The sequence below is a fragment of the Lycium barbarum genome, chromosome 6 (assembly GCF_019175385.1).
Source record: "Lycium barbarum isolate Lr01 chromosome 6, ASM1917538v2, whole genome shotgun sequence".
Lineage (NCBI taxonomy): Eukaryota > Viridiplantae > Streptophyta > Magnoliopsida > Solanales > Solanaceae > Lycium > Lycium barbarum.
This window is the reverse complement of record NC_083342.1, coordinates 122,022,377-122,126,923: the sequence shown is the minus strand read 5'-3', so window position 1 is coordinate 122,126,923 and position 104,547 is coordinate 122,022,377. Positions and strand designations below refer to the sequence as shown.

Below are 104,547 nucleotides of genomic sequence, written 5' to 3'. Positions count from 1 at the left end.
ATATTTTAGGTTGAGGCTTTAGCTTTAGGTTTACAAGTTACAATCACAATACATATTTTATTTGTTAGGGCTAAGAATATAAATATGACAAATTCTTAACGGATTAACGGTTTACTCGATAAGAAAATTGAGTAACCCGCCCCCGCACCGATAAGCCGATAACTATAAAATTTTAATTCATTCCCCAACCGCTGATCCGATAACGCAATACCATTAAGCCAATAAGCCAATTTTGCGGTTGGGTTATCGGTAGCGGTTCGATTTTGAACAGCCCTACTTCCCGCTTGTATTTTTTTTTCTTTTATTTTTCCTACCTTCTTTTTTTCTAATTGAAATTGAATAATCTAGTATTTAGTTTTTCACAAGTTAAAAACTCCATGAGAGTCATTGGTATTCCTTTAAGTTACATTATATATAATGATGTTAGTAGCTTATACTCCCTACGTTTAATAAAAAGTGTCAAAGTATCATTTTTATTTTGGTTCAAAATAAATGTCCATTTACATAATGAAGAAGAAAGTAATTATTTTCTTTCAAATTTAATGTTATTTAAATAAGTGAATTTTTATGTAATCAAAAATTCATATTAATTAGTTAGTATTTAATTAAAGATAGTTTAGTTAAAATATTATTTTTTTTAGGAGCTCGTTTTTTGTAGGAGTATGCTAAAGGCTGGACAATTATTTTGAACCGGAGGGAGTATTATAATAGTGATAGTGGATAAAACACTAAAGTAATACTAGTTGAAAAGTTGATTTTGATTTGTAGAAAGAAACACTTACATTAAATATTTTTAGAATTTAAATAATTTGGTAAACCAATTTTTTAAAAGTTGTGAAAGTTATTATATTAAAATTACGGTATTAAATATTTTGAAACGTCATACACATAAATGGAAATGAAAAAAAATTCCATGTCGAAATATTAAACTAATTTGAATTCCAGATTTCAAATCACGAATGTATATCCTTCACGTGGGAACTTTACATTCCTATGCCACCTTCATACTCAAAAGGCTTTGGACTTTGACCTTTGCCTTCATCAAAGAAGATGAAAAAAAAAATGTTCCATTAATCTTAGAGTTCCAAGATTGGTAATGCATAAAAGTTCGACTGCTATTTCAATTAGAGAAGAATATTGATAATTCCATTTACTTCTGTCCATTTGTTGAACTGTATGTTATTCTCCTTATTTAATTTACTGTGTCATCACATGGATATATGGCCATATAAGATACGTCTGTCTGTAATCTGTGTGATGTTATGAATTGTGAATTTACTAAAACATGCATCATCTTAATAAGCAAATTATGAATATTTATGAACACTACGTAGGTCAATGGTGTTTGTCGCTTGGTGCCCGCAATTGATGAATTATTTTATCTTACCCTTCATCAATATGTTAGACTCCAAATGTATACATTGTGGTCAACCACGTTTCCTAAATTCTATTATATATAAGTGGCTAAGAGGACCAACACCCCAATACCTATTTGTACTCAAAGCTTTACAAATTGTACACGCAATGAATGCTTGTATCAAAAGTTATTTAATTTGTACATTTTAATCAACTGTTTTTTTTATCTCACGTGGACATATGTCATAGTGCTTAATATTTATTCCCTTCTCATATATAGACGTATGCACTTTAATTTTAATTCTCCGACACATTTATTTTCTCCGTGCACTTTTACTTGTTCACTTTTGACTTTTCACGTTCTTGCTGAATATTTATTCCTTTCTCATATATAACGTATGTAATTCAATTTTAATTCTCCTACACAAATTTATTTCCTCCGTGCACTTTTACTTGTTCACTTTTGACTTTTCACGTTCTTTAAGAATTAATAAATCTCACGTGGACATATGTCTAGTACTAAATATTTATTCTCTTCTCATGTATACACGTATGCACTTCAATTTTAATTATCCGACACATATTTCTTTCCTCCGTGCACTTTTACTTGTTCTATGTACACACGTATGCACTTCAATTTTAATTTTCCAACACATATTTATTTCCTCTGTGCACTTTTACTTGTTCACTTTTGACTTTTCACGTTCTTGCTGAATATTTATTCTCTTCTCATGTATACATGTATGCACTTCAATTTTAATTCTCTGATACATATTTATTTCTTTCGTGCACTTTTACTTGTTCACTTTTGACTTTCCATGTTCTTTAAGAATTAATAAATGAAGTACCCCCTCCGTCTCATATTACTTGGTCACATTACTTGACTTTTCACATTCTTTAAGAATTAATAAATGAAGTACTCCCTTCGTCTCATATTACTTGGTCACATTACTATACTTGACTTTTCACGTTCTTTAAGAATTAATAAATGAAGTACTCCCTTCGTCCCATATTATTTGGTTGTACACTTTAACCAACTACTTTTTTATCTCACGTGGACATATGTCATAGTAGTGAATATTTATTCTCGTCTAATGTATACACGTATGCACTTCAATTTTAATTCTCCGACACATTTATTTCCCGTGCACTTTTATTTGTTCACTTTTGACTTTTCACGTTTTTTAAGAATTAATAAGTGAAGTACTCCCTCCGTCCCATATTACTTGGCCACATTACTAAGAATTTTTAATATATATAAGTGTCCAAGAGGGGCGAACACAACAACAACAAATAAGAGGAAAAGAAAAAAAATATATGGAGATTCACTACGAAAAATCGCATTATCCTTTACAAAATATACAAACCATAAAGACTAATTAAATTGAGTAACCAAATTAATCATGTTGGGCCCCGTGCATCGCACGGGCATAGTTTGCTAGTCCTAATACAAGGGTGGAAAAGGGACCAACACAACATTGACTGCTTGTACCAAAAGCTTTATAAATTGTACACGCAATGAATGCTTGTACCAAAGCCTATATAACTTGTATATTTTAACCAACTATTTTTTTTATCCCACGTGGACTTATGTCATAATACTTAATAGTTATTCCCTTCTCATGTATAGACGTATACCAACAATTTTTTTATCTCACGTTGACATATGTCATAATACTTAATATTTATTTACTTCTCATGTATAGACCAATGCACTTCAATTTTAATTCTCTGACACATTTATTTCCTCCGTGCACTTTTACTTGTTCACTTTTGACTTTTTACGTTCTTACTGAATATTTATTCTCTTCTCATGTATAGACGTATGCAGTTCAATTTTAACTCTCCTACACAAATTTGTTTCTTCCGTGCACTTTTACTTGTTCATTTTTTACTTTTCACATTCTTTAAAAATTAATAAATCTCACGTGGACATATGTCATAGTACTGAATATTTATTCCCTTCTCATTTATGCACGTATGCACTTCAATTTTAATTCTCCAACACATATTTATTTCCTCTGTGCACTTTTACTTATTCACTTTTGACTTTTCACGTTCTTTAAAAATTAATAAATCTCACGTGGACATATGTCATAGTACTGAATATTTATTCTCTTCTCATGTATGCACGTATGCACTTCAATTTTAATTCTCCGACACATTTATTTTTTCTCCGTGCACTTTTACTTGTTCACTTTTGACTTTTCACGTTCTTGCTGAATATTTATTCTCTTCTCATGTGTACATGTATGCACTTCAATTTTAATTCTCCGACGCCTATTTATTTCCTCCGTGCACTTTTACTTGTTCACTTCTGACTTTTCACGTTCTTTAAGAATTAATAAATAAAGTACTCACTCCGTCCCATATCACTTAGCCACATTACTTAACTTTTCACGTTCTTTAAGAATTAATAAATGAAGTACTCCCTTCGTCCCATATTACTTGGCCACATTACTATACTTGACTTTTCATGTTTTTTAAGAATTAATAAATGAAGTACTCCCTTCGTCCCATATTACTTGAGCCACATTACTAAAAATATATGCCTATTTTTCTATTATATATTTTTCTTATTATATGGCGGATGAACACAGCAACAATAAGTTGTATAAAAAGCAATTGAAATTGTACCCTAAGCAGGGACTAACATGCGTACATTTCAGAAGTTGAACATAAATTCTACCTCTTGTGTGTTTACTTTTTAAGTCCCCACGGGTCCGCAGTGTCTTAATTGTCCTTTCATTTCCTTTATTTATGTATAACATAATAAAATATCCTTTGAATCTTGTGATTATAAACTTGACATGTAGGATATTTGAATTGTCAACTTACTAAATATAAAAAGAGGCGGACATAACCAAAATAAGATAAATTTTAACAACAATTGAGAAATTAAGAGGAAAAATAAGAGGAAAAGAAAAAAAATATGGAGCCTCACTAAGGAGAATCGCATTATCCTTTGTAAAATATACAAATCATAAAGATTAACTAAATTGAGTATCCAAATTAATCATGTTGGGCCCCGTGCATCTTGCTGGTATAAGTTAAGTAACGTTCTTTTTACTTCTGCTAGTAGGAAGAGTGATTTTATCAATTACTGAACCATCTTTTTTCTTTCAAAATCTATTGTTGCTTAGTTTTTTTCCTAAATTTTTCAGAAACTAAATTATATACTAGCAATCATATCCATATTTAGGAGGTTAGAGACTGCCATTTTAGAGCTTCAACTATTACATTGATGCTCCAATAAGCTTATATAGATTCACCCTGTTAATTCTTACCACAAATTCAATAAAAACAAGAGTAGCATGATGCACGAAATATCATGCGTTCATGTCGGATCCAAGGGAAAGGGTCTCTGTAGACAACCTATATTATGACGCAAACATCAGTTGCTAATTTCACGACTCGAAACTATAGATCACATAGAAATAACTTTACCGTTACTCCAATGCTTCTCTTCATTTAAATATAAAGAAGGTGAAAACTAATAACTTTTTCTTGATTTTATTCCTTAATATCTATTTACTTTTAACCTAAGTAATTTTTTTTATAATCCAACTTCATTTACTTAAAGAAAAAGTCAATTTATTCTGAAAAATAACGCTCTCTTCTAAAGTTCTAGAAGAAAACCTGTGTAGTGACTCATCAATTACACTGCTTTACCAATTTGGAAGTAGGATTTCTTGGACGAAGAAGAAAGCTAATTTTGATTAGTCTATCAACATTATCCATCTCGCACTTGTACTTGTTTATTTATAAAAGAATATACTATCCTATATATAACAGGAAATATAGACCCTAGCTAGGGAGTAGGCATGTTAGTTGAATCACCTTATCTTGCTCACAAAGGTAGAGTAAGCCTGAAAAAGGACTAATTAGGTCAACCTAATCCTTCATTTGGTGTAATGTAATTATTATTTAAGAGACTTAAAGAGCGCTGTTTGGTGACATAACATATATGATCACAATCAATGTCACTTTCATATAGGGAAAATAATGATCTTTTAATTAATTTTATGCATTTTATCACATCCCTTATACGTTTTGAATGTGACCAATAAGAACCTATCAAACTTGATTTTACCTTTCACCAAACAATGCCAAAAGATAGCCATCACTACAAAAAGAAGAAAAATATCAACTATAAGGCGAGGGACTCTTTGCCTATGTCAGACAAACAGAAAATTCATTGAATCTATTTTGTTTTGATTGAAGTGGGAAAAAAAGTTGTGGGGAGGTAGGTAAGGCTTTGAGACAACACGACATTATTACACCACAAAAAAGTAGAATATATATTAATATGTCTTAGATTCATATCTAGATCATGAGTCTCACTTGTAATTTTATGATATTTGGATATCGTTCACTTATTTTCTATAATTTACTGCAATTAAAGTCCTGAATGATTTAAGTACTAAAAGTGACATTTGTTATTTACGACCATATTAGCAACAACAAAAAAAGTAATTTATTATCATGAAAAATTAAAGATTAAAACTTCGTGTTAGAAATAAATCGGGAACACTTTTGATCCTTGAAGAAAGAAAAAGGCAATGTGATATAATCATATAAACAAAATAAAACAATTCGTTTCGTTAAAATTTTCATGTGCAAATGATGTGTAAAGTTTCTATTGAGCACAAAAGGGAGTGTTGGCAGCCAGTGATTGGTTAACATCTGGGGTCAAATAGAATATGCTTTTATTCTCTACAATGATTATATTAGTGGGGTGTTAGCACTTGCAAATACGAAAAATGATAAAAAGGGAAGTGTGTGAGTGAAGAAGAGAAAAGAACATGTGGTTGTTTTCATGGCACTTCCTATCAAATTCTTGGCTTTTGCTTTGTTTTTGGGTCTCCTTTATTTTGTTTTTCTATGAATTGATGCCTTTGGACTCATTCATAATCCTGTTGTTGAATAATGTGGAGATGTTTCATCCACATGATTAATTCTTCTTTCTAAAATATAATTTCTTATATATTTTCCTTTTCCGTTCCAATAAAACTAAAGGCGCGATGTGTAAAAGGATTCAAAATTGAAAGTTTATTGGTTTTTACGGCGACTTTAAGCTAATACTACAATAATGATTTGAATTCACATTAAATATTTAGTAAATTTTTTAATACATATATATAATCTGAATAAAAGTTTTTGGATTCAAGTTAACCGTAAATTTGTCGTCTCTGAATCCGCCCGTGGATGTGTTAGCTAGGCAAATAGTTCATTAGTGAAATTAGAACATTTGACTTGAATATAGTTCATAGTGGAGTTAACTATTACACTGATAACTTCAAATAAATATTACTTACATAAAGAGAGCGGGGGAGACATACATATTCTACTTTATATCTAGATGTTGGAGTGGCATGCACATTCTCATTCTATTTATGACAATTACATTACGTATGAAATATTAAAACTTTTGGACTCTCCACTAATAAGTGAGAGCATATATCATTCTAAAATTCTTCTATATTCATGAATGAGAAAGATGTAACAGTGCAAATTGAACGTCAATAGTTGCTCTACAAGTTAGTTGAAAAACTAGGTGCAGCACGCCGGTTTACATTGCATTTATACGGGTCCGGAATTTTTTTAACCAAAAAAAAATCTTTGGAGCCAAACTAATCCATTAAAAAAAAAAACCAAAATAGGCTTCACGCACAGAATCTGTGCGTGAAAGGACCAAATTGTAACTTTTTGAGTTTGGTCCTTTCACACACAGATTCTGTGCGTGAAACAAGGTGCTTTTTTTTTCTTTTTTTTTTAAGCTATCAAAATCACGTTTTTTTTTTCATACTTTGGGCAAAGATTAGTCATGTTTCAAAACCCCAAAATATCAATATGTTATATAGAACTTAATATATTTTTTTTGCGTACAATAACGGCTCATTACATCAAGTATACCTAAACGTTTGAATCATCGTTTTAGGGGTTGTAAAGTGCCCTGAAGTAAGTTTTGTTTGTTTGGAAACTTGTCATCTTTAGATCTAAGTGTCATATTTTATAGGGTTTTGATTTAAGAGTTTTGAAATAAATAAAAATATTATATTAAAAAATAATTCATCCAATATGAGAGGTTCAACCAAGGTATAATATATCTCATTCAATGCTCCCACCAAGGTTTGATCCCATGTTGTGGCATAAAAAAGAAGTGAGTAAAAAAGAGAGGCTAAACCACCAAGCCAAACTGGTGAATGTTACAAAGTAGACACTTTTTATTTTTTATATTGTTCACTAATGCTATCTAACTCGTTTTCATAAATTGAATTTCGAACCTCGAAATTGACATTCAAAACATTATTACCACGGGATTAGCATCTCCAAAATAGATTTTTTATCATTAGATTTTTACTAGAGAAGAATGAAATTTTTGCACAAATTTGGGATAAAATTCAAATTGAATGGGATAACAGGCGTTTTTTGGAAAATCGGCTCAGCCAAACCGCCTTGTCCGCGTAGATCTCGAAAAAAATACCTTGGGTAAAAAAAAATCGTGTAAATCGGACATCCGAGCGCAAAGTTATGACCATTTAAAGTTTCAACAATTTACAACTAGTTTTCTACCTATGCTCATGTCCTTATTTTTTATTTACGTGAGTGAAGAGGCATATGTATACCTGATGTAATAAGCCAATATAATATTTATATTCCGTGGTTTTAAAACGTGATTAATCTTCGGTCAAAGTACGAAAAAAAAACTTAAAGATAACAAGTTTCCAAACTTAATTCGAGATACTTTACAACCCCTAAAACGACGATCCAAACATATATGTATACTTGATGTAATGAGCCGACATTATTTTACGCTAAAAAAAATTGAAGTTCTATATAAAATATTTATATTCCGGTGTTTTGAAACGTGACTAATCTTCAGTTAAAGTACAGAAAAAGCTTAATTTTGAGTTTGATTTTCAAAGAACAAAGATTGTCAGTTTCCAAGCAAACAAAACTTACTTCGGGGCACTTTACAACCCCTAAAATGACGATCCAAACATTTCGATATACTTGATATAATGAGCCGACGTTATTGTACGCAAAAAAATATATTAAGTTCTATATAACATATTGATATTTCGGAGTTTTAAAACATGACTAATCTTTGCCCAAAGTATGGAAAAAACGTGATTTTGATAGCTTAAAAAAAGAAAAAAAAAAGGCATCCTATTTCACGCACAGAATCTATGCGTGAAGCCTACTTTGATTTTTTTCTTTTAATGGGTTAGTTTAGTTCCAATTTTTTTTTTTTTTTTTTGGTTAAAAAAGTTCCGGAGCCCATTTATATTCAACAGTAGTTGGTTTTTTCCTTTTATGCCTGTTATATGAGTAGATAAAGTAATCTCTGATTTTGCATGATTCCATACCAATTTTGTTTGATGAAAATATCATTACACTCCGAGCACGTAAGCGTAACAATTCCCTTGATATTTACAATTATTCCTATGTATACCTTTTTTTTTTTTATGTCTTTTCATTTTACTGCACAAAATTGATACTAAATAGATCGATTTTCCAGATTTTTGTGTTAAAACACATATATGTAGCTCAGCATCTAACTTTTATTATAAAAATCTAGAAAACTGGTCAAACTAACACTGGATATATATAATATATCTCACGAACTCTGAGTTTTGAAGAATATATTGGGTTATTAGGTGTTATTAATTACCACTGCGGAAGGAATTAACTACGAAGTTGTTATTAATCGCCGCTAATATGTGCTGATTCGTCACTAACCATTTAGTGACGAATTTTGTTGTTTAGTAATGCAATATGCCCGCCATTAATTTCTACTTTTTTTTAGTGTGTAAAGCAAGATAGAGAGCTAGAACGAGTTCAAATTACCGCAACTTAATGTCATAATCATGCTTATTCCCTCAAGAATATGTGCTTTTGAAATTAACATTCATCTGACCTTTAGATATGTTCTCAATCTTTGCTTTAAAGCCCTCTCCATTTTTCAAGGGTTGATTTGGCCACAAGGGTACATTAAAGAAATCCAGGAACGTTAAACAAAAATTACCATAATCTCTATAAGATAGTGTTAGGAAATTAAATTTCAATTTTTTTGAGATAGAAGTAGCATGCATGTATCTTACAACTCATAGCAAAGCATCCTTTTAAATCCTTGTGTGGATATCTGCCTAAATAACCAAAAGAGCTAAAAAAGGATAATGTAAAATAGAAAAAACCGGACAAAGCCAATTTATTAGGCAGTGACATGCCAGGATGTTTTGCCTCTTTTAGTCAGACTCAGACATGGTTCAATGTCATTTAACTTAGAAATTACAAATTTCCAATTGTAAGAGCAGTGATCAACAGCTATCGATCACATGCAATAATAAACTTCGTAAAGAAGATTTACAACTTGCATTTTAATACTTAGTACTCTAAATCCACCAATTATATATAGGCAATGCATATGTTTTTAATGTAATCTTGGATAAGAAGGTGAGAGCTACTGGATAACTTTAGGTTTTGCCAATATTAAATGATTTCTTTTTTCTTCATCGTCATAAGATATGCCTTTAATTTACTCTCAATATAAAAGGCAAAAATTTAATTATTTTGCAATATGTTTGCATTTTTGTTCTCGTCCAACCTGTGAAGACTTAATATGAATTACCAGTACTAAACATGCATCTTTGATGAAATGTTTCGATAACATTTAATTTATTTTCTTTTCATTAAATAATACCACGCCGTGAATTCTCCCTCTTCCCTTCCCTCAATAAAAAGAAGTAAAACATACACTTATTGTCCTCTTTTCTTTTCTATTTGCATTTACTTCTCCTCTTATTTTGGTACCTTGCAATTGTCATGTGGTTATGCTGGACCCGGAATTATATTATTTGATTTGTAAAATATAAAAGAGAATACTCTTCACATTAACAAGATGCCAAAACGAATTAGGACCCTTTTTTTTTTGTTCTTTTTCATAAGGTAACGAATTAGGATGGTTTATATTCTATGAAACAGAATCAAGTCTGCTTAAAATAAACAGAATAATTATATTTGTTATCGATTCAACTTTCCATCATGTAAAACTGTACTAATGACCACGCTTTTCAAAGTCAATTGTGAATTTGCTCTGCCTCAGTCTTTAGAGTCCGGAGCCAAAATGACATATTTTTACAGCAATTAGACCAAAATAGGCTGTTTTTTTTTTTATACCCAAATGGGTATTTCGTTGATCATTCAACGAAATACCCCAGTTACTGTTCATAGCAGCAACTCTTTTTTTTTTTGCTATTTCGTGGATTGTTCCACGAAATAGCTTTTTTTTTTATTTTTTTTTTGCATTTCGTGGAACAATCGACGAAATAGCTTTTTTTTTTTTTTTTTTTTTTAATTTCGTGAAAAAAATGATTTTTTTTTTTTACATATCATGACACAATCCACGAAATAGATGTTTTTTTATTTTATTTCGTGAATAAAAAAAGAAATAGGAAATTATAATTTTTTTTTTGTTTTTGCATTTCGTGTATTAAAAAACGAAATAGGATAAATTTTTTTCTAATTTCGTTCGTATAAAAAGGAAATTGATTTGTTTTTTTATTTTTTTTGCATTTCGTAATCTAATGAACGAAATAGGTTTTTTTTTTTTTGTATTTAGTGAATAAAAAAACGAAATAGGAAATTATATACATATATATATATATATATATATATTTTGCATTTCGTGTATTAAAAAACGAAATAGGAAAATAATTTTATTTTCATTTCGTTTATATAAAAATGAAATAGGAATATATATATATATATATATATATATTTCATTCATGTACCAATGAAATATTTCGTGGACTGTTCCACGAAATGCAAAATAAAAAATAAAAAAAAACACATATTTCGTGGATTGTTCCACGAAATGCAAAAAAAAAAAAAAAAAAAAAAAAAAAACAGTTTTATTTATATTAACGAAACTGTTTTATTTTTTTAATTTAAAACTGTTTTTTTTATTTTTTATTTTGCATTTCGTGGAACAATCCACGAAATATAAAAAAAAAACAATTTTTTTATATATTTTTGAAATTGATCTTATATATATATATATATATTCCAAATTGATTAAAAGCCATTTTTTAATTTTTTTTAAAATATATTTTTCAAAAAACTTAGTGTTTAACTGTAAGGTTATTTTAGTCAACTTTATATATCGAGAAAATTAGTCAGCTTTATTTTCAAAAATTGAAACCGCAGAAGTGAAATTGACATTCACAGATACATTATCCCTGGATTTTTACGTTGAAATCTATTGCGTATCATCATCTTATAAGTAAATAAAACTGAAAATTTCATGCCAATTTGGGGAAAAATTAAAATTGAATGTGATAAAAGGCGTTTTTTTAAAAATCGGCTCGGCCAAACCGCCTTGCGGCAGTTTGTGTGCATAGATCTCGGAAAAATACCCAAAATCAAAAAAACAATCGCGTAAATCGGACGTCCGAGCGCAAAGTTATGACCATCTAAAGTTTGACGACTTTACAACTAGTTTTTCTCCCTATATTTTTTAGAATTATATTTATATTTAAAATAAAGTTATGTCTTGACTTTACAACTATTTTTTTTTTCGTTTATTAAAAAACGAAATAAGATTTTTTTTTATTTCGTGAATATATAAATGTTTTTATAAATGAAACACAAAAATATATATATATTCATCCTATTTCATTGGTACATGAATGAAATATATATATATATATATATATATTCCTATTTTTTATTTTCCTATTTCGTTTTTTAATACACGAAATGCAAAATATATATATATGTATATAATTTCCTATTTCGTTTTTTTATTCACTAAATACAAAAAAAAAAAAAAAAACTATTTCGTTCATTAGATTACGAAATGCAAAAAAAATAAAAAAACAAATCAATTTCCTTCATTAATACACGAAATAATATATATATATATTTTCCAATTTCATTTTTATACGAACGAAATTAGAAAAAAATTTATCCTATTTCGTTTTTTAATACACGAAATGCAAAAACAAAAAAAAATTATAATTTCCTATTTCTTTTTTTATTCACGAAATAAAATAAAAAAACATCTATTTCGTGGATTGTGTCATGATATGTAAAAAAAAATCATTTTTTTCACGAAATTAAAAAAAAAAAAAAAAAAAAAAAAAACCTATTTCGTGGATTGTTCCACGAAATGCAAAAAAAAATTAAAAAAAAGCTATTTCGTGGAACAATCCACGAAATAGCAAAAAAAAAAAAAAAAAAAAAAAAAAGAGTTGCTGCTATGAACAGTAACTGGGGTATTTCGTTGAATGATCAACGAAATACCCATTTGGGTATATAAAAAAGAAGACAACCTATTTTGGTCTAATTGCTGTAAAAATATGTCATTTTGGCTCCGGACTCTCAGTCTTTAGCTGAACTAAAGTCACAAGACGAATATGGTACTCAAGAGTGTGTTCCATGAAAAATATTTTTATGAAAATAAGTAGATTTCTTATTTATTTTGTTTTTTTCGGTATATGAGCAAAAAGTATTATTCTAAAAGCATTTGTATATAATCTAAATAAAATAGTGAAGGGTGGGGGTGATGGGTGGGGTGAAGATGACGTGCATTCAACGGTGGGGAGGAGACAAGTGGAATGCCACTTGTGGCACTTGTTTTTCCTGTTTCCATTAGAAAAGTCATTTTTCTCATTTTTAAGGAACATATTTTCCTATAGAAAGTGTTTTCCAAATTTTTTGACCAACCGAACAAGAAAATGTTTACCAAAATTTTTAACCAACCGAACATGAAAATGTTTTCCTCCATATTATACGCACCCTTAAAATCTCTTAAAAATTCAGAAGAATCAAACCCAAAATTTGAGCAAATTATTGATCCTCTCTTCGAGCACCTCGTAGAATACAATATATTGTAAAAAGAAATTTCCCAACACTTTCACAAGAAAGCCTACATGAGATGGTATCTATACTTTTCTTGTATTTGGTGAAGGGCCAAACAACTCCCACATGCTATCTCTTAATTCTTCTTCTAATTAAATCATTCTTTCATGCTAAGATTCTTACTTATCCATAACCTTTTCGTGCATTTGAAGTCTAGCTTTGCTACTAAAGTACTACCAACTGATTATTAATAGTATTAATTAGCTTTATTTCCTCGCTCTTAAGATTTAAGAACATGGAGATATTTTTGTAGCACTATCTGACGAATAATTATAGTTTTAAAACAAAATTAACAAGGATAATTGTAATTAGAAAATTAGTCTTTCATAGTGTTTGAATTTGAGAGACAAACTCTTCCCTTGTCCCATGGTATCACGGGCACTTCATTTTCGGGTTTCCAAAAAATTACTTCACATAGTTTCAAATCTCAACTGCCAGTTCATGATTATTTTTCAAGAAATTAGTTTTCACACTGTTTCAAATAAGACTAAAACAATTTACCATTATCAAATATAAAAATATAACAAATAAAAACATATATATATATAAAAGGACCGAATATTTAGGTTGGTACTCACGCATAATTATGGGCACCTCCTAAATTGAAATTGAAAGAAAAAAAACTGGAGAGTGCGTAAGAATACAATTAAAGCTCACTTAATCATACTTATTGGTGTGCTTGGCGAGGAGATAGACACGTTAGGCTTGAGAGTACCATAGGCATCAAATTAGTGCAATAAACGCGTTGTAAGCTGTCAATTAACAAATATAATAAGCGATTCCTCTATGCATTATTTTGATTAAGAGGGCTCCTAACTTATTTGTCCTTCTAAAAGGATTAATTATATGACAAATCAAGACTAACCAAAAGGTCTTTAAACCAAATAACAATGTATCTAAAATACCTTGAACCGAAATAATTGAAATTAGCATATGCTAGCAATCATCATCCGACCATTAAAAGACAAGTGCACACGAGTGAGTCCCTTTCCTTTATCCTTTGCTTGTCATGCAATTAATGATCACGTTGGTCGTTAACTCGTGACTCATGATTATGATTATGACATCTATTAAAGTACTACTACTAAATATCATCAACTACTTTAAATATTTTAACACTATTTTGGAGGATAAGATGGTACCATATTTTGAATTGAATGCAAAGCACAAAGGTAGAAGACTACCCCCAGCGGATGTGTATTTTATACATTCACTTATCACGTAATCATGATTAAGTAAATATGCATGCTCACTTTAATTTGTGATAGATGAATCACCTGACCGGAATCTGTAAGGTACTTGGGGATGTTTTTGGCTTCACATCAAAAGGAAGTGTGATGATGGCAGGGGCAGAATCTGGATTTACCTCTTGAAATGGTACTTCAAAGGTCAATGACTGGTACAAGCAAACCTCAGCTTCTTTGCAATAGTATACCTGAAATTGTTTTTACAAGTTTTTACATTAGGGAAGTGGAAAAAGCTGAGGACAAATAATCCTGTTCTTTTATAGTTAGCCCAGATGTAATAGGTCTCAAAGTGGAGAACACAGAAGTACTCATAGAAAATGTAACTGTAAGATGAATAATAATCACATAGCATCCTCATCGTGCAAAAATGAGGTACAAACTTAATCCTGTCGTAGAACATACTGCTTTGGTAGACTGAAAATTGAGCTAGCTATCATTATCAGTTTCATGAGATGTTACTAACCAGTGCTACTCGAAAGCGTATATATCAAGCCAGTACCAATGCCAAAGCACATGCAAAAGAGGTCAAATTGCCATATGGCAAATCTGAAGCAACTGACGCTTTACTTTGCTCGAAAGATTGCCTAACTACCAGCCACAAGCTTTCTATTCATAAAATTGGTCATATATACACTTGCCCGTGGCTTAAGGAAGCAAATGCAAGCCATAACTTGATCAAACTAAAGTCAAAGATACATTCTACAGATAATCGTACCTTGCAATAAACTCTGCTGGTGGATGATGAAGCAGAAGATCTTCTGAAGTGCACAACTGCAGAACCTTCTGGGCTGAGATTTCCCTCCGGGGAATCAACCTCAGCAGCATTATCTGGATCAAAATCTATGCTAAATTTACTCTGTGCTTCCTGCATTTTGGTAGAAGGCAGAAAAGACTATGAGGCAAATAAAAAAGGGTACATATTGAGGTGGTAAATTCAAGGGTAACAAAGGACTGCTCCCTATTTTCTTAATCAATTAGTTCAGGAAAGAGAGAAAGAAAACCTTTGAGAAATGGTATCCTTCAGGTACTGAGATCCGTAAGTTCAATGTTCCCTCATTGGATGAACCGCCATTAACTATGACAGTCTGTGTGTCAGCTCCTGATCGGCGTCTCAGGCGCTTCAAAGATCTGGATCTAAGTGGAGGCTGCACTCCTTTCAACTCCAGAGTAAGAACTTCAGCTTCTGACTTGTTCAGGTCTAAGTATCTTATCACACTGTTATTTGTATCTGCTATGTATAATCTTCCTGAAAAGACGCGTAGAATAGAGTCAAATAAAAGTTTCAGCTGTTACATTTTCAAACATGACCACTGAGATACATAAGATTAGTATTAGTTGAATACAAGATATGATGAAGACGATCCAGAAAGTATTAATGGATCTTAAGCAATTGATACCGAAGACTCTCTCTCTCTGATCTTAGGACAAATGTGAAAGAACAAAGCAAAACAGGGTGGCCCATATGTGGTAACTTGAGATAGAGGAGCAGACCAGTCATGCAGGAATGAGCACTTCAGACGTGTTTATGCAGAAATGAGCATTGACATGATTTCTTTTCACAGAGAACTCATCCCACAAATGGATAGACTTTAAACTTAATGCATTAGCAGGAACATCTGCTTGATCAATTACAAACAACTGCCATGCATAACAAGCACTCGTATAGTTTCTTGCTAGTGCAAGCTTATGATGAGTATACAAAAATTAAGCGTGATAGTTCTCCTGCAGTAAATTTTCCCCTGCAGTAAATTGAACTTGAAAGGAAAAAGCAAAGTAGGTAATATCATTTGAACATATTCTAAATGACAAGGAAAACAAGAATGGTCTTTTCAAGGTGAAAATGCAACATTTGTCAAAATGCTACTGTCCTGCTTTGATTGCGAGTAAATTTTTGAGGACAGACCACCAATTCATAGAGATTAGTAATGTCTCTCTTATTCCTGCAAAGTTTTACGGTCCACTCTCAGATTTAGCAAGCAACCAAATGAAATTGTGCACATAGAAGAAGAGAGTACCATTTTCTGCTTCAACAATTCCAGATGGCTCTGAGAACTGTAGGAAAATAAAAATAAAAAAAGAGAGATGAGAATCACCAAAATTGCAAGTCAGAGATTTAAGCAGTAGAAGCAATGTCTTTAGAATGAGAGATTTAAGAATCAAGAAGAAAATTATCCCTCCCACATGTTAATTGAAGCTAAAATGGACAAAACACAAAGACTATAATCCCTACAGTATTGACTTAGCAAATACTCCTTATTTTTTCCCTTGATAAGGTAAAATTTTGTGTTTATGTATAGTATCAACGAGTCTTTCCACATACAAGAGGTATGTAAAAAGTAGAAAATAGTTTTGTGCAGATTCACGGAAATAATAATATTCATTTGTGAACTCTTGGAGCACGTTTCAGGTCCAAATAAGTGTGTACATGATTGGGTGCTCTTTACAGAGACAGCACAACCTCTGCATTCACCATGCGCCTCACCTTCTCAAGTAGCTTCAAAAGAAATTTGATTTGCAGTCAAAGATTCAAATAAAATTGTAGAAAACTTTCCATCATTTTAACATCGAGAAATACCAAACATATGTTGCCAATGACCTCCACATGCTACCGTGATTGATGGTGAAATAAAACATAGAAAAAGTTTGGCGGGAGGGGTATGCGGTGCGTCTTATAACTAAACAGGTTGTCTACAGACACAGCCACACATTTTAGTTATAAATAATATGCTAGATTTAAATATTCATGTGTCAGCAGCTTATTATGCCCATCAAATTGGAGAAAATATGGTCTATGTCGTGATACCAGTTACTTATTTTCATGCAAATGCTCTCAAGTGTAACATAAAATGTGATTGGTTGCAGTGTATGTCAATGAATATAGCACTAACGTCCAGAATACGATACAAGTAAGAAAAGATATATGAAATCTCTCCCACCTGAGCTGTCACTGCTGCTCCATCTTTGAAACCAGCATGACCAATACCAGCTAATGTAGTCACCCTTTTACTAACTGGATCTAGCTTCTTAATCTGGCAAGTTAAACAAAAAAAGGAAGCTTCAATTTACTTGAAATGTTTCTGTTACAGTACCAAATAAGTACTTCATTATCGAAACATAAGTTACATATAAGATGGTTTCTTTGAGCTGAAACCGCAATAAGCAGCATACGAAACATCTCATTGCAAGCTCACTAGATGATTGCAAGAAGTTCCATATATACCACTTGAAAATCAGGAAACGGCCAAAAAATTGAAACCTAATACTTCGCTGCTATTCTTCATTCAGGCAACTGTTTCTTATCTGCCATCAGGCCAATATTCTATCTACACATAAATTACGACATAAATCTAAATTAAATGGTTTTGCAAAATTCTTTATAGTGCCAATTTCCGGTTAAGCAGACTAATCTTTATTTAATTGATATCTCAGTCATAATTTTATTCAGAAGGGGGAAACCACAAACTCCACCATAAGTTGTACCATTGTTGACATGTGTTCTCGCCTTGATATTAAGTGTAATGCTATTAACAATCCTTTAAGTGTTATCAACTAGTGCTTGCAACTACATCCTTCACACGGTTTTAATCGTAGCAAAGGCCTTCTCTCTACTATCTTCTCCTCCACTTTTCATAGACCCAACCCATCATAAAGATTTTAAGACAAAAAGGTGTAAGTTCTAATAATAAGCTTTGATCAAGTCCAAATAACTAGAAATAAGTTAAGACTGTCCAGATTATGTTTGGAAAAAAAAATAGCCAGGAGGCTCAAGGGCCTATTTCTCTTCTTTCTTCTTATGCATCTAATATTTCATCAATTGGAGGTATGCCTTCTAGAAGCACATTTGTTTGGTCTTCTCCACTTGAATAATATGTTGATAGTAGTAGAAACATATTTTAAAGTAGCGATTGAGAAGTTAGTTTGACAAAGAAATATCACATCGTAGTTTAAATTAAATTAATAATAAGATGTCTTAGGAAGTGTATCAAACATCATAAGATGTCATGAAATTATGTCACATATGGAACAAATATTTACTGTCAAAAATCTGCCTGTAAGTACCTTGTGATTATAAGAATCTGCAATATAAATTTGACCATCCTTTCCACATAAAACACCTAACGGATGTTGAAGAAGTACCTCAGAGCCTAATCCATCATGGTCACCGAACTGCACATGAAATGTTTCTTTAACAAATTTTATTCTGCCACAAGTGTCTAGAGAAATGCAAATCTGGTTTCTTTAGCTTCAAACAGAAATTACCCTAAACAAGTTTTCCGCAAAAAGTGGATCACCACCAGCCAGTGATCTTGAACCTCCCGTTCTTAGATCAACTGCCCGAATAGAGCTACTCTCACTATCAGCAATATATGCCTCCTTTAGATCTACCAAAAAACAAGTAAACCAACTGTATCAAAGGAAAAGGTAAAAACTGTAGCCTGCTTTTTTTAGAAAGGTAACAGTAAAAACTTGTAGACCAGTTCAAAAGAACAATTTATGACTTGTTAAAAGAATTACCTCGTGATAAAGAAATCCCAGAAGGTTGTGCAAATGAGGTGCTTGTAGAGCTTTCCCATGGCAAAAAAGAAGACGATGCGTGACAATAGTCAAAATTTCAGCAAGTTCGTCTTAAGTGAGTGGTGATGTTAGGAAATGTTCTCACAACTAACACATACAAGGAAAAGTCATACAATGAAAGAATCTCAAAACCCAAAAACTAAGCGTACAAAGCCGGTTTCTCTTTTCCACATTAAATTTGTTTTTTTCCCTGTTTGCTTTTGATTGCAAGCTCCTGCTGATTCATGGAGATCAATTAACTTCACCAAGTGTTACTAGGAAGTAATAGCACTAACCATATGATAAGTAGCCGACATAGAAAACTTTACTAGAGCTAATGTTGAACCAAATTTTTTACTAGGAAGAGATCCAGAGCACATTATCAAGATTCAAGTCCAAAAGGGAGGCACTGCAAATATATTCCTTTGAGTGTGGGTTCTTGCTTATAGGAAGATATTTTTGTTTTCTTCATGTTCCAACTGATTTAGTTAGAGGATAATGCTAGAGTCCACAGAACATGGTTCCAAATTCATAATGGAATTTTCAAGAAAATAAATTGATGTTAAAATGCCACTCCAGCTAAATTCCCATGTACTTTTTGACAACTTCTCCTATCCTTGTGTATACCTACCTTGCCAAAAGCTCAGTCCATAAAAACTCTTAAGTGTTTCCACAAAAATTGAAAGATTTTTAGAGGCAGTTCAAAAGAAGAAAGATATCCGTCCTTGCTAGAATATGAGTACGCTGATAGAATTTTGTGGTGAGCATGCCAATAGAATTTCAGAGGAAAACGTGAATTTTAGTTTGTTTCTGTAGGTATATTGGTGAAAGATCTGGTCCTCAGTTGGTTCTTCCTTGCTCTAGATTAACATATGGATCTATTTTTCATCAAAAAGAGGAAACTGTACCTTTTCGTCAAAAAAGCTTGGAAACCGGTTTAGAAGTAGAAAAAACACCTCAAAAGAAAGTGTGACAGGATCCAACAGGTGAGCATCATAGCATTCCATAATCAATCAATCACTACGCTTCAATCTCATATAAACAACTAGAACAGTTAATCAGCATTCTTAAGCAATTCCAGTTAACCTAACACCAGGCAGACACACGCATATTACCTTGAACCATTCAAATTTTTCTCATAACCATTCCCACTGAAAGCTCTTGTAACTCCATCTGACGTCCTGTGCTCCCAGATCTGATGCTGACCGGCAATTGCAATGTAGACAATTTCATTCTCGGGTTCAAAGCAGACATCCCAGGGAGAGTTGAGAAGCTGAAAACATGCCCAATGATTCATCAGACTATATTTGAAATTGATCTAAGAGAAAGACAAGATTAAAAAATGAAACTACAAATCATGGAAATAAGCTAGAGCTAACAGGAACCAGTTTGTGACCAAGTTATTATTTAATGACAAGCTTGAAGACATCATAAATTTGATCCAATCTTGCCTGTGCAGTTCCAGTTCCTCCCCCTTCATAATCAGAACCTTTTGTTCCATTTCCAGCAAGGGTCCGCACTGTCTCATTCACAAAGTCAATGACCCTACAGTAGTAGAACTCAATTGGTTAAATTAAAGACTTAATTAAATTACCCAGGCAAAGAATAAAGCTGTGATCTCATAAATAAGCTGATAAACACATCATGCCCAATTAAAAAGGAAAATTGAAGGAACAATACAAAAATTGGGAAACAGAATGTCCAACATCATGTTGTCAATGCTAGGAAATGAGAAGATATGTTTAACATGTTAAAAAAAATTTCAAATGATTTAACCACAGTAGATACCTTGATAATTGGCTTAAAGAACTATAAGTTGGTTATATCAAATGAGCAAAAAACATCATAAGCCTTTTCATATTACATTCCAATGGAAGTTCAGAATCGGGTACACCTTTTAATCCCTTAGATTAAAGGCTAATAGAAAAAGAGTATGTATTTGGTTAACAATAATTTTATCGAAGACATCTTTTGCATTTGAACAGAAATTGTAGGGCTAAAAAGACCTTTCTTAAAAACTGTTTTACTTCAAATGAAGGGGTAACTGAGGAGAATATTAGTTTACTAGTAACTTTGTAAATGTTTAACAGCTGCTAATGTCTTTAGCCCATGAACAATATATGTTTAAATTAATAAGAGATCATGACAATTACTACGACATTAATATCATGTTATCTTCAAACTTAATCAAGAAAGTTCATAGATGGGCAAAGTAGCAACCCTTGACCCAACCTGCCTTTCTGGTTTTGAAATTCTCTTAACGCCCATTTGGTAGCCATAAGGACTGGATTAATGAGGGATGATAGCTTCACAGAAATATGAAATCTGAAACTACTACTAGAGCAAATTGAGGAATATCAGTGCAATTTGGTATCATGTGATCCAGTGGGTGAGATACTAATCTGAGGATTAGTATTCCATTGGATTTCATCATAGTAAAAGGGCAAACATTTGCCTTCCTCAAGCCGATCCAGTTTCTCCTTCTCCTTCCTCACCTTATCCGCAGCCTTACTCCACTAATATTTTTAGCCGATCTAATTCATTATTTCACATGGCCTGATCACGATGCCTATCAATTCCAACACCACAAGCTAACCCAGCCTACTGGCTCCCCCCCAAGCTCAGGAAAATCCGTCTCTTTTTCCCCTCGCACCCACCCTATATTGAGTAGGTCTCCTCCCCCTTCCCATCCGTGGTGACATAGATATCCTTACTCATTTTTTTCTTCATTCAGTTGCTTTTTTTTCTGTGGCTATGTTTTTATCTAATATCTTCTGGTTCTTTGAGGAAAACATAGCACAGCTATAAGTTCTCTGCTATCTACTATATATTTCCCTAAGTTCTTTGCCAGGAAAAGATATGCAGGCCTGTCAAAAGAAATCATTTGCAATCAATTATTCAAGGTTTAATTTAACCTCGTGGAAAATCAGCTAGTTCTAGAAAAGACCTCATACGAAGATTTTCATTAATGCGTAGAATGAGTGATTGTAGCTAATACATGAAATACTGAACCTGTTTGGCTTCTAATTCTCAAATAAACTTCAAACCTACCCATTATTACCCACGTACCGATTGATCTCTTTTCTGATCAGCTACAGATTGATTAGTCAAAACTTACCAATTGATCTCTTTTCTGATCAGCTACAGATAGATTAGTCAAAACTTACCAATTGATCTCTTTTCTGATCAGCTACAGATAGATTAGTCAAAACTAGATGAAAGGAGGAGTATCTTATTAAAAGGTACAGAAACAAAAAAGCAAACATGGTTATCAACATGTATAAGTTACAGAAATTTGAAATATTCAGATTCTGCCATTGTAATCTTCAGTTGAAGAATACTGATTCCAACTAAATTTTTTTGGCAGACAATGTTGGGTGAGAAATTTTATTTTGAAGCTCCAAATATTTGTCCTACACTAATAATCAATGACATTCTATCACAAATATCAAGAATTCAAGTAAATGCAAAAATCAAATTTAGCCCTTGATGTGAAAAAATTAAAAAAAACATTCAAACTACCTTGCGACACCTACTTTACCGTCTTGTATCCACCTACATCTAATAAAATATGCAACTCAAATTAACTTAAAAATCTCCATGTGCCATCAAACTACTTGACGTAAAGACAGAGGATACAACTATAGCACAAGCATTTCCCATTTTAAGAAAGAAAGATAAAAACAAGTCACGAAATCCATCACAAGAAGTACAGTTTTTGATTTTGTAATCACTGAGGAACAAAAATTCTTTCATGCAACAAAAAAAAAAACGAAATTAGATTCCAATATACCCTTTGGTCAATCCAAGTTTTTCCCGGTAATAATCAGTATAATAAACCCACAATGTCAATTTTATCCTCCTCAACTTCTCAAAGATGAAGGCATAAGCATCTACTCCGAGGAAAATATTTGTGGAAATGGAGAACTTAGAATATAAACAATAGGTGATAGTCATTTAAATATGAGAAGCAAAATCATATATGTATTGCCCAATCACAGGCATGCCTCTTCTGCCATTACCTTAAAGCATGGTTTTCAGTATCTGCCACATATAAGAGGTTTTTCTTCGCATTGTAAGCCAAACCCTACAGAGATAATAAAAATTAAGATCTGAGATCATTTTTGCAAATGGGAAAAAGTGAGCAATCCAACTTTTAAGAGAACCAAAAAAATTACAATAATTACCTGCGGACGATTGAATGTGGCATCATCAAAGTTACCGTCACGAAGGCCCTCTGCTCCTGTGCTTCCAATTTGGACTAGAAAGTTTCCTTCTAGATCAGTTACTACCTGTCCGCACGTGAAAATTTTCTGGGATTACTAATTTTACCTCTACTCATAAAGAGAACGTGGACATGAGAAAGAAGACTAATAAGAATAAGATCTAGGGGTAATACAGGTGTGATACTAGCAAATCCGGTCACTCAAATAGTGTAGTATATGCGGGAAAGATCTGATTATGGGAAAAAGTATCAAAGAAAATCAGGACCATGTTACAAGTTACCATTATCAAAAAAAATTAAAAAAAATAATCAGGACCATGTTCTTGAGACTGGGACAGAGTAAGAAGGAACTATAATGTAACAGAATGAAAAAAATTTCAGAAGAGAGCAAATAAGAACCAGATTGTACATAGAAGGAAACATAATTTCCTACACAACTTCTAAGTCCCCCACAAAGAAGGAACCAGTTCTGTAATAAAATCATAACTAAAAGACTAACAGAGACATCTCTTATGAGCCCTTCTTTACCTCCTCCCAGCATTTTTTCCATCTTCCTCGTGAAATTTGATTCTACCATATTCGACAGCCCTAGTAGCTTACAATCTTTATTCTTTGCTCTTTCATCACCAAATTTGGATAAAAGGGAGACTGCCAAATGCCTAAAATCTCTCAATCTTATTTTTAATTATATTAATTTCCAGTTTGACATCACCCAATCTTCATGAGCAGGAAATACTTTCCAGGAGAAACTCTAATTTCATCTCCTAATTACCATTACTATACACTGCATTGGCATATGAATGATCATGTTTTGACAGTTTAGTGATATTATCCCTTGCCTTTTCAACAAAATGTACAAAGATTGATCTTATCTTAGCATAGCCCTAGACCTTTTCCCGCTTGTGGGATTACACTGGGTATATTGTTGTTGTTTTCCTGTTCAAATTTTCTGTAGCACTTATCTTGCAAATATCGTACAGCAATTACCTTTTGCTGATATCAAAACACAACCTTTAACAATAAAATAAAATAAAAACTTCCCTCTTTAAGTTTTCATTTCCAAAAGTAAATGGAGACTTGGATCACCTGCAACTCAGTGTCGCGAATACATTTACTTTCAAAGGTCGGAATACCTTCATTTATTGATTATCAACAATTCATTTTCCGCGTTAAACTTGAAATTCTTCAATAACCCCATGGTCAGTTCATGACTTCGGAAGAAGAGCAAACCACAAAAAGGGTTAATAAACCTTCGACACAACAGACATCAACCACTTGCTGCAGTTCATGCATTTAAAATGTCTCAAACTAATACAATAACCATAACAGAGAGATGACGGAGGAGAGAGAGGAAGAACCTACTATTCGGTTATGATTGCTGTCTGAAATAAATAGCCGGTTGTTGAGGACATCAACTGCCAGCTTACCGGGGAACTTTAAAGGAGATGTTAACAAGCGAGGATCATTATCTTTCTCCAAGCGCAAGGGAATGGGTTTGCTATCCAAGAGATTCTTCTTACCATAGAACCGAAGAGCAGCCTCGACTAAATAATCAAGATCCTACAAACCAAAGCAGAAAACATCGAAATGATAGCCAGTTCTTGTCAATGATCTTCACTATCAACTGCCAGAGATTCTTTTATGAAGTTGCATTTGATAACAGCAGGAACTTCGACATTTTAATACTTTTTTCATGAAGGAAAAGAGAGGAAAAGAAGAAAAACAGAAAACAAACTAGAGGAGTTCCAGAGTAAAAGAGAAGTGACCTTGTTTCAATTCTCTAAAATATCAACACTTTCCTAGCCTACGTTTGTTATATTACAAAATATATTTTTAAAATTCAGAGATATGTCACATTGAGGTCACAGATCAGGGTCTGTCAGCTACCAAAAGAGATCTGGCTATCCACCACCTCCAATATTGTCGGGAGAAGGAAATTTGGGACAGGTTTCTCACTTGCCTAAGGTTACAGAAGCTCCAACTTCTAGACTGTAATTCCTCTATTGTTACTTTTGAACTATATATATCGACTGTAATACATTTTCATAGTATATTTCAACTGATTTCTTACTCAAACAACATTTTTCTACTTGAACTGGTCAATTTTGCCACTCAATTTGGAATACTTCCGCAGAAAATTCTTTTTCCTTCCACATTTCCAACTTATACCCCTTTACATCTGGAAGTAATTCGTTTTATTTTTGTGATGCAATGACATCAAAACAAGCTCTGGATAAGCTTTCTTTTATATATGGAAAGAAAAGGGAATATAATCATCCACATTGGTCCATACTACAAGACGGTTTTACTCGATTTAAAAATGGATTCATGAAAAGTCTTAACATGTCCGCAAGAATAACATGCATCTCAAAATATTACAGTCTGTCTTCCATTTTTCTTCAAATAAATTCAGTATGTAGTTTGACATTTACATTATATAACTACAGAGAAAAGATATTAAAGTTTGTTCAACAGAGAAAGCATATATCATCACACTTCAAAATTGATTAGCTAATGAATTTAAATTCTTGACTCGAGTGTAAGTTGTGTAAAACAATAATATTAGAGAATGTTGCCAAATTTTGGGACATTCGAAACAAAAAGTTTCAGAAATTGCAATAAAGATTTAGGACAAAGGGAGTGTAGCTAAGATTGATACAAAATAATGAGGGTTTTTGACTGCTAAATGTAAAAACATATCCCTCGTAATAATTGTTGGCTTTGTCAACTTTAGGAAGTCAAATGAAAGAAGAGCTTCTCCACTGAAACAGAAATAAGTTAATGGCAACAGGAGATTTGAACTGTGTTAAAAACGTAATTAAGTAAATAAAAGGTGCTTTCTCTAACAACTTAGTTTTAGTTAACATGGTCACATAGTTCAACATGATATCAAATCAGGCAGAGGTCCTTGTTTTGAGTCTCATCGCCACCCTTTAAGGGAAGCCCGGTGCACTAAGCCCCCGCTATGCGTAGGGTCCGGGAAAGGGTCGGACCACAAGGGTCTATTGTATGCAGCCTTACCTTGCATTTCTGCAAGAGGCTGTTTCCACGGCTCGAACCTGTGACCTCCTGATCACATGGCAGCAACTTTACCAGTTACGCCAAGGCTCATCGCCACCCTTTATCAAAAAGAATTTCCACGTGTTTGACCTATGAAAAAGAGTCAGGCTCGCAGGTAAGGGGGTATATGTTATGGACATTATGACATAATTAAGTAAATAAAATGTACTTTTTCTAACAGCTTAAACTTTTAGATGATTGTCACACAGTTCATCAGTGAAATATGACATATTCTCTCAAAAGATTCCTTTGATACTGCACTTTGAAAGGCGTTTACTAATTGAATGTATTACATCAATTGTCAAGTTAATAAATGAACCATTTTCCATCATTTAATCGTGATTGCGCCATCATGAATGCGTTAGATAATCTGTATATATACTACTGCTAGTGCTTGAAATATCAAAGAAAAAAGGAATCCTGTAAGAAACCTTTCTATGACCTTCGCCAGCTATTTGTGCCAAGAGCTTGCCATTTGGCCCGACAAGAACAAACGTTGGCCATGAATTGACACCTAATTCGCGCCATAAATTCATTTCTCCATCATTGACAACCTGATAGTTTGAAAGAGGTTAAGGAAACTATTTAACATACAGAAAAGGAGGCAAGAAGCAGAGACACCCCAATCAAAAATTAAAGCTGATATTTTGAAATGATAGCAATGACAACTTAAGTTACCCTATGCACCAGTATACCGGATCTGAGTAATGAAGTGCAGTAATAAACAAGAGCTTCAATTGGAAAAATAGATTACAGACATTGTCAGAATCCTTAATCATTAACAGTGAATTAGCAAGTACTCCCTGCTGTTAAATTTATGGAGTCTTCCTTCTTAAAAAAAATATGGAGTCCCCGAGGCTCAGAAGGTACATTTGGATTGGAAAAGGAGGGAAGGGTGGGGGAGAGGTTCCCAAGACAGTGTTAACAATTGGAATGGCAATTTTAACATAGCCAAGTATGATGTAGATAGCAGCGGTGGTTCATCCTTAATCTACCAAAAAAAAGTAATATATAACCTAATATGGATGCTCTAAATTCTCTGCACATTTATGTTGTTTCCAAATATTCATTCATTTCTTGGGGATCTAATAGATTCAAGACCAAGCAGACAGGTTGTTCTTATTGGAAAGAACCATCAAACATTAAAATCTGTAATAGTTTAGCTCTTGAACAAGTACTTACTGGATGAGTGATTCCATAGCGTAATACAGCACTACGAATGGCTTCAAGGTCCTTCTCGTTGTCAAACTTAGCTGAATGCACCCCCACAACCACAAACTGCAAAACTAATGTTTGATGAATCAGCTACAACTATGAATAGAAGTGTGTATGCAAACCTTCAGATGCAACTGCGGATAAAAACTACTAAATTAATAACAAATATTAGTTCGTCCTCCTGTTTTTTTGGATAAACAATATTGGCTTCCTCCTAAAAAGACTAGAAGTGAATATAGATCAAGCTTTCCTCAGTCTGCAGTGTTAACTTTCACTCTCTTTTTTCCCGTTGCCAAGAGAATATCAGAAAAGATTTCAGAGTAAGATATATGAAAAGTTGAACTTGTGACAATATTCCTTCATAAGCTCAAACCCAGCATACAGATCTTATTATGAAAGCGAGAAGGGCTCATAAGAAGTGCAGTTATCCTTCTGGTCATTTCACATGTATGAGACAATTATTTGAGGCTATATCGGTTTGACCAGTCAGTAATAACTCAGAAAGTTTACAGATAAGCCCAATTAAAAGCTAAAACCTCATGAAATTTCCTTCTCCTTTAACAGCATTTGCGATCTGCAAAACTCACTTCATGCCTATTTTTTGTGAAATTTGCTCAAAACCAAGAGTTTGTAGATTTTATAGATATTGGATACAGGGAATATTACAGAATAAACTAATAGATAACTGCCTGGATTTCAGAGTAATCTAAAGCCTAACTAAAACTAAAACAAATTACTTAGTGCATTTACCGCACAGAAAGAATATAGATCGACACAGATGTGATATCAACAAAGACAAACCCCATGGAATTGCAGTCTAGACAGCCTTCCATTGGTATCACAAAAGTACAGCTTGATCTTAACATTCCTACATTTTAGCAATATTTCTTTGTAGATGAATTCTAAACATAATTTTAGCCATGGCTTTTTTAACTTCACTTTCCCTTCTCTCCTGAACATTTAACTGCTGCAATTGTGCACCTCTATCTAATGAGAACCTCAGATTGTCTGTAGTTCCTACATGAACTATAGCATGCATGTCCATGTATCCTTCTGCCGGAATTAGTAGAATAATGATCTACTCGTAATCAAACTAAAAACAATATGGTTAAGAATTTTCAGGATAGGTATACACTATTATAACTATGAGAAAGGTTGGAGTACATCTCCGATGATCAACTTGTTGTAGACAGAATATCATTTCATGAGACAACCAATAAAGCTGAGATTGGAACCCTAAAGGTGAAAGGGTGAAAGACAATCTTACAGGCATATCTTCATATTTCTTTTCCAGAAACTCCAGATCTGGCAGTACATGCATACAGTTAATGCAGCAGTAAGTCCAGAAGTCCAAAAGAACAACTTTTCCTCTCAAATCCTGCGCAAACATAGGAATGTTTCAGGGAACGAGTGCATAGTAATAGCACAGATCTATCATCCAGAACTCCTTTTTTTTTTCATTTTTCCAGCAAATATGTGCATATTAAACATACCTCCAAGAAACAATAAGATTAAAAGTACTACTCAGAAGAACAGAAAATTTTCAAATTCATAGATGGTATAGGTATTCATGGTTGTCTCCCATCTGCCTAAGCCTTGCGGGCAGAGTTATCCAGTACTTGTGTGGTGGGAGGTAGCAGGTGCCTGGTGGAACAGTCGAGGTGCGCCATGCCGCCACAAGCTGGCCCGAACACCACCATTTAAAAAAGAAAAGGTATCATGGTTGTCGCTAAAAGCTTTTTGCAACCAATATCATTGCCAGAAGATTCTTAACATCACTCAAAAGGATAATATAGAAATCCATTGAAATAGAACAGTATATTATGAAACAACATAATATTATATTTGGGAGGAATTCCTCTCCAAGTTTCAACAATTTTACGTACACATGTAGTTGATAGAAAACACTGTTTAGATAGAAGTAGATAACCAAAAGTTTCCAGAAGAATATTTGCATGAAGACTGGAGGATGAAAAAAAGAACATAGATATGAACATATACAAAAATAAGCTATAAGAAAAAAGACATAAAGTTGCCAGAAGAAGCAGAAAGTGAAATATGGAATTATGTATTTACCCTGCCTAGCTGAAGGGGAGCTGTATTCAGCCAATCTAGTTTAGATGGGAACTCAGGCACAATGGTCGTAGATTTCCTAAGCAAAATGCAGAATATTAAACATGATAAAGTAAGTCAGGAATCAACGAAACAATTAAAGATGCCAAAAAGCATGCAACATAAATGATACTAATTTCATAATGTAGGAAAACTCTGCAACCTTTTTTATTTATAAGTCAATAAAAGATTGCAGTTTACATGTTTAAAAAATACAAAAAAACTTCTGTTACCTTGCGTCCACATCAGATATATAGTTTACAAATTGTTGAATCCTCTGTGAACTGGATGCATCTGCAGTGGCAATAGACAAATAAAAAATAATCTCCTTCCATTATTATCTCAAATTTCGTCCAAAAAAAAAAAATAAGCCGCCCATACTTCATATACAGAATGGATAGAAGCCACATTGGAAATGCCCCCAAAAAATTAAAATAATAATAATGTCATCGAGAGAAGTTTTCTACATCAAGAAGAATGGAACAATGATAATGAAGAGAAGATAAAAATACTTCATTGTAAGAGGCAGACCTTCTTTCTGTCCAAAAGGAGGATTGCCAGTGCCAAATAACAAGTTCCAGATAGCTTTGGGAGATGCATACTGCATTGCCTGCATAGGAATAGCAGAGCATGCAAATATGAACACCAAATCAGGTAAAACCAAAAGAAATCAAAAGGATGACTTTTGCTTTCTGTCTTTAAATTCTATACCTTCCAGTTTGTAATAGTGAAGAGAAGACAGGATGCAGCAATTCCTAAACTTCCATATCTTACAACATTTCGTCTGGTAACCTGCACCCTGTCCATAAATTACTTCTACAACCTCACAACATTATACCAAATTCCCTAAATGGTCATCCCATAAAGGCATATGAACCCTTTTTGGGGACAAAAGTATTCCAATTTGCAAACGAGAGAATTTCATTTGTACGAGTATTATTCATGTCACTCTAAGCAGATTTGACTTTTAGTTCATACATGCAGCAAAATGAAGCATGTAACTCAGTGATTATACATCAACAACAACAAGTGATGACAAGAAAAAATCTTACGCCTGCCTTTGTGGGGTAGAGAAGTTGTTTCCAATAGACCCTCGGCTCAAGAAAAACATTTTTCAAAGCAGGTTTGAAAAATACAAGAAGAGAGGGACAACCGCCCTTAGAAGAAAATCCCTCCACTCTATTAACCTCATTTCTCTTTCTGGGCTGAACTTTTTTTAGGAAAATTCTAGGCTCCCCCTGACAATTTCCCAACTTTATTCTTCTCATAAGGATGCATTTAACAATCACTGTTTCATCACAAAATAAAAAGAACATTTTCCTTCATACCGAGTACACCCTTTTAGAATAAAAATACAATAGGTAACAAGATAATAACGACATCGCCATGGCTGCAAACCTCGGTTGGATGACACCAAAATCACTTGCCTTCCGGGTCGCCCCACCAAGATACGGGTCTCTTAATTTCTCTTGCCAAGTATAATTGAAGGTCAGAATCTATCTATCTCTCTTCTTTGTGAAATGAATTTAGTTCAGCTCCATAACATAAAGGACCATTTGAATCAGAAATCTCAATGGGGTGTGAATATTTCCTCTATTTTTTTTTATTTTTTTTTTGATAAGGTAAGGTTTAAAGGGTTGTTTGATTCTTTTCAAACACTGGAGTTGCAGAGAGGGGCAACCACCCTTGGAAAAAATCCTCCTAACATGAATAACTCCCTTCCTAACCAGCAACCAAACAACCCCTTAAAGCACAAGAAGTCCGCTGTTTGATGCCGAAAAATTTGAGGCTCAGATACTGCATTTTGCTCGGACAAAGAGAAGGCAACCACGCCATGGCTGCAAAATCACGGTTGCATGCAAAAAAGAGAACCTCAATTGCAGGTCATCTGGGATTTGCCAGGCCAAGATACGGGTTGGATCGACTTCAATGCCCAGCGAGTGACATTATTATCATCATTGAGATATATGGATTCATCTTCTGTTTCTGAGTACTTCGTGAATATGGGCTGTTGGTTTAGTAGCTACAGAAAATCATTGGCACAACAGAGAGGGACAACCACCCTGGAAGAAAATCCCTTCTCTCTATTAACCTCATTTCTCTTTCTGGCTCACTTCTTTTAGGAATTCTTCGCTCTCACCTGAAAATTTCACTACTTTTCTCTCCTCATAGAGATAAAATGGTAACCAAGTGGTAATTTCATCATGCAAAAATGTTTTCCATCATACCAAAGACACCTTAAGAGTAAAGTTGAGGCTCAGATCTGTTGATAAGACAAGAGAATGAAGACATCGCCATGGCTGCAAACATCGTTGGCATGACACAAAATCACTAGCCATCCGGATTGCCCCGCCAAGATACGGTCCCTTTATTTTCTTGCCCTATTGAGTTGCTCAAAAAAAGAAGGAAAGAAACTATCATCATAGTCTCATATTATCTATCTATATATCTATCTATTAACAACATCCACTGAAAAAGCAAAAGTGCTTTTGGTTCAAATGCAAACTGACAGGGTCTCTTAGGTAAATTCTCTCTGAAATCATGGGCTTATTATATCTAAGAAGAAGATAAAATAGCCATCATTCTTTGATACATCATTCTTTTGATTTCAAAATTTTTGAGGCTCAGATACTACATATTTTCTTGGTCAAAGAGAAGGCAACCTCGCCATGGCTGCAAAATCACCAGTTGCATGCAAAAGAGAGAGCCTCAGTTGCAGGCCATCCTGGGATTTGGCAGGCCAAGATACGGGTTGGACTGTCCTCAATGCCTGATTTTTGTAGCCCAGAAAGTAAAACATTATCACCATGACAGCCTCTTTTGCACAATTTCGCACTTTCTTCTTCTCAGGGTGCTGTATCAGTAACCAAACACTAATTTCATCATGAAAAACACTTCATACCAAAACACCCTTTTAGAATAACAATACAATAGGTAACAAGAAAATAAAGACATCGCCATGGCTGCAAACCTCGGTTGCATGACACCAAAATCACTTGCCTTCCGGGTCGCCCCCCAAAAGAGACGGGTCTCTTAATTTCTCTTGCCAATTATCGTTGAAGCCTCAGAATTCTATCTCTCTCTCTTCTTTGTGAGATGAATTAGTTCAAATCCATAACATCATAAAGGACCATTTCAGTCAAAAATCTCAACAGGGTGAGAATAACTTCCCCCTGAGATTTTAAGGGTTGTTTGATTTTTTTTCAATTTTTTTTTTTCATATGAGAAATCACTGGAGTTGCTGGGAGGAGCAGCCACCCTTAGAAAAATCCTCCTAACATTATAACTCCCTTCCCAACCAGCAACCAAACGACCCATTAAAGAACAAGAAGTCCCCAGTTTGACTCCGAAAACTTTGAGGCCCGGATACTGCATTTTCCTCAGACAAATAGAAGGCAACCACACCATGGCTGCAAAATCACAGGTTGCATGGCCATCCTGGGATTTGCCAGGCCAAGATATGGATCAGATTGTCTTCAATGGCCCATTTTGTTAACCTGGGAAGTGATATTATTATCAACACTACCTCAAAAAAGGCCATCAGTGCAAATTCCCCAAGAATACACACTTACTGAGATATATGAATCATCTTCTGCTTCTGAGTATTTCATGAATAAGGGCTATTGGTTTTTAGTAGCTACAACTGAGAGGGGCAACAACCTGGAAGAAATCCCTTCTCTCTATTAACCTCATTTCTCTTTCTGGCTGACTTCTTTTAGGAATTCTTGGCTCTCACCTGAAAATTTCACAACTTTTCTCTCCTCATAGGGATACAATGGTAATCAACTGCTGATTTCATCATGAAAAATGTTTTCCATCATACCAAAGACACCTTAAGAGTAAAATTGATAAGGATGTTTATCGCCATTGTGCACTGTTCTTAGCAATTCAACTTAGTCTAGGTAAAGTTCAAGAAAGGAATTTCAGATGGACAAAAGAGGAAAAGAAAAAAAGAAAGGAAAAAAGATGAAACTACAAAATGCATACAGCAATTTGAGGTATTAGATATCAAAAGTGGTCATGATGATGGAGATGATCTAGATATTGAATCGCTCTTACCCTCCAATTGAGGATACGGCACCACTGATTGGATAGTTATCCAACTCTGCCATACTCTCTGTCCTATTGGATTCAGGTGAAGAGAGAGCTAGATCATTAACGGTTTGAGATTCCTGCACCCTCACATCTGCAATGTTTGTCATTTTATAGTAAGCATAGAAAAGGAGCCACTATTAACCACAGATGATATGCTAGAGGAACATTAAAACCAGCAGCTTTCCATCAACTAAGTAAAAGACAGCAAAAGCATACTGCTTAAGGGAGCAGAGAAGAGGAAATCCTTCAATAAATTATATAAGACGTTACAAAAAAGAGCTTATTCGCAAGTTTTTTCATAAGTAACACAAAAGAGCTTCAGTTTTCTAGATTTCTCAATGGTAGATGAAAAGGGCAGTTCTTAACATGTTGGTAGAACTACATACTATGGCTACCAGAGCCACCACTGAGGATATCTTCAAGTGAAACATCGCTTATCTCCTTTCTGATGAGTGATGGCTCCGCTACTTTTAGAGTATCTCCTGATAGTGTTGTCGTCACAGCTATACATCTGCAAGTAGGTCAACAGACTTAAGAATGTAGAAGAAATGGAATCAAAATTATCACAAAAACGAGATGCAAAGAGAGTACAATAGATGATTAGAATGATGCTGATACAACTTATTGATTCAGTTGACTGATGAAAGAAATGAAGAGGAAAGTTCAAGTATGATTGGAGTACCATCAACTTTAAATGAGTGCACAGAGTCCAACTATATAAAGAAAAAGAAAAATCGCTCAATCACAAATACCTCATGTTTGCTGCTTTGGCAGCTTGTACTCCAGCTAATGCATCTTCAATCACAATACACTGTCAACATAGAGGATTATGATAATGTCTGACAAGGTCAACAAACAGAACACTGATCTACTTAACACATCAAAACTCCATCGGCCTCGAATATGAAGCTTCAGCAATTCATAATGCACATTATTTTATAAGAGAATGGCGTATCATGACTCAGAAAAACAGTTCTCACTGAAAGAATGTTTGTCACTTAAGCATCTCTTTTCCATCCAGACATTAAATTTTCAACACAAAAAATAGTAACATATTTATCAAGTTTCTCAGTATCTTTTTTGCTCATAATTGTTTTCCAGCTAGCTTCATCTGATTATTACAGCCATATATGGATAATAATGTAGAGAAATCTCACTTAAACAAAATGTGAATGCAAAAATCGGTGATATCTTAGGCGACTAGAAGTGTCTCGTCAGATTAGCATCACGTACCCACAGCTACATGTCTTTTTTTTATGACAAAAAGACAGAAAAAAAAAAGACATGGAGCTGTTCTAAAAACAAATTGTGATGGGAAATAGCATTGCACATTCTGGAAACTACCTCACTAATGGGAACATCAAGAATCCGTGATGCAGCCAAGAAAATATCAGGAGCAGGCTTCAAATTTTTGAAAGCATCAGCAGATACAATTGCATCAAACCTGTCAAATCAAAGAAAAAGTATGTGAGGTCAAATATAAATAAGAAGATAACTAAAGATAAAGGTGAGGGAGACAGGGAGCTTTCAATTATTTCACTGCAAAACAGCAAGTTTTATCAGAGTTTTACACTTTCACTTGTATAACCACGATAAAGTACTATGTCCTTCCAAACTACATTATCAACCAACTCATAGTGTGTGTGTTCGCGTATATACCATGAAGAAATGGACCTTGAACATAACTCAACCGCAAAAGTTAGCTCATATATATTCATACAACACACAGAAGAAGGATGTTTGACTTGACACATTAATCATCGGCAAGTCGGAGAATGTAAAACACCCCAAAAATCCCCAAAATTTACTCCTATGCCTCATTTCTTTAGTGCTGAAATAAAATGCTTATTGAAAGAAAAAATAAAATTCATGGTAACAACAATCCAAACAGGCTGTTAATAGTCCCTATGTAAGAGGGAAGAAAGGGATGTTTTGCACAAATAATCCTGAAGAAAGGGCTGTTGGAGTTGTTAAGAAATCACGGGCTAATACAGAGAGAGGCAACCACCCTTTCAACAAAATACCTAAACTCCCTTGTAGCCTCATTCTCTCCCTTCTGGGATTTTTTTTTTTTCTCTTTGCATCTTTCCTTCTCTCAAGAGCAATTGGGCGAGATGACCCTTCAAGTCTTGAATTAAGAGAAAAGAAATTCCTTTTATTTTCCATTTTCCCAGATATTGAGGCTCAGATCCCTTCAAGTGTTATAGCTCGGGCAAAAGGAGAGTCCCGTGACTCAATGGCTGCAAAAACCACCAGAAAATCTGGGGGCATGCCCCACCAAGATACATGTAGGATAATCTCAAATGCCCAATTAAAAGAGAAGATCTGCAAATCCATCATTGCCTCTTTCAAGCTGTCAATCAAACTCACCCAGCATAACTTGTTCATTCTTTGAGTCAGAAACGCCTCATTTTTCAGCAGAATAAAGGTAATGGGGGTAGGCTCAGATTCTGACATTTTTTCCAGACAAAACCCAAAGAGTTTTAAAACCTGTCATGGCTGCAAGCTTCAGTCAGCCTTGTGAGACAGAGAAGAAACACCAAAACTGGATCTTTTCTCCCCACACCTCACAGACACACGTGAGCTGCCATGCCATGCCAAGATAAGACTATATTTTATCAACATCAATCAAATATTGTCCAAACACCTACAGTATTTTCAGCTCCAAGAGTAAAATGTTATATTCATTTTTTCACAAACAACAACCTTCATAGCCTCTAATACTATGGATCAGAGGCTATTGTAATAAGTAAATCAATCAAGGGTGGTTTTGTAATTGGAAAAGAAAAATCATTTGAGTATCATTGGCAGAGGAGAATGACAGAGAGGGGCAAAACCACCCATTGTAACTCCCAACAGCTATCTGCTTTCACCGCAGCCTCAAAATATCCTATTTGCGCAAATCCTTCTGCTTCGGTCGAATCCCACCATTGAAAATCGTCGGAAAAAAGGGGGGTTTTGAGCAAACATACAATTCAATTTCGCCGTAAAGATATCGTACCGGAGCAAGTTCAGCAGCCGATGATTTGGCTGGAGATCCAAAATCGGGTTAAGATAATTTAAATAAATAAGTTCATGATATGTGTTGATTCAGTACAATTCGGAGTTTCTTGAATGCCAATTATAAAAAGAAATGAGAAGCAACTATTCACGGCTAGTGTGCAATGCAACTCACATCGTTATTGGTAAACCTGCTGCAGCCAAGTTTGCATCAACTTTAATCCGGTCAGCGCTAGATGCAACAGCCACTTTGAGGCCATTGCTTTTACACTGTTGTGCCATATCACCAAATTAATGAAATGCGACAAAAGCAGAAAGAGCAAGAACATTTAGTCAAGTTGCATCACAGTTTATACATACCTGAGAGACAAGTTCAAAAGCACCAGGGAAACCTATGCCAGAATTTGGTTTTGCATACTACAAATGTTTGTCAGTTTATCAAAAAAAAAAAAAATGTCAGTTCTGGGGACAGTTACTATGACTAAAAGGAAAGTGCTTCGAGAGTAGATATTCTAAAATATATGAAATTTCAATCACCTTTAATAGATATATCTCAAAAAACCTCTTCTTTGCAGCCTCGGTATCAAATCCTTCAACACCCTTAGCAGAAGCAACACCACCTAAGAAGTTTGCTTCACCTGATTTATTTCGACGATAAAGGAAAATGAAAAGGAGAACTGGTTATTAAGATAAAATGACAAAGAACAAGGTGGTACTCACACAAAAGTTGATTTTCTAAAGGATAGTAACATCAAACTAGCTTTTTATGCATTTGTTACTTGCAGGTCAAAAAAAGAGTAACTGAAGATCAATAAGTTCAACTGATTTATTTGGATCCAATGGCAATTAACTTTCTTTTTTTTGGGAAAATGGCGGTGTCCAACCAATTTAATATGCACCTCGAGTATGATACATGCTACCTTCCACCTGTCTGCCAGGGCTTAAGAATATGGGAAGAAATCACCTACTGGAATTTCAACCCTGGTCTTGTCCAGTGGCAAGAAATTGATAATCATTCACAAGAACCAGTTTTTGTAGACAATAAGGATGATTTTGTAGTACAATTGTTTCTTGTGGAGAAGAGTCCTAGTTTCACATAGCGAATGAGAGACCTCATACAAGACCTTGGCTAGCTATATGCATGAAAGAAAGCAACATGATAAGATCTATAACCAGAATTAAGACCTATTATTTGAGGGGAAAGAGATAAAGCTTCACAAGAATCGAATATTCAAATAAGGTGGATGAAGGCCACTCTAGTTTTTTGCATAACAAAGTTCCAATGGAGGGGACTGGACACATATTCTGGTTAATTCTCTTGTTTTGTTATTCATCTTTTGCATATTACAGGTAGCTGACTTAGTTGTTACCTCATTAAAGTCACCAGCATGGCTTTTAAGAGAATGACCAAAGACTGAGGTAAAAGATATAATGACTCAAACTGACAATAGCATTGAACAATTGCTTTCTACACAGAGATTTATCAACTAAAAAGTGAGGACTAATGCTGTGATTTAACCTCAATGATATCCAAAGCAGTCAAATGTTCCCAAACATATCAATCAAGAAACTATGTCTTAATCACAAACTAGATGGTTGGTTAATTGTTTTCAAAAATATGAATAAAAATTGGAACAATGATGATACTGTCCACCAGAATCCTAATGATAATTCCATACCCATCTTTCACATCAAACACATAGAAAAGAACGTAAATTTTCAAGAAAATCCCAATAAAGAGAGACTCCAAGAAGAAGAAGAAGAATTTACCCATGCCCATGAAACAATTGCATTGAACGATTGCTTTCTGGACAGGCATTTATCAACTAAAAAGTGAGGGTCTAATGATTTGTGCTTTAACCTCGACTTAATGCATGACATCTAAAGCAGTCTAGCGAAGTCAACAAAAAAAAAAAACACCCAATATTGTCAATTGTTCCCAAACATATCAATCAAGAAACTAGTTCTCAATCACAGACTAGTTGGGGTTGGAAAATAGTTTTCAAGAATAGGAATAAAAAATGGTACTTAGAAAAAAACAAGAAGGGACACAATGATAATTCCATACGTATCTTTCACATCAAAGACTTAGAAAAAGATAACAAGGGACGCAATGAAAAGAATATAATAATCAAGAAAACCCAATAGAGACTATCCAAGAAAAAAGAATGAAAAAAAACATAGCGATCAAGAAATTACTTCTCAATCACAATGTAGATGGAGTTGAAAAATTGTTTTCGAAAATATGAATAAACAATGGTCCAATGATGATGCTCTTCATTAGTATCCTAATGATAATTCCAAACCCACCTTTCACATCAAACACTTAGAAAAAAGATAACAAGAAGGAAAAAGCAGATTGACAAAGAAACCTCAAGAAAATAATGTAGAGATAGTCTCCAAGAAAAAGAAGAAGGATTTACCCATGCCCATGAAAGGAACAAAGTCATCAACAGTAACTTGAACACCCATTTCAGCAAAAACATCAACAGCAGCTTTTCTTGAAGGTTCTTCACTATTGCAAAGCACACCATCCATATCAAACAACACAGCCGATACTTTCCCCCATTGAGCACCCGTTACATTCTTTTCTTCCAATTTCTGGCAAGCATTCACCTTTAAACCATTCTTTCTTGACCCCAACTCCATGTTTCTAAAGGGTTTTGGAGAAAACTGAAAGGAAAATTTGGATCTTGAATTGAAAAGTGAAGAAAGTTTGGGTTTTCCAAGAGTGCAAGTGGACAGTGTAGTAAGCCTCAACGCCATTTTTTTGGCCTTCAACTGAAACCTGTTTTCTTGGTTCTTGATATTGGGTGGCGGGGAAAGGGATTCAGTTGTGTTTCGGTGTGATTGGACTATTATGCCCTTTTATCCCTCTTGGATATGAGGGCGGTTTTAAGCGGATTATCAGAATTGGGGTGGGATTTTGTCTTTTCCTCTTATTTTATGTGATGGACAATACATTTTGATTTCTTTTGTTGATTTTATATTTCCTTTCTGTTTTACATGAGATTCCCATAAGGCAGGTTTTTTATTAAGGGCTGAGACTTAAATCAAATTTTAATTAAAAATCTTAATTTCTTAATAAATTTATGTATTTTATTTGGAGTTTATGCTTTTAGCTTTTGAGTAATAAATTCTTACTTTTTTATACTAATTGATTTTTTCATATACTTTGTGCGCAAACAATAGAGCCGGTCCATTGAATATGTCTCTAGATATTGATATTAAATAAGATTTTATCGATTTAATTTTGAAAAATATGTTTCAACTGAAACAACTATCACGAGAACTGTTAATTTTATTCTTATTGTGGTATAAGTATTTGAAAAATAATCAAATTTGATTGATATGATTGAGTATATTAATTAAATCATTATATTTTACTTGTACAAAAATTTTAATTTCGGAAATTAGTCCAAACATCAATATTAGAGTGACTATAGTGACTATTGTATTCTGTTTTAAGAGATTAAAATAATGTTTTTCTCCCAATCCTCATGTCTCTTTCGGTCACACCATCAATTAGAAAGCATATGTTTTTTTCCCCCATTTTTATAAAGGTTTTGCACTTTCTTTCTTTTCTCCACAATCTTCTATATTATCTACGTGAAAATAAACCATAATTTTTACAAATTAATAATTTTTGGGCTTTATTAAAAATATTGAGGCCTTAAGATGTACCACCATTAATAACTTGCTTAGGTCGTTTGCCAAAATAAATAAATTATGCCATGGTGAGTTAGTTGTTGTGTTACTATTAGAGATTGGAGATAGTTAAATATTTCTTTGATAAATAGAAATTAACCTTGTTTATTTACAATTTTTCGTCAATAGTTAGGTGATCAGGGTCATACTTCTATCGTTGATTTGTAAATTTTATTACCCAATTCCGATGAGGTCTAGAAGAAAAATAATATTTTCGTACTACTAAACATTAACAACATGTTGTAGTCATTCCTAAGAGTCTTGATTTACATTTTAACTAGATTGTGACGTTACCATAACCCTGGTGTAGCTAGATAGACTAGACTAGAAAACGTCAATTGAACATCCTTCGTCGAAAAATTATATTTTATATAAAAAATAATATTGCATATATAAGTCCAAAACTTATTTGCTCTGAGAAATTCCTAACTCAGTGCAAACTTTGTCAACAGAATCCTAATATTGGAACACAATCAATGGAAAACTATATAAATTACCAAGGATTGATACCGCCTGTTTTCGTTAAATTCTACAAAATCCACATACAACAGGGGGAGCCATTAAGCCTATCACCTACTAGTGCTAGCACCCAACTATAATAGCCATCCCCTTCCACTTAAGATAGATTAACACCATAATCTCCTCTATAAAAGTCTCTTTCTTGCTCTCCAATATTACCATCAGCTTAAATTCTTCAAAAGGGTAAGGACATTACAGACCAACCAATGAAGACTGCAGTGTGGCTTTATTAGTGTTTCTTAGAACATCACTGCTATGCTTTGAATCCGATGGCAAAAGGTAAAGCATTGCACCTGTACCAGAAGCACAAGAAAATGCTACTGCATATTTTCTGGAGTAAAGTATTGCACCTGTACCAGAAGCATAAATAAATGCTGCATATTTTCTGGAGGAAAGCATTGCACCTATACCAGAAGCACAAATAGAAGCTGCAAAGCATCTTGAGGCAAAGAACATTGCAGATCAAAAACCAGTGCTGCAAGGAGCTGATGCTATTGAAATAACAAAAGTGATGCTAGAATAACGACGACAATTACAAAGCTTATGGTAATCCTTCTGGTTCATCCAGCAAGACTCATCGCAGCTTCAATTACGAAAACTGCCCTCATTCCAAGTAGATGAATAAATCAGATGTTCCTTATATACACATACACGTTTTACAGTAAAAATGTATGTGGAGCAACACTTGTTCTGGTTTGTTCCTTAAGGGTTTCACCTTACATACATCTTGAGGAGTGCCTAATACCATTATGTTATGTGTTTGGCCATCAGGCCTGTGGTGTTCTAATTAGTATTTCAGTGACATGAAATGTTTTAGTCATTCTGTGTTATAATGAGGTGTGCTGAATACTACTATGTATGTGATTATCTGTTCTTAAAAATGACGAATAATCGAAGGCAAATATGCATACAAGCTAGTTGTATGGCCCGTTTCATAGTTTAATAAATTATTACCAAATATTTACAAAGTTTATTAATCCTGGATAACCGTAATGACATACAAACAAGAAAGTAGTGGAAACAGATTCCTGCCAATGTAAATTGCTTATATAAAGTTTATACATTACTTGTTGATGCGAAAGTGAGTATTGCATATTTGCATATACAAAACTTGTGGAAACTTCCCATAACCAGAAGAGCACATGGACCCTTTTACAAAATTTGCAGGCAGCGAGCTGCATTTTTCCTGTGCGTACCTCTAGAACCTAGAAATGCTGCTTCTTGACATGCTAATTTCAAAAGACTAAAAGCTATATACATCTTCAAAACACCATGCTAAGTTTATGACATACTTTCTATACATACCTTCTAAAAACTACTAAGCAGTAAGGCGCCCTAATCAAGACCTGCTAGCAACTGAAATTTTGCCTCAACTAGGCTAAATAACCCCAATCCATCTGAAATATGGGGTCACTTGGCTTACCATTCTTCGTTATTTGTACTGTGGACTCCATAAAGGATGCATCAGGGACAATGTTGCTTCCAGTATCAGCTTGCGGTGACACATAATACCCATTATCTATTCCTGATGGTGCACCGAAGTTGACCATACTAGGGGACAAACCCCTGTGCAAGTTTTGATCTTTTGCAGTTTCCTTGTTCTTATGCTGATTATAAGCAGCCATTTCTCTGTTATATCTTTCCTTGTCCAGCTTACTTGCTTCAATATAAGGCTGCAAAAGTTAGAAGGAAACGATGAACAAGGAGATAAGTATTACTTCCCACTTGTTATATGGAGCAATTCAAATTTATGTTTGTTAAAACATAAGAAAGAAACATGAATGCTTAATAGATACATAGAATACATAAAAGGCCAAATAATGATAAAGAGATTTAGGAGGTGATTCATATCATTTTAAAGCTGCTGGCATTTTCCGTACCTCTTTGTCATTTTCAGACAGAGTCCTCCAGGAATTAATGGCCATATCTCTTATTTTCTTAGCACCAGAACTCTCCCCAAGTACTTTCTTTAGTCTTTCACATTCCAACTTGAGGTATATCTGATATGAAGTCCTTGTTCTTACTGGAGCACCGGGGTCTTTCTTCAGATACGTGTTGATTGATGAAATCTGAGATTTTAGTGCTTCTGGCCCTACTGAAAGAAAAATTTATGATCCACTTCAGTCTTGACCTAAGAAAATATGAAGTCGCCTGGAGGAAACAAACTCAATTTTGGGTCTTAGTTGGACAGGCTTGTAACTTTATGACACTGCAAGGACTAATATCAATTCATGACTCTTCAAAGTAATTGCATGAAGAGAAACTTATCTCCAAACAAATAGCACGCATCCGAATGGACATGCCAAGGATAGAACATGTCTTTGAAGGTTATTGATGCCTTCTGAATGGAAGCAAATCAAATCTTTTACTATATTCTTGTTCTTTTTATGGAAAAGGTTAAAAAAATCTCCTACTCTGTATTGCTGCAAAGATTAATCTTGATGCCATGTATGTCGCGCTTTTCATCCATCCCCTCTCTTTCCCCTTCATTTCTCTATTTTCTGTTTTCTTTTTGGCTTAAACATTTCTCCACAAGGGAATTCATACATGTCGTATACACCAATAAATCTTTGGCACTTAAATCATCATATGCAACCAAAGAGAAGATCAAGAGTGATAGCGGAGTAGCTAAAGTAAGCTTTTGGTTTGTTGGGGAAGTGCCTCCACATTGGAAAAGATCATCAAAGAAAAATCCACGGCAGGATACTTCTTGGTTTTGAGTATTTTTACAAGTTTTGAAGATTTCAGAAATGAAAAAGTTGTTCAAAAAGACTTCCCTTAGGGAAAAGGTAAACAGCTTTGTGAGACCAGCAAGGTAAAATAGAAGATAATCATATTCTTTGTACAACAAGTCTCTCTCTCCCTCTCTTTCTTTCTTTCTTTCTTTTTTTTTTTTTTTTTTTTTTTATCTAGACAAGTGTATGAAAGTCTGGTAGATACATATTCTTATCATTTACATAATTAGAAATCTACCCATTCTGTTTCACACAGTCACTTGGACCACAAAAATAGCAATTTCATGATGTTACTCTCTACAACTGCACCAACTTAGGTCCATCCCCAGTTTCATAGGACATAAAGCATGATTGCGTCCATTGATGGTTTAATATAGTGACTTAAAAAGTGACATTCTGAGGTGAAGAATTTGGAACCTTAAAGAACAGTAAGTCTCTGTGATAAAGAAGAAAAACAAACCTGTTGAAACTAGGCAAGTATCACTCTTGCACTTCCTTTTTTCTACTGGACCGCCCCTATTATCAGAGCGCAAAGCTACTACAGGAGATGACCAATCACAAAATTTTCTCTTCCCCGCGGAGTCATCTGACCTATCTCCAGAACCTAAAGAAAGATTATAAATCGTCCACAAAAGAATTGATGGAAAACCACACACACAAACTAGGGGATTAAAAAGTTCAACTTCTAGTCTCTAGCGACCATAAACCTCCAGACTTTCAACAAGAAAGTTACCTTTTGCTGGTTCTAGCCTAGCAGCACCAGAAACCTGACTAGGTGGTTGCATGGTTCCTTTTTCTCGACTTCGATAGTAATAAAGTTGCTCAAATTGAAGAAGAAGAATTTCGTACACCTTCTGAAGTTGAGTCGGAAACATCGTGATATTGCTGTTCACATGCAATGTACAAGTAACTTCACCCCACTTAGCATCCTTCGTGACCTAAATATTGCAAATCAAGAGAACTCATACTAATAGTGGGAAAATCATATGCATTTCCACATTCAGTGCTAGTAGGGGCTTCATTTCATTTCCATCATTTTAGAAACTCTTATGATCAGAGACTTAATTGATAGTGGAACCATGTTAATTATTCGTTATATTTCTCTATATCTCTCGAACACACTTATTTGCTGAATGAAATATGATACAGTGAGTGAATAAGCTTATGTCATAGAAGAAAAGATCCTTCTAAAGGATGAAGAACAAGTATTTGGTACTCATTTCAGTGGTTTCAATATGTTGCCTGTTGTCCCCTTAACCATCTCATAAACAGCAACTACTTATCAACTTATCAGATATGAGAAACTGCGGTATAGAGCAATTAGATATCAGAAACACACAAATCTTAAGTGACTAATTTAGATAAGGTTGAATCATAAGTGACTATTGACTACAGCATATTTTCTCCATCTGCCTACTATTTGTGGACTTACTCTGCTGTGCAGTTCAGAGAACTATATCCATCAAAACAGTTTGTGAATGATTTCAACTCATTCTTCAACATGTTCCTGGTTATTCCGTAGGTCTAAGAATACCAAGTCATGAATCATCTTAGGATATGACAACAAAAAAAGAAGTGATGATATGCCCTTTTATCTCACGCAACTTTGAGGTTATTTTTCAAATGACATTGCACAAGAAATACACCGAATTGGCTAATGAGATCATACAGTATCAACTAGACTAGGACAATAACCTCCTCATATATTTACCTTTGTAGAACTTCCCTTTTTTTTTTTTTTTTATTGGATAAGTTTTACATGAAAATATGTAAGCACTCAAAATACAAAACATGAAGGTCACTATGTTGCTGATGGAAAAGAAAAGGTACATAGAACAAATACCCATGTTAAGTTGCACGTGGATACTAATATCATAGACTGTAGTCCAGCAAAATCAATTGTATTTTCCGGAAAATTCCAGTTCTTTCAGACAGTGAAAACATTCTTCATGCTTCAGAAGATATAGAAGTTCAATAAGTAAAGACCACCAATTCACTCAACCAGATAATGTGGGGAAAATAACATATGTTGTTGGTATTGATATAAACTACAAGTTACTACACAACAAGAAAGCTGAATCGTTGAGCCATGGTGGGCGGAGAATACCTGATTAAATCCACCTCTTTTAGTGACTTCTTCATAGAAAAGATGCAAATCCAAGGTTGTTTGTCTTAAGTTAAAGCTGCATATATAGAAATAACCTTCCTCAGGAGAAATTTCACTGTCTCAACCAGCGTTCAGAATTTTCAATATGCAATCCACTAAAATTAATTTACATAGTACTGCAAATACCCCAATTTGAAGTCAAAATAAGGTCAACAGCTCCAAAACTACAACAAAATTTATACTTTCCTCTCAAAAGCATTTCATATTTTTACACTGGATAATGCAAGAGGCCAACAGAGCTTGCTAGCTAGTCATGAGCATTATGCACTTTGACAATCAAACCTTTTTCACTGGATGATGAATTTGAAATTGCATGTGGCTTCCAAGTGCAGAGAAATGAAAAAAGGATCATTAAATTTTCATTGATGTTGCAAATGTGATTCTTAGAATTTAGATTTTTAGCATGTCCAAATACCCTTGGCTGACAATTTGCATGAATACTTCAACAACAACATAGCCAGTGTAATCCAGCAACAAAGTGGATTTGGAAAGTGTAGAGTGTACGCAGACCTTACCCTACCTTGGAAGGTACATAGAATGTTTCTGATAAATCCTCGACTCAAGTAAAGCAGAAACACAACAATTATGAAAACACAAGGAGTAATAACAACATGATAGTAAGAAAACTAAAGCAGAGGAGACAACAAGAAGTAATAGCAAACTAATAATAATTGCATGAATACTTCATGATGTATATATAACGGAGTAACTATTTACGCATTGTTAGGAGAAAATGTAAGAAGCCTCACACAAGACTAAGTCCAGAGGACTCGTTCAACTTGTTAAGCTTTTCATAAAAACTATCCTTTCCATCATAGGAACTCCCTCTAGCCAAATTCTGCATTGTGCATGCATCAGTTCCGGCACCGGAAAACTTATCGCCGCCGTGGATTTTCTTCTCCGGTGTATCGGTAGTATTCTTGTTTTTCTCCTCTTCCGCCATGCTGAAGCTGCATACATGCATGGTCCAATTTTCAATGCGACTGGTATTTTTAGAGGGCCTGGTCTGAAGTGGCAATATTTGTGGGGCCGATTTATGTACATGTGTCAAACATGCAAAATGGACAAGATATCAACCGTTTGTAGTGGGATTCATGCAAAATCTCAGCCGTTGCTAATTCCACTATGACTCTTGCTCTTTTGTGGAGTTGGAATTTATGCTTTAATTTATTACTCGACTGACTAGTGACACAGATATCGACGACCATTGTCCAGGAATATGTGTTTCATTCTCGGGCAATTCGCTGGAGGGTCTTTAATTTTTGCCCCTCAAATAGGTGGTCTTTCATTTTTGTCCTTCACTAATTTTGAATTTAAATTTTAGCTCAGTCAAAAATTAAAAAAAATTACAAGATAAAATTTTACATACTTCGGGTAAAATTTCAAACTCTACCTTAAGATAGAATTTTGCCTTACGCCTCAAAATTATGTCTTGCGAATTTAAACCTTTGTCTTATGAAATTCTTTTTTTTTTATTAAGCTGGGGTTCGAACCCATAATCTTGATGTATTAAGTAAAAGACAAAAATTAAAGACCACTAATTTGAGGGGTAAAAATTAAAGACCACCCCAAAAGAGGGAGAATCCGTGCAAAAAAAAGTTCACTCTCTCTCTTTTTTCCCAGCCCTATGTAAGATTTAAGGGGTCGGTTGGTTTAAGGACTCATTAGTCCGGGAATTATAATCCCGGGACTAATTTAATCCATCTATTGAGATTATTTTATACCATCTAAAAGATGGTATAAAATAATCCTAGTATAAGTTGGTTAAGAAGGTATAAGCTGGGTTATCCCAGCACTAATTTTTATATCATGTTTGGTACAAGGTATAAATTTATTCTAGCACTAATTTATATCTTATACCAAACATGATATAAAAATTAGTGTTGGGATAACCCAATTTATACCTTAAACCAAACGACCCCTGAGGGAGACAGCGGGAGCAAATGATTTAATATCCTTAGTTACTTTAAATAAAAGAAAATAATTTTGTAGCGATTATTTGTATTTTTTATTCTGAAATAATATTTTAGAAGGGCCAATTTTACATATTTCTGTCAAATTCTTCTTATTAAAAGTAAGTTATTAGTTTGCTTTTTTAAATTTTCAGGGAATTATTTAATTAATGTAATATTTGTAATTAATTACAAAATCAAATTTCAAAAACGCAGATCATTTGGGCAAATTTAAAAATGGTGCTGTTACTTTTTATCGTCCTCGTTAGGATTCACTTTTTCCTTCTCTTCTCAGTTATCCCTCAATTTCTTTTTCCCTTTTGTTTTTTTATACCTCTTTTATTGCTAAAAATAATAGTAGCGAATATTTAATTGAATCTCCCTCGTTAAAAAAATATACGATCAAACCTCTATATAATTGTCATTCGTTATAATAACATTTCACTATAACGGCCTGATTTCCTTCAAAATCGATTTTTCATGTTATTTTTTACTTCTCTATAATAGCATTTACTTATACCGGCAGTACCATTCATTATACCGGTACACTCTTTATTAAATTAGTTATAGATTTGTTAGTAATTTATTAGTCTTTTCAATTTTTAATTAATGAAATGTGAAAATCAATTGAGAATTTAAAAGTCACATTGTTTTCGTTTATGTAACATAAAAACTACAGAAAATAATCGTTTACACATTTTTGCTTATAACAACTAAATGAAATATAAACATCAAATGTCAGTAAATATACATAACAACACCTCATTATAGCAGCTATGAGATTTACGGACAAACTGTAACACCCCGCATCTTGGAACTAAGTTTAAGCTCATATTATTAGAGTCCTAGTGGAAACATTGAAGGTTTGAACGTTTTGCGAAAATGGTTGATAGGCCTAGTTCGGGCAGCAATAACTCCTTGATCAGTTTGGAATTTTGGAAGGTACTATCAATGAAGTTGTAGTACGTAGAAATACCTTTCTAACGATATAAGGACCAAGCGAATCAGAGATCGGAGCAAGGAGATATGATCGTCTCAATATGGCTAATAGTAAGGCACTTGAAATCCTATAGAATCGGTTAAGTTTTTTATACTTCTGCCTTCCAGTCAAATTTCATGAAAATCCGTTGGGAATTTGAGAAAACTTCCTTGATGAAAGTTGTAGCCCTTTGAAATATATTTCCAACGGTATCTTACGGGGGTCAAACGGACATCTGTGCAAAGAGTTATGCCGATTTTACTGAAGCCTATTCGCTGGAAATTCTGCCAGCGTAACGGTGACGTTACGGACCGTAACACGTGTTACGGGCCGTAACAGTGGACCGTAACGTCCCGAAAATTTCCAGAACCTCACTGGAAATTTTCACCAAGGTACGGTACCAAGTTACGGTCCGTACCTCGTGTTACGGGACCGTAACAGTGACGGTATCTTGGTCCGTATGTACGTTTCGGGTCACCTGACTTCGGGAGGCCATAACCCTATCATAACTTGGGAATTTGGGAAAACTCAAAGAACGAAAGTTGTATATAATTGAAATACCTTTTCAACCATAGGTTGTGGGTTCACAGGAGACATCGAGATAGGGAGATATGGACGTTTTAAGACAGAAAGGTCCCAACCCATTTTCAAGTTGGGTCAACCCATTTCCCCTTAGTATATAAGGGAAATGTAACCCTAGCAGCCCCATTTTTTCCCACAACTTCAGATTTTAGAGAGAGGAAGTGAGAGAGAAGGGAAATTAGAGAGAGAAAGTAGAAAATCAACCAAGTTTAAGGCCCCGAATCCCGAAGCTCGTGAAAGATAAAGTGTAGTACAAGTTGTTGCCGTCATTCTAAGCTAAGGATCGAACTTGGGGGTGTTGATTTCGTGATTACTACTCTTGAAAGATAATTTTTCTACTCCCTAATCATTTATGGTTGTGAATTGATGAATTCTTGGGAGAATAATAATTGGGTTTGATAAAGAGAATTATATGAACTATGCTAGAGTTGTTGGATTGTTGACTTGGGATTGTTGTATTCATATGGTTGATGAAGAATGATGTTAATTACATCTAATTGAGATGGTAGAATTATCTAGGAGTAATAGAATGTGGATTGGGTGAAGAAAACACCATTAATGAGGGTTATAGAGCTTCATGCCCACTAAGTGTTTGATAAAATGCTTAGATGAACAAAACATGGATATTGTTGCTAATATAAAATCCCTATGGCTTGTATTGCTATAGATTGAAGTTGAAGGGATTGAAGGACATTGTGATACGCTCAAAAGCGGTAAGTTAAGGTATGTAGAACTTCCATCCACATGTGGGAAATCTCTACGTTCTTCTCCATGATCTGTTTCGTAAAATCTATGAAGTTCAAATCCTAGGGCATTAAACCCAACATATTGGTAGCCCGTAATTATGTATGTATGTACATGAATTCCGTATCTATGTTCGTTATTGTATTCCTAATCTTCCATTACGGACATTAGGGATCCTAGCTTAATCCATGAATCATGAATTCTTGCTCATGTGTTCTCATTATGTTCATATGAAACTGCATGAGTTATTTTGCAAGTTATAAACATGTTTTCAAGTCAACTACAAATATATGATTATGAACTATTGTATTACTCATGAATCAAGAACATGTTTGCAAGACTATGACAAGTCATCTTATGAAACTATTTTACAAGTTATTTCATGAAACCATGTTTACAAGATTATTTCATGAAACCATGTTTACAAGCTATTTCATGAAACCATGTTTACAAGTTATTTCGTGAAATCATGATTTCAAGACAAGTACAAGTAAATTCACGAAAGTCATGGGCTTCTTAGCCAAATATATTATGTTCATGTTTTTGGGAGTTGCACAAATTACCGAGAAGGCTCAGATAGCCTGAAACTACGGAGCCACCGTAGGACAATGATCGCTCCGCCCAGATAGGACGATACCTTAATTTTACACTGAATGGATCCATCAGGTACCTTACTACCTTATACTCAGGCAAGGTTTGAGGGCTCTGCTGGTCCGGCGAGGTACCAGACTCCACGTACCCACGTGGTAAATTACTACCTTATACTCTGGCAAGGTATGAGGGCTCTGCTGGTCCGGCGAGGTACCAGACTCCACGTATCCACGTGGTGATATGATATGATATGATACGTCGGTTTATGAAATGCTCTCCCTACTTATCATGTTTTACTCATGTTATAAATATATATATACTCATGCTCATGCACATGTTCATGTCCAAGTTTTCAGTTTCAGTTCTTATCATGTTGTTTCTCTCGGTTGCTTTACATACCAGTACATTCAATGTGCTGACGTCCTCTTTTTATTGCCCGGGGGCCTGCATTTCACGATGCAGGTACTGATATGCAGGACGACACATCTGCTCAGTAGGACGACATTCGTATCAGCTTATTGGTGAGCCCCATCTCATTCGGGGTTTAGTCAACTTTTATCTTATGATTAATTATGCATCTAAAGGTATGTTGGGGGCCTTGTCCCAGTAAGTATGTTTTCCAGTCAGACTCATGATAGAGGTTTCATAGACTAGACAAGTCAGTTATGTTATGTTAGACATTCGGAGTCGTATAGCCATTTTGGCTCACTCATGTTTAAACAAGTATTGTATTAAGTATTATGACTTACCATATTTTATAAAAGTTCATCATGCATTCACATTATAATTCCGCTCACGTATGCCTCATGATAGTTCAGCAAGCCATGTGGTTCGCTCGGTCACATGCAGTCAGGCACCGAGTGCCGTGTTACGTCCAGGTCATGGTTCGCGGCGTGACAAAGCTTGGTATCAAAGCCTAGGTTCAAGTGTCTTAGGGAGTCTATGAAACCGTGTCCAGTGGGGTCACTTTTATATGTGTGTGCGCGCCACACATATAAACATTTGACCACCAAGACATTCAGGATTGTCTCATTTGTTTCTACTCTAGATCGTGCCATGAAGCTTAGAGCAATAAGAAACTTCTCTTCCTATCGAATTACGTAAGTTTCGAATGCGCAGAAGATGAACAGAAAATTCAAGGTCCAAGTAAGGATGTTTACCCATATGGGGTACAATTGTGCAGTACTTACTGGTAACAAATGAGACTTCAAGTGCTATTGAAAGTGGAATACAATGTAAGTTGCCCGAGAAGAGGTGTAGTGGAATAAATGGTATGTTGAATGATAATGATGTTCTTGAGAAAGGAGAATGGAATACAACAGGAAAAAGGTAAATCATGGAGAATCTCAAGGGAGTGGTGGTAGACAGTTTTCTACCGGAGGTCATCAGGACCCACTCCATTTGCAGTTAAAGATTGAAAGGGAAAATAAACAGGAAAGTGTAACAGGTACAGTTTGAGTTGGACATATGAGGTAAGTTCATCATTTTTATATTGTTGTCGAAATTGGGAGCCATGTGTGGCTACGATATGATATGATATGATATATGTATATATGTTGGCCTTGTGAGGCATTGTTGGTATTTCCTGCGTGCAGGTTTTGGGATAGTAAGAAATACAGAGGAAACTCTGCCAAATTTTTCCTAGAAATAGAAGGAGAATAAGATATAAGTTCGTAATATGTCTGGAAAAGCCATGTCAACAGTAATGATAAGATTTGACTAAGTTACGAGTACGGCTGACCTTGAGAAATATAATTTGATTTCCTATTTAGATGAACACCTTGAGTGAGTGGCAGTTTGGATACATCCGAATGTGTGTTAGAAACCAAGGGCTTAAGTTAAGTTCAGAGTAGAGTGATTAGTGGAAGAAGAAATCAGCTAAGTCGTAAAAGAGCAAACTACAGAAGAATAGCCTTTAAGAGTTGTCAAAAGGGGGTTGTTCTAATATTTACAGTGTGAGCAGAGTTAAGTCGTTAAGATGGAGTATGCCAGTTACGAATACAGTAGCAACCTGTTCATGTAAGTAAATTTAGTTTTTCCCCATGAGAAATTGCTCAGATGTGAGTCAAAAAAAAATCGTCAGTGTTGTAGAGTACAAAGAAATTACAGAAGATAAGGAATGTTAATTGCAATCCCATCAGAAGAGAAGAATTTATAAGTATAAGATGTTAGCCTTGGTCTAAGGGGGAGATGCATAAATCGCTAGTAAGTCCAGCGAGATAATTGAAGACCCGAATGGTTAGTATGAGATATGAAGAACCTCAGTTCAGTTAAGTTGGCATAATGAGATAGTCTCCATGAGGAATATGCCTCATCTTAGAGGAAACCCGAAGTGAGTAGACTGATCGTCGAACGAATCGTGTCAAGTTCAATTACTATCGATTAGGCGATCACAGAAAAGCTATGAGATCATGCCCAGTTATGTGTCATAAAGGTAGTGCCATTGCACAAGACTCTAATCTCTAAGGTGCTCGTAAAAGACTTAGCGTACAACCGTACTATGAGTATTTTAGGAAGTATCTCAAAAAAAAAAAAAACAAGTATGGGAAGTACAACTCATGATTTAGGCAGACAAGAGAACTAAGGTGAAAGAATTTCACTACTTCTCCAAGCTAGGAATTCGACTTTCAGACTCCGAAGTGGGTGGAGTTATTGCCCAGGACATGGCATTCCTTCTTGGTCATTTAAGTTAGAGAGAAGCAGTTTGGTGATTCCTACTTACTGCAGATGAAAGAGGGGATTCACGAATAGAAAGCCTTAGCTTTTGAACAGGAGGGAGATAATGGTACCTTGAGATATCGAGGCAGATTACGCGTTCCAGATGTTGATGGACTCATAGAGCGAATTATGTCAGAAGCTCACAATTCCAGGTATTCCATTTACCCAGGTTCCACTAAGATGTATCATGATCTCAAGGAGATTTACTGATGGAACAATATAAAGACGAATGTGGCAGATTTTGTAGCTAAGTGCCCGAATTGTCAGCAGGTGAAAGTCGAACACCATAGGCCTGGTGGCTTGGCTCAGAATGTTGATATTCCTGTCTGGAAATGGGAAATGATCAATATGGGCGTTGTATTACGTCTACCTCGTTCAGCTAGGAGGCATGATTTAATTTCGGTTATTGTGGACAGACTTACGAAGTCAGCGCACTTCTTGCCAGTTAAGACCACAGATTGAACAAGAAGATTATGCCAAGTCATATGTTAATGAAATTTTCTGGATTTTTATGGGAACCTAGTGTACATTATTTTAGATTTTGGTGCTCAGTTCACAACGAACTTCTGAAAATCCTTTCAGAAAGGATTTGGGTACGGAGGTGAACCTTAGCACAGCTTTTCATCCTCAAACAAATGGTCAGACAGATACGCTATTCAGATCTCATGTTATGATATTCATGTTAGTTCAATACTCAGATATTTATGTCAGCTTAGTACTCAGGTATCAGTCCAGTACTCACGTATTCATGCCAGCTCAGTATTCAGCTAATCCAGTATTCAGTTAGCTCAGTATTCAGTCAGCCAGTCTTCAGTCAGTTCAATAGACATTCAATTTAGTATCTCAGCAGTTTAGTAGTCATGTATTCATTCAGTTCAGTAACCACATGTCCTTGATTTCAATGGTAATTGGGATGACCACCTGCCTCTTATTGAGTTTACTTACAAAAATAACTACCATGCTAGTATTAGGATAACACTGTTGGAAACCCTTTTAAGCAAAGGTGTAGATCACCAATTGGTTGATTCGAAGTTGGTGAAGCAGAGTTGTTAAGATCAGATTTGGGTTACCAGGTTATAGAGAAAGTTAAGTTAATACAAGAGTGTTTGAAAATGGCTCAGGGTCACCAGAAGTCTTACACAGATGTGAGGCGAAGGGACTTAAAATTTTCAGTAGATGATTAGGTGTTCCTTAAAGTCTCACCCATGAAGGGTGTCATGAGATTTGGCAAGAAAGACAAACTCAGCCCCAGATATATTGGACCGTACAAAATTCTACGAAAGGTTAGACTAGTATCTTATGAACTTGAGTTGTCATAAGGATTGGCTGTTGTACATCCCGTGTTTCATGTATCCAAATTGAGGAAGTGTGTCGGAGACCTGTCGTTGGTTGTTCCTACTGATACTATAACAGTTAAGGATAGTTTGATGTATGAGGAGATCCCCATAACCATTCTTGACCGTCAGATTCGCAAGTTGAGGACTAAGGAAGTAGCCTCAGTGAAAGTCCTGTGGAGGAGTCAGAAAGTTAAGGAAGCTACATGGGAAGCCGAGGAGGATATGAAATCCATGTACCCGCACTTGTTTCAGCCCGCAGGAGAGATTTATGATGAAACACCAAGATTTTGAGGTATGTAAGCTTTCTTTTCATGCTTTTGGTCATGTGTGGCCAATTTATAATGCTATTGTGATGTAGCCCTGTGAGGCAATGATATTATGGGCTGTTGTGAGAGGTTGGTAGTGCCATATTACAGGGGAAACTCAGGCGAAATTTTTGTAGAATCTTGAATGTTATCATTTGAGGACGTATGTTCCAACAGAGGGGGATAATGTTACACTTAGGAAATTTCTCCGTTAGCATACCGCGAATAGACCCACGAAGGGTATGACGTATACGACATGTTGATGAGTAAGGAGTAATATTTAATGATTCTAAATGAGATTTCAAAGACATTTGAGGTAGGAGACGAAAGTTGTTAAGGAAAGCAAGGTATATGTTGTGTGTCGGGCAAGGATTACGAGTATCGACATAATGATGGCTTAATGACATTTTGGAGAAGAGTTATAATGTCCCTTATGTATTCCTGCCTCACGTTTCACACTCGAGTTCATGTATTCGCTATTCATGTCTCATGTTTGGGCACTGATGTTTTCATGAAACTATGTCATGTCAGTTTCCATGCCCCATGTTATGTTATGTCTCATGTTCCACGCTCATGTCAGCTATCCAATGCCCATGTTCATGTCTCAGTATTCACGTTTCCATGTAACCATGCCATGTTAGTTCAGTCTCCATGTTTCATGTCATGTTTCCTTCACGTTCATGTAGTCAAGCCATGTCCAGCCATATTCTTAACCATGACCCATCATTCGAGGACGAATGATCCCAAGGGGGAGATATTGTAACACCCCGCATCTTGGAACTGAGTTTAAGCTCATATTATTAGAGTCCTAGTGGAAACATTGAAGGTTTGAACGTTTTGCGAAAATGGTTGATAGGCCTAGTTCGGGCAGCAATAAATCCTTGATCGGTTTGGAATTTTTGAAGGTACTATCAATGAAGTTGTAGTACGTATAAATACCTTTCTAACGATATAAGGACCAAGCGAATCAGAGATCGGAGCAAGGAGATATGATCGTCTCAATATGGCTAATAGTAAGGCACTTGAAATCCTATAGAATCGGCTAAGTTTTTGATACGTCTGCCTTCCAGTCAAATTTCATGAAAATACGTTGGGAATTTGAGAAAACTTCCTTGATGAAAGTTGTATCCCTTTGAAATATATTTCCAACGGTATCTTACGGGGGTCAAACGGACATCTGTACAAAGAGTTATGCCCATTTTACTGAAGCCTGTTCGCTGGAAATTCTGCCAGCGTAACGGTGACGTTACGGACCGTAACACGTGTTACGGGCCGTAACAGTGGACCGTAACGTCCCGAAAATTTCCAGAACCTCACTGGAAATTTTCACCAAGGTACGGTACCAAGTTACGGTCCGTACCTCGTGTTACGGGACCGTACCAGTGACCGTGTCTTGGTTCGTATGTACGTTTCGGGTCACCTGACTTCGGGAGGCCATAACCCTATCATAACTTGGGAATTTGGGAAAAATCAAAGAACGAAAGTTGTAGATAATTGAAATATATTTCCAACCATAAGTTGTGGGTTCACAGGCGACATCGAGATAGGGAGATATGGACGTTTTAAGACAGAAAGGTCCCAACCCATTTTCAAGTTGGGTCAACCCATTTCCCCTTAGTATATAAGGGAAATGTAACCCTAGCAGCCCCATTTTTTCCCACAACTTCAGATTTTAGAGAGAGGAAGTGAGAGAGAAGGGAAATTAGAGAGAGAAAGTAGAAAATCAACCAAGTTTAAGGCCCCGAATCCCGAAGCTCGTGAAGGATAAAGTGTAGTACAAGTTGTTGCCGTCATTCTAAGCTAAGGATCGAACTTGGGGGTGTTGATTTCGTGATTACTACTCTTGAAAGATAATATTTCTACTCCCTAATCATTTATGGTTGTGAATTGATGAATTCTTGGGAGAATAATAATTGGGTTTGATAAAGAGAATTATATGAACTATGCTAGAGTTGTTGGATTGTTGACTTGGGATTGTTGTATTCATATGGTTGATGAAGAATGATGTTAATTACATCTAATTGAGATGGTAGAATTATCTAGGAGTAATAGAATGTGGATTGGGTGAAGAAAACACCATTAATGAGGATTATAGAGCTTCATGCCCACTAAGTGTTTGATAAAATGCTTAGATGAACAAAACATGGATATTGTTGCTAATATAAAATCCCTATGGCTTGTATTGCTATAGATTGAAGTTGAAGGGATTGAAGGACATTGTGATACGCTCAAAAACGGGAAGTTAAGGTATGTAGAACTTCCATCCACATGTGGGAATCTCTACGTTCTTCCCCATGATCCGTTTCGTAAAATCTATGAAGTTCAAATCCTAGGGCATTAAACCCAACATATTGGTAGCCCGTAATTATGTATGTATGTACATGAATTCTGTATCTATGTTCGTTATTGTATTCCTAATCTTCCATTACGGACATTAGGGATCCTAGCTTAATCCATGAATCATGAATTCTTGCTCATGTGTTCTCATTATGTTCATATGAAACTGCATGAGTTATTTTGCAAGTTATAAACATGTTTTCAAGTCAACTACAAATATATGATTATGAACTATTGTATTACTCATGAATCAAGAACATGTTTGCAAGACTATGACAAGTCATCTTATGAAACTATTTTACAAGTTATTTCATGAAACCATGTTTACAAGATTATTTCATGAAACCATGTTTACAAGCTATTTCATGAAACCATGTTTACAAGTTATTTCGTGAAATCATGATTTCAAGACAAGTACAAGTAAATTCACGAAAGTCATGGGCTTCTTAGCCAAATATATTATGTTCATGTTTTTGGGAGTTGCACAAATTACCGAGAAGGCTCAGATAGCCTGAAACTACGGAGCCACCGTAGGACAATGATCGCTCCGCCCAGATAGGACGATACCTTAATTTTACACTGAATGGATCCATCAGGTACCTTACTACCTTATACTCAGGCAAGGTTTGAGGGCTCTGCTGGTCCGGCGAGGTACCAGACTCCACGTACCCACGTGGTAAATTACTACCTTATACTCTGGCAAGGTATGAGGGCTCTGCTGGTCCGGCGAGGTACCAGACTCCACGTATCCACGTGGTGATATGATATGATATGATACGTCGGTTTATGAAATGCTCTCCCTACTTATCATGTTTTACTCATGTTATAAATATATATATACTCATGCTCATGCACATGTTCATGTCCAAGTTTTCAGTTTCAGTTCTTATCATGTTGTTTCTCTCGGTTGCTTTACATACCAGTACATTCAATGTGCTGACGTCCCCTTTTTATTGCCCGGGGGCCTGCATTTCACGATGCAGGTACTGATATACAGGACGACACATCTGCTCAGTAGGACAACATTCGTATCAGCTTATTGGTGAGCCCCATCTCATTCGGGGTTTAGTCAACTTTTATCTTATGATTAATTATGCATCTAAAGGTATGCTGGGGGCCTTGTACCAGTAAGTATGTTTTCCAGTCAGACTCATGATAGAGGTTTCATAGACTAGACAAGTCAGTTATGTTATGTCAGACTTTCGGAGTCGTATAGCCATTTTGGCTCACTCATGTTTAAACAAGTATTGTATTAAGTATTATGACTTACCATATTTTATAAAAGATCATCATGCATTCACATTATAATTCCGCTCACGTATGCCTCATGATAGTTCAGCAAGCCATGTGGTTCGCTCGGTCACATGCAGTCAGGCACCGAGTGCCGTGTTACGTCCAGGCCATGGTTCGGGGCGTGACACAAACGCTACCATTATAGAGAGGTTTGACTGGAATGTTAAAAGTTGTGATGATTGAGGTACAGTCAAACCTCTCTATAATAGCATCGTTGGGTCCATAAATTTTTGGCTGTTATAGAGAATTACCGTTATACACCTATAACAATATTTGACATTTAAATACTAGTTGGTTGTTATAGGCAAAATAAGATGCATATTTTTTTTTTTAATGTTATAAAAATAACATAATTTTTTAAATTTTGATCTCAAAGATATGCTTACTTCACTAACTATATATTAAAGAAAGTTAATACAGTACTGGATGTATAAAATTTTAAGCTCTAAGGCACACATTTCAACTCTACTTGAAAATTAAATAATTTCAAAATTGATGGAAGAAATTTATAATGGTAGCTTGTTTCATAGATTTTTAATCTTTTAGTGGTGATATAACACTTGTTTTTCATTTTAAAAATTATTTATAAATTATAAATAAAAATAGAAGATAGTGATATTTTTAGATTACAAATGTGGATTCATACGTAATGTTCTGTCATAAATATAGTATATTAAAGTATCATAATTATTTGGCTAAGACCTCTACACTTATCATTGGTCTATTATGATTTTGGTCTTTGTGTTACTAGTCTATTATGATTCTGATAAAGTGTGGAGAGATTGTTTAAGAAGAAAAAAATGTTAAAAGTCAACGGTGTTAATTTCAAGTTAAGTATAAGGACTAAAATTACACACTCTATTGAATTAAAAGTTAAACATGCGTAGTCTAGTAACACAGGGACCAAAATCATAATTGACTATTAACACAGGGACTAAACCACCATTTCCCCTTCTATTTTTTATTATAAAGATGGTTAATTATTATATTACCAAAAAAAAAAGATAGATGTTATATGGGGTAATTTTATAAAAAGAACATATTATTATAAAGTTGGTTGTTGCTGTTATTGAGAATTAAAATATAACATAAAAGATGGGTTCTGGAAAAAAAAAAACTTACTTGTTATAAAGAGAAATGATTGTATTTAGTGTTGTAGTGATTGACACGATGGTGGCGGTTGGTAATGGTGATGGTAGTTGATGTTAGTAGTTGCCGGTATTCGTGGTGGTGGCTGAAGAATGTTTGGTGGTTGACGATGGGGTTGGTGATGATGGAGTTGGTTGGCAATAGGGATTGACTGAGTGGTGATAGCGGCGATGTCAATGATAATTACAATGATGGAGATGGTAGGTGTGACAGCGACTGACAACAGTAATAATTGCCAATGATTGTTGTGATGGTAGAGGTGGTTGGTCTTTCACGGCAGTGGTGATGGCTAACGGTGGTGGGCAGTGATGATAGGTGTGGTTAGTCATAGTGGCTGGTTGTAGTGGAAAGAGTGATTATGAAAATTATTCCACACAAAAATACCTCTTAATGATAGTAATACTTTGTCAAGATCAAATTATTAAGATCTATTCAGATCAAATAAACACTTCTTTTATGTGCGACAATAATCATACCTCACATATATTATATTATGAACTTCAAATCATGTCCTTAAATTGAAGTGAGGTCTGAACCTTTTAACTGAGTGGCAAAAGCTCAAGGGTCAATTTTCGATAGAAAAGTGTACTCTATTAATTATTGAATCAACAATCAAAATCTATGGAACAATGTTTGGACGGAAAATTTTATTTTGTGTAAGATACAAAAATGACGTGGCTGACAATCGTTGCTGATTCTATTTAATAGTTTACTAATTGAGATAATTCAATGTTTCAATTAAATTCAATCATAGTGTTGACTACTTGTTACATTTACTATTTTGTATAAATTGATTGAATTATATTTAAACTTGCTAATTGTTGCTTGATTCTATTTAATAGTTTACTAATTGAGATAATTCAATATTTCAATTAAAGTCAACCATAGTATTGACGACTTGTTACATCTATTTTTTTAAAATATTGATTGAATTAAATCAAAAGTTGTTAATTGTCACTCAATTAGTCACAAGAAAGTGATCTACGACCATTAGATCCCTAGAGAGAGAAGCAACTAAGAATAGAGGGTTATAAAAGAATGAAAGGAATGTCTTCGATATGGCTCTTGTTCCCTCTAGGTTTATGGCACGCTAGGCTAGCTAAGGAAAATATTCTATCTTTCTCTTTTTGTTGTTCGGCTCGATAGAATTGTTTATAATCCTAGTACACAAATACACTTCAACGTCTAACCATTTGGAACATTCACACTATTTAGACCTACACATTATTAGTGATGATTTCATTCCTCCCAAATTTGTACTCCCCTTCTGGCCTTCTCCGCTCCTATGTGTATCGAAAAAGTAAACCTTGGGGGGAAAATAGACCTTGAAGCATAGTTAAGGGACGAATTTCACAATTTCCTTAAGGAACAAATACTAGCCAACAGTTTGCATTGGAGAAAAAGATAAAACACGTCAGCATCTAACAATCCATTTGTTTCGAAGAAAAAGGCAATCCTCCGCCTCTCCTCTTTCCCTTATTATTCAACCAGATAACCATCCATCAAATTCATTGTCCAATATCAAAGGGAAACCCTAAGAATTACCAAATCTGAAGGCTGCATGAGTATTCACCGACAAGTATCAATCGAGTGCTTCATCAAAGTAGTGAAGCAGCAATGGTGGTCGTTAATGCTCAGCCTTGGTCTGCCTTCCTTACACTCCGTCAAGCTCCTATTACCACATCGTCTTCCTTTAAAATACGCCCTTGCTTCTCTTCTCGTCGACGGCTAACTCCTACCTTTACCACTCTAAGGTAGTAATGTGTATGATGATCTCACTGGTTCAATACTGATCTTATGTATATGTTATTTGTCGTTATGATCTACCATAAAAGCAGTGCCGTGTTGGTTCTGCTATTGGCTGGTTACAACATTTTATCAGTCCTGTAGTGGAAGCAAGAATACCTATAACAACTGACAAGTACACACTAACATACATTACTGTGTTTATGCCAATAATAAAAAATAGATTCATTACTATGTTTATACGAATCTCGTCAATAATGAATGAAATTGGACTTTGTAAGTACCTATTGGATTAAAACTGAGGTATTTAGCGAAGTTGTCCCTTCTAGAACTGTAGGAGCAGTTCAAACTCTTCTAGGTAAATGTAAAGTAAGTCTCATTGACATTCAGTCTTGTTATCATTTGGTACTGTGTCATGATGAAGATCAATTGGCGCTATGAGTGAGTCGTGTGGTGCAGTATGAGCGACCCGTTTATTATTGGATTACGAATGAAGTTAAAGCTTGTAAAACTGTTTGGGTGCATTTGGCTTTAGTGCAAATGAATTGTATTTCAAGATAGGAGTATGTTTTCGACATTATTGTGGGATGAAGCAGTAACTGGCTTCTCTATAATGCATAGTTACAGGATTGGACAGTATATCTTTGTTTCCATAAGTTGTTCTCTTGTTTCTAATCAGAAAACATATCTTGCTTTCGGATCCTATTTGTGTGAATTTGGATGGCCCAAAGGAAAAGGCTTAACTTGTGTGTTATAGTTTTTCTCGTGTGTCCTGCAAATAATTGGGAACAGATGCATGCATACAATAGATATACACGTACAATCGCACATATGTGGGTGCATGTGTTCCCCAACTATCTTGCAGTTGAAGCACAATTTACTGTTGTTGCACACGCGCACATGTTAGACGGAATTGAAGCAAGCAGTGGTCTTAACTTTTGGTGTTATTCGGCAAGTGATAAAGTATTATCACTAGAATAAATATAGCATGTTCACTGGCAGGTAGCCTGTAATGACAATAATGATGTTCAGTTTTTGTCTTGGCTTTACTAACTCCAAATGTGCTTATGTAGTACTGCAGAAAATAGCATTGCGATGTGACAGTAGTTGATTGTCATCTTTATCCAAAAGAGTTATGGATTGTCATTGCAATTTAACTTCGTTTCCTTCAATGCAGGGTTGGAAGTCTTAACCCTAGATGTTCCATAAATACTGACATTGCGACTGATCAAGAGGTTCGGGATGATGTTGCAACTGACGATTGTGGCTGTTCAGTACCTGTTCTTCATCTCAAATCTGATATTCTGGAAACTGAAGCACTAAATCTGCTAGCCAAGGGCACATTTGTGGACACTCTCTTGACAACATTGCCTGTAGGATTTGTTATGAATAATTCTGCTCCGTCATTTCTAGTACCTCTGCTCCCATCTAACTCTAACTACCGCGCTTTTGATTTGTCTATTATTGTGTTGAACAGGTCTTATCAGAGGAGGAGCAGAATATTATTGCTGCAACTCCTGCTCATCCAGCAGGGTTATATGGTTAGTCTTTCCCCTTAATTGAGTGGTAGAAGCTCAACTTTTGTCTGTAAGTGCATCAGTTGCTCTCTGTTGTATTCTAAAATGATGATAAAGGCTGAACCTCGACCTAGTTTGGAATTTACCAAAGGATACTTCTGTGAAATGCTAATACTTTGAGAATCCAGTGAGTTCCTTTGGAAGTTTGGACAATATGAGGTTTGGACATAAATATATAATATCTTTTTTATCAGATTTGATACGTTATATGGACTATTTGGAGAAACAAAGCAATGCCACTGTACAAGCTGAAGATTTGAGAGCTCCCTCAGAACTCAAATCTTTTATCTTCATTAACAGAATATCTAATGTTGACTATGAAAAGCTATTTTCTGTATGCTTTGATACTTTAATTTAACTAGGCTTCAGGCCACCATACTGTGATCATGGAAGCCTGTTAGGGTGAACCCCCCTCCCTCCCCTGCCCCTGGCACGTCAGGGAAGTTTGTTTATTAAGTAGTTTAACTTTGAAAACATGACCAGTTAATCATTAGTTGCATTATGTCTGTAATTCATCATTTTATAGAGTTCTGATGTCAAGTGCATTCATACAGCTTTGTATGCTAGTTGCCTGGCTGGGAATATGGTGGAACAACTTTGGAATTTTGCCTCGCCTGCTGCCATTGCGTTGATTCATCCTAGTCTTCTTCCTGTAGCACTGATGGGTTTCGTTGCTAAGGTATTAGTAATAAGTGATACAAAATAAAAAAAGGCTAGAAGATAATTGTTTGCCTTATTGTTTTTGTATGGGAGGTCCCAGATTATGTACCTGCAGGCTGCAAGCACGATCTTAGTGTTTTGTTGTTTATATCAATAAAATACTTAGTTACCTGTTTTTTTTTTTTTTTTTAAATATTTGCCTTACATCCCGCTTTAATTGTACAGCTTGCTGTAATTGGTGGAGGGCCTCTGGTTGGCAAACTTATGGATCATTTTCCTAGGGTTCCTGCATATAATTGTCTATCTATAGTCCAGGTATCCTTTTCCGTGTGTGTCACTAAGGAGAGGTGTGTGCAAAAAAAATTCCTGAAAGTTCTCTAATACTTCTCTTCTGTCAGACAGCTGCCCAGTTGGTGTCTGTTGGAATGATTATACATGGTCATACTCTTCATCCAACCTCTGCATCATCTTTACTTTTCCGTCCTTGGTTTATTGTGCTTGTTCTTGTGGGAGCTGTTGAGAGGCTATCTGGGTTGGCATTGGGGGTTGCAGTGGAGCGTGATTGGGTTGTTTTGGTATTGCTGATTGAACTTTGTTTTGTCCCCTATGTCTCACTTTTGACTCCTTACTGTGCTTGAGGAACTTTCTAATTCAGAGTCTTGTTTATACAGTTAGCTGGAACCAATCGCCCAGTTGCTCTTGCTCAAGCAAATGCCGTTCTAAGCCGTATTGACCTCTTATGCGAGGTAACAGACACATCAAGTGGCAGCTCCCCCACACCCCAATCTTTTGCTGCATAACGGATACCAATGATCTTAACAAATATATTCAAAAGTATTGATATTTTGTTTCTGTTTAGTTTAGTTTATGATAAATACTTTTCTTGAATTTTGTAGTGCTTATCATTTAAGTTTAAAAAATTATTTTATTATTTATCTTATAATTCTCCTTTTTGGGGGATTACTGTAGATTGTTGGAGCAGCATTATTTGGCATTCTTCTATCTAAATATGAACCAGTGGTATGCTTAAAAATTGCTGCTGGTTTGATGATGGGTGCACTTCCTATCGTGGTAAATCTTAGTCCTGGTTCTATTTCATTCTATGATTTGAAGTTTAAAGCACTGCGTAGCATTTGATTTTATCATGCTTTTACTAGGTATCTCTGACATGGCTAACCAACAAGCTTTCCGCTGGGGTTCTTGACCGTGCTGTGGAAACTTGTTTCAGTTTTTCCTCCCGGTCTTCACTAAAATCAGAAAATATAGGTATCTTCTCTTGAGTTCAGTTTCGTTGAAGGTGGAAATAGATTTTACTTTTATACTAAGCCCGTTGTTTGTTTTCAGTGGGAGTGGGTCTGGAAGCTATAAAGCATGGATGGTTTGAATATGTTAGACAACCTGTTCTTCCAGCAAGCATAGCCTATGTGCTTTTATACTTCAATGTTGTTCTTGCACCTGGTGGTTTAATGACAGCATTCTTAACGCAGCAAGGTAATGTCTGCTTTCTGGACTCGTGATATTTTCACCTTTAGATTTCTGGCTGCAGTCACTAACTGGATTTTGACGACATAGCTACACTTAATACACCAACAATGGCTATCATGATGGCTTTCTTGTCTCTAAGCACGGTTGTCTTGGCTATGATGATGTTCTGGTGGCTCTGAGCATTTTCACATGGCGGGTTTTGGTTGAGCGGTGTAATAAAAACTGATTTGAGATGCATGACAATACATTTTCTCTGTTTTGGATAAGTAAGATGTATGATAATCTATCTGATTCTTGCAGTGTGCTGCAACTTACTTACCACTTCATGAAGCAATTTACAAGCTCATACAAAGTTTTAGAACATTAGGGGTAGGCTTTCTGGATTTGGTATGATTTGGACCATGACCTATCAGAAATTAAAGAAGTTTGACCTGGATCAAATGATCAATGCTTTGGTTTGTTTGAGTTGATTTTTACTTCATCAATCTAAAGTATTCATCTGGTATTTTATTATGATCCTGGTTTGTTAGATTGAGAATGTTTAAAGCAAAGGTAGCTACTTTCACAACCCTTGAGGTCTTGAAAGAAATTACAATTACTTCAGCATAAATACTCATATTTGTCATGCTGGCACTTACAAAGTACTGAAATGTGCCACATAGAAGGGATTTCCTTAGAAAGAAAAGACATGTTTACCTTCGTTGACTTTAGAGTAAGTCTTTGTGACCAGAAACCTTTAAAAAGGTTTAGCTGTTGATTGTTATAATGTCTTTATTTTTTGTTTTTACCTTTTTGACAAATGATTTCTATGATGATTTTGTCAAAAAATCCTTCTAAATGCCATAAAATATTCTATTACAAGTAGCCAAAACTCTTCTTTATAATGTGAGATCGTTCCCATCTTTAGTTCTCACTAGTTCTCTTGTAGGAATGTACTTTTAACATCTTGTGAAAGAATGTGAGCATCGACTCAAAATCTTAAGACAACACAGAAGATCTTTACAAAATCACTTTGGATTCCCTTACCTACCCAATGTGTAATATTACACGAGTATCTTGATGAGTTGAGATGTGGACTTTAATGCAAATAACACCCTTATGTGTAACTGATTTTGGGGTTGACACATGTACCTCATTGCAAAGTTATGAGTGTGAGAACAGGTACACAAAGCTTGGTCTTGATATGAGGATCCAACTCGAAAGCTTAAGACAGTAGGTCGAGTATTTCAAGACCTTTAATACTCTTTTTTAGGACATTAAAGAATTAATAAAAAAATGGATCTTGGACTTCTCCAAAAAGTTAGCTCATGAGGTGAGGATTGTCCAAGACCATATAAGGAGACAAATGATCCCATGCCACACTGTTGTGGGACTCTTAATACAACTCTTATCACTTAACAATAAACTAGTACATATTATAAATTCATAAAGGGTTTCCCTTATCCTCAGAATGGATTTTCCTAGAAAATGATCCATTACAAGAGCACCCAGAAGTGGGGCCTATCGGTCAATGAAGTGGGACAAAAACCAAGAGTAAGGTTCAAGTTTCAGCAGAGATGAAGATGCTAGGTTGCCTAAGACTTGGTGGATAAAGTTATTCCATACCTATGTTGGTTAGAGGTAGCAGGTACTCATTGGAATAGCTGAGGTGCATGTAAGATGGTCCAGACACCATCATTGTAAAAAAAAATATATCCATTACAAGAAGGAAATAATTAATTATTGATTTCTAAAATCCGTATTGATTGCTATTGACTTAGAAATCTATGTCTAATCATTTGACCTGCACACACCCTGGGAATGTTTTGGTGTTGGCAAGTGTAGGAGACTGTTTCTCTATGTGGTGCCTTGTGCAGTTTCACTCAATGGGCCGGTGTTTTCACTTAGTTTACTTACACACACATATCACCTCTCAGTTGTTTCTTTTGGGATATTTTTCTTGTGAAATTGTGAGTGCTTCAAAGAGTGCGGTGGTCTTTTAGGTGTAAATTATGTGTTAAACAGCTTTTAAATCCAAACAGTTTGCTGGCTTTTTAATAATGTTTTTGCAACTCTGACTGGCGCATATCCTGTAAACAATCCACTCCATCTTAAATCTTTTGCAACTAAATTGGCCATTCTTTGTAACTTACATTAACTTGCAATGGTTTATACTGCATAAGTCCTGTATGACCTATATGCTTTCTGTAGTTCTGTACTTAATTGTTGGAGGAGAACCTCAATGCTTAAAAAAGCCTGAAACTGAAACTAGTGACCTCTTTAATCTCAAATGTTTCACCACTCTTAATGATTTCAGGTTTAAATCCATCTATTATTGGGGGCTTCAGCGGATTATGTGCTTTTATAGGTGTTGCAGCGACATTTGTGTCTACAAAGATGGTCAAGCACCTTGGCATCTTAAGGGTTGGTTCTGCTTCTTACATTTGATCTTGTTCTTGTCAGAAGTAATATCCTCTTATCATTCACAGTCTGGGCCTAACTCTAATGAATTTCAATACCAGGCTGGAGCGGCTGGCCTATTATTCCAGGCTTCGCTTCTGACTACGGCTGTTGCAGTTTATTGGAGTGGATCTCTTTCTCAGCAGACTCCTGTTTATTTTTTCTTGGCTTTAGTTGTAAGTTCACTGCTGTTACCTTTATTGCTTTAAATGAGAATTTTGTGGCGAACCATGTGTCTTTTAATTTGCATTTAAAAAGGTATATTCGAGAGTGCTTTATCTTTCAACATATTGCTTCATGAGAATTTCATATTCATCTAGTTTCATTGGCATGTTCTGCTACTTATGTTATTTAGTAACTTAAAGATATCTGATATTGTCATTTCTTTTGAATTGGGACGATCTGGTACTCATATTGTTTAGTAATAGTAGAAATGATCTGAAATTGGACAATTTTCAAGAAGGCTTATGTTGACCCTTTCACAGGTATTGTCAAGGCTGGGACACATGTCCTATGATGTCATCGGGCAACAGATTCTACAAACTGGAATTCCTGCATCTAAGGCCAATCTTATCGGAACAACGGAGGTTTCTGTTGCAAGTCTAGCAGAATCAATAATGTTAGGAGTTGCGATAATTGTAAATGATGTCTCACATTTTGGATTTCTAGCGACACTTTCCCTTGTATCAGTAGTTGGGGCAGCAGGTCTATACTGTAGATGGTTGGAAAATCCGACAGATACTCAAAGGACTCTTTTCTCTTTTAGCCCTGATTTATGAAATGCCAAAAGTATATAAGTAGTTGTATGTTATTCTGTAGCATGGTATTAGTCATCACATTGAAAGTTGTACTTCGCAATTGAAATACATCCAGTATGCCTTTGTAAATTAGTTATTGTTTCCACTAACATCAATGCAGATTTTATAGAAAAGTTGAGTACTCATTTGAAGTAGGATCTGTCAAGTTTCTGTGAGGGTTTGTTAAGTTTGGGCATTTGTGAGGTAGAATCTTTAATCTCTATAATGGGATTATTTTAGGGCAATTCGCAGAATTGCCCTTCTTTTGGGGTGGTCTTTAAATTTTGCCCCTCATATTTGAAATCTTTAAGTTTTGCCCTTCGGCTAAACCCCATGGGTTTCAAGTTCGAACCCCCACACAGTCAAAATTTAAAAAAAAATTCACAAGCTAAGGCAGAGTTTAAATTCGCTATACCCCCACCGGCATACACTTGTGAAGGAATTACCAAAGTTATGCTGGACCTGGCATACTTATGCCTTATGGGCATACTTGGCATAAGTATGCCGGGTCTGGCATAACTTTGATAATTCCTTCATAAGTTTATGCCGGATCCGGCCTAAAAGTTTGCCCATTAAAAGTATGCCCCCAACAGCATAAACTTGTTAAGGAATTACCAAACTTATGCCGATCCCGGCATACTTATGCCTTATGGGCAGACTTGGCATAAGTATGCCGGGTTTGGCATAACTTTGGTAATTCCTTCACAAGTTTATGCCTGATCCGGCATAAAAGTTTGCCCATTAAAAGTATGCCCCCACCGGATGAGGGTACCTAGGAAGAATTTCATTGTCCTCTTTTCAATATTATTACAGAACTAAAAGGCTTCATGGTAAAAACTTTGTGCGTGGCCTCTTCCACTCATCGTCATGCAAATGCTGTCAACAATTATCATAGTGTTAATACTCATGAAAAACTAGGCTTAGATATAATGGAACAAAATCACGACAACTACTCTTTTCTAACACTACCCCATAATATATTAACAAGAGCAATTATAATATATTCAATACAGGAAATGTAGCAAAGAAAGTCTTTAGGTCACATTGACACAAAAACCATTTGAATTTTAATAGAGCATTTTGATGTCACTAAAAATCTGTAAAAAATTGACATGAGATCTCAAAGTTATGCCGGACCCGGCATAAACTTATGAAGGAATTACCAAAGTTATGCCGGATCCGGCATACTTATGCCAAGTTTGCCCATAAGGCATGAGTATGCCGGGTCCGGCATAACTTTGGTAATTCCTTCATAAGTTTATGCCGGGTCCGGCATACACGCGACCCAAACCTTGCCTTGCGGTTTTCTTTTTTAATTTATGCTTGAGTGGGGGTTCGAACTCAGAACCTCATGATTTCTGCGTGAACGCTCAGTGTTGCAATGCGAAGGGCAAAAATTAAAGACCAGCAATATGAGGGGCAAAATTTAAAGACCACCCCAAAAGAAGGGCAATCCGCGCAAAAAAATGATTATTTTACGCTGCTGAAATTCTTACCCCCTCCCGCTATCCATAAGGCCAATAATTTTCTTCTGCTTTGTGGACATGACATCCTTGTATAACTCTCGATTTTACTCATGTGCAGTGACTGCATGACTGCTAATATTAACATGTTCACTGATGCCAAAAAAAATTATGCTTCTCCTGAGGCTTGAGTTACCCAATTTGTTTGTTAAAAAAAAAAAAAAAAAAAGGGTTACCCAATTTGTATGATTTCTTGCTATTGTATAGTGAAATGCATGTCATGATCAGAAATGACTCCTTTGTAACACTATGTAAAAATACATATCCGGTAACTCGAGACAGTATTAGTTATTACCTGGCCATCTAGCCATCCAGGTGAGAATTGAAAAATAATTATGCCCAACATGTTAAAACTGCTGTACATATATTCAAGCAAATATGTGAAATGGTGATTTATCTAAAGTTGGTACCTTTTCCCCCCTCACATGTCAATTCCTATTACATCTGCTCTTATGTCATTGTTTGTCATTTATGCTGTATGCACAGCATTAAAGATGAACATTGAACATGTAGCTGCAGTTCTTTTTCTGCTAACTTCATGTGCATTATGTTTCTTGTAGCAAATTTGTAAGTAAACTAAGATGATTTTATTGTTCTTTTGCTACAAGAGTGTCAGTATCAATGTTCCAGTAAGGACATATTAAACAGCATTGGCATTGGTTTCAAATTGTCATGGTAAATGCTTGTAGTTGTATTTGAATGACGCTTCAAATCTTATCTCTCATAATACGGTGAAAGTGTTTTGAGCCATATATATATATATATATATTCGTGTATCAAGACATATAATAACCCTCGTGACTATATTAGCTAAACCATCAACTCAAGTCTGTTGGTAAGTTTTCAGACCAGGGTCTTTAATTGCTGTCTGGCAAAGTCGAGTACATGACAGCTAGTAAAATGAAATTAAAATGTAAATTTTCCGTTAGAACTTATAGCATCTCAATCATATTTATATAAATTAAGCTGGCATTGAGGTACAATTGCTGTGGTGGACCATTGTAGTTGTCAAATAATGGGATAGAAACTTCTAGAGATTAATCTGTGCAAGCAATTGCAAATAAACAAGAAATACTAGCATGTAAAGTTGTTAAACTCGTCAAGCCCTTTTTTTTTTTTTTTTGCTAAAATAAAAATAATAATACTTTTGTTTGGTTTTCAGTTTGAGTCAGATTTGAAAACGAGGCAGAGAGCCTACTTCGAATGTTGCAAAAAGTGTACAAAACAATGTGTGCCTAATTACATTACACGTTGATAGTAGCAAAGAAGAAAGGAAGGGGCTTTGGTTGTTGGGTCACGAGTGAGTTTAGGTAAAGGGTCAACTGCACGTACCCGTTACGTTGTTTCTGCCTAAGATTCCAATTAAAATCTTAGTCTTTTACTGAGTACTACATTTCCACATAGCCCAATACAATTAACACACTTTCACACAAAAGTACAATTATATTATTTTATTACTAATACCCGACCATGTTTTGGTATCTTCATGTCGAGTTGCATTCCAAATTTATCGGTTCAACTTGTTTTTTATTTTTGTTGAACTTTTTCATTAATGTGGTATTGGGAAGAAGGAAGTGTAACGAAAATCAAACATGCACCGTGCATCCAAAGGTGTTACGCGGTCGATGAAGTGGGTTGAGAATCATAAAGTTTCAGGTTTAAATTTCAACAGAGACAAAAAGATCAAACATGCACGCAAGCTGACCTGAGCACCACTGTACTTATTGTGCGAATGATTCAGCACCGAATACTGTACCGTTAGTCTTGAAATTTTATTTTATTTTATTTCATTTATTTGACCACGCTACACTTTTGAAATGACAAAATCTTCTATCTTGAATAATCCATTGAATAGTTGTTTCTAGTGCATTAAATATCACTACTTTCGAATATATTCCTGCTTATATTTGAAGCATCTGTCTGAATTAGTTCTTGTACATTAAATTATCATCCTTTTGTTTGTTTAACTTTTTATACGGATTTAAGCTTGCGAAATGGGATTAATTATTTTTACTCTTGAATACCTTAGAACACACTTTAGAAAAAAAAATCGCTCGTCGTACCTGGAATTAAATTCTAATTTACTAGTACATCACATGTTTATATTTTCGAAACACTAGATATAAAATCTTTGGTGTAGAATCGTTTGAATTGATTTTTTTTTGTCCTTAGTTTTGTTATTTTGTTTTTAAAAGTCGATTATCATTGTTAGTTCTTAACAAAGACAAAAAAAGAGAGAAGAAATATGTCAAACAAATACACTAGGAAAAACTTTTATGGACAAACACTAAAAGAGTATGTCTAGTCAAGCAAAAGATCCAAGATTAATCGAGAAGAAAGGGAAAATTAAATGGGTAATGTAGGTGTAAACTGTAAAGCCACCCACAAACACTATAGCACACATCCAATCTTATCATAAAATGGTTTCCCTCGATAGGATTGATGTCTTTCAGTTTTCTTTTCCTTTCTTTTCTGTCTATCTGTCAACTAAACAAAGCAAAAAATTTTTAAAAATATATTCCAAGTCAGTGAGAGTCACGTGAATCAATGCATTATACCGTCATCCAACACACCAAGCACGAATTTAATATCTATTCTACTCCTAGAATATACAGTGATAATGAAAAGTAATTTTTTTAATTCTGTTATAAATAAAACTAAACTCAATCAACTGTTAGTTTTTCTAATATCTAGCTTACCTATCTTACTTTTAAGTTACCTTTGGATGGACACAGTGTAATTCTTTTTAGATTAGCGGTATATAGATAAAAGTTAAATCTTATGCCTGAACAATAAAATGGATTGAGAATCATGAGCTTTCATTTTAAAGCATATTATAAGCAAAATCATTAGATGTTTTTTTTTCAATCTATTCAAGTCTGTAGAACAGAGTTATCTAGTACTGGTGAAAGGTGACAAATATTTAACGAATTAAATTAATCGAGATGTGTGTAAATTAATCCGAACATAAATCATATATATCTCATCACAACTTGAGATGATTAATATTTTTGAATATTATCCGTGCATGTCCTATACTAGTTGTATAGTCCTCCATTCAAGTTGTTTGTCTTACTTTCGTAATTTTAATCTGTTTAAAAAAGAATGTTTCTTTTTTTTTTAGATAACTCTTTAGTTTCAACTTTTCCTATGACATATATAAGACCACAAATTAAAAAGCATTTTGATAAATTCTACATATCTTTAGTTAGTAATCACAAGATTTAATAATCTTTTTTTTTACTTTTTAAAATTGCATATTGAGTTAAAACTAGACAAACAAATTGAAACGAATGGAATAAGAAAAGTGGTTTAAATATACAGCCCGTATTTGTCGCGTGCACTGGTGAAACATCTTTTGGTGTGTGTCTGACCATAAAAAATGCACAACTAGTGCAGTTCTTTTGCTTAGGGTTTTCCTGTCAGTAGTCAACAAACTCTCATTTCTTTCTCTTCCTTTTTGGGAATTGCTTCAGTCCTTCACTGCTCCTTTTTGTTTTTCCTATCCCTTGCCTTTCTTTATGTTTATTTATTCATAATGCATAATGCATAATATTATATACTTTCTCTCTGGCCTCTCCTCACAACATTGCATCCATAATGCATTCTTCTGTCTGCATGACTGTCTCTATATGTTTGGTTTTACATTCTATATTATCTTCGAATAATTATCTACATCCAGACTCCAGTAACAGTGTTTCTAGTCACAACATATAGAAAGTTGTATACTCACAGCTGAAGTTCTTTGGTGCTAGTCGGTTTATTTGATCCCAGTATTTTTTGTACTGAGAATAGATTTATATATGTGAAAATTTGCTAAAATTTCAGTAAGTATATATAGTTGGACCCTTAATTTTAAAAGTAGAATAAAATCCCTAAATTTAATAGTGCTAAAATTGTTAAAGATAAACTCAATAATTTAAATCCTGGATTTGTTTCTATATGTCATATCACACATGGTGAATCTAATACTATGAAAGTTAGTTTATTTAAACCCATAACTTTTAGTTCAAAATAATAGATTCACTGAAATTGTTAAAAATATTAAAATTATGAACCTAGAATTCAAACAAAGGTGATAGATTCAGTTATTACAATCTGAATCCTGAACTCATGAATTAAAATCTTGAATCCGCCCAAGATACTAGATTGATTCAACATATAGGTTGGAATCTCTCGGTAATCTCATGGTTAACTGTTTCTTAAATTAGTTGCTACTTCCTTGCTAAGTATACTAAAGAAAAAGTTTACCTATAGCTGATAATAGCTCTTCTAGACCCCAACAAATAATTAGTTTTTGTTTTATAATGGATTGAACTCCTTTTAATTTGCATCCATTAATTAAAAAGAGTATTCCTTTGGTGGAATATCAAGTCTACTTCCAGTCCTACACCGCAAGTATATATCCATTTCAGCATCTTTTCAATATGAATGATTGGTATTAACTAAAGTATTGATGTAACTCACCCTTCATTAGTATTACGGGAGTACATTGTATCATTGTAAAAATGATCTTATCTTCATTATGACGCGAACTAACGATTTAACCCTTAAATGTAAATTGTAAGAAGAGATGTTAAATTCCGAGCCTACAAAATTTACTATGTGTGCTTTATAGATCTAATTTAATCCCCTCACACTATTGAAGTATAAATTTTTTTTTCTCTCATGATAGAACGAAATACCTTTGGCGGATAACCAACGATGAGTATTAGGCTGGAAAGCTACAACCCACCTTTGCCTTTTAGTCAATCGATCAGATCATAAAGACCTCGAGAGCATGACTTGTCCTTTTCCCTACTCTTAAGTTGGTGTAGAAGTATTTTTCTATTTATATCTAATAAAAATAAAAAAAAATCTTCCTAGGTGGAACAAAAGTCCCTTTATTTTTCATTCACGACCTAACCCAAAGATCATAGGATCAAAACCCATTCACGCAAAAAAAAAAACCCAACTGACATAAGATATACCTAAATGATCATGATTGAAGAAGTAACTACTAAGATGGTTCACTAATTTGATGGACAGATAAAGAGAGAGGATATGAATTTCAACTTGATAAGACGGCGAACAAATGCTATAATAGAGTAGCCTAATCATCAATTATATTTCAAACCCCCCGTCTGATAAGACAAATCTCAGAGACACTTTGCATTGAAAAAGAGCTTAATCAATTTATTGCTGATTATATACTTACATTGTTTTTTTTCGTTGCCAATAGATCTAAATAGTCCCTTTTAAGTTAATATACTAAAAAAATCGATTGCAGTTCAATAATAACCTTTCATTTTAAAACCATTTTAAACTATTCAAAGTATTTTAGTATCAATATTTATCATTATTTTCATACAATTTATAAATAACCTCAAAGATAAGTACGACGTGATATTCATTTTTATTAATTAATCACATTTAACTTATCAAATGATGTCATATAATTTTGCGTATTTTGCACAGCTGGCCAGAAAGAACAGTACTCCATATGATCTTATATCCTTGTCAATTCGAGTTCTGAGTATGAATTTTTTTTTTGGTAGGAGCGTTTTTCTTTGAATGGGGCCCTACATGGCTCGAATTCATATATAATCAGACTTCAATACAGGTACAGAACATCGGATGGGAAACCAAAAGAAAAATATCCTTATCAAGCTAAGGTAATATGATGTACAACCAAAGTTCTTCACAACAAAAATATGTCAAATATATTTAGGTGAGTGATTCAACAGCACGCGTAGACAATTAGTTTTAAGTATTATACTCATTTACAAGGTGAATTCTTCAGGTTCTACTACGAGAATCTCTTTGGGTCTGTTGAGTTGAGGAGAATATTTTTTTCTCATGTTTAGTTGGTTAAATTTTTTTATTTTTTTTAAGAAAATGATTTCTTTAAAAATGAAAAAAATGACTTCTTTAAAGTGAGGAAAACAAGTTTTACATAGCATTTCACTATGCAACACACCTCATCGATCTTCACCCTATCCCACCTCCCCTTACCCCTACCACAGTACCACCCACTCCCATCCCCTCCCACCCCGTCTTCATATTATTTGTCTAAATTATATACAAATGCTTTCTGGATAATATTTTTTACTTATGCACGAATACAAAAAAAATAAGTAAGAAACCTATCATGCTGAAACATTTTTCATAAAAAAATATTTTTCTTCATACTTAACACACCCAAAAGTGAAAATAAAAGGAAAAAGAAAACGTATCTTACTCTTCTCTTTGCTGGTATGGTGAAACAAGTTAAGAATTTATTACTCCTAGTAGTAGTAGTAGTACAAGTTAAGTACTCGATTAAAGAGAAGAGCGAGATGTAAAATTAGAGAAAAAATTGGAAACTTTTGAGGGGAACAGGACCCTTCCCATTTCCCAAAACTAAAGAAAGAATTAACACAGTTCAGTTTTAGTATGAAGAGCACGAAGCCCCAAGTTGGCCAAAAACACCTTGAGAAGGGACATTTATCTAGATCCACTTCACTAAACCTACCTTGAGAATTGGGTTTGCGTCAAAAACTTGGCAAACCATCAATCCCAAGATAATTATCTTCATCACCAACAAAAACGAAAAATCAAAGGAAAAAAAAACACTTTTTCACTTTCTCTCTAAAAGCTGGGCAGTGTAGAACCATATATAATACTAAGGGGTCGTTTGGTAGATTGACTCATTAGTCCCGGGATTATAATTCTAGGATTAATTTATCCCATTTATTGGAATTATTTTATACCATCTAAAAGATGGTATAAAATAATCCCAGTATAAGTGGATAAGAAGGTATAAGCTGGGATATTCCAGCACTAATTCCGTCTACCAAACATGGTATAAAAATTCGTGCTGGGATATCCCAACTTATACCTTAAACCAAACGACCCCTGAGATTTAACGAAATGATTTATGTATCAAACGTAGATCATCTTTTCATATTTAGAGTAATAATTAATTTTTTTACTTTAGTGAAATGATTTATGGCAAAAGAGTGGAGTAGAGTTAAGACTTATTTTAAATGATAAGTATCAAAATATTTCTTTCGTTCTCAGATATCATGTACAGTAAAATAATATTATATAAATTTCTTCTTAAGTTTACCTTTAATTGATGAATATTTGTAATTGTTTCTTAAGTTTGATAGGGTAATATAATGTGGACAAATGTTATATAGTAACAAAAATAAACCAAAAGAGCTTCCCCATCCCATCATTTCCCACAAACCAATGCCCCAAAACTCCACCATTTTGAGTTAGACAAGTGAAAAAGTAAAGAGACCGCAAGTAAACAACACAACAACAATATAAGCAATAGACGTGGAAAACAACAAACAAAAAGATTCATCTTTCTCTCTCCCTCATACTTTGGTTTGCTACTTTGCTTCAATATATATTATCACCTCTTCTTTTTAAAAAATAAATTTCTTTCCTTCTGAAAGAGAGAATATGGAATTTGAAATACTAGCGTGTAGTAGTACTCTGTAGTAAGTGTAAATGGTAAAAATTGGAGTAATTTCCTTTACTGGTCAATAATAAATATTCTTTTCACTCACTCTAGCTAACTCCCTCCTGTTGTTATTGGTGTCACAGTGATTTGGACGTGAAAGCGCCCATCTTTTCATGTCTATTGACATTGATAGTTGATATGTCACTTGGCTTCTTCATGTCCTCTTTGACCCTTAATTGCTAGCTACGCACCCCCCTCGCCCACCCCCACCCTCCTCCTTTTACCTTTTTCTTTAAAATAAATCTTTTTTCTTTCATCACCATTTTGAGTTGAAGTTTTAGCTCTTGAACTTTGATAAGAGAGAAAATAGAGAGAGGGAAAATAAAAATGGGATCTTTAGGTGGTGAAGTATCAGCATCAGTACAGAAGAAGAAGGCAATGTGGTTATATCCAAAGGTGATGGGTGTTCATCCTTCTGAGAGATGGGGCCATTCTTCTTGTTACTCTAATGGCTTTGTTTATGTTTTTGGGGTAAGTTAAATTTTTTTCATGTCTTTTTTTGTGTGTTATAATTTTTCAGTTCATTTATACTACCTTTTTTGTTTCTATATTTGCTTGTTGAAAAATATTGCTAGGAACTGTATTTCCTATTCAAGAATGGGAGTTATGGATGACAAACTCTGAGTTAGTTTTGTCATGTTTTCATTCCTTTTTACGTTAGTACGTTACTGTAGTAGTTATTTTTGGTTATTACCAGCAACTCTTTCTAAAGCTGTCCTTTTTGTTTTGCTATATTATGCCTCTCTTGTTTGTTCTTGTCCTAACGTCAATAAATCAGCATATAAATTTGTGTGTTATATGTATGAATGCTGAATGCATGGTTCATTCATGTTCTTTTTTCCAGGAAAAGAAACATGAAAGAGATGATGGAAAGGGAAAATAAAATGAATGAGAATTGAGTTTTCTGCTTTAGGTTTTGTCTCTTTTGTACTTTTTTCGTATTTCGTTTTCAACCTAGATGCAAGAAAATAGTAGTGACTTGCTGCAGCAAAGAAAAAACTGGACCAAAAGAAGGTAACAAATTTCATTTTTTAAGATTTTCAAACTCAATTGCAGACTTCTGAAAAAACTAAAAAACTCCAAAAATTGCTCTTTTTCCCAAAAAAAATCATGACTCTTAGGGAGAAGGTTGTTTGGTGGGGGGAGGATGTCAAACTTGTCACAAGATGTTTTTTTCTTTATGTTTCTTCTTGTCACCATATGAACAGGAGGATCATGCTATTTCTTGAATAGTTTTTCTGGGACTTAAATGTTGCGTTGAACTTTTTAATCCTTTAAGATTCATCAACAAGACAGCTTTCCATTAGGCTGAAAATCTCTTCGTCCTGTTTGATATGTGTTGGATACATATATAAAGGTATTCTCTGTTCTAGAGATTGAAGTGATCCACAGCAATTTTAATATGTGCAGCATATGTCTAGATAACTTTGTGTGAATTGGTTGGTATCTTTTAGTGGTCAAATATACCTCCATTAAATTGATTTTCTCAATTTTAGGGATGTCGAGGGGGTTTACATTTTAGCGATGTACTTGTACTAAATCTTGAGGCAATGGCTTGGAGCATCCTTGTGACAACAGGGCAAGGACCGGGGCCAAGAGATAGCCACAGTGCTGTTCTTGTTGGCCACAGAATGGTAGTATTTGGGGGTACAAATGGCTTAAGGAAGGTCAATGATATTCATGTATTGGATGTCAGGAGCCAAGAATGGACTCAACTCGAATGTCAAGGCAATCCACCTTCCCCGCGTGAAAGTCACACGGCTACTCTCGTTGGTGGTGATAAATTAGTCATCTTTGGTGGTAGTGGTGAAGGCGAGGCAAACTATTTGAATGATTTACATGTTTTGGACCTTAAAACTATGAGGTGGTCATCTCCTGATGTGAGGGGTGAAATGCCTGCTCCTAGGGATAGTCATACTGCTGTTGCGATCGGTAATAGGCTCTATATTTATGGTGGAGACTGTGGTGACCGATATCAAGGTGACGTTGATGTGCTCGACATGGACACACTAATGTGGTCGAAGGTACTAGCTTCAGTCTTTGTCTTGATTTTCTATTTCCTATAGTCTGGATATAGAGATAATAATTGTCTAAAGATTGTGTAAGATGACGGTTCGTTCTCTTTCTTACCAGCTGGATGTTGTTGGACCATCACCTGGTGCTCGAGCCGGTCATGCCTCTGTGAATTTTGGGTCGAAGGCAAGTAACTGATACTGTAGTCTTTCAGTAAATATACTAAACAATTATTAACAAAGGCAAAAACTCACTTTACAGGTATATGTGATTGGTGGAGTTGGAGACAAGAAATACTACAATGATGTTTGGGTTCTTGATGTGATAAATTCATCATGGACGCAGCTTGATGTAATGGGCCAAAAACCACAGGGACGATTTTCTCATACTGCTGCTGCTCGGAACACGGATATTGTAATCTATGGAGGGTGAGATTTTTATCAACTTTAGTCCATTTTTTCCTGTTTAATTCCAGTTTATTTCATATCTTTAACTTTTGTTTCTTCAACCTTGCAGTTGTGGTGAGGATGAGCGGCCACTTAATGAGTTACTTATCTTGCAGTTTGGAGTAGAATATCCTAATGGGACTAGCACCTTTTCTGGTTGCAGAGCTTCTGGAAATACAAGTCATTATGATAAGAAAAGGTTCCTCAGAGAAAAAGACAATAGCTCGGTACAATAGATGAAAACTTGGTTCTTTTTTCGTGAATATTAACAATTTGAGATTTAGTTTTCTGATTCATATAAAATTGGTTTAGCAGGAAGCCATATGTAGGGGAAAGAAGGAAGATATACTAGCAACAGGATCTCAAGAACTTGAGTTCGTATCAAAAGCAGCTTTTCGCTTTAGTTCTGGTAGGTTATGAAATGATTTTGTCATGTTAAGCAGCAAGTAGTTTCTAGAAATGAACTAAGCATGACTAACTTATACCTCTCATGTATTTTGGAAGACACATTGCATCCAAAGAGGAGAAGAATGAGCCACAATTCACACGTATTTAATCTGGAGTCGGATCAAGAAGATCAGCCTTCTCTATCTCAACGCTGTTCTCCTCCGTCCCAATCCGACGTAGAAATGAGTACTATTAAGCCAGTCTCTGGTTCCGGCACTGCATCAGATCGGTTTCCTTTAGCAAGGCAGCAGCAACATTTGACCCCTAGCAATTGCCAACCTAGGAATGTCGTAACAAGGAATCCTCATGATTTACAATTATTTAGAGAACAATTAAATCCATCAAACTCAGGACATGTATCTGCCGTTCTTATGGGTAAGCAGGAAGTACAATGCCAATCCGTGGAGGCAGGACGATTCCACAACTTGGTATGCCATTCAAGTTAGAATTACTTTTGTTATTCATTTACTGTTTAGTGTAGCATTCCAACTTTTATGTTGAATAAGGACCTAATGTCCTTATGTCTGTATATTTGCAACTCAGATTGGAGCTGAGATCCGGGGAAAAGTCGACGGAGCATTTGATTCTGGTTATCTGATGACCGCCATTGTTAATGGAAAGATTTTTCGAGGTGTTCTGTTTGCTCCGGTATGATTGCATATCTACTCTATATACTTTCATTTCAATCAAATTGTTTTTAGTACCTCAAACTCAATATCAACTTGGATCTTTTTATATGCAAGGCACCTGATCTAGTACAACGAGGACCCATCCTTGGTCAGAATCCTTCACCCCCTCCGGGACAGATTGGTGTCAGCTATGCTAACACACACGCTAATCATGTAAGTCTGGCTTGTCGAAGGCAACCTCAGCAGTTGGTGCAAATGCAAGTTCCAGAACTCGGACGACAGAGCTTAGAGAAGGTTCCGGTTAGAGGATCAACATCATCAGTCATGAGATCATCTCATCAACTAGAGAAGGATTCACAGCAAAGAAAAGAACTTGAAGGAGTGGTTCTCACACTAGGAGGTCCAGGATGTGGCAATGGAAGAACATAGATGACTTAAAATAATGATATAGAGAAGTAGAAGTTCTCCATCTTTGGTCTCTGTGAGTTTTTGTACATGCTAATTAGGTAGATATACTGGATCCATGTTCTATGTATTCCTTTCAAGTCTTTTTACTACTTAGTTTAGTCTAGTGCCTCCTTTCCACTAAATCAGACATGTATCCTCTCTGTAATTTGAAGCAAAGTTTTGCAAGGTGAATATTTCTTTTTACTAAAGGCACGTGGAGAATACAATAATATGTCACACTAGTTAACGGTCTCTCACAATTCAATTTATAACAAATGAAATAGATAACGAGCTTTTCATTGGTGAATCACGTAACATACCTTTGTTGATTAATTAATGTGTACTTAAAAAAAAAAAAAAAAAAAAAGGACACCCGATAAAGAAAATTAACTTTAAGCCTAGCTAATTCAAACTAGCGTGGGGGAAGATTGTTCAAGTTTCAAGACCAGACGTCTCTGGAGCGTGAACTATTATGGAGATTCATTATTAGGAAATCGCGAATCGGGATGGGTATGATTTTAATACCATGATAAGGAGATACATATCGGGTCTAACTCAATTTAAACTAGTAGTTTATGGGTGATTCATTATTAGGAAATCACGAATCGGGATGGGTATGATTTTGATATCATGATGAGGAGATAAATATTGGGTCTAACTCAATCTAAAACTAGCAGCTCATGGGTGAGCATTGTCTAAGACCGTATAAAAAGACCTTTCCATCCTTAAAAAGGCGACGTGGTTATTCAATAATTTATATACTAAACATTTTGTGTTCACACAGAGTCCAAGGCAAGAACCATACCTCAAAGCGGCTATAACATAAACAATCTATCTTGACACAAGCATTATAAATAATTCCACAGCTCGAACCCTTCACTTATACTCTCTCCATTCACTTTTACTTATCAACTTTTGACTATGCACACTCTTAAGAAATAATAAATGAAGTGCATAATTTATCAGTGTACACATATTAATTGATGCATATTTTCATTGGAGTTAAAAAATAATTTAAAGTGAGTATTTAATACTTACTATTGGTAAAACAGAAAAAAAAAATCATCTTCTCTTCTTGATATGCTAAAAGTGAAAATCAATTTGTAGAATACTAGACAAGTAACAGGGAACGGAAGAAGTAGGTCATACAAAGATTTATGTATACTCATTATTAAATTATCACCCAATATAATTACATAAATGGGATCTGAAAAAGGTAAAATGTACGATACACATCAAAAACCCCTAAGTGGGAGTGAAAAAAGAATAGTGACGCAACGTGAAACTGTGAAGAAGTCAAAAGACCTCTCAAATCTTAACTGTACATTTTTGCATGTGGCCTATAAAAAACAAAAGTAAGTTAAAAAAAAAAAAAAAAAAAAAAACTTACATCAACACTGTTACTATGATTGATTTATTAACTCACGGATATGTCCCATCTCTATGACATAAGTCTGTACCCCCCTCTTACTAATAAAGCTCCCGTGCTTCCCGCGGGATTTTGCTAAAATTCAGTCATTTTCAACCGTCCGATCTATTCTCAAACGTCATCTTACCACCGCCAGATTCACTTTTAGATTTCAAGTACGTTCCCTCATACGTCTTTTCAAACATGACATGTAGTTGATTGATTTTTTTATATGACGTCATTATCTGTACTTTTTTTATCTGCGACTTATTGTTTTACCAAATAAAGGAAAAGAAGAAAAGATTCCTTTGCTTTATGGGCCCATTTTGTGTTCAACTGCAGCTCACGTGTCGCCATATGATTGGGTTGGGCCTCTTATTTGTGTTTCTCCCCCGGATGAGAAGGGATCTGTATCCGTTGGAAGCAAGTGAAGGCCCTTTTGGTGATCTGGGCCCACCGTTATCATTGATGTAGGGCTCCGATCGATGGGCCATTATAGTCAAAGCCCAAATAATTAGGTGATTGGCCCGTAATTCGTTGATGCTTAAATAGGGGACAATTTGTAGGATTGGCCTTCGCTGGGATGGTCTTTAATTTTATCCTTCAAATTGGTGGTCTTTAATCTAAAAATCTTTTGATTTTGGGTTTGAACCCCTGCTCCATAAAAAAGTTTTAAAAAAAAAATCACAAGACAGAATTTTAAACTTTTTCTTAAAGGCAGAGTTTTGAGAGTTTTGACCAAAACTCTGTCTTATGAATCCAAACTTCTGTCTTGCGATATTTTTTTTTTTAACTGAGTTGGAGTTTGAACCCAGAATCTTGAGGTATTAGGCGAAGGAAAAAAATTAAAGACCACCCCAAAAGAAGGTCAATCCGCGCAAAAAAATGTAAATATGTGAAGAAATTGCACGGTTTTCCCTTCAGTTGGGTTGGTCTTTAACTTTTGCTCTTAGCAATCAAACTTATGACAAGGGGTGTACAAAGTAAACCAATAAACCGAGTCAAACAAAGAAAAAAACTCGATTAGTGATTTGGTTTGACTTGATTTGGTGTTGCAAAAAAAAACCGACCATAATTGGTTTGGTTTGGTTTTAGTTGAAAAAAAGTCAAACCGAACTAAACTAACCCGACATTACACGTATTTCATTTTAAAATATTTATTTGTAATGTAATTTATAAATATTTCTTAAATTTTTTCGTACTTTTTTGTCTTTTATCATATTATTTCAAGTTTGAACTTACAATTTTGAATATCAATAAGCTTTATATCCCATGGATGTTAGTAACTCAAATAAAGTCCAAACCAAAACCAACTCAACACTAATGCTAACAAAAGAAATTCAATTTTACCACTAGGAATGACAATAATGTTGGATATCTATTCTTTAGTTTTGCATAATTCGTTTAGAGAGTGAGAATACATAACTTAATTTTTTTTTTCTTTGTCATGTCATTAATACTTATTAGCCATACTAATTTTTAGCATGACTTCGTATTTTTAGATGATGATTATTTTCTTTATGGCTTATTAATTAGCAATATTTATTTTAACTGATTTTATTATCTTTTTTTTGTTGAATATTTTAATACAATGTCATCACTCATTTCACATTTTATGTTATTTTCTTAAGAAACACCTTAATTATATAGTTGTATTGGGAGTATATAATAGTTTATTTATGGTACAATTATACGACTAAAGAAATATTTGAAGTAAAAGTTATATGTTTTGTATGAAGACTTTTTCGGAAAAAATCCCGAAAAATCCGAGAAAACCGAATAACCTGAGAAAACCCGAAGTTTATTGGTTTGGTTTAGTGTATGAGTTTAAAAACCCGACGCAATTGATTTGATTTGGTATTTAAAAAATTCGAACCAATCCGGTCCATGTACACCCCTACTTATGACTACCGGTGTATAAGTTCTTTAAGGGCGCAGGATATAACTTGTGAAACATTATAATGCGAAAATATAAATTTATGCACTTCGAAAATATGTTTGTTATTATGACCAAAAATTAAAGACCAGATCATAAGTGCCAATGACCCTAAATATGTTCCCTGGTTTTTTCATTTCTTCTCTTGTAGTCTGGCATTTGGTTCAGAATTTTGTAACTGACATTTTGCAAACTTTATCTATTCTTGCAAAAACTGTTTTCTCAACCAATGTTTATAAAAACCTATTTGTTTTTTTTTTTTGCAAAAACTAATTTGTGATTGACTTTTGTTTGAAAAAACAGCTAAATACTTTTACTTTTGGCAAAAGTGTTTTTTTTTTTTTTTTTTGGTTAAGCTCTTACTCATGCTTTTGAATCAAACGCCAAATGTATTTAAAAAACGGAAAAGGTTCATAAATACTTCTAACCTATTGAAAAAGGCTCATAAATACCATCCTTTCACCTTTGGGTCTAAAAATACTCTTCCATCCACCTTTTAGGTCTAAAAATACCCTTAAGATTTATTTTTGGCTCAAATATACCCCTCAAACTAACATGTCAAATTTAACTCTTTAAAAAGCCACATGACATTTTGTAATTAGTCACACATTTTAATTTCAGAATAAGTAAAACCCACCCAATTTTTAAGACTCAAACCCATTGATCCGTTTTAAAGTAAATTTAACAAAAAAAATGCTTGCAACAAGCTACAAGTATCCCGGATACTGAGAGTTCTTATGGAATACTCGATTGACGCATATTTATAAGCCAATCCTCCTAAAAATATCCAGCACAAGAAAATTTTCTGAACATCGAAGTTCTTTTGGCAACAGGAGCACGAGTTATGAGTGTCAAGTGGGCCGGGCCAGCCCGGACTCGGCCCGACCCAAGCTCACTAAGAGGTGTAAGGAGATGGGCTAGGTGGGTTTTATTAGGGGGCTGGGCCGGACAAGGTGGACAGCCCACCAACAGCCCGGGTGATGGCCCACCGGGGCACCGGCCCGGTCCACTTCAAATAAAAAATAAAAAAAAAGATAAGTACTACATTTATTACTAATAATAAGTATTTTAAAAACATTGTATCCCAATAAAATAGTTGTAGCTATAATTGTGGGATTCTTAAAATTTTGGAAGCAAATATATGAAATATTTATTAATTATTCAAACCATAGTTAGAATCTTACTTTAGTTAATTAAAACTTAACCATTAATTTTAACTCATGTAATGTGTCTCTTATTCAAGTAAGAACTTGGGGAAAATGGAGAGGAGTCGGATCCGTTAATTTTTTATTGCTACTAAATGAAAACTAATTAGTTCTCCTTTTTTAAAAAAAAAAAAATTAGTGGTCACTGGTCAGCTGAGCCCCACAGAATTAATAAAGTGGGCAGTGACCTTTTCCAACGTTTGAAAACTAGTTAGTTTTTCCTTTGTTTTTTTTTTTCAAACTAGTTAGCTCTTCCTTTATTTTTTTTTCCAATTATAATGGGCAGGTGGGCCCCAAAGAATTAACAAAGTGGCCAAGTGACCGTTGCCAACGGAAAGATTGACAATTCAACCGTTGGCCCAAAAAAGGACCCCTCAACCCCTTAAAACTATTTTTGACCTTTAAGTTTAAAAAATTACATTTTAACTCATTTTCACCTATAAATACCTCATACATTTCATCATTTTTTACTACAATCCTCTCATTTTAGCTCACTTTCCCTCTTAATTTTCAGCAATTTCTATAATTTAAGTATTCTACTTTAATTGTTTTTGCAAACTTGCAATTAACAAGATCAAGTGGAAGGCTTCAAGTATTCAATTCATCAATTTATGATCACGTTGTTATTTCGTTATCTCCGAGAATTTGGTACCTTCGTTCCATCTCTTACTTTTATTTAGTACTTTAATTCTTGCATTTTAATTTTAATTTTCGTTATTTTAATTTGCATAATGGAACCACTAAAAAGAATCGGTAAAGCTTTATGTCCCGGTGGTAGTAGTAGCGGTAAGAAAAAATCCGGTAGTGGTAGTGGTAGGGGTAGTACTAGAAATTATACTCGTGTTCCGCAAGCACCACCTAGTGAAATAGGCGACATAGGTGTGGGTGCACATGATATGAATTATATAGAATTACAAGAAATGTACAGTATAGAAGATGAGAATGAAGTTGAGATACAAGTAGATAATGATGATAATGACAATAATACACCCACTAGTCCCGCTAATGATATTGCTCAGTCTCGAACTGAGGCTCAGGGTCGTCCTCCACTGCCTGAAGGAGCCCGGAAAAAAACTAGCTTAGTGTGGAGTTATTTTGCCCGATTAGAAAATAATCCGGATTATGTTGCATGTAAAATTTGTGAGATACCTTATAAGCATAGCACCGGGGGTAGTAAAGGGGGGACGGGTCAATTGACTAGACATTTGGATAACAATCACCCAAATTGGAAAGAAGAGATAGCAGAAGCTCAGGGTGACACCGGGGGATTAACCCAAACAAGACTGAACCTAAAGACCGGTAAATTAAGTGGATCATATAATAAAATGAAGGATCGTGAAGAATTAGCGAAAATGATAGTTGTGGGTTGTTTGCCTTTCACTTTTGCTTCTTCTGATGCTTTTATTCATTATATACAAAAAATTTATAATCCTATGTTTAGCGATATTCCTAGAACTACTTGTAGATCTGATATTTTTAGACTTCATGGACAATATCTGTTTTATCTACGTTATTTATTGACATATCTCCCTCGTAGAGTTTCTCTCACCTCGGATCTTGGTCGCGTTGTTAATAGAAATGATTATTTAACAGTTACTTGTCATTGGATAGATGATAATTTTAATATGCAAAAACGTATTTTAGCTTTTCAATATGATGAAGACCGTAGAGATGCTGCACAATTCATATCTGATACTGTCACTGTCATTGCAAAATATTATGGTCTTACAAGCAAAGTTTTATGTATGGCCTTTGATAATGCTTCTAACAACACATCTGCTATTGACAGTTTAAAATGTGAGTTGTCTCCACCTTTACCTGAAATATTTCATGTCCGGTGTGCTTGTCATATTTACAATTTAATTGTTCAAGATGGTCTTTCTTTCTTTGAGCCTGTGATTGAGAAAATTAGACACGCAGTTGGTTTTATTCAAGGAAATAATAATAGGAAGCGACTTGCTAAATTTAAAAATAAATGCAGGCAAAATAATCTTAGATCAAGATTTATGCCTGAAGAAATAGACACTAGGTGGAATTCTACTTATGATTTCTTAAAAACTTGTGTTGAATATAAAGTTCCTATAACTGCAACTTTTAACCAATTTGCTACTGGATATCCCGAGTTAATGTTAAGTGATTTTGATTGGATCAAAATTAAGGTTGTTGTAGATTTTTTTAGAAATTTTTTATTTCACTACTGTGGAATTTTTCGGTGCTTATTATCCTACTGTTTGTAACATTTTAGCTTATTTAGCTGATATCTCTTATTTGCTTAAAGAATATAAGTTTAAAGAAGGCTACGCAGATGTTGTTACTTCAATGATAATTAAATTCAAAAATTATTTCTTTCCTATTCCTCTTATTTACTTAGTTGGTGCTATATTAAATCTGTGTATTAAATATATTAATATGTCAGAATTGACCCGTATTATATATACTTCTTTAGATATTAAAACTACTGAGGAACCATCCCTTCTTAAGGCTATGTGTGATGCAAATGATTACGCACAACAATTATATAACCATTATTCTACATTACTTGATAATGCTACACCGACTTCTATCCCATATGATCCTTCTAACGAAACTTCATCTTCTAAAAGACAGGCACAAAGTGTGTCTATCATGGGTGTTCCTAGATTATTTATTTGGTCTCAAATAGCACCTCAACAAAGTAATACAAACTTTGATGAGCTTCAATTTTTTTTTGAGACAACCATTGGAGCCTTTCGAAGATGGAGTTAATGCATTGGATTGGTGGAGGAACAATAGAAGACAATTTCTTGTTCTTTCAACAATGGCTAGAGATGTGCTAAATGTTCCAATGTCAACTGCTGCATCAGAAAGTGCATTTAGCCAAGGAAGGCAGCAGCTCGGAGACAACCGACACTCATTGGGCAGCAACGCAATGAATGTTCTAGTATGTTTCAGAGATTGGATTAGATCAGAGCGAAGAAATAAAGGAAGAGAACAAGATCCAAGAGAAGACCAACAACTTGAAGATATAATGTCACTTGGAGATCCATCGGTACAAACATCTCCAATGTATGGGGATGTCGATTATGAAAATTTTGAGCCAATTCCTCCTAATGTTAATATGGAAGAATAGAATAAAATGGTGGAAAATATGTAGATTTAAATTTGAAAAGTTGTCAAATTGAATTTTCTTTTTCTAGTTTAAGTTTACGAAATCAAAGAAAAGTAAATGTAAGTTTGTAAGCTTTAAAGTTTAAATTCGACTTTGCAATTATCAATTAATAAAACTAAAGGCTCACTGAGCCTTTGAATTTCTTTTCAAATTTGTGTTATAATTTTATTTACAAGAATAATAATCTGTACGCAGTCAAAATACAACTATAAATGTAATTGTGTAAAACTAATCCTACACAAGCAGCAACTCCAAGATAAATTTTTGCAAGGAGGGACAAATATTGATCAGTGCCCAAAAGCAACAAGACATTATAAGAGGCTGACAAAATCAGTGAAATGACAAGCCTCTGAAATTGCTGATGCGTGAAATAAATCAAATACCCCTTTTAAGTTACTATTTTGCTGTTGGCTTACACAAGTTCAAAAATATTTCAATAGGTTATACAGTATATAATAATATAAACTATTAGTTATATATATAAATATATATAATAATATATTAATAAAATCTTATTAGTTTCAAATATTTTATATATAATAATAATTAAATATTTTTTAGCGTATTGAAATGTCTCCGCCGATGATGGAGGTGTGACAATCTGCACATGACATTAGGACTTAGGATCAGATGAGATAATTAAATTAAGAACTTTGGTTTAGTATCAAAACTCATGTGCATTGTTCCCATTTAGTTCTCATTTAGATGAGTAGGAAATTTAGAGAAAGAGGAGAGTAGGGAATTGTGAAATAATATGGAGAGGAATGAATGGTATTTATAGATTGAAAATACGGCCAAAGTATAATTTAAGGAACTTGATGGTTAAAATAAAGTTGACAACAACTAGATTTTAAAGTATCAAACTTAATAAATTTTAGTATTAGATTTTTTTTTTAAAATAATTAAAATTCGGCTCGGCCCACTAACTAAAATCCGGCCCGGCCCACAGGCAGTGGGTGGACAACCCCGTTTCTTTGCTTTGGCCAGACATGATGTTGATGCATGTGATGCAGTAGTCACAGGTATTCTCACAGTTTGTTCTCATCCGGCATTTACCTTGATGGATCCTGGATCCACTTATTCTTATGTATCCCCATTTTATGCTGCTTGTTTGGAGCGAGTACTCGATTACATAGATGCGCCTTTTCTAGTATCTACCCCAGTTGGGGAGTCTATAGTGGTAGATCGAGTATATCGTGATTGTATAGTATCTATTCAAAGTACAGAGACCTTGGTGAATCTTCACAAGCTTTGGATGGTCAGTTTTGATGTCATCATGGGTATGGATTGGTTGGCAGCCTGTTATGCTACACTTGATTGTCGTAACAAGCTAGTTAGATTTGATATACATGGAGAGCCGAGATTAGAGTGGAAAGGTACCACAGCCGCTCCAGAGAAGCGGATCATTTCTTATTTCAGGGCCCGTAAGTTTATTAGCCAGGGCTGTTTGGGATTCATAGCCACGGTTTGAGATACTCGAGCTGAGACAGTGACTATAGACAGCATTCCGGTTGTATGGGACTACCCAGATGTATTTCCTGAAGATTTACCAGGATTGCCTCTCATCCGAGAGATTGAGTTTTGCATAGATACTTTACCGGGGACTCAGCCTATTTCTATTCCCCCGTATCGTATGGCACCTGCCGAGTTGAGGGAGCCGAAGGAACAAATTCAGGATTTGCTTGATAAAGGCTTCATCAGGCCCAGTGTGTCACCTTGGGGTGCTCTAGTATTATTTGTGAAGAAGAAGGATGGTTCCATGCGAATGTGCATTGACTATAGGCAATTAAACAAAGTCACAATCAAGAACAAGTATCCACTACCTTGTATAGATGATTTATTTGATCAGCTTCAGGGTGCGGTCTGTTTTTCCAAGATTGACTTAAGATCGGGTTACCACCAGTTGAGGACCAAGAAAGAGGACATCTCGAAGACAGCATTTCGGACTCGTTATGGCCATTATGAGTTTTTAGTCATGTCCTTTGGGCTTACTAACGCCCCGACAGCATTTATGGATCTTATGAATCGAGTGTTCAAGCCTTTTCTCGACACTTTTGTTATAGTATTCATTGATGACATATTGGTCTACTCCCGTAGCCAGTTGGAGCATGAGTGTCATTTGAGGGCGGTGTTAGAGAAGTTGCAAGAACACAAGCTTTATGCCAAATTCTCGAAGTGTGAGTTCTGGTTAGATACAGTGGCATTTTTAGGTCACGTGGTTTCTAATGATGGTATTCTAGTCGATCCAAAGAAGATTGATGCAGTGCAGCAGTGGCCTAGACCTACTACTCCTACTGAGATCAGGAGTTTCCTGGGCTTAGCCAGTTATTACAGACGCTTCGTGGCAGGATTTTACAGCTGCACCGTTGACGCAGATTGACGCAGAAGAATGTCCAGTTCAAGTGGACAGAGGAGTGTGAGTTGAGCTTTCAAAAGCTCAAGACAGCTTTGACTTTGGCTCCAGTATTGACTTTGCCTACTGGGGAGGGAGGCTATTCAGTGTATTGTGATGCCTCGAGAATGGGTTTAGGTTGTGTTCTGATGCAGAGAGGAAAGGTGATTGCATATGCCTCTAGACAGCTTAAGAATCACGAGAAGAACTACTCGACTCATGATTTAGAGCTAGCAGCAGTGGTCTTTGCATTGAAGTTGTGGCGGCATTATTTGTATGGCGAGCCATGTGAGATATTTACAGATCACAAGAGTCTTCAGTATATCTTTAAGCAGAAAGATTTGAATTTGAGGCAGCGGAGATGGCTTGAGTTACTAAAGGATTATGATATGACAATTTTGTACCATCCGGGGAAAGCTAATGTAGTGGCAGATGCTTTGAGTAGGAAGTCATGGGTAGTTTGGCTTCTATTTCAGCCTCAATCCGACCTTTAGCTATAGATTTTCAGCGGTTGGCCAATAGTGGTGTTAGACTTGATGCCACGCCTTGTGGAGGGATACTTGCTTGCGTAGTTGCACAATCTTCTTTGATTGAGTATGTCAAAGCTCATCAGTTCGAGGATCGCCGGTTGCTTAAGCTCAAAGAGCAAGTGGAGCAGGGACAGACTAAGAGAGCGACTATTGACTCCGATAGACTGTTATGGCATGATGGCAGGTTATGTGTACCAGATGTAGAAGACGTGAGGCAGACTATTATGGAAGAAGCTCATAGTTCTCGCTATTCCATACATCCGGGAGCTACAAAGATGTATCAAGACTTGAAGAAACATTTCTGGGGGATGAGGATGAAGAGAAACATATCTGATTATGTGGCTCGTTGTTTGAATTGCCAACAGGTTAAGTATGAGCATTAGAAACCTGGAGGGTTAGCTCAGAATCTGGTTATTCCCGAGTGGAAGTGGGAGAGAATCACTATGGACTTCGTGGTGGGCTTGCCACGTACTCTGAGGAGACATGATTCAGTTTGGGTGATTGTGGACAGACTTACCAAATCCGCACATTTTATACCGGTTCAGACTACATTCACAGCAGAGCGGTTAGCATAGATCTATACTCGTGAGATAGTTCGATTGCATGGCGTGCCCATTTCTATCATTTCTAACAGAGGGTCACAGTTCACAGCTCAGTTTTGGCAGTCTTTTCAGAAGGCTTTGGGTACTACGGTTGAGCTCAGTACAGCATTCCATCCGCAGACTGATGGTCAGTCAGAGCGGGTTATTCAGATCTTGGAGGACATGTTGAGGGCATGTGCCATCGATTTTAGAGGTCATTGGGACGAGCAGTTGCCTTTGGTAGAGTTCGCCTATAATAACAGCTACCACTCCAGTATTGAGATGGCTCCATATGAGGCTTTGTACGGTAGGCGGTGTCGTTCTCCAGTTGGTTGGTTCGAACCAGGTGAGAGGAAGCTTTTAGGTCCAGAGATGGTTCAGCAAGCTTTGGAAAAGGTAAAGGTAATCCAAGACCGGCTCAAGACAACTCAAAGCAAGCAAAAATCCTATTCGGACAAGAGAGTCTGTGATCTTGAGTTCATGGAGGGTGATATGGTATTGTTGAAAGTATCGCCCATGAAGGGTGTCATGAGATTTAGCAAGAAGGGCAAGTTAAGCCCGAGATATATTGGTCCTTTCGAGATCCTAAAGCGGATAGGAGCAGTTGCGTATAGATTGGCTTTACCGCCGTCCTTAGCAGGAGTTCATCCAGTTTTTCATGTTTCCATGCTCCAAAAATACTCTAGACACCCGAGCCATATTGTTCAGGTTATTGACCATGAGGCAGTTCAACTTGATCAGAAGTTAGCCTATGAGGAGGCCCCGATAGCTATTTTGGATAGGCAAGTTCGCCAGCTGAGATCTAAGAGTATTCCTTCTGTAAAAGTCTTATGGAAGAACCATCCGAGTGAGGAAGCTACTTGGGAGGTAGAGCAGGACATTAGAGACAGATATTCCGAGCTTTTCTCTTGAGTCATGTCAAAGAGAAGAAGCTAATGCATATGCGCATTGGTTACAGGTATACTCTTTATGTATTCTCACGAGGATTAAACTAATAGACAATGTGTTTACATATTCACATTTATGTGTTGACTTATTTGAATTATATAGATGCATATATTCCTTATTGGTATGTTTTATATGATGGTATGGGGTCGCCTGGTATCCCATTTGCATGTGATTGATGGTATGGAGTCGCCCGGAACTCCCTAGTATATGTTAGTTTATAAATTATGACTGCTGGTTGTTGTTGTTACCTATTTTAAGACAAGTATATAGATAGCATTAGTCCTAATGACAGGGGAAATTCTGCCGAAATTTTGTAGACCTAAGAGACTTGTTAAGATAGTTAAGGTTTGCCAATGCGTTGATCTTTGACCAAGGGTAGAACTTTTCTTACGTTCGCGGACGAACGTTATTTTAAGGGAGGGAGAATGTAACAACCCGAAAATTTTCAAGTGTTTAGAATTACTTTCTTATTCATAGTTTATTTAACTTTAGCGGTCTTGTATTAAAGCGGTTAATTATGGAATATATTCATATAATATGGGTGTATATGTATTTAATTAAATATTATTCATATGATATAATATATGAGATGTTGAATTAGCTAAGAGTAAATAGGTGGGCCAGGCCCACTACTTCAGCTTACTGGCCACGTTATATTTCCTAAGGGGAAGAGGGGAATAGAAGGAAAACATTAACTTGCCTCTAACCTAAAAGGACAAAGAAAAAAAGGGTCGAACAAGAACATTGCAGTTGTTGTGTCTAGTATCACACAGTGAACTTTTCCACAAGTTTGAAGGAAATCAGGTATAGATTTTATCATCTTTAGTTATACATAGTGTTGGCGTCAGGATGTAACTATTTAATTGAGTATAATAGTGAAGACAAGAAAAGTTTAGATGTGAGTTAATAATTCCCCAATGTTTAGAGGGATCCACGGCTATGAATAATGGTAGATTGATTAGTGGTGGGATTTTAAATAAGACAAGATAGGTGTTGAAAGTGGGAAAACTATTTTACTGCAATTCTCTAAATTCTTCTACTCGTAAATTGTGTCCTTTTATTTTATTTTATTTTTATCTTTGTTTTAGTTTCCCTTCTCTATCTATTTACTACAATACAATGAAGAATAAATGAACGGGGCATTACCACACGGTTTACACGGGTTATAGTCATGGCAATGGTGATATCAGTGATATTGCTATTTTTTTTCTTTTTTTTTTTTTGTGTCGGTGTTCTAGTCCTGATTTATAATGTGTAGTAGACTGTGTATTGTTATTTTGGGATTAGATCATATTTTCTACTAAAGAGTATTGAGATTTTAAAAGAATTAAGGTTTAGAATGTTGAAATTTAGTTCTAAACCTAAGATTATAGAATTAGCTTCCTTAGACTAATTTGGACCATTTATTTTTGGTATTGAATAGATTGAGGCTATTGGAGATTTATTTGAAGGAAATTTGGCACTTTCGGAGAGGTTGCGTTCCGGTTATAAGGCAAGTGAGGCTTAAACTCTTAGTTTACTTGCTTTTCATAAAAAGCATATGGTTTGTGTTGTATGTATGCATTTAAACCATTTAGTTCGTGTGAGTGGGCAAGCATGATCTAAATTGGATAATTTTCAAGTTTCTAAAGTAATGATCGTATGAGTCCTTTAGCGTAATTTCGCTTAAATAGCTACTATTTATATAAGTGTAAAGTTTAGAAGTGGTATTGAATAGATGTATGTTCCACTTATCATATCTTCAGAGGGGCATACTTCCACATGTCGCATTGATGTTCGGTGAGAGATACATGCTAGAATTTTAAGTAACCCGAGTAAGATGGGGGTAAATAATGCCCTCTCCGGAAAATGGGGTAAGACATAGATAAATACGTACTACGTCCCGTGAGCATACATTCAGATTCAGTGTATTTCATGTATTGCTCGTCCAGGTAAGATGGGGGTAAATAATGTCCTCTCCGGAAAACGGGGTAAGACATAGCTAAATACGTACTATGTCCCGTGAGCATAGATTCAGATTTACAGTATTTCATGTTTTGCTTGTTTACGCTTCATGATTTCAGCTTTAGCTTCAGTGTTTGTATATATTTGATATACTTGTACTGTGTAATTGCTTTTATGCATTATCAGGAATTTCAAAGACTTGCCCCAGGGGTAAGCTGAGAGTGTCGATGATCTTGCTGGGTCTTTTAGACTCACACTTGTTGATGTGTGCAGGTGTGGTTAACGGTGACCAGGTAGCCGATACTTGATTCATTCCAGCTTTGTTCAGTCCAGTTCAGTAGAGGTGAGCCACCATTAAATCATGGCGGCCTCTTCTTCTTCTTCAGTTAACTTAGTAGTGTTCCGAGCTACGTCTCGTACTTTTATATTCAGACTAGTAGTTCCATGACTTAGACATTTTTATGGGATTTATGGGCAAGACTCAGTATTTTTATTTCGCTTCCGCACTTTTCTTTATATTATGAGACTTTGCGTATTACTCATTTTATTGGTTAATTTTCGCATGATTTGCTTAGAGGGTTCGCCTTATGGGTAGAAGCTCGTCAGGTGCCCGGTCACGGCCTGAGTGTCAGATTTGGGTCGTGACAACGTATTCATTTTGAAATGTGAAAAATATCTTTGATATATTTTGGTGTATAAATTTGGACAAAATATGATACCTTACAAGACTCGAAAACTCTTGTGCATCGTGGAAAGATTATCCCTTAGATTGAAATATTTGAAAGTGTGGGGGTGTCTTGCTAATGTTTGCTTGATTTTGAAGGGAGGAAAAAATTATTTGAGAGGCACCGCAATTATGGTACTATAATGAATCGTTGGTGATGAGGCTAAGCGGTTAAGAGACCTCTTAGTGAGTATTCCAATTGGAATAAAATAACATATTTTTGTGTTTATATATTGTGGTTGTCAAGCAACAATAACTATAGTGAAAAATAAAATAAAAATTATTGGCAAACATAGACTTTGAGATATAATGTGATAAAGCAGCTGCAGTGAGATGAAATTATTTTTGTTAATTATGTGAAGTCAGAAGGTAAACTTGATCAATTCTCAGACTTGATCAATTCTCAGACTATAAGAAACATCGAGGGAAATGGAATTTTTTAATCAATTTGAGAAGATCAACAATGATAGTAACCCAACATATGTGATTGAAGATCCCATGAATTAGGTTCATATGGGTAATAGCAAGCTAAGTCATTAGTTGATCGAGTATGCACTATAAAATTATGTCCCTTCTATGGTGTGTGAATATAATGCAGTTATGCAAGGCAAAATGAGGTTGAGTTATAAATTCTTAATCTATTACCATATCCTTCATAGGTGATGTATTGCTCTGCAAAATACACTTGATGGGTGGACCTATATGAGTGTGGAGTGGTGTCGCTCCTATGAAATTGTGACTGATTTCTAGAGAACTCATGAATACCAGTACACACGCATGGCCTCTTAGCGCAAAACCGCGATAACGACAGAGATTGTGCGAGTATAATGTGATAGAATAAGCGCTTGAGCTTACAAAAGAATTCTTGCTTCATAAGAGTTTTAAACTTCACCAATTGTTCTGTAAATATTATTCTTGTTATATCTAGGTCTGGTTCATAGTATTCGACGCATTGTACTCATATGTGAAAACCCAACAAAGCTTCTTATTTCTTTCTATTCCAAAACTTATTATTTCATTTTATTACTTAATATTTTTTTTAAGATATGAGGGGGATTGTTGAATATATTTGAATATCTCAAAAAGAATTACTATTGTCTAAAAGCTGCAATTACACTTGTAAAATATTATTGATATATCTTTTAAATAAACTCAATGGGCAACAACTATTGTGTAACATTGAAGGCCTTGAATGATTTCATTTATGAGAAAATGATGGCAGATTTCAAACGATATTTTGACAAATTAAATTGGTCATTTAATTTGGCTTTATGGCTTTGATTATTATTAAATATTATAGACGTTTTCTGATGATCAAAAGATCATTACTTTATTATATATACCTATATTCTTATGTCATCAAGGGAGGTACAGTGATAGAAATCAAGAGACAGTGAGAGTGAAAATCAAGAAACAAAATCTCTTTCATCTTATTTGGTATTGCTGGGTTTTCTTTAAGATTAATGTTTGTTAGATTTTGGCTCATAATTTTGTATTAGAAGAGCATGTTGAATTTTGGGGGATACATCTATACCCAGTGGCGTGTGCAAGATTTTTTATAAGCAGTGTCGCATTTAAAGAAGTAAACAAAAGAACAAATCACTGCAATAACACCATATTAAAAGGTCACATCTTTTGTAAACATTATACTCCAACCTATTATACTCAAGTTGAGTAACTCAACAAACATCGGTGATTTAAACGATGCAATTAGCCATATAAGAAAAATTGAGAAAAAATGTGATTTGAAGTGGAAACTTACGTTTTTTAATATATATTTTCTTCTAACATCATGGTCATTTAGATAATTTCAAATGTTGATCTTTTCCATGATCAGCTTTTAAAGAATTTACATCAACTCTTTCACTTTATAAACACTTTTTCTTTTTCTGACTTATTCACCTTTTCTTTCGAGCTGGATGAAATTTGATATGTTAAATTTAGTTTTAAAAATTTGGAAGATAAGTTAGAAAAATCTCTTCACTTATTACTAATTAAGAAATTAATTTAGATAATTTCTAAATAATATCATAGAAACAAACAAGCAAAAGTAATTAATAATTCAAGAAATTCTAATTAAAAAGAAGAAGAAAAATACTAAGAGACGTGTTACAGAGAAAATCATAGCAAATAGAAGCTTCGCCCCCAAAAAATTACATATTAACATAAATAATTGTTGAAAGTTATATTTTAACATGCTTGAATAAGTCATAATTTTCTTGTTTCATTATCAGTTTGCAACGAAATGAGGTCAATTTTTTGAGGCTATCAGCTGAAAAGGCTCAAAATATTAAAATCAAGCATTTTGTGCTTACAGAGGATTGAACCCCCCGACCCCTCAAAGGCCATAGGCTCCCTTTACCACTGACTCAAATGCTCTTTTCTGTGAAGTAGTGTCATTTTATATAATTTATCCCTTATTTTTTTCATATAATTTGTATATGTATAGCTAATAAAATTTTCCAACGAAGCCGTGTCAGGTGACACACCTTCATATAAGGTGTGCCCACCCCTGCCTATACCGGGTGAAATTATACTTAAGGACAACGTCTTAATTGACACTCCTCGAACTATGAGATTATTCAAGAATTTCCTATAATGTTCGTGATCGAATATTTTTTGTAAGATTTCCAACAACAAGTATATAGAAGACTGAGATAAACCCGTGAGTACAATACTACAACACAGACTTCTAGCTATATAATGTGTAAAAAGTTTATAACATTAATGACAATTGTCAGGAGGTCAATCAAGTTGTAATCGTTAAGATCGTGAGATGCGTGATGTATATATACTTGATATTTCTCGTCAATTTTAGTGTGAAATTTTAAACTCGTGTCATTAAAAGAACAAACTTAAAGATATGATGCTTGACAAGATTCTACACTTAGGCCCCGTCTGGTTTCAAATCATGGTTTCATACAATTTGGATATTTTAAGTTGTATTTTCTCTTATAGATATAAAAACCCCACAAATTGTGAAAACTATCAAAACATTCTCAATTCTTATACAATCTTACCAAATGAGCAAATCATAGTTTATAACAAAATTAGTACACTAGAAGGCTTTTCTAAAAAATACAACATCAATTAATCAAACTTTACTTCAATAAAATCGAAAATTTAACATGAATATTAATGTAACTACTATTTAATATAATCTTCTCACATAAATTAAAGGTTGGTAGATATAAATAAAGGTTGGTGGAAGTTAATGAGATTGGTAATTGATTGATGGGGGTAATTGTTAAAAATATTTACCAACTTATGGATCTTTTTTTACAAAATATTAATTTATGGGTTAAATTTTATATTTAAAAAAGTTGAAACCATGGTTTCAAACCCCAAACTATGCTTTTGGATGATTTGGGTTCAAACCATGGTTTCAAACCATAGTTTCAAACCAGATTTTAAACCATGATTGAAAATTAATGATCAAACGCTGGTTTGAAAATTGATAGCAAAACGCCTACTTAACAAACTCATGTCGCATGGGTAGATCAACACGTGCCATGTTTGGTTGCTGTTTCTACACGTCATCTATTCTCCACTTAGCCAATTATGTTGACTCTATCAATAAGGTTAGTAAACGTTCGAGCTTTTTTTTTAAGGGAAAATTTCATAAATGACTACTATTTGGGATTTTTTTTTTCCGCATAGCTACAGTTTAGCTATTTACTTTTCGTGGCAAACATATAGCTAAGCGCTTGTTTCATGTTGTATTCGCTATTAAGTGTCACTGTATTCATGAATACAGTCATTAAAATTTGCTAAATTTTGTATTCAATTTAAATGTATTCAAATCAATTGTATTCACTATAGTTACTTTTACAGTGTATTCACTTTATTATATTTAATCGATTGTATACAAAATATAGAATTTTGCACTAAAAAAGTTAACAAATACACTCAAAAAATTGAATACAAAGAAATAAAATTCACTCTGTTCATTTGTATATACTTCAAAAATTAATGTATTCATTTGTATACAAGAAATAAAATTAACGAATACACTAAAAAACAGAATACAAGAAAATAAAAATACACAAAACACTGAATTGTACGCCAAAAAATTAATGAATACACTGAATTGTATGCTAAAAATTTAATGAATACACTGAAAAAAAATGATTTTCCAGATTCGGCACCGGAATCTGACCGGAAAAGTCACCGCCGGCCAGATTCCGACAAAGCAAAATCTGACCAGAACTAAGTAGATCCGGCCAAGATCTAACCAGATCTAACCATGAAAACTCAAAAGCCACCGCGTCAACAACCTTCATCCACTTCCACCCATCTTGTCGGGCAGATCTAAGCCACCACTTTTGTTCTTGTTTTTGATTAATCTCTTAATGGGTTCTCAATAGCAGTGCGTTGAGCAGGTATGCCTAAGCCTTTTTGGACAAGCAAAAGAGCACTGTGTTCAGGTGAGTAAAGGTTGAGTCTTGCATGTTACACTCCATAATAATCCGTGCTACTGTGTTAAAACAAGAAAGAATGAGTTAAGAAGGTTCAAGGAAAGTTAATCGAGTTAGTAAGAATATCGTTATATATATGGTTGTCTTAAGTATCTCGAGGTGACATGGTAACCTAAAGGATTTGAAATCGCGTTATGAGTATGTATATGAGGTAATGCGAGTGACCTTTTAAAGTATTTGAGATTATTAGTAATGATATAGAAGATGGACAAAATATATGAACATACTTTTGCGATTGGAGTTTCGTCGAAGCAGTGTGAGTTCTCTAATTATGTTTAAGGTTATTGTGATTCTCTGCACCTTTCGAGATGTGTATATGGATATTTATTGATGTATACAAGTGTGTATATGTATGCATAAGAGGTTACATAAGGTTGGAAGAGGATTAGAAGTTAAACGAAATGAATCGGAACAACTTCAATAAAATCTCGGACCCGATTTTAGTCTATATTGTAGGAGGCATATCTCCTAGTATATGAGGAGTTTTAAGGTGTTTCAAAAGCCTAAAACGAAGTTCATCGAGTCTAGTTTTCAATGAAACAAACCGCTTGTCAAAAAGATATCGGGGTAATGAGATATGGACGATGCAAGTTGGATGAGCAGGGATTAAGACTTAAATGTTCACAATTTTTCAATTGTGGCCGTGTGGGCCCCACAAACACAAGGCAAAAATCAGATTTTTCCCATGCTCAGTTGGGGGAACGTGCAAGACCCCTTGGGCAGAAAAATATCCAACTTTGTTGACCAAAAGTTGCATGCCAACTCATTTTTCCCAATGCCACAAATTGAACAAGAGAGAGAAGCTCTCATCTTCTCCAACTAGAGAAAGAGAGCCACGGCTATGGCAGCTCCTCCACCACAAAAAAAAATCAGTTTTCTTCCTCAAATCAACTCCTCATCTAGTGTACAAGAACGTGTAGTAGTTGTTGGAAGGAAACAAGGGGGTTTAGCACCTCAATAGGGTTGAAGATTCGGCCAAAGTGAAGAACAAGTTGTAAGGTAAGAATGTTTATTGTTCTTGTGTTGCATGATGATTTGAATGTATAGTTCATGAAGGTTGTTGTTGGATTGTTGTTGTAGTTGAAGTAGAGAGTGAGCCGTGAGTGTTGGGGAAGCCATGGTTGGTTTCATTTTGTATGTATTGTTGGTGAATTGAATGGGTGTCAACATATGTAAATGAACAAAGATTGTAGAAGTTGGTTTATGATGTTGTATGTTGGTATTGGACTGTTTTGTGAGGGAGTTAGTGAACTGTTTTTACTTGATATTTTGATTGTTATTATCATGAATTTCATGATGGAAATGAAGGTGTTTAATGGTTGGAGTTGAAACTAAAATCGTTTGTGAGTTGTTGTAAGGATTATAGAAATGACGATGTAGTTTAGTTGTGTACGAATTGATGTTGTATTTGTCGTGTGGATAGCTGGTCATAACCTACTGAAAATATATGAAAAGAAGGCATGAAATAATGTGTAAGAATCATAGGTGGTTTGCTTAGTATGTTCGTAAATGTTTGCAAGAATTCCGAACATTGTTTAGGGACTGTTTTGGACATGTTGTGGTAATGGACTGTTTTCTAAAAAGTTTAAATGAGCCATGTGTTGTAGGCTTTAATGGAATCATGTTTAACCTCCTTGTACATGTATTGGAAATGGATTGAATGTGTTGTGGTTTGGATGAATGGATGAAAATCATGAAGTTGTTATAGTTGTGTTGAAGCCGTGTAAAGGGGCTGTTTTAGGGGAAATTATGGACTGTTTTGTGCCAAGTTTTGATTGTTGTTTTTATGAACATTGTGGTATATTGTATGTATGTTGAATATGTGAATTTAGGTGTTAAAGAAACAAATCAAATTGAAGTACGCAAGCAGTCCAAAACAGTGGACTGTTTTAAGGTTAGAAGCAAATTAGTGAATGTTGAATATTGATTGTTGCTATGAACGTGTAGTGAAAGTGAAGCTTAATGATTAAAGTTGAAATTGAAATGGTTTGTGGGCTGTTATAAGAATAAATATGATGCTGAAACAGTTCTGATAATCGCATAAGTAATGTTGTAAACGTGTTGTTGTCGTTGTAATTGAAGTTGGAAAATTGCGAAATAGAAATTGTAGTGTTGTGTGTGCTGTTTGGCCGTGAGTATGGGACAATTTTGAATGATGTATGGACTGTCCAAAGTCCCTTAAATCATGTTTATACAAGTTTGGATTGATACATGAAAGAATGACTAGCAATATTAGCTTGTAGCACTAGTTGGTTTGAATGCGAACGAAACGTCGTCTAAATGTTAGAAAGGGATTGTGAGTGTCAAAATACGTATCGAATTCCCTCGTAAACTAATCATAGCTTGTGATATCTTGATATAGGATAAGTACCATTGGGCAGCAAGTACAAGTTATTATACGACTAAACGCTAAAGGTATGTAAAGCTTATTCCTTCTTTTCTTGGCATGTCCTAGACGTAAGTATGAAATGATATGAACCTTAGGGTAAATTCTATTCTCTAGTTCCATGCATGACTTATGATTCTATATTTCCTTAATGCTATTGTCACGAGCCTACTACATGATTGACTAATGAATGATGTATATTTGTTCCTACTCTTAAAAGAATGGCATGAATAGAAGTAGACTTGATTTTCAAAAGCTACATCATGAAAATTGATACATGTACATGAAAGCTGAAACGTTCCTTGCTATGGCTTATAATGAGAGTTGAAAAGAATTGAATATGATTATTATCCCAATACTTTAGAGCTGGTTAGTTGCTTATCTATTGAGTCTCAAAAGATGCATTGCATATATGTGGTTGCTTATTATTCTGCTCGTGCTTATCGCTATATCCTTCACTGAGTCCCGGGCCAGGACACGTTCTCGTGCGCACATCTACTATATTATTACCGAGTCCCTCATTAAAGGGCCGGGACACGTATATGTTTATGTTTATGATGCTATGACTATATTCACCGAGTCCCTCACTAGAGGGCCGGGACACGTTATATATATATGATGATATGATGATGTGATGATATGATGATATGGAGATGGTGGCCAGGAGGGCATATATATTCCTTATTACCGAGTCCCTTACGAAAGGGCCGGGACACGTCTATGTGCATGTTTATGATACTATGATTTTAATTACCGAGCCCCTCATTAGAGGGCCGGGACACGTATATATGTTATATACAGAATGATTATGCAGCTTTGATTACAAAACACTATATTGACATTGATATGAGAATGATACAGATGAAATATGTTCAAAGGCAAGTTTTATGAAATTCTGTTAGTTGCATTGAGTCCTATACATCTTATCTCAGTATGAGTCTATCACTATGTTTCATGCTTTACATGCTCAGTACATATTCCGTACTGACCCCCTTTCTTCGGGGGGCTGCGTTCATGCCCGCAGGTACAGACGTTCATTTCGGAGATCTGCCAGCTTAGGACACTTATTCAGCTATTTTGACTGCTCCTTTGTTCCGGAGCCTAGCTTGTGGTATAACTCCCTTATGTTGAATTCATATGAGTTTATTTGGGTACGGCGGGGCCCTGTCCCGTCATATGATACGGTCATTACTCTTAGAGGTCTGTGGACATTTGTGTGGGTCTGTTTATGGCTGTTGACGCGTTTTATGATTAT

General features: G+C 35.0%; 5 protein-coding genes across 11 annotated transcripts; 3 read left to right on the top strand and 2 right to left on the bottom strand.

Moving 5' to 3' along the window:
* Positions 1-14,350: 14,350 nt before the first annotated feature.
* On the bottom strand, positions 14,351-39,640 carry LOC132598456 (protein SUPPRESSOR OF QUENCHING 1, chloroplastic). 3 transcript variants are annotated; one of them, XM_060311324.1, is made up of 28 exons: positions 39,216-39,639; positions 37,330-37,430; positions 37,153-37,209; positions 36,968-37,062; positions 35,137-35,236; positions 34,545-34,603; positions 34,179-34,303; positions 33,757-33,883; positions 30,409-30,496; positions 30,229-30,307; positions 29,931-29,991; positions 29,662-29,737; positions 28,853-28,963; positions 27,553-27,648; positions 26,802-26,924; positions 24,673-24,870; positions 23,273-23,377; positions 23,108-23,172; positions 20,537-20,630; positions 20,201-20,358; positions 19,047-19,096; positions 18,792-18,913; positions 18,591-18,698; positions 17,468-17,560; positions 16,547-16,583; positions 15,533-15,777; positions 15,247-15,396; positions 14,351-14,719 (listed from the first exon to the last, which is right to left on the bottom strand). In XM_060311324.1, exons 1-28 carry the CDS (start codon positions 39,556-39,558, stop codon positions 14,558-14,560), a joined length of 3,228 nt encoding a protein of 1,075 aa, XP_060167307.1. In that variant the 5' UTR covers positions 39,559-39,639; the 3' UTR covers positions 14,351-14,557. The 3 variants fall into 3 exon arrangements, with proteins under 3 accessions (XP_060167307.1, XP_060167308.1, XP_060167309.1); XM_060311325.1 differs by lacking the exon at positions 39,216-39,639 and adding an exon at positions 38,563-38,626; XM_060311326.1 differs by lacking the exons at positions 14,351-14,719; positions 15,247-15,396 and adding an exon at positions 16,435-16,471 and having other exon boundaries at positions 15,612-15,777; positions 39,216-39,640.
* Positions 39,641-42,114: 2,474 nt separating this feature from the next.
* Positions 42,115-46,908, bottom strand: LOC132598457 (putative high mobility group B protein 11). 2 transcript variants are annotated; one of them, XM_060311328.1, is made up of 6 exons: positions 46,671-46,908; positions 45,862-45,937; positions 44,488-44,692; positions 44,215-44,358; positions 42,900-43,111; positions 42,115-42,692 (listed from the first exon to the last, which is right to left on the bottom strand). In XM_060311328.1, the coding sequence occupies exons 1-6, from the start codon at positions 46,883-46,885 to the stop codon at positions 42,393-42,395; spliced, it is 1,152 nt and encodes a 383-aa protein (XP_060167311.1). In that variant the 5' UTR covers positions 46,886-46,908; the 3' UTR covers positions 42,115-42,392. The 2 variants fall into 2 exon arrangements, with proteins under 2 accessions (XP_060167311.1, XP_060167310.1); XM_060311327.1 differs by having other exon boundaries at positions 42,900-43,114; positions 46,671-46,903.
* A 14,429-nt stretch (positions 46,909-61,337) lies between these two features.
* LOC132598454 (solute carrier family 40 member 3, chloroplastic) lies at positions 61,338-68,758 on the top strand. The gene is made up of 13 exons (XM_060311323.1): positions 61,338-61,662; positions 62,832-63,027; positions 63,132-63,195; positions 63,786-63,910; positions 64,117-64,206; positions 64,290-64,466; positions 64,563-64,637; positions 64,861-64,962; positions 65,049-65,157; positions 65,236-65,382; positions 67,673-67,779; positions 67,878-67,991; positions 68,301-68,758. Exons 1-13 carry the CDS (start codon positions 61,526-61,528, stop codon positions 68,592-68,594), a joined length of 1,737 nt encoding a protein of 578 aa, XP_060167306.1. The 5' UTR covers positions 61,338-61,525; the 3' UTR covers positions 68,595-68,758.
* Positions 68,759-77,569: 8,811 nt separating this feature from the next.
* LOC132598453 (uncharacterized) lies at positions 77,570-81,821 on the top strand. Of its 4 annotated transcripts, none has more exons than XM_060311319.1 (9): positions 77,570-78,101; positions 79,127-79,654; positions 79,764-79,829; positions 79,905-80,071; positions 80,160-80,316; positions 80,402-80,498; positions 80,594-80,964; positions 81,080-81,184; positions 81,280-81,821. In XM_060311319.1, exons 1-9 carry the CDS (start codon positions 77,958-77,960, stop codon positions 81,592-81,594), a joined length of 1,950 nt encoding a protein of 649 aa, XP_060167302.1. In that variant the 5' UTR covers positions 77,570-77,957; the 3' UTR covers positions 81,595-81,821. The 4 variants fall into 4 exon arrangements, with proteins under 4 accessions (XP_060167302.1, XP_060167305.1, XP_060167303.1 ...); XM_060311322.1 differs by having other exon boundaries at positions 77,572-78,101; positions 79,127-79,297; XM_060311320.1 differs by having other exon boundaries at positions 77,572-78,101; positions 80,405-80,498.
* Positions 81,822-91,829: 10,008 nt separating this feature from the next.
* Positions 91,830-92,614, top strand: LOC132644561 (uncharacterized). The gene is made up of 2 exons (XM_060361152.1): positions 91,830-91,989; positions 92,178-92,614. The coding sequence occupies exons 1-2, from the start codon at positions 91,830-91,832 to the stop codon at positions 92,612-92,614; spliced, it is 597 nt and encodes a 198-aa protein (XP_060217135.1).
* The last annotated feature ends 11,933 nt before the right edge of the window (positions 92,615-104,547 follow it).

Bases quoted from the DNA above. Each gene is read 5' to 3' on its own strand.
- LOC132598457 (XM_060311327.1), bottom strand. From the start codon at position 46,885: ATGCATGTATGCAGCTTCAGCATGGCGGAAGAGGAGAAAAACAAGAAT. The intron at 43,115-44,214 runs GTTTGTTTTTCT...TTTTTCTTTCAG, and splicing joins TACTTGCCTAGTTTCAACAG to TAGGGCCAGAAGCACTAAAA. The intron at 42,693-42,899 runs GTACGGAAAATG...TAACTTTTGCAG, and splicing joins TGTCTGAAAATGACAAAGAG to CCTTATATTGAAGCAAGTAA.
- LOC132598454 (XM_060311323.1), top strand. From the start codon at position 61,526: ATGGTGGTCGTTAATGCTCAGCCTTGGTCTGCCTTCCTTACACTCCGT. The intron at 64,963-65,048 runs GTAAATCTTAGT...TGCTTTTACTAG, and splicing joins TGGGTGCACTTCCTATCGTG to GTATCTCTGACATGGCTAAC. The intron at 67,992-68,300 runs GTAAGTTCACTG...ACCCTTTCACAG, and splicing joins ATTTTTTCTTGGCTTTAGTT to GTATTGTCAAGGCTGGGACA.
- LOC132598456 (XM_060311324.1), bottom strand. From the start codon at position 39,558: ATGGCGTTGAGGCTTACTACACTGTCCACTTGCACTCTTGGAAAACCC. The intron at 26,925-27,552 runs GTAAGTACTTGT...TCAAACTATCAG, and splicing joins GCTATGGAATCACTCATCCA to GTTGTCAATGATGGAGAAAT. The intron at 14,720-15,246 runs GTACGATTATCT...AAACAATTTCAG, and splicing joins CCAGCAGAGTTTATTGCAAG to GTATACTATTGCAAAGAAGC.
- LOC132644561 (XM_060361152.1), top strand. From the start codon at position 91,830: ATGGGTTTAGGTTGTGTTCTGATGCAGAGAGGAAAGGTGATTGCATAT. The intron at 91,990-92,177 runs GTGAGATATTTA...CTTCTATTTCAG, and splicing joins TTATTTGTATGGCGAGCCAT to CCTCAATCCGACCTTTAGCT.
- LOC132598453 (XM_060311319.1), top strand. From the start codon at position 77,958: ATGGGATCTTTAGGTGGTGAAGTATCAGCATCAGTACAGAAGAAGAAG. The intron at 80,072-80,159 runs GTGAGATTTTTA...TCAACCTTGCAG, and splicing joins GATATTGTAATCTATGGAGG to TTGTGGTGAGGATGAGCGGC. The intron at 80,499-80,593 runs GTAGGTTATGAA...GTATTTTGGAAG, and splicing joins AGCTTTTCGCTTTAGTTCTG to ACACATTGCATCCAAAGAGG.